Raw genomic sequence first — 144179 nt, forward strand, 5'->3', positions numbered from 1 at the left:
CCTTCCTTTTCAGAGCAAACAATGGAAAGCTTTCAAGGTGCAAGAGCTGCCCTCAAATGTGCAAATGTTATACTTGAATATTTAAACACACAGAACCTGAGGTCATGATAATAATGCAATGCTAAAGAGACCACAGAGGATACACTAACTACACTAACTAGGCTATTAAAAGCTGCTCTTGAACCAGGTATGATAGTTCAGAACTGGAACTTCCCATCGCTTGGGAAGCTGAGGCAGGAGGATTGCCTAGAGTTCACTGCTCTAAATGCAAAGTTTCACTGACCAAAAAAAAAGGGGGGGGGACTTTATTGATAATGGTAAGATTAGTTTCAGGAAAGGGGTGGGACCTAGAGAGGGTTTAGATGCAGAGTGGAGAGGGGACACTGAGAAGGTTACTGAGGGTCTTGACTGAGATGCTGGCCTTCTGCCAGTGATACTGGTACCAGAAGCTAAATGACGTCTTTTATATACTAACACTTGGCCGTCCTCCTTCTTTCAGTGACTGAGGGGTTAGAAAGTACAACAGGGCCAACTATGGGGAAGAAATGGATGTCAGAGAGCTGGGAATGTTCTGGGCTTTTTATTTGTTTTGTTTTGTTTTGTTTTGTTTGTTTTGTTTTGTTTGTGGAATGAGGAATTCCTGGCCCTGGAGTATACTCTTATACAAAATAGCCCTGCTTGGTTCAATGGAGGTCACTGTGTTGACTTTGACATAAGTCTTGCATTCCCCGGGCTGTCACTGGAGGAAAGGACACAACTTGCCTGGAGGCAATCCCTGTGCCTGGTTGCCAATATTGCAAATAACCCCAAATAACTTCAGACCTTTGCACAAGAATTAACAGTCTTAGTAACTCACCTTAGAAAGCTATGTCTTCCAAATACCACTTTACTACATCACTACAGGCTTTCGGGAAGCCTTGCTTATCAGATCAAGTCACACAAGCTGACTTCTTCCTCTCCTCTCCTCTCCTCCTCTCCTCTCCTCCCCATCCCCATTTCTCCTCCATTCTTGAAGGTCTAGTTCAATTCCTGTTTGATCTACGACACCTTCAAAAGCAAACCTGACTACATTTGTCTGCCTCAACTTTTTTCTGAACTTGACCCATAGACAAATGACTTTCTCCACTTGCTTATTATTATTATATAACAATTATATTATTATAAAATAATTATAATAAGTATATAATAAGTATATTATAACAACTATATATTATTATTATCATTATTATGAATTTTATCTAATTGTTTTGTGCAACTTTCCAAAGTTTAGGCTAGGAGCACAGAAACTGTGCCTTTCATTTGTTAGTATCCGTCCCAGCACCTAATGTGTGTGATTTATTCACAAACTAAAATATCATCTCAGTTTGGAGGCTTAGGAGTCTCTAGGCTTCAGGACACAGCAGCATCTGCTGTGCCTCCTATGCCTCCACTTTCACTAAAAGGGTCCCATTAGATGCCTCATTCTCAGACAGCAATTCCTTTAGTGGACTCTACCACACTGGTGGAAGAAAAACACTTGCTAAAGAGAGAGGCCTTTCAATTCAATTAGCCATGAGCAATGAGGGCATGGCATGTGCTACTAACCACATTACAGTCATTTGTGTATTTTCTGTGGTGCCAGGGGCTGTCTTCCATAAGTCACTTCAGATAAACTAAGAATCTAAGTAAGAAAGGGACACTTGCTCTGTATTCATGGCTCCAGGACAAGCCCCCTGACGGCTGTTCCTTCTAGCAGTACCAGCCTCAAGCTTCTGCTAGGCTATCCAGAGTCACTTGGAAGCAAAGTAGTTATTAAAAATGTGACATCTGACAGAGGGGGAAAAGATTCTGAGCCAAGAAAACATATTTGTGTAGAAAAAATGTTGGAGGCAACAAAGAAGAGTACGAGTGGCGGAAGCTCTCTTAGCCAGGGAGCACCGAGTGCACCTCTGCAGACAAACTGAAGCAAGACGCAACCTCTCTGGGCATCCTGAGTCTTGGGATACTTGGCTACAGGTCTAAGAAAATGGCAGAACTTTACGTTTCTTTAAATAAGCAGCAGAGTTGCTGGGGGCTGCAATTCAATTGGTAGAGTGCTTGACAGAGAGCAATCCTGGGTTCGCCAGGCATGATAGCTCATTCCTTCATGCCTAGCTTGGAAAAGCTCTTAACTTTAATCTTAGTTCCTGGGAACCCGAGTTAGGCAGATCTCTGTGACTTCAAGGCCAACTTGGTTTATATAGTGAATTCCGAGATAGCCAGGGCTACATAGAGAGATAAAAGAGGGAAAGGAGGAAGAAGAGGAGGAAGAGGAAAAGGAGAAGGAATAGGAGAAAGAGGAAAAGAGGAAGAAGAGAATTCCCACTCAGAATAAATGGGATAAGATGACCTGTAATCCCAGCACTCAGAAACTTTTAGAGGGGGATTAGGAGTTCAGGAATTCAAGATCATCCATGTCTACATACTTTTCTCTCTCTCTCTCTCTCTCTCTCTCTCTCTCTCTCTCTCTCTCTCTCTCTCTTTGCTTGTTTTTGTTTTGTAAGACAGGGTTTCTCTGTATTGCCCTGACTGTCCTGGAATGCACTCTGTAAAACAAGCTGACCTTGAACTCAGTGATCTGCTTGCTTCTGCCTCCGGACTGGGGGATTAAATTTCTGTGCCGATATGCCCAGTTAACATAGCTATTTTGGGGACAACCTGGGATACATAAGCTAGTTAATATTTTTAAGGGGGAGTAGGAAGTGTAGTTCTGGAGCCTTAAGCAAAATACCATTTGAAATTTTTCCTTTTTTCCATGGATCTGTGTGTTTTAGGAGGCATGTTTAGAGGCCAGCGGTCAACTTTGGTTGTTGTTCCACTGATGTTATCTTTTGTATTATTTTATTTAATTTTATGGGTATGAATGTTTTGTCTGCATATCTGTGTGTGTACCATGTACATGTCTGGTGTCTCTGGAGTTCACAAGAGGATATTAAACCTAGAACTGGAGTTATGGATGGTTGCGAGCCACCATATGGGTACTGCGAACCAAACCCACATCCTGTGCAAGAGCAGCCAGTTCTCTTGACCATTGGGCTCTCTCTCTAGAACCCACTCCGTTTTCTGAAATAAAGGTCTCTCACTTGGCCTAGAACTCAGTGATTAGGCTAGGCTGCTTTGCCAGTAAACCTGGCATCACCTTAAAAAAAAGGTGCAGCATCACCTTAAAAAAAAAAAAACAAGATATTTTGAAACAGATTTATTTATTTTTCTTTTATATGGATTGATGTTTTGTCTGCACGTATATCTGTATGAGGGTGTTAGATCCCCTAGAACTAGAGTTATATACAGCTGTGAGCTGTTATGTGGGTATTGGGATTGAACCTGGGTCTCCTGGAAGAGCAGCCAGTGCTCATAAACCACTGAGCCATTTTTCCTAGGTGCCACCTCTTGAAGCTTCCCCCTTTTTCTCTTTTACAACGAGATTTTGAGATGCAGCTTTGACTGGCCTGGTACTCATGTGTCTATCAATTACACACCAGGAGTATCCTCTCTCCATCTACCTGTCTGCAGAATGGAAACATACCCAGATATTAACACCCTGTCGGAACACTTGGCTAGCATGGGTGAGGCAATGGGTTCTAGTCCCAGAATAGGAAAAAAAAAAAGGCCAATTCAGGGACATTCAGCCTAAGGGGGGCAGTGCTGGCAATGAAGCTGGATATAAGTCTGGAGAATCGATCTGTCCCCATGAGACAAACCTGTAGGCAAAAAAAAAAAAAAAAAAAAAAAAAAAGAGAGAGAGAGAGAGAGAGAGAGAGCGAGCTTGTTGTGATACTTTGCAAGAAAGAGTGTCATTTAGTTTTTTCAAGGCCAGTTGCTAAGTACAGGAACGAGGACTATGATGTGTCTGGGCAGGATCAGATCTGAGACACGTTTTCCAATGTAGTGAGTTTATGGCTAGACAGTTTGATCGAGGAGTTGGATGTGATGTAAGAACGGAGGCTCTCAAGACCAGGTGATTTTAGCATTCATTTCTTTTTTTTTTTTTTTTTTGTTCTTTTTTTCGGAGCTGGGGACCTAACCCAGGGCCTTGCGCTTCCTAGGCAAGCGCTCTACCACTGAGCTAAATCCCCAGCCCCAGCATTCATTTCTGATGCAGGCAAACACAGGGTAATGGGGTGGTGAAAGCCAGGTATAAAGGATGAGGAAGATTATCTTAGTCTTGGATTTATCAATTTTGGCAATGTTGGCGATTTTGGAACTAATGTGTCATTCTGAACAGGCCAAATCTTGGTCGTGGGGGTTGTCCTATACATTGGAAGATGATCAGCTGCATCCTTGGCCATTATCTATTAAGAATGTTAAGAATGTTCTCTCCCCCAACTACTCCTGACAGGCACAGTAACCAGAAATACTCCAACATTGAAAAATGTCATCTGGGAGGCTGAATCTCCCTTGTTAGAAGCCATTGCTCTAGAGTCATTAAAGGGAAATTCCCTGTAACTTCCCCTATTTCTTGCACTCCACGCTGTCAGAGTACGTTTGGATCTTCCTTAATAGAAGGCAGAGGACACAATGTGGAATATTTTTCTAAGCTATCAGCATATTTAGTTAAGTCCATAATGTACCCTGTTGTCTGGGTCCTTTTTTTTAATTTATGAGGCTCTTTCTCACTGGCTAGAGGGAGATCTGATGAACTATCTTGTCTCTGCTGCTTTCTAGCTCCTGAAAGGAAGGAAACCGTGGTGAGAAAGTAAAGTGAAGACATCCAACTGAAGCTAGGCATGGAGGCTCTTGCCTGTTATCCCCGAACTCTGTAAGGCACTGCTGATGGTTTGAGGCCAACCCACATAGTAACTACTGACTTCCAGGGCAGTCTGGGCTACAGTGCAAGACTCAGTCTAGAAAATTTATCCTCTCCTTTATAGTAAAACAAGACCAAATAAGCTAACTGAGCTGGAGGTGGGGCACACAGGTATCCCCAATATTAAGGAAGCTGAAGTGGGAGAATCGGATCTTAGAGGCTGGTCTGAGCTCTGTAGTAAGACAATGTCCAAAAGGAGGAGGTGGGGTAGGAGGAAGAATAAAAAGAAACAAGCAGGCCTCACCCTGCCCCCCCCCCACACACCAGCATAGATAAGGTTCATAGGTCAGCTCCAGCCACCCCTGAGGCCAAAGTGCAAAAGAGAGATACAGTCTCTGGCCTAAGTCCTAGGGGCTGGAAGGGTCAAAACGAAACTTGGTGTTACCTCATCCTGAGTTTGATTAGTCAAGGACAAACTGAGAGTTTCTTGTTTACTGCAGTTCCTGGAGAGCTTTCCATTTGTTTTTATTCTTCTTGCACAGCAGGGGGTGGCCTAATTCAATCTAACATGCCCTTGGGCTAAAAGCACACAGAATCTATAAATAAGAGTTTGATTTTAAAGAACTAGCATCCCTCACTCTCTGGCTTCCTGACTCCAGTTGAAAAACAAACAAACAAACAAACAAGTTCTTGGATGTTTAGAGTCAGAAAGAAAGGGAAGTGGCTTTATAGATTCATCTCAGACAGTAAACCAGGATCAGCTGGGTGAGAGGAAACCCATTCCCTCCCCTCCCCTGTGACACCCTTTGTCTTTCTTCTCACAACATTCAAATTATCAGAGCCATTTCTGGAGGTTAATGATAAGTCTTCCGTGTAACCTCTTATAATCATTTCTTACCGTTACTATGAAAGTTATAAAGCACTCATTCAATCTAGGTCACTTGGTGCCCATGAAGGCACTCAGCCAGATCCCCAGGGCTCTTTTTTCCAACTGGAAACTCCTTAAAAGGCAGATGGCATAATCATTTTGGAAATGTTATCATAAACTTATTGTATAATGTTTATAGCACATGTCAACAAGTGTGTATGTTTGAGGTAGTGAGGAAAAGGGAGCCTTGGGCCAAAGCGTGCCAACCTCCTTACAGAGGGATTTGAAAAGGGCAATACTAGCTACCAGTTCCATCGGCTGTGGCAGTGCTGTATTCATAACTATTATCTCCTTCGCAAATGCACACATAGGCATGGCTTCATACTGAACCTTTTGCAGCAAGAACCAGTGTCTCAAGACTCTACAAACAAAGCCTCTTCCTAGAAATCTTTCTTGCCCCTTCCCTCTCACAAGGCACTCTACTTTTCATCCCACAGTTCCATGTACATGTTCTGGTGATGGCCCTGGAAACTGTTTGCAGCTCTTTGTAGTCAAGTTCTTTTTTTCTTAAATTGGATATTTTGTGTATTTACATTTCAAATGCTTTCCCCTTTCATGGTTTCCCCTCCAGAAATCCCATCACCCCTGCCCCTACTTCTATGAGGGTGCTGCCCCCCTACCCATCCACACCACCTCACCCTTGGTCTCACATTCCCTCATACTGGGCCTTCACAGGACCAAGGGCCTCCCCTCCCACTGATGCCACATAAGACCATCCTCTGCTACATATGCAGCTAGACCCATGGGTCCCTCCATGTGTACTCTTTGGTTGGTGGTTTAATCCCTGGGAGCTCTGGTTGGTTGATATTGTTGTTGTACTTATGGAGTTACAAACGCCTTCAGCTCCTTCAGTCCTATCTCTAACTCCTCCTTTGGGGTCCTTGTGCTCAGTCCAATGGTTGGCTGTGAGCATCCACCTCTGTATTTGTCAGGCTCTGGCAAAGCCTCTCAGTCAAGTTCTACTTAAGAAAAAAAAATCTTTGCTTGGTGCTGAGAACAGAACTCAGAACTCGGGAGTGCTGTGCTTACTGAGCACGCATTTAACCACAGAGCTAGACACCTCCAGCCAAAGTTTGCCTTTAATGATTGTCTTCCATAGTTCGTGGCCTTCACAAATATTTACTGAACTCAAGAGCCTTCATTCCAGAGTGGAGTCTTTGTTTAGCTAGACCAAACATTCTGATGGCCTCTGGGTGAGGTTGAGACTAGATATATCATCAGCCATTTTATGACTAACTTTTTTATAGCTACTATCAGGTATCTCTATTGACTTAATGTGACCAAAATGCATCTCAGGGGGTGTCACTATCCACCCAGACAAGGCTCTTTATCAGGAGAAGAGTGGCAAAAAATACTGTTTTTTTTTTAACCCTATCCATGTTCTAATGCCTAACACTTGTGAGTATATTGCCTTACAGAGTAAAAAATGACTTTGAAAATGTGATTAAATAAGGCTTAAACAATAGATTTGTGTCTGCATGTGTGTGTGTGCGTGTGTGTGTGTGTGTGTGTGTGTGTGTGTGCATACGCGCATGCGCACGCACACACATGTAGAGGGCAGAGACCAATTATCAGGTGTTTTTCCCAATTGCTCTCCTCTTTCTTTCTTTTTCTTTCTTTCTTTCTTTCTTTCTTTCTTTCTTTCTTTCTCTCTCTCTCTCTCTCTCTCTCTTTTTTTTTTTTTTGAGACAGAGTGCCACACTGAACCTGGAGCTCACGAAATTTAGCTAGACTGGTAGACTAGCAAATCCAAAAATCCAAGGGCTATTCCTGTCTCTCCTTCCCCAGGGCTGGAATTACAGGTTCACTCTCCTGTGCCTGGCTTTTTATGTTGCTGCTGGGGATGTAAACTCAGGCCCTTGTGTTTGTGCGGCAAGGCACATTATCCATGGAAAGAACTCCCTAGCCCCCAAATGAAGCATTTTAAAATTTGCTGATTATTTATTGTGATCTTTTTAAGAAGAAAATGGAAATAAGTTAGCCAGAGTCAGAGAAAGAGATGTATTTTGACCCTGGAAACAAACAGAGGGTTTAGTGGTACAGCAACAAACCAAGGAATGTGGGTAGTATCTCGCAGCTGGACAAGTCAAAGGAACAGCTAGTGTTCTAGAATCTCCAAGAGAAAAGTAGCTCTCCCTGCACTTGGGTTTCACCTAGTGAGACTTCTGATATCCAGAAATGTATTTGTAACAGAGCTTTTAAGTCACCCAAACTGTGGTGATTTTCACAGCAGCCGCGCAAAACTCAAACAGCCTCTCATTCCCTCTCTCCTAACCTCAGAAAAGCTCATTAGCAAGCACCCAGTATCATGGGTCCAATGTGTTGCCTTTTAACACATTCTGTATCTTCTCATTACATATTCTTCACATATTCATCATTGTGCTTGTGTAGGTGTGCGTGCATGTGCACACACATGCCATGGTGCCCACGTGGAGGTCAGAGGACAATTTGCAGGATTCGGTTTTCTTCTTTCTCCATCTTTACTCACTATACTTTACGATCTCTCAATCTCCCTCTGCCCCCCTTCCCCTCTCCCTTCCTCTCCCCCTCCCTCTCCTGGAATTGGTCACAATCCTACTTCAGTCCCAGAATTGTTAAGCACTTGTTTAATCTAGGCCACTGTGCCCAGGCATGAAACATCACACGTGTCTATAGTATGTACCTTGACACCTAAATCTATCGTATATTGATTATGTGTTTTAACAATTCAGCTACACAAGATAGTGACACTATCCCTTGTTTTGTGAATGTCACTTTAAAAATCCACTTCGAAGGGGCTGGGGATTTAGCTCAGTGGTAGAGCGCTTACCTAGCTAGGAAGCGCAAGGTCCTGGGTTCGGTCCCCAGCTCCGAAAAAAAGAACCAAAAAAAAAAAAAATCCACTTCGATTATTACCAGCTTTCAAATATACCGGTATCCCTTCCATAAAGTAGAGTGCCACTAAAATCCCCTATTTATGCTTCCAAGTCCACCCAGAGAAATAAAGAAGGTTGGTATTACTAATCTAGGAGTCAGAACTTTGGAAACAAGGGCTCAGAGACCTAAGGCTAGAAGCCAGGTTTCCAGATTCCCAGGCCAGACCAAGGTTCTTTTCTGACATGACTGCCCTAGTGTGTAGCAGGGTACAGCCTTTGGCACCTGGGACAACCAAGCATCCTGATCGAAGTGGGAGTGTGGAGAGGCCAGTCGTTGGAGCCCTGCCACAAAGCTCCAGGGGAAGTAGTCTTGGGTCTTCCAAAGGACTCCCAGGTAGCTGTGACAGGTGGTGGCGCGGAGGGAGGCCAGGTGTCGCTCGGTGGAAGCCCCGGAGTAGCCGGCCCCGCCCCATCCCTTCCGCCGCCTGCGCCCAGGCGCCCCCGTGCGCTCGGGTTACCTGCGGCCGTGGGCGGGGCGGCCCTTCCCGTCTGCGCCGGCTCTGGCCTCCAGAGCGCCGCGGCCGGGAAGTGGGAGCTAGAACAGAGGAGGCGGAGACTGCCGCGGCTCCAGCCGGGCCGGGCTCGGAGGCGAGGGGCTGCATGGCGCGGCCAGCGTGGCTGGGCGAGCTGTTGGTGCTGCTGCTTTTTGCCGCCTCCCTGGACCAAGTTGCCCTGGCCACAGGTGAGTGTGACCCCCGGCTGGTGACAGCCACCAGGGGGTGGGGGGGTGTGGGACGGACGAGGCTTGGCAGGGACGTGGGCCCGCGGGACGCCAGGAGTTCGATCTCTGTGGCCAGGGTGCGCGCTGAGGTGGTCGTCCGTTCGATGCCCTGTGCTAAGTCGCTAGTCTTAGCTTTTCGTGTTGAGTCTCCCGGATCCCGTTGGATTTGAGGGACCTGGGTGCCGGGGATTTCCCAGGCGCTGTGGCGGGGGGTGAGCCGGACGCGGAGACTGGCCATTTCACTTCCCTTGAGCACTAGGGAAGAGCCAAGGAGGCTGGCGTTTAGAGGAAGGGGACTGAAGGGAACAGATTTTTGCCAAAATGACCCTTACAAGTGGCTTTGCCTCTGAAGGGACGAGAAACCTTGTGATGGCACTGGGAACTTCCAGAGGGCTTCCTCGCAGATGCTCAGTTTGGAAGTGTGACTTTTAGCGGTGGAAGTTAAAGGGAGCCTCTAAAGATGGATCTTAGTCCTAGTAGCAAAAGGACACAGGGTCAAGGCTTCCTCTGGCATTAAGAAATCCGTTGAGAATTCCTGAACACATCCGGACAAAACTCTTCCAACTTTAGTAAACAGTATTTCGTGGAAGATAATCTTAGATTTACGAAAAAGTTGCACATTGTTTGGGAAGTTGCACCATTGCCCTCATGCTTGTGAACACCTCTTAACTAAATGAACTTGGCAGAGTTTCTGTGAAAATCGAAGGTGAATGATTTCCTCATGGACTAGGCCTGGCAAGTGTAGCAATCAGGGCCTTTTAAAATAGGTTTTATTATTACACACACACACACACACACACACACACACACACACACACACACACAGACACACACACACACACACACACACACACACACACCAGACTTGCTAACGAATGTTTACCAAGTGTGCTGTGTTTTGAAATAAAGCTGAAATGTTAATTAGGAAATCCCCATGCTCTGTCAACAAAATATATGTGGCTATCTGTAACAAGCAGTGTTTCTAGGGGCTCTAATGGTGAGAAAAAAGTGGATCAAGTCCTGGAGTCATGAAGCTAGTTACACTCTTGGCATAGGGTTTGTGTTCCTGCGTGTTAAGTAAGATATGGTATGTCACATACCACTGAAGTGCTATGAAGAGAAACAAGACAGAGTAGGGAGTTACAGTTGTAAATGGCACAGAATGGCTGAAAAATTAGTGTTGAGTGACATCTGAAAGAGGCTTAAGTTAGTCAATAATTGCCCCTGTTTCCTGGGTTCCTGGAGAGGGTACCTAGGGCTTCACGCAAGCTAAGTGCTCTAGTGCTGAGTCACACTGATAATTATTCAAGTGTTTGCCTTGTTTGTTTTACTCTGAGCCAGGCCATGACGGTTGACTTAGAACTTTAGAGTATATAGAATAATCTTTGCCTATGAAGTATGTCCAGGTCAGTTGAGGATACCAGGTTTCCAGTTTATAGGAAAACTGCAGTCCTCAGACTTACCTAAGGTCACTTATCTCATTAATGTCCTGATTTTTACTGTGTCATTCCAACACACTCCCTCCTGCAGGCTCCTTCCCACACACACCTGAAACAACAACGGGCTCTCCAAATAAGACTGTCAAACCCCAACTTGGTTTGTTTGTCACTAACTTAGACTGCAGAAACTCTTCACCCTACTAGACATTCTGCATTTGTGCTATGTTGTAAAAAGCGCCTGCTATCTCTACTTACTCAGAGGCTTAAGTTTTTATGGCTCTGACATTGACTGGATGTGAGACTCAGGGTTAGTCATTATCCCCTCCCTATGTGACAAGATTGTGTTCTATAGGTTTGAATCGAATGTTTTAATTCTAATTTCTGTGTTTGGGTGTTGACGGCTCCTTATGAACATTTTAAGTGTTTCTCTAGTTTTGATCCTGCTGAGGATTTAAAAATGATTAGGTTACTAGTTTGTTTGGCTCAATACCTAAACTGTGGCATTGCTTAATAACAGCTAGAAGGCCCATGTCTACTGTCTCTCGAGCAGTTTTCTAAGTGCTATACTTTTTTATTTCAAGTTGTATTTTCACAGGTCTGTCCCATGAATGAAGCCAATATAAACTATTGGCAGAAGGTGTCTGTTTTTCTGTGTTAAAATACAGTATTTCCAAATACACAGTCCTATAAAGTACTATGGAGAGAAACAAGGTACAATAGGGGGTTATAGTTTAGTTAGTAGTTTAGTTTAGTCTGTGGCTTAATAGCCCACGATGGGGCATGGTTTAACAACAGCTAGCCTTGAACTGTTGGCATGCAGAAGAGCTAGGTAGGTGCCTCCCAATGTACTAATATAGGGACTAGGTGGGATCTATGAAAGTATATGAAGACTAGTCATAAATTAGAGACTGGCTTCATAATGGCTGGACCATGTATTCCAAACAATTGGCATTCAGAAGACAGGAAACTGAAGGCTGGAAAGAACAAAACAAACTTTAGATGTACCATTAGGAATTATAGAATTTGAATGGAGAAAAATGATTCTCTCTCTCTCTCTCTCTCTCTCTCTCTCTCTCTCTCTCTCTGTGTGTGTGTGTCTGTGTGTGTGTGTGTGTGTGTTTGTGTGTGTGTGTGTGTGTGTGTGTGTGTTGGGGTTTAAGCAGGAGAAAAGATGAGGAAATGTTTAGTCAAAGAGCCTAGGTTTGCCAGAATGAGTAGTAAAGTCAGTCTGTGCAAAAGAGCTTTCTTTGCGCTTACACATCCTGATCAGGGCACAGTCTGAAGAAAAGCAAGCAAGAAGTCTTGCCTGGGCACAGGGATTCATTGCTGTGTGAGGCTTAGTGAAGTACAATATATATGGCTGGCAGATTCGTAAAGATGCACCGTATGTATATACCTCCTATGTAGGATCATGACTTACTGGTATCTTCCCATATTGTTGAGTTTAGGGGAGCACATTAGTGTGATTGTGGATGATTGTGAAAGATGTGGAGGGGGGCAGGAGTTGATGACTGCATGCGAAGGAAAAAAAGGCAGATGACTCACATATGACTCTTACGATTTCTTTCACTTTTCCCGAAATCTACATGCCTCTGCCAACTCCTGAGATTGAACAAGAGAAAGCAAAAGTAATCAGCTAAACCAAGCACCTTACAGTAAAATGATTACTGATGATGTTAATCCGGGATTCACATTGACTGTGGGGATGGGTGATACACAGACACAGAGGGTTGAACTAGATCTACTTGACTCTTGTCTTCTTCCACACTCCTCTGTCCGAAGTCAGTGATCATCTCTCAGTAAATGGTTGAAAGTTGATGCCAAAGCAAGACAGAAGCAGTATGCGTATGTCTCAGAACCTAGAAAACATACGCAACTGACCGTTTTGTCTCTGAAGAAAGCAGCTAGCTAGTTCTATAAAACTTGCTCTGTGTAGGAACTGTTTTAACCCTTAACCTTTTTGTGTGTGTGTTTTTGAGACAAGCTCTTATTACATAGCCCCCATTGGTTTGGTATTTGTTACTTAGCCCAGCTTGGCTCTAAACTCTTGGCAATCTTCCTCCCCCAGCCTCTGGAGTGCTGGGATAGCAGGTGTGAAACATTACCTACCTTAACTTGTTTAGTATTTATAATCAACATTTGCGACAGGTCACGGTGCTTATCCTTACGTTATGGATGAGAAAGTTGGGGAACAGGGAGGTTAAGTAACTTGCCACAGAGTAGCTGCAGAGCTGGGATATGAACTAGGCTCCACAGTTAATGTTCTTATGATGACAGTGTAATAAATGAGATGTCACCCAAAGCCCCTAGAGACTATTGAAGTATAGTCACCACTTATTTATGTATATATCTGACATTGTTTTTTTTATTCATGTATTACAAAATCACATTTATTAGTATGTGCTTACAATTTGGAGATTGCATTTTCTGTTTTAGAGAGCATATGCCCTTTGCTATGTTTGGGGTTGAACCCAGGGCCTCACAAACCCTAGGCATTCTTAAAACAGGCTGTGTTAGATTGTACCTAACTGCATGCAGGTTCTCTGAATATGCTTCAGCCTTGGTGTCCAGGGCATTAGGTTATTGATGCATTTTCCCCCTTTCCGTTTATAAGGATCATGCTCTCTCAGCAGTGTCTTCTTTCAAAGCTGGGGATTGTATGCAGGCCCTCACGTATTCAAGGCAAGCCTTCAGTCACGATATTCTCAGCCTATTTAATTTTTTTCTTTTTCCAAATTTCGACAGTGTCTTGCTAAGTTGCCTAGGCTGGCCTGGAATTTGCCTCATGACCCAGCCTCACCTCTAACAGTCAGTCTTCCTGCCTCAGTCTTCTGAGTAGACAAGACACAGGCATGTGCTACCATGCCCAAACTTGAATGTTTTATTATGAGAAGGCATTTCTTTGGGTGGAGGCACCTGCTGAGTATTGAACTCAGTGCCTCTTCCCTGCTCCACCCCTTGATCCAGTTGCTTAGCCCCCTCCCCCTAGCTGAGGACTGAACCCAGGGCCTTGGGCTTGCTAGGCAAGCGCTCTACCACTGAGCTAAATCCCCAACCCTGGCAGTTGCTTATTTTTGTCAGTTTTTTTTTCCTGCATCAGTTGGGATAATGCCATGTTGATGTCTCCTTTCATTGTGGTTGTGTGGTATATTATATTGATCAATTCTCATATGTTGAATCATCCTTCCAGGAATAAATCCCACTTGGACATAGTGTACAATCCTTTTGGTGGGTTACTGAAATCATCCTGCCCGCATTTTAGCGAAGATTGATAGCTGAGATTATAATGGTTTATAGTTTTCTTTCCTTCAACTAATCTGTTTGTAGTTAGGATCCGATAATGCAGGCCTCAAAGAACAAATAAGGAAGTATTTTTCATTCTCAGGGCCTTTGAAAAATGTTTGGAAATGTATAACATTCACTTTGTAGCTACTTGGTGCAGTTTGCCCACAAAGCCATCATGCTTAGATTTTGGAGGGAGAGGGGTGTCAGGAGATAACTTTCATCACTGATTTCAGGTTGTATATTTCTTTGTGATTTACTTTCAGTAGATTTTTCGTTTCTAGGGACTCGTGCATTTCATGTAAAACATCAAATTTGTTAGTATTGAGTCATTCATACTTCTTTCTTATAATTGTTTTTCATGTTTTAGAACCAGTGGTAACATACCCATGTAATATATCCATTTTCATTTTGGGGTTTTAGTCAGTGCAGGCTTTTCTTTACTTACGTAAAGATTTACAAATTACTTTGCCCTTAAAAGAACCCTCTGTTTTTATTACACAGCTTTACTTTCCCACTTTTTGCTTCATGTATCTCTATTCTCATCCTCTTTGTAAGTTCCCTTATTTTCCTAACTTTGGATTTGCTCTGTTCTTTTTCTAGCCCCTTAAGTTATAAAGTTAGGTTATGCTTGGCTGTTTGTAATCCCATTTTTCTTTTCTTTTCTTTTCTTTTCTTTTTTTTTTCCGGAGCTGGGGACCGAACCCAGGGCCTTGTGCTTGCTAGGCAAGCGCTCTACCACTGAGCTAAATCCCCAACCCGTGTAATCCCATTTTTCATACCGTCTAGGGAGTTTTCAGTTACTATTTTTTTTGTCTGAGTTGGATTTTAAGACAGGGTCTCATGTAGCTCAGGCTGGCTTGAAACGTCTTAGGTAACATAGCTGAAGATAACCTTGAACTCCTGATCTAACTGCTTCTACTTCCCAGGTGCTGGGATGACAGGTATGCACCAGGCCTCACAGCCTCCTTCCCTCTCTTTTTCCCTCCCCTTTTTCTTCCCCTTCCCCATCCCCTTCTTTTTTCAGCCTTAGGGAGTCAGCCCTCAGGCACTGTGCATTTCTCCCTGTGGGTTTCTCACTTGTCTGTAGCTTGTGAAGTAGGCTAGGCTGACTGGACAGTAAGCCCCAGGGATCTGCCTGTTTCCATTTCCTCAGTGCCAGGATTATAATCACGCCTGCCTTGGCATCTGAACCATTTCCCTTGCCCTTCAGTATTTCTTAAAATTCTCTTTCTTTCCTTTTCTGTCCTTCTTTAACTCCTCCCCCAATACAAATATAGGAGCAGTGATGGTGTCCCACAGGTTTCTGGGGGTCCATTTATTCTTCTTCAATGTAAAAAAAAATCAAACACCTATGGTAAACAATAAGTCCTGTTAGTGCCTTCAGGAACATGGGCAAACTATCAACAGCCATAGTCTAAAGAAAAATGACGTTTCCTCCACTAGCACCCACCAATTGCCAAGGGGTGAAGCCCCATGAACCACTCCACTACCTATGTTAGAAATATTTACTGGCTTGATATTGTATAGGTAACCTCTGTGTGCAGTTCTAGAAGCATACCTGATTGGACTGTAAGGGAATGAAGAAAAAAGACAGACAGATAGACACATGGGAAGAAAGCTAAGAATCTGTGGTCTGGGCTTTCCAGTGGAGAAGCCACAGCATGTCAGCAAGCTCACTGTGTTTATTACATAGAATTGAATAGGAAGGTGGAGCTGTTGTACACAGCTGAAGAAGGAGGCAGTTATTACATACAGATTAAACAAGGAGAAAGGAGGTGGGGTGATTATATACAGATAAACGAGGAGGCAAGGTTTAAAGTATGCAAGTGGGTCAAGGAGACAGGTTTAGCCAATCTCTCAGTAGCTGTCTCTGTAGGGGTACAGTCTTCAGGCTGCAAATATCTAGCAGGTGAAAGGTCTGATGGACATTTTCTGCACAAACTATTAACATCTACACATAGATCAGAAGGGAAGGCTTGTCCAGTTCTCTCTGGGTCTGAGGCTAGGGTCCGTGACATGGCTGTGCCTTTGCCAATAACATACATTCAACTCAGGATATCACACACTTCTGTCCTATACTGGTAGCCGTTGTAGTAGTGAGTCCCCATGTCTACAGTGAGTGTATGAGTTCAGTGCCTGTGCTATGTCTGGAAAGATTTCACAGCTCTCCTTCCCATCCTCCATCTCTCACATTCCTTCCATCCTCCCTGCCGCTTATTCATATTTAGGAGGCAGTTCTACCACTGTTCTAGCAAAACAACAGGAATAGGTTCTTCTGAGGGCATATGACTTCCCAGCCATAGGCTTTTGACTAGATTTACTGTGCTAAGTATAAATTCCTTTCCATGAAGCAGTCCTCAAATCCTGTCAGTGAAGAGTTGCTTACCTTATATGTATGTGTGAGTGTGTGTGTGTGTGTGTGTGTGTGTGTGTGTGTGTGTGTGTGGTGGTGTGTGTGTGTATTCATATATATGTATATATGATATACATTCATATATACATAATGCATACATATATATATGAATTAGCTTACAAAATAGTGGGGTTTGTAGTGTTTTTCTCATACATCCTGAGTTTTTGTTATTTCTTTTCTCATCTCTCCCATCCCTGCTCAAGCCTTTAACTCCCATTATTCCACTGTCCAACTTATTTTCATAACACATATGTTCTACAATCCCCTCCTGCCTTAAGAGTTCTTCTCCTCTTCTGTATCATAGGTCCTTTCTGGATTTCCATCCTCTGTAGACCCTCCAAATGAAACACACACATTTACAAGTTCAAAGCTAAGGTCCATATTTCTTTTTTGTAACACTTTTTTAAGAAAGAACCTATGTCAGCACTGCTATGTAAACAATGACAAAGATCATGGGAAACACATCAGGGTTCATGTAGACAGTAATACACATTGTCTTTTATTATTAAGCAAACATTTTTGCATGCATTGCCTTCTTTTATCTTTCTGTGCCTTTATCATTTGTTTAGCTTTAAGCAATTCTGCTGGGATAGCTTTATCTCCTGGGCTATCTCATGCACCTTCTTAAGATCAGCCAATGCTTGATCATATTCTTTTAATCCTTGCCATCCTTGCGCTCTTTGGTATAGTCCTTTAGTATTTGAAGGGTCCATTTCAAGAGCCTCCAAGCAACTGTCAATCGCCCCTGCCAATTTGACATCTTCAATTCACAAGCACCAGTATTCAGCTGCACACAACTTAAGGCTATGGGTTGCAGTCTGGATAGATCTGCTTTCTCAGTAACAGCCTTTGAACTATCCACATACCTTAAAACATTTGCGTATTTTTTAATATCCATCTCCCAGTTCTTAGACTTGAAAAAAAGTATTTCCAATGTTTTTTAAGTCTTCAGATATTAATAAAATTTTATCTAAATCTTTAAGTCTATGTCTGCATCCTCAGGGAAATCTGGATGACTATCCCCAGAGCCATCTTTGGGGAACATTCCTCAGCCATCTCCTTTCAATTCTCCACATTCTGCAATAACAGAGTTTGACAGGTTTTTCACCATTCACTTCTACATTTTCAAGCATCCTTGCCACACCTTGTCCTTTTATTACTTGACCAAATACCACATGTTTCCCATCCACATGAGGAGTTTTCACTGTGGTGATAAAGAAATGAGAACCATTTGTATTGGGGCATGCATTTGCCATGCTCAGCAAACCCTCCGGGTCATGCTTATGATGAAAGTTCTCATCTTCAAATTTTTCACCATAAATACTTTCTCCACCTGTCCCATTCTGATTGGAGAAGTCTCCACCCTGAATCATAAATTTCTTAATAACTCAGCGGAAAGGGCATCCTTTAAAATGCAGAGGTTTCCCAGCTGTCGATCCAGTGCCCTTTCCTCCTGTACACAATGCATGAAAATTTTCTGCAGTTTTGGGAACAATATCTGCAAACAATTCTTCTTTATTTCTTCCATATTCTTCCATATCTTTTTAGCCTTATTTTTCTGTTATTCACTCAATAGTTTTCATTGTGTTATATTCAAGTTGCTGATTATTTTATTTGTTTAATCCAATCTATTTTGAAATACCTAATATTGTTTATTATTGTTGTTATTAATTATTAATTAACAATTGTTATTGTTTTTTTTGTTTTTTGTTTTTCTTTTTTTCGGAGCTGGGAACCGAACCCAGGGCCTTGCACTTGCTAGGCAAGCGCTCTACCGCTTGTTATTGTTTTTATTACTATTTTGGGGGGTTGTAGGAGGGATCTCTCTCACATAGCTCTGACTGCCCACTCTGTAACCCAGGCTGACCTCAGATCCCTGACGGTTCTCCTGCCTCTGCCTTCTGCATGCCTGCATTGCAGGAGAGAGCCACTGTGCCTGGCTCACTTATTTTATTTTTCAGCTCTAGAATTTGGTTTTAGTTTCTTTTTAGATTGTTACTGTTTCTGTTTTATTTACCTCTCTTTAGTTCTTTAAGTATCTTTAGGACATTAAAAAAAATCTTTGTCTGGCACACTTACCCTTGTCAGGGACAGTTTATCCTGATTGTTTTTCCTTTGACTGGGTCATAGTTGCTGAGATGCTGCTCAGTGATAGAACGCTTGCCTAATGTCAACAAAGCCATGGGTTCTGTCCTCAGCACTGCCAGGGGAGAGAGAGAAAAGAATACCTATACTTTATTATTCCCTTTTATGAATTGTGATTGGCTCTTATTGAAAATAGAGTATTTGAATGAAGGAAAATAGTAACTTTGGAAAGCAAGTTAATCGCTGGCTCCCACCTTTTTATTAATTCCTTGAGAATTTTGTGTAATTAGTTTTGATCGTATTCACCCCTACCCCAACTCCTTCAGTATCCATACACCTACCTAGTCATCTTCCCTAGCCATCTAATTTTATGTCTTTTTTTTAAATCCATCAAGTCCAATTTCTGCTGCCCTCATGGATGCATGTGTTCCACTAGAGTGTGAGCAGCACACCAGGGGCAGCACTCTTAAAGACTACTACTCTCTGCCAGAAACTATCAGTTGCCAATGGCTCCCCAGCTAGGGGCGGCATTTCACGTCCACTGCTAATCTCCAGGCTTGAGCTTGCATGGGGCATGTGCATGTTGTCCTAACCACTGTGACTTTTGTATGTGCAGCTGTTCTCTTATGTCCTGAGGACACTCTTTCCTTGTATTCACTTGGGAATTTTTCCTTGATCATCTGTGTCTGTTTATTTTCATTATTGACACTGTCTCTAATTTGAGGCTCTCTTAGGTCTTTTGGAAGCTTTGTCCTTGATCTTCCTCATGTTTGCAGTTCATTTCAAATGTCTTGCCTCTTTAATGGCTAGCTTCCAAAAAGAAAAATGGGGGGAATGAGGAGGAGAAAAGGAGTGCCAGTAATGTGAATTTCTTGAAAGTCACTTGTGCCAGAAGATGATGGACTTGAAATGATAGTCAATGGGACAACTTGACCATGGCCTCTGTCTTTGCCTCACTTATCAGAAGAGTAATCAGTGATCAGAACACAGATCACTGATATATTTGGAGGGCAGGGTTCCCTTTGCCTAGTCTGATAAGCTTCATGTCTGCCATTCCAGAAGCATATGCACATTTGCTAGCCCAGGGTCAACTTTCCATGACTGCTGTTGTGTGAAAAGTTAAAACTGATCAAATCTTGATTCAAAATAATTGCACTATTCCTGGTCCATTCCTTTATCTAGAAATTACAAAATTTGAGCCACCTTTAGGATCTCTAAATGCAAAGAGTTCTTCTTTCTTCCTTCCTTTTCTCATTCTCTCTCTTCTTCCTTTCCAAGAAAGATTCATTCTATAATCTAGACTTGCCTTGAATTTGTGAAATTTCCCGCATCTCAGCTTTTCAAGTACTGAGATTACATGCATGCGACACCATGCCTAGTTAAGACATGTCTTCGTATTGCCTGGAATCTGCCACCCCGTATGTGATCAGCATCATTGGTAGTGGTGGGAGTGGTGCTGCTGCTGCTGCTGGTGTGTGTGTGTGTGTGTGTTTGCGCGCGCGCGCGTGTGCGCGTGCCTGTGCACACGCACACATATATGTGCACTTTAGACAGGATCTAACTCTTAGCCCAGACTGGCCTGGAATTCACAATGTAGTCCAGAATGGCCTCAAAATGGGTGCAGTTCCCTTTGTGCTGAGAATATAGCTCAGCAGATTCAGTACAATTGCTATCAAGGTAGGAAGGCTGATGTTTCCTATACGGCAACAAGTACACCCTGCAGCCATGTACAGTTTTTAAAATGTAGGGAGTAGAAAAATCTCAACATTTATAAAGCATCCACTCAGGGTAAAGAAAAGAAGATGCTATTCAAAAAAACAAACACAAAAAACAGCAAAATGGGGTAGAGTTTAATTGTTTTAAATTACCTCAAAACTTAGAATCTAATAGAAATAACAATAATAATAGTTCAATTGCTTTTATTATTAGGTCTTTTAATATTTGTGGGGAAGGTAACTGGATAGAATATTAGCAACTGCTAAAACAGTTTTGGTTAGGGATTTTTGTTTCTTTTTTGGTTTTTTATTTATTTATTTATTTATTTTTTTAGTTTTGTTTTGTTTCAGATTTTGTTTTGTTTTGTTTTTACTGTGAAGAGACATTATAGCCAAGGCAACTCTTGTAAAGGCAAACATTTAACTGGGGCTGGCTTAAGGTTTCAGAGGTTTTAGGCCATAGTCATCATGGTAAGAACCATGGCCACTTCCAGATAGACATGGTGCTGGAGGAGCTGAGATTTCTACATCTTGATCTCAAGGCAGCCAGGAGGAGACTGTCTTAGCACTGGGCAGAGCCTGAGCATAGGAGGAGACCTCAAAGCCCACCCACACAATGAGACACTTCCTCCAATAAGGCTACACCTACTCAAACACCTCCTAATAGTGCCACTCCCCATGGACCAAGCAGTCAAACGCATGAATATATGGAGGCCAAATCCATTCAGACCACCACACCAGATAATCTGTGATTTTTGCTAAAATTGGTTTCTGGAAACTGCAGAATAAAATAATTTCTGGAAACTGTGAGGAAGTCCTCAAGTATACTGTATTCTCTATAATCCTAATTGATAGAGCTCACCACACAGCTTAGACTGACCTCAAACTCGACAGTGATCCTTCTACCTCAATATTCAGAATGATGGAATTATATCTATGGGCCACCATAATAAGTTACTAGCTCAGTTTAAGACATTGGGGTAGGAATTTCCTGCTTCTAAAGACCTTGACTTGCCCAGGATTGTACTCTCCCCAAATTGGCCTTTGGAAAAAGCTTATCAGTCATTGCATCAGGCAAATAAGGGAATATCAAGATCCAAAGGCTTTAAAGGCTACTACCAAAACAGTAGTGAGGTATTAAATTGACTGTTAGGAAAACCTTAACTACATGGTGTCCATGGGGCTGTTGTTTGGGGCTGGTGGAGTGTTTGTAATGGTATGATAAAACACTATAACTATAGTTCTTAATTCATCAAGTTAATAACATCAGCTATTATTATTCTCAGTGCTAGATTAGAACTCAGGGCTTGGCAAAGTATAGGCAAATATTCTACCACTGAGTTATACTCTTAGCTCCTAGAGGGTTGTTTTTGCTTAAGTTTGTTATCTTTGTTATTGTTGGCCTTGGTTTTGTTTTTGACATGGAGGGTCTCCATTTGTATTGTAGGCAGGCCTACCATGTCTGCGTAGATTTTTTTTTCTTTTCTTTTTTTCGGAGCTGGGAACCGAACCCAGGGCCTTGCGCTTGCTAGGCAAGTGCTCTACCACTGAGCTAAATCCCCAACCCCGTCTGCGTAGATTTTTAAATGACTTTAATACACTTTGTTTTGCGATGTTTGCAGAAACATTGGAAAGAAAGGCCGAGAGCTCCTACACTCCCATCTAGTTTCTGCCATGGGACTTTGATAACCCTGGTTTTAGAAGTTCTTAGGAAAGTTTGAGATACTGTTTTGGTTTCTCTACTTTCCCTCTCCAATTCCAGCTGCTTAGTGTCAGATCCCAGGGGGAATCAGGGGTGCGAAATCTCCTTCTCAGTACTTCTCTGGAAAAGCTATATTAGAAAGAAAACAAAAAACAAACAGAGACAAGGACTAGGACACGTTAGTCCGAGCACAACTGAGGAGAGCACATTTGAAGACAAGGTTTGCAAAGCCACAAAACGACTGGGTAAACAGTTGATATTGAGTGTGAGGAACCCCAATATCCTGGAGGAAGAATCTTAGGAATGCTAATTTTTAAGAGTCTGTAGTCCTAGCACTGGGGAGCAAAGGTGGGTGGGTCCCTGTAAGTTCAAAACCAGCCTGGTCCCCATAGTCATAGTAAGTTCTAGACTACATAGAGAGATTCTGTCACCAAAACAATTAGTAAATAAATTAGAATCCATAGGTTCCTCATTCATGGGCTCTGTGTTTGCTGGTCAATTGCCTGTAGATTTCAAACAAAAGAAAGATCTAAAAATCATTCAATACATCTGTACTGAACATATTGTGATTTAGTATTTCTAGTCATTATTCCTCCAAACAATATAGTATAAACACTGATTTATGTGCTATTAAAGTATCTGGAAGGGTGTACATGAACTATATGTAAATGCTACACAGGAACATTTGCAAATTTCGCTTTCCAAATAAGATTCTGGAATAGCCCTCACGTGAATACTAAGGAAAGAATATGTCATTTTTTTATATTATATTTAACTAAACATATGACCTTAGAAATGGAGATGTGGCTTAGTGACAGACACACTTCCTATGCTCAAGGTTCTAAGTTCTATTCATAGAACCACAAAGGAAGGGAAAGAAAAGAAATATATCATGGTGGTGCATACTTGGACGTAGAAGGTCAGGAGTATAAGGCCAGCTTAGACTGTGAATTTGGAGCCAGTCTGAGCTCCATGAGAAACTATCTGAAAACATAAGCCACATTATTGTAATCCCAGCTCTGTCACTGATGATGCAGTATGACGTTATGTGACTGACTTCCTTGTGCCTCCATTACTTTGGCGGATATAATTTTAAAAATGTACTATATGTGTTTGCTTGCACGTGTGTGCCACTTCATGTATGTAGGAGTCAGAAAACACCTTTCAAGGGTCTGTTCCCTCCTTCTACCTTGTAGACCCTGGGGATTGAACCGAGGTTCCCAGACTTGTGGGCAGGTGACTTTACCCAGTGAGTTACCTTGACAACCTGTTTTTCCTCTTTTCTTCCTTTCCCTCCCTTTCCATTGCCCCTCTTTGTTTGTTCTTTTTCTTTTCTTTTCTTTTCTTTTTTATTATTATTTTGTTTGTTTCCATTTCAAATGATATCCCCCTTCCCGGTTTCCTCTCCACCATCCCACAACCCCCCCCCCCCCTTTGAGATATCTCAAGTTGGCCTTGAATTTACTATGCAGCTCCAGCTGGCCTTAAACTCTGGATGATCCTATTGCCTATGGCTCCCAAGTGCTGAGATTACAGGTGTGAACCACCACACACACATAGTCATGGCAGTTTTTAAAATGAAGCCAACAGTAATCCCTATTACAAAAGATGTCTATGGAGATTTTCATCATTAACATGTGGAAAGTGTAACACTGTGTCTCAGCAAATGTTGGATATCGCTAATTCAGCATGTTGGTTTTAGCCTCTAGGAGGTGGGAGAATGGATTAAATAAACCATTAAAAATTCTGGCTGGCACTGATATATGTTTGTCTTATGTTTGATTTGAACAGAAGTTCAGCCACCTGTAACGAATTTGAGTGTCTCTGTCGAAAATCTCTGCACAATAGTGTGGACATGGAGTCCTCCTGAGGGAGCCAGTCCAAATTGCAGTCTCAGATATTTTAGTCATTTTGATGACCAACAGGATAAGGTAAGTTTGCTATAATACATGTCATGACTCAGGTAAAGTGACCAAACGCTGTGGATGAAAGCCAAGAATGAGTCAAATTTTAATCTTCGGAGTGGGGATTTTATTTTAGGTTGTTTTCAAATTTCAACTGGGGAGAACTATAGAAACAGCTTTCAACAAAAATCAAACATTTGAAAATAGTTGCTGGGCTGGAGTGGGCTCAGTGGTTAAGAACACTGACTGCTCTTCCAGAGGTCCTGAGTTCAATTCCCAGCAACCACATGGTGGCTCACAACCATCTGTAGTGGGATCCAATGTCCTCTTCTGGTGTGTCTGAAGAGAGGGACAGTGTACTCACATATATTAAATAAATACATCTTTAAAAAATAAAAAATAAAATAGTTGCTAATTATTTGATGATTGAATATAATTAATTGTTCTGATAGAAAATACTAGATAGCTGTATGTATTGGGCACCCGTAAATAACCAGTTCTCTTCTTGGTGAGTTTGTTCTTATATTCTTGTCTGTAGCTCTGTGTTCTGGGATTAATGTGACACTCAATTTTTAGAGCATTTTTTACATTAGCATCTCATGAAACATGTATACAGGTAGTAGATATGCAAGGACTTTGGGGTCTAAAAGTAAATGCCATGGGAGAGTGGAAAGATGAGGTGTTAGTGGTGGTTAGGTTTGCATTTCCTGCTACCAGAGAAAAATAACAGGGCAAAAAGATAAACCTTGTCTGTTAGAAGTGGTCACCTGATTTAAATAAATGGTTGCTGGCAGTGTTGGATGACTGGCTTTCTTTTTGATACATTTATTCAATTATTTTGGTGAATGTACATCTTCTTTCATTTTATGTAATAAGAGAGGTGTTTTGGGGAGGGTCCAGCATTTTAAGAAGGTAGTATTGTCTAGACTTCCTGGACTTCACTTCCCTGAGTCTGCAAATGAGTGGCAAGAGCAGTGCTTCCTCTTCCTGTCCTTTGGATGTAACCTCAGTATCATCTTTAGGGTTGTAACTAACCCTTAGGCCTATTGAACGGGGGTGGCTTAGGCAGAAGCCCAGTTGCTAAATAAGATCAAGTCTTCAGTTTGCGATTTTCATAGAGAGGGTTATCAAGATATGAGAGATCTGCCAAGAAGTTTTGGAAAGCAAAAGATTGATATCACTAGTTACCCTCCATGATTGTTTTAATCCTGTCCATTAGCTCCCCAATCTGGCGAGCTGAGGCAGCTCTGACAATGCATTTTAGATTTCTTTCATCACCAAGAGATAGGGAAGTCCCACTGGGTAAATGAATCAAAGGCCCTTCAGTCTGAGCATGCACGGAGACATAAGCCAAGGCTGGCTCCCATTCCTTCTAGGAGAGAACAAGAGTCAGGAAAAGGTATGATGGAGCCAACTGGGCGTTCCTCTCAGGGAGCCTGAGAAATTCAGGATTACAGCCTTAGGCTTGGATAAATTTTACAAGAAGGCTAGATTCCCAGAGAGGTAAAGAATACTGTCATTATAGCAGCTACAAGTGGAATGATACAGCAAAGCTGAAAGTTAAACATAACCTCATCAGGATCTGTTGGGAGGAATTTTGTTTCTTGTCAAATGATCAAGCTTCCTATTTTATTCATACCAATTTAATATTACATACTTCAAAGTTGTAGATTGTGTTTTTGAGACAGGCTCTCTTGGATCTCAGGTGGGTGTCTATCTCATTATGTAGCCGAGGCTAGCCTTGAACTCCTGATTCCTCAGCTTCTACATCACACATAATGGGATTGCTGCCATGCACCATCATGGAAAGAGACTTTTTAAATTATTATCTTTAAATATTTGTTGTATTATGCATATACCTAGAAGATAAGATTCAAATTTATGTCAGAAGTAATTATTAACTTAAAAATGAGAGTATAAAAAACTAACTGGAGCAGCAATTGTAGTAAAAGTAGTGAGAAACACCCCCTCCATGACTCTAATTTATGATCTGTAAAAAACATCTTTTTAAAATAAAAAAAAGGTTATTTTAAATAAGAAACATCAAAAGCTGTGATACTGGGGATTGAAGAGAGTCATCACACTTTTGAGATAAGTACTGTACCCCTGAGTTATACATACTCCTCGCCCTGATTTATGAGGTTTGCCAGTACATTTTCCTATGCTGTCCTCAGAGAGTGAACATATGTCCTAGATGAGAACTACAAAGGATCTGTGAGCAAACAAGGCCTATTTAGCAACCTGTAATGGGTAAAGTAGGGACGTTGGTGAGACTTAACATTGGAAGCCTTCCTGCCACCATATCACTCTCTTGATAGGGTTGGTCTTGAGTTTCATGGGCTTGGTCAGAGACCTCTTTTCCTCTGCACACATTCATTTCTAAAGGAACAATCGTAAAATGAGGAGGCATCCCAGGAAGACTTCTATCAGCACTGTTCTGTTACATCCTGGTAGGCAGAGGCTTATATGGGAAGCTAAGTGATAACTAGGTTTCATGGCAAAGACTCAAGAATTCCTTGTGAAAATGCCCTTGGCTATGAATAGCAAGCTGGAGGCCCCCGTGAGGATAAGCATCATTTTGCTGCATCTATGTCCGTGTTAAGTCACCAACTCTTTTCTCCAAGCCAGGAATTTACTTGAAGAGATCTATTTTTCTGTCATCCCACTCCACTTTTCCAGAGCACTACCTTAATTATGCCAAAGAAGTGTTCTATTTCTGTATGCATATCGTGGCTCCAGCATATTCATGATGGGTTTGTTGGTAACTTCCTGAGAGCATCCTCATTTCTTGGTTTCAGAGGTGACTCGGGTTTCCCTCATTCCCAGCCAGCAGCAGGCATGTAAAATATCATCTGCTGCTTGAGGTGGTAGGTTAAGCGACGTGACTGTTTTCCCTCTCTTTATGGCCACCAGGAAATTATGAAAGGAAATACTATGGGAAACTTGAGTCAGAAACTATTACAAAACAGGAAGTGCTGTCTTTGAAACTCTGATTAAAAGCCGCTTCATTCTTAATTACTCCTGTCACCTCTGGAAATGTTAATTTCCTAGAGAGGCCCACAATAACTTTGTTCTGAGTCATAACAAGCAGATTTGCGATTTAGTCTTAGATTTCTGGTGTCTGATCTGAGATTTCTGGGGCCTCTGTGGTTCCACAAAGCTTCTTTATCTGTGTTCCAGATGAAGTGTGGAAGTATATATTTAGCAACCCTTGAAACTTACTCAGACACCACAAAAAAAAGTGCTTAATAAAGAAAGTGTCCCTTTGGATCCTCTTCTCCAGAGATCTCCGTGATGACTGGAGTTTTGATGTGGCATATTTTAACCTTGATCTTGATTGAATTTTAATAGTTGCTTCCTTCAAGTTTGCTTATAGAAAGTTAATGTTAGCCTTAATGTTGTAAGAGTTTTACTTTCAGATGTAGGAATTCGTCTTTATCTACACTAGAGTTTTTCAGTGCTAGGCAGTACTATTAGTGCCTGATGCAGGCTAATAATTTATTAGTAGGCTAATAATTTTTTTCTGGGAGAAGGGTGGGCAAACCTGTTCATTATAGGATGCCGGTTATCATTCCTGGCCTCCATCCATTAAATGTCAGCAGTGGTTTGCTTCTCTGCTTCAAAGGTACAACAACCAAAACCAGGACTGAGACACTACTGAATGTCTACAGGCATGGCAGAAAAGTGGAACAACTCCTTCAACATCACTCACGTATACCATTTAAGAACTGATCGTTTTCTTAAACATTTGGGTCTGCTAAGACTGTTATTTAAGTACCTTTTTGTATGTGTGTGTGTTTTCTGTAGAAGTTACTTTTTTCTTTTTCTTTCTCTCTCTCTCTCTCTCTCTCTCTCTCTTTTTTTAATTTCTACTTTCAGAAAATTGCTCCTGAAACTCGTCGTAAAAAGGAATTACCCCTAAATGAGAAAATCTGTCTGCAAGTGGGGTCCCAGTGTAGCACCAATGAAAGTGAGAAGCCTAGCCCTTTGGTGAAAAAGTGCATCTCACCCCCCGAAGGTAACAGATACAAATGTTCTCCCATGGTAGTTCAAGAGTATACCAAGTTGCTCAGTGTCCTCACTGGTGATGAGTTCATTTCATTCTCAAAGTTTTGTTGAGTCAAAGAAGTATCAGGACCTTTTTTGCTAGATGCTGATAAGTTTGAGGATGTTGCCACTTCAAGTTGCTCACAGAGAGTTTGAATAATAATGATATCCACATAGTTAGAATGCTTTCTTTTATAATTGGAAAAATGAACACACACACAGCCCCCCTCCCTTCCTCCCTCATATGTTCCTTACCTACTTATCTGAACTGAGTAAGTCATTGTTACCCTGATCTGTTTCATGATAGAAAGAAGATGAATTGATTTGCTTTAGGTCTTCTAGCCCTGTGCTTTTAGGGAACCTATAGTACTATCTGATCCTTTACATATGGAAATGAGTTTGATATGGAGAATAATCATGCCGGCCTAAGCTGAGTACATGACTAGTCAAAGGAAAATCTCTTGGGTGGTGAGGATCATGGTCCCCTAGTACCACTTTGATAGTCCTTCTGCCTTTCATGCACAGGGAGGAGCCTACATTAATTAATTGAAAGCAAGGCCACCAGACACCAGCTGCTAAAGTCTAAATCCGAGCTCTGCTGAGCTACTAATTGTGTGACCTTGATTTGTTTATTGCCCCAACTATATTCCTCATCTCTAAGAGGGGAGTATCTACCTCTTATAACCATTAAGAGGATTACGATAAATACTTGGCACCTTTTGTTTTTTCATATTATCTTAGCTCTTAGGTAGGCAGGACCAGGCTTCACCTCCAACTTCCGAACCTTAGCAGTTCGTGGCTTGTTCTTCAAGCCTCTCTGCTTTGCCTTGACCGAAAGAACATAAGAAATACTTTTATGTCTTTAAATACTTAAATGCCTTTAAAGGTATAAAATTTAGGGCTGTGAGGCAACTGAGATGATGATTTAAACCAGCTTGCCCTGTTATATTTGTACTTTTTTAGGACTTTAATACTTGGAAAAGCAATTATATTGTGACACAAAATAGTTTGTGATGGGCCAGTGGAGTATTCTTTCAAGGAGCAGGAGAGTGAAAGGCTGACATCTTAAACATAGGCATTGAATTAGTGTGGAGACATGAGAAGTGAAATCTTTATCAAGAGAGATGTCACAGCAGGGGGATGTTGGGCCAGGTATGGTGGCATGTGCCTGTAGTTACATCTATTTGTGACACAGAGATGAGAAGAATTCTTTGAACCCAGGAGATTGAGCCAGTCTTTTAAAATCAGCCAGGCAAACGCAGAGTTACCAAAAGATAAAGACAGCTATCTTGGTGATACACATCTCTATTCTCAGTATTCAGAAGAATGAGCCAGTCTATGCTACACGAAAAGTTCCAGACCATCCTACTTAGAAAACCATGTCAGAAAAGAGGGGTCTGGGAAGAGGAACCCCCTACAACCACAGCAGACAACCAACAGCTATTAAATCTTAGGTCGTGCTTAGGTTTCCATAGAACGTCCCTGGATGGGAAGAGAAGAAAGTCAATTGTGTTTTGACAAAAGGCTTGCTTCTTCCAGTGGACTGTAGCTAGGTTCCAAGTATCCATGTTAGGATGCTCACAGCCATCTGTAACTCCAGCTCCAGGTATCGGATTCTTCTGACTTCTGCAGTGACATGTACTCATAGGCACATAACCCATATGCACACACAAGTACCAAGTATTCAGCCCTGAAATCATACGCACACAAGCAACAAAAACAGTCTAAGCTGGTTGCGTTCATATACTTACACATGTATATGTATATTTAACAATAATAACCAAAGAAAAAGAGGCCGTCAGTTTGAGAGGAAGTGAGGGAGACATACGGGGTATTGGAGGAAGGAAAGGGAAAGGGAGTGATATAATTATATTTGAATAAAATAAATATTAAAATGATAAAACACAGGGTTGTTAGTTATTTTGGAGGCATTGCCTAGGGTTGAAATATGATTTGACTTTTAACCATTCTCTCTAGTTAGAAGACTAAGGTTCCTTTAGAGATACAAAAGCTGCTTTCTCCTTATAAAAAGGGAGGAGAGCAAGCTGTGAATGATTATGTTTGTATTCTCCCCCATCCTAGGGAACTCCTGGTGAGATGAGTGTGAGATTAGGGTTTAGGTTGTTGACGCTTTTCCATGACAAGGACTTTTACCTGGGTCTTCTAGGGGATCCTGAGTCTGCTGTGACCGAACTGCAGTGCATTTGGCACAACCTGAGCTATATGAAGTGTTCCTGGCTCCCTGGAAAGAATACAAGCCCGGACACCAACTATACTCTTTACTATTGGTGAGTATGTATTGCACACACAGCACGTTAACTGGAACACTGAATTTGGTTGTGTTGGGAGCCTTCGGTTTAACCTTGTTTTAAAAAGGGGGGGGGGGGGTTGGGGATTTGGCTCAGTGGTAGAGCGCTTACCTAGGAAGCGCAAGGTCCTGGGTTCGGTCCCCAGCCCCGGAAAAAAAAAAAAAAGAACAGTCATTTGTTGTATTCAAGACAGGGTTTTTCTTGGTAACAGCCCTGGCTGTCCTTGGCTCATTGTTTAAGCCAGACTGACCTTGAACTCACAGAGATCCACCTGTCTCTGTCTCCTTAGTGCTGGGATTAAAGGCATGAGCCACCAAGCTTGGCTCTGAACAGCTTATTTTTATATGTGGTGGTGGGGATAAAAATCCAGGCCTTTGCTGGAGCATGGTAGTGCATACCTTTAAATCCAGTACTTGGGAGGCTAAGGCAGGCAGACGTCTGAATTTGATACCAGCTAGTCTACATAGCAAGCTCCAGAACAGCCGGAGCAGTGTAGAGAGACCCTATCTCATAAACAAACAACCACAAGCACCTTGCAAATGCTAGGAAAGTGTTCTCCCACTGAGCCACATACTCAACTCCAGCCTACCCTTTTCTATGAAGGCAGTAGATAGGCTATTCATAATTAACCCCATTGCTTGCTATGGCAACCTAAAATTTAATCTAAAAAATAAAAATAAAAGAGCCATTGAAATGGCCCAGCCTGTAGAGAGAGGCACTTGCTTCCAAACCTCGGGTTCTGGATTTGCTCTCCGGGGCCTACATAGTAAGTTCTGCAGGTTGTTCTATGGTCCTCACATGCACTGTGACATGTATATCTCTCACTAAATAAATAAATACCCATAAATAAATGTAATGAGAAATTTGTAAACAACAAAAATAAAGAAATTTCCACCCTTCAAACAAAACAAAACAAAAAAGGGAAAAGAACCAAAACAAACAAAATGCCAAAACACCACAAGAATAGACAGTTGAATAGAAGGTGCATCTACTTAAAAAGACTTCCTATTTTTAAAAGCCCATTCACACAATATTGCAACATGTATAGGGGAAGACCCCAGTATTCTTGTCACTCCTTTCTCTCAGTGGTAAACTCTAAAGGAATATCAAGACCAGAAAATCGGTATTGGTACAGTCTCCAATCTTAGTCACATAACAGTCATTTCAAATGTATCTGTGTGTAGCATTCTGTGGAGCTTTATCACATGGCTCCAGTGCTAAGTTCCCTCCAGTTGCCCTTTTCATAGTCATAGCCATCTCCTACAGCCCATCTTGTTTCTCATTTCCCTCTTCAAGGTCTCTAACCTCTGGCAACCATTCTAATCTGTCCTCCATCCACATAGTTTTGTTATTTCAAGAATGTCTCTGAAATGGAATATACAGCATATAGCACATAAAACTGACTTTTTAAAAAAGCATCACAATTCCCCCTGAGAGCCATTTCTGTACTTCTATACATATAAAGAATTAAGAATTCATTCCTTTCTCTGCTTTTGAAACAGGTTCTCACGCTATAGCTTATGCTGGCCTAGACCTTACTGTGTATCCTGGGCTGGCCTCAAACTGTGGCAGTACTCCTGTATCATCATGCCTGGTTGAAATTGGGATCTTTTTTTAAAAAAATCAGGTCTATTTACTCTTTACAAAGACCCTGGAGACTTCATGGGTATACTTAATCATTTTTAAAAATACTAAATTTCTATATACTTGTAGAATACTGTATTGTAATTTGGTTCATATATACTTTGTGCAGTGATCAAATTATGGTAATTACCATGTCTCTCTCCTAAAGTATTGTTATTTCTGTGTACTGACAGCCTTCGAACTCACTTCCAGTCTTTGAAATGTGCAATTAGTTGTCATGGGCTCTGATAGCCCCGCTGTACCCAGCCTCTTCTATCCCTTTTATCAGATGTGATGATTGTATTAGTCTGGGTCTCTATTTCCATATAAAAATGACAAAAAGCAGCTAAGGGATGAAAGGGTTTATTTCAACCTACAGTTTAGAATCCATGTTAGAGGAAAGTCAAGGCTGGAACTTAAGCAGCGACCTGAAGGCAGGGACTGAAGTAGAGGCCATGGAAGAGTGCTGCTTACTTGCTTGCTCCCCCTGACATATTCAGTTTGCTTTCTTACATAGCCCAGGACCACATGCCCAGGGGTGGTATCATCCACAATGGGCTGGGCTCTTTCCATACCAGTCATTAATGGAGAAAGTGCCTTACAGATTCCCACAAACCAATCTGATGGAAGCAATTCCTCATTGAGATTCTCTCTTTCCAGATGTGTCTAGGTTTACGGAAAATTGGCCAACAAACCAATCTAACTAGGGCAAGGATATTGAGGCACTGTGACAGCTGAATGGAGAAGGGAGAATACTCTTGGGAGTCTGCCCTCTAAACAACCGTTCTGAGAGAAAGACATGTCTGGGACCCTCTCTAGAACTTCTGAAGATAAATGCCCTAGAATGTCAAGTTGTGGCTGTGGCTCAGTGGTAGAGCACTTGCCGAACATTCATAAGACTTTACAAAAAGAAAAATAAGGCATCCTGCAGTAACCATTTTATGGGATGACATCATGGAAAATATTTGTACTGTAATAAATCATTCATAGGCAGATTGTAGACAGAGGGCAAAATACCCATTTTTCGTTTAAATTTATTTTTAGATGATACATAGAAATTATGCATATTTATAGGCTGCCTTGTGATAGTTCAACATATCCATATACAGTGCATTTATATAAACCAGGCTTGGCATGTCAGTCTCCTCAAATTACATGATTTGTCGAATGAAAGCCCTCCTAAGTGTTCTGGGAGTTGCAGTCACTCTGTTCTCCCTTGGGTGAGAGGCTCAGCCTGATAAGTTTGAGACACAGAACAGGTAAAGCCAGGTGGTACCGTACTAAGGTTGTGTGGTCTACTCTGGAGGTTTGGGTTTATCCAAACCCCCATCCCCATGTAAAAGTTCTCATTGGAAGTTTTGGAATTTTACTTGCTCATTCTTGCTACCTATTGAATTACCTTTTCTTAAGGCTATTGTGGCTCTCTTGTACTTTTATGGCAAATTCATACTCTTTAACATAACAGACAACACTTACTATCATCTGGCTAGCCTGTCTCATCCTTCTGGACCTTTGCCCCTCTTGTATCCTATATTGAATTGATTTCTATTCTTTACACTGACTTCAATACACATAACATTGTGGTAGTTCCACAGGGATATTTATACAGAATAGTGGGAACATTTTTCCTTCTCTCATAGCTTACACCTTGTCCTTTCATCCAGTGCCTCTCATTTGTCCTCAGCTCAGTTCAGATGCAATTTCCTCTTCAGAGAATCTTCTTCGAGTTTCTCAAGTCCGGAGACATATCCCCAATAGTGCTTGTGCATGACACCGTACTCTGTGCAGTGTGTTGTCATTTCCTGTTTACTTACTAGTAGTTCCCTTCTCCAGGCGGCAGTCTCCTTTGAGAGCAGGGGCTTTGTTTTGTGTTTTCCCCAGTTCTTGACACATGAGGTAGGTATTCAATTAAATCAGTTGTGAAATTCTTAGTAGGATCCAAAACTAGAGAACAGTCAGGGAGAGGATGAGGACCAAGCAGTATAAACAACCCAGCATCACTATAGTTCAGGAGCGACAAAGAAGGATTGAGTACATCTGGCTCCCAAGACTTGCTAGCACAGAACAAACAGAATAATTCTTTAGGAGTCTCCTGGCTCTGTGCTACAGTGAAGTCTGTGGGAAGCTGTTATTACAGGTTTAAAGATACCACAGGAATTGGTAGGGTCCCTGTGTTTATTATGCTACTAACCCCAGAATTATTATGATTAGAAAGACAGGGAATTCCTTTAGAAATGTGCCTATAGGAGGGGATTAAAAAGAGCGTTAGAAAAGACTACCTCAGTCCATGACAGACTATGAAGGAAAGCGATCCAGCTCTTATAGTTGGGGTGCAGTAGTCCTTAAAGATCTAGTAAAAGAAGAGAAAAATAGGGAAGGGCCTCATTCCCTGCAGATATACTAGCATAAACCAAATTTCAATTCAAACCATTCAAACAATGTCCCCTTGGGATTAACTTAGAAAAGCATTCTTCTCTGGGGTGATGCAGGCTCTTGTCAGGGTTGACAGCAGACAGTGTTTTAGTTGGCATTCCGACTCATGTAGATACCTTTTGGTAGGGCAAAATCTCCAATTGGACATGGCTCAAGAAGTGATCTGGAAATTGGTGGTTCATTGGCACCCAAGGGTCATGTATCAAAGATCCTACTTCTTTATTAAAATATTTCCAGAGCTGGCCGTTTGGCAGAAGTTCTTTCTATAATATAAACAGGAGATGTTGACTGTATGACCGTTTCTCAGTTACTTTTCTACTGCTGGGCTAAGACTCCATGACCAAGACTTTAGAAAATATTTTTAGAAAATAAAGTGTTTAATTGTGAGGTTAACAGCTCCAGAGGGTTGGAGTCCATGACTATCATGATGGGGGGCATGGCAGCAGGCAGACAGGCTTTGTGCTAGAAGAGTTGCTGAGAACTCACATATTGATCCATGACTATGAGACAGAAAAAATGGTTACTGGGAATGGTTGGAGTTTTTGAAGCCTCAAAGTCCACTCCCAGGGACACACCTCCTCCAACAAGGCCCTTCTCAAAGTATCTGAAAAACTGGGGACCAAGCATTCAAATATATTAGCTTGTGGGGACCATTCTCATTCAAACCACCACAGACAGTTTGCAGTTTAATTTAAATGAAATTAAAATCTCAGGGACTCAGTCTCACTAGCCAGTTCCAGAGGTCACAAGTGACTTTACCTGGATGGTACCTTTCTTTGGTAAGTGTTGTCCCATGGCTTCTCTTTTTACTATCCCACAAATTCTTCATTCTAGTGCCACACTGTGTGTGTTCAAATCTGTACTAGAAATGAGCCTTCATTATCTCTAAGCCTTGGATTTATCATCTGCAAAGTGGGGATAGTGATAATACTTACTTCTGAAGATTGTTGAGGGCTGTTATATGAAGTGTTTGGGAAGGTGACTCGTGGTCAGTATGGCAGTATGTGACATCTGTAGATGCTGGTATTTGTTAGTTTTTTGTATTCCCTTGCAGGTAATGTCAGCACCCAGTGCTGCTCTCATCTTCCACCACATGGAATGGGCATCCAGCTCATTCTTCCTTTTCCCTTTTTCAATGAGAACCCCAAAGTCAGGGGAATCCAGATGTGGCATTGACTAGCAAACACCAAGGATGGCTTATCACATTGTGCAAAATGCCAAAATGTTTACCCTAATCCCCAGCCAGAAAATAGGGAGTTGTTTTTTGAATTTGAAATCATTGCTTGCAAACCCAGACAGTGACTTGTGTCCCAGCAGGGTATTTGCTTTGGAAGGGGCCTGACCTGAAAAGCTCCAGTGAATTTAAGGGCTTCCCTAACCCCCACATCAGTCATCTTCAGGGTCCATGAGTATCTATGAACTGTCAAAGAGACAAGCGAAAGATGAACCTAAAAGACTGTGCATGGCAGACGTTCCTTTCATTGTCTTTTCAAAGGCACATTAATCACAAGCTTTTTGTTTTGTTATGTAAGAAAAATGTCATTAGTAGCTTTAGTTTCTGTTTTGGGTAGAAACATTCCAGGACTGTCTAATCCCCCAAATACTCATGACAGCAACTTAATTTTTAAAAATTTGCTTTTATGATCCATAGAGACTTACGATTAAGAGGAAAGGTTTTGTGCTGTTAAATGATCATTGACGGCACAGGCTTCTCATCCCAGCAATTTGGAGGTGGAGGGTGGAGGATGCCAGGAGTTCAATTTATCTTTGACTACATAGTGAGATTGAGGACAGTCTAGTCTTGAAGACCTTGTGTCTAAAAAAACAACAACACAAAGAAACGAACTGTCTCTTGAAAGACATTTTCTGTAGCAGAGCACTTCTTTGTAGTGTTTTCAGGAATAAATATATTACATTTTCATTTTTAAAAAACCTGATTTTCAGCAGGATGTGCATTTCTGTCAGAGTTCTGATTCCTGAGCTCAGGAAAAACTACAGATAATTTTGAGGTTACAGGTCAAGGGTTTGGGATTCTCTGTTCTTTGTTTAAAATGTCTTCCTTTTCTGCAGAATCTGCACAATTCCAATTGTGGGAGATGATGTAAGACTTGACACTGTCTTTTACTAGTTTCTAAAAAACAGAAGTCTCTGATAACTGATATGAGAGAAGAAAAAGGGAGATGGACAGGGAGATAGGGTCTTGGAGGGAGGGAGAGAGAGGGAGGGGAGGAGAGAGAGAGAGAGAGAGAGAGAGAGAGAGAGAGAGAGAGAGAGAGAGGAATGTAATATAATAAATACTATTCATTGGCTAGGTGCTCATGTCCACTGGGGAAGGTGTGTATAAAAGTGAAATTAGATTTAGGGTGCCAGCAGTACCAATTATGAAAGCCAGATGGTAGAGGGAATACTTAGAAAGCCATTGTGTATCCCAACAGGGTATTTTGGTATTGGAAGGAGCATGACCTGAACAGCTCCCGTCTAGCAGTTCAATGAATTTTGATGAATGTTGATCTGGCAGTAATGGGAGGACATTAAAAATGAAGGCCATGGAGGTCAAATATGAAGTCTGCAACAGTGAGGTCATGAATTTGAGAGGTGGCCAGTGGGAATATCACAGAAGATAAGGCTCTAAGCAAATATAGCAAACAGAATTTGATCATAAAATAGAAAGGGGGAGGGGAGGTCATTTCAAAGTATCTAAGGACCGTAGAGAAAATGAGCTCTGAGTGGTAGATCTGTGTGTGTGGGGTGGGGGGCGCTACAGACAATGACTCTGAGGCAAGAGGGGAGAATGAAACACTCAAATGGGATAGTTAGAAATCCAGGATGTACAGCATGGTGGCAGATACCTTTAATCCCAGCACTCAGGAGGCAGAGGCAGGTCAATCTCTGTCATTTCCAGGCCACTCTGGTATACAGAGTGATTTCCAAGGCAGCCAGACCTACACAGTGAGACACTTATCTGCAGAGGAAATCTCTGGGAAGAATTCTGAGGTAAATGGTCAGGTTTAGGTGTTCCCCAGAATTCAAACCAAAGTCGGAGGATGGGGTGACAAACTGAGAATGAGTGGACAAGGGAATTGGAAATAGAGAAGGGGAGGCTTCATTAGCACACTCCTTACCTTGTAAGCATGAAGGTTTGCACTCAGATACTTAGCATCCAGATTTTTTTTAAAAAGCTGGGTGCAGTGGTATATGCCTTTAATCTTAATACTAGGGTGGAGGAGATGGAAGGATTCATGGGGCTGATCAGGCAATGTAACCAAAACTCCTAGTTCAGTGAGAGACCCTATCTCAGGAAGTGGAGAGCATTTGAGAAAAATACCTAATATTCCCTTCTTGCCTGCATCCATATCTGCTCCCACACACATGGATATATACATACACACACAAAACACAAGTAGAGAAGGATGTCAGTGACTCTTCCACCCCTGAGAGCAGGGAGGAAGGAAGAAAACAAACTGAGAAGGCAAAGAAAGAATAGGCATAGCAGAGCGCAGGGGAACCACAGGAATTGAGTATATATGCGTTTTCAGAAGGTGGAAAACTTCTCATCCTGGCTTCAGAACTTCCTCCCTCATGCAGAAGAGGCAGGTCAGGATTCCAGTGTTCATGGCTATGGTGAATACTAATACCCATCAACAAAGGATGGTCTTTTCCTCTAGAATATGAAATGAGGCACACTAGAAAATGGGCTTTTAAAAACAGCTAGCATGCCTTGCTTTAAGGTATTTCATTTCGTGGACATTTCTTTCAGCCGTTAAAAATGACTACCCTTGCCTCTTGACCTTTTTCAAAGTAATAGAGTGTTGTCTCATTTTATCTTGTAGGTACAGCAGCCTGGGGAAAAGTCTTCAATGTGAAAACATCCACAGAGAAGGTCAACACATTGGTTGTTCCTTTAAATTGACTAAAGTGGAATCTAATTATGAACATCATAACATTCAGATAATGGTCAAGGATAATGCTGGGAAAATTAGGCCATCCTACAAAATAGTGTCCTTCACTTCCAATGGTAAGTTTCCAAAGCCCACTTGGACAGTATGAATACAAGGTTGTCCCGACTTTTGAATCATTAAAACAAATAGTTGAAGATAATTATTTTTAGTCCTAAGATCTTCCCAAACCAAGAGACTGCATTTGCATAAGCTGTTTTGATAGAGGCTTTAAGAAGCAAGCTTGTAAGTGGTGCTTCTGGAACATGAGTACTGCATGCAGTCTTCTTGTTGACTTACAGGACAATCAGTTATACAGCCAAGATTGCAACCTGGGCTGTCTCCCTAGAAGATCTCTTTTCACTTTGATACTCTGGAGGAGATGCTCATCTGATCATATAGTCCCTGAATAACCTTTTGGCTAGAAAAACTTTGATGGGATCTAATCTCCCCAGGATTTTTGCTAGCATTCTTCTAGTAATAATACTGATGACTGAATTTAGGACTCTGTGAATGCTAAACTATGCTCTATTATGGAACTATATTCTCACCACCATATCCACAATATTGAACTCGATGTGGTACATATATTGTCAGCCATGACATCTAGGACAGCCATATTTGACTGGATTGTCTAAGTGTTGGTTTGTTAGGGGCCAGTATTAGTTTGCTTCTCTGTTCCTTTAATCAAACACAACGTGTCAAAAACAACTTGGGGAAGAAAGGATTTATTTTTCTTTACATTTCCATGCCACAGCCCATCACTAAAGGAAACTCAAGGCAGGAACCTAAAGGGAGGAACTGAAGCAGGGACTGTAAATGAAGGCTGATTACTGGCTTTCTCCCTATGGCCTGCTCAGCCTACTCAGAGGTGGCACTGCTCACAGTGAGCTGGGTCCTCCCAATCAATCATTAATCAACAAAGTGCTCTACGGACATGCTCGCAGGTATGTCTGATAGACACACTTCCTCCATTGAGTTCCCTCTTCCCAGGTGACTCCAGTTTGTGTGAAGTTGACAAACATTTAACCAGCAAAAGGCTTCAACTTGAAGAACAAAGATCATGTTGAGGATCTAGTACGTCCTCTTGTCAGTGCATATAGACTCTTTTTTGAGTGTTTCCTTATTTATAAAATGAAGTGTATCTAAAGTCCCCCTTGACCTCATCTCATCAGAGCCAAAGTACATGAGGTATCTAAAACAATTTTGTAAAAATAATGTCAGTACATCAGTTTGCTTGTTGCAGTAACCTACCAGGCAGCTCAGATTCTGACTAAATGCCAAGTGACGTGGATGATTTATAGAAAAAAAAAGAGGTATCGGTTGACAAAGACATTTCTAAATCTGTAAGCAGAACACTGCTTATCATTCCCCCCAGATAGTCTTGGAAGTCAACTGTATCGGGGGACCAAAAGCAGCCTTGCTTGTAGGCCAAGAGAATGATATCAGGATAGTTTATCACATGGAATTGGCTGAAGCAAAGCCCTTCATTTTCCTGTTGCTTGGCTGGCAAACTATCATAGCGTAGGGTTTTAGGGTTTATTATTACTATTCTTTCTGGGATTAATGGTGATATATAAACAATACTTCTTCGTGACAAGAAGATGACCTCTACCTGTTTTCTGTTAATTGCCCATTATCTTCTGTTCCTTGTTCTTAAGTATTGTTTACCTCTGCTAAAGAAAACTGACCCGGCTACTACTTTCAAACATATTTTATCCTTAATTGGGGTTGGTGTTAAGTATTTTCATACTGTTGTACAGCAGACCTCTGCAAATCTTTCTCTTTTTTCTTTCTTTTTTTTGTTGTTTGTTTTTGTGAGAGAAGGTTCTCTGTATTTCTGGCTGGACTGCAACTCATTCTGTAGACCGTGCTGGCCTCCAAGTCAGAGATCTGTCTGCCTCTGCCCGCTGAGTGCTGGGATTAAAGGTGTGTGTCACCACCACCTGGCATCTATGAGTTTTTCATCATGCAAAAGTGAAGTTCTACCTAGTTCCATAGTAAACATTAACTTGGCTTCCCTAAAGTACTTGGCAGTACCTTTTTGGTTTTTGTTTCTTTGACTATAGCTTCTGTAGCATTTCACATGAGTAGAAGCACAACATGGTTTTAGACTGGCTTGTTTCACTTAATATAATGTTCTTAAAGCGCAGCTATGGTATGGCTTGTAATAGAGGCCAGGGTACTTTTAAAATTGGGGTCTTGGATTAGCATTGGTGAGGGAGAGCTACAGAAACCTTTTATGCCTCGGATTTTGTTGCCCATGTGGAGGAAGCACATCTGGATCTAAGAAAGCCTCTTCTTTTTTCTCTGGGTGGCAGCTAGATGCCCCGATTCTACCTGAATCACTTTCTGACTATACTCAGATCAGAGTTCATGTCATTTACTAGATAACCCCAAAGACTCTCCTGAAATCCATTTTACTGGGCAGATTGAAATACACTTCCTCTGCTAATTATGGCTAATCAGAAATTCTCAAACTCTATATCAGATCATGTGAAGCCATTAAAAGCCATCAGCCCTATTTTGATTTAACTTTGTGAACCTTCATTATCGAGTTTACATATATAATCACATCTTATATACATGTAATTAAATAAACATGTAGAAACTAATTTGCTTTCTTCTATCTTTCAGTGAAACCCGGTCCTCCACATATTAAACATCTTTTCCTCAAAAATGGTGCCTTATTCGTGCAGTGGAAGAACCCACAGAATTTCAGTAGCAGATGTTTGTCTTATGAAGTAGAAGTCAATAGCACTCAAACTGACAGCTATAATTCTAACTCTTTAGAGGTAAGTTTTGTTAGACCATAGTTTTTCTTGGATTAGTTTCTTTCATTTGAATTTCTTGCAGTAAAATAATGAGGAGGAGGAGTAGCTCTTAACATTTGTGAGAGATAATGATACTTTTTTTAAAAAAAATATGGTATGTTGCAAGTTTTGATGGTTTATAGGCCAATAGGCTAGAGGGTTTGTTGTTTTCCATGTCGTAGACACTTTCACTCACTACGGCTACAGCTATTAGGCAGTGACAGCTGACAAACATGTTTCTCTTTCTTTTTTTTTCTTCACAAAGATTGACAATTAGAAAACAGGTAAGTGTAAACTGAATTCTCAGTGCGTATTATGACAAACATCAAATGAGTAAGCAGAATGACTAGAAGGGAAGTCATATGAAATAATTACATTTGAGATGAGAAAAGAATGCCTTGTTGAGCACCAATGGGAGGAGAAACCCTTGTTCCTGCCAAGGTTACCCCCCCTCCCCAGTGTAGGGGAATGTCAGTGTGGGGTGGGGAGGTGGGAAGGTGTGGGTGGTTGCATGGGGAAACACCTTCATACAAGAAGGGTTCGTGGATGGGAAACCGGGAGAGGGGATAACATTTGAAATGTAAATAAAAAATATCCAATTAAAAAAATCTACTCTAAAACAAAAAGAGCAGGAACTATATGGGGAACTCACATCAGAAGGGACAGCAGCTTAAAACAACAAAAGAAAACATAGAGTTAAAAATGAGCTTGCAATGTGCACTGTGAAGACAGAGTGAGCAAGTATGGTCAAAATATTGCAGGAAAGATGTCTAAGCAATAGGCCGAGATAAAACCATGCAGGTGCGGAGAGACCTAGGAAAGGCTGTTAGGTTTCTGTGGAGTCTGTGGCAAGCAATGCAGTCAAATTGGAATAGTCAGAGGTTGTTGGATCACACACATGTCCACTGTCCAAAAACCAATGAGAAACATGCAAATTGGAAGTCTCCGTGGGGCTTTCACCAGAATATGGTGTCACCGTAGGGCATCAGTCCCATTGTTCATCTTTTAAGCTTCATAGATTCTTGTCAGATTTTGTTTGCTTACTGCATTTTAATTGGGAGAAGTAATGTCATCTGGTGTGGTAGCTCAGCGGATAAAGAGGTTTGCTGCTAAGCCTGATGACCAGGGTTTGATCTCTGGGACCCACATGCGTAGAAGGAGAGAACTAACGCCTGTAAGTTTTCCTCTACAAATGTTCCAGTAGCAGTCATACGACTATATGTACAGGAGCACACATGTACACACACACACACACACACACACACACACACACACACACTCAATGCAATAACTAAAATCTGTTTCAGGTACAGATTTAAAATTAGACCATTCTAGGTGTCTATTTCCATAAGATGGCGCCTTGAAACCACAGAGATTGTACCACTCACTTTTATTTACTACCTGCCTGGTTCCTTTAGAAGTTACATATCAAAGCACCTTACATTGTTCTTTTAAAGGAACCCAGTACCTTGCACATGGTTAAACTTTCTGGGTCTAGTTGTTTTAGCACATCATGGAACACTTAAAATGCTTTGTAAAATAAGTTAGTATTAACATTCTTGAACTCCACAGGGAGTGCCCTGCTCCACAGTAGAACAGAGCCCTTCGGGGTGTTTGCAGATGAACCTGTTCGTGTATAGCCATTGTTAGTATTAGAAAACATGGTGTCCCCATGCAAAGTGAAATGATGTCTGAGTGGGAGAGGGGGATGTTTAGATTGAAAACAAAGTAAGTATTTTGATCACTCCAACCTGTACACTCCCCTGGTGCTTCTGTGTGGACGGCAGAGACATGTACTGCTTCTCATTTAGCCCCTCAATTATGCGGCCATTTCAAACCTGATCACACGTATGCCTCCTCTCTCCACTGAAAGTACCCAGCAGGCATTGGTTAGTGTTGGCTTTGTCTGTTCTTGGTACTAGCAACAACTACTTAGTAGGTATATTAGTAAGTATTTTCTCTTAATTCTCACATTTAGAAATCACTAATCTCTCAATTAGAAACCCAAGCCTGAGAATCTATTATGTCATGTGATTTGATCCCTGTAATTGTACTTACCTAAGGCCATGTTTCTGGGAAAAGGAAGAGTCAGGATTTAAGCAAAGGGGGCTGGAGGGGTGGCTTAGTGATTAAGAGCACTGGCTGGTTTTCTGGAAGGCTTGGGTTTGGTTCTCAGAACCCACATGGGTATAATTCTAGTTGCAGTGATTAGATGCCATCTTCTGACCTTTGTGGGCCCCATGTTGCATACATGCAGGCAAAATGCTAGTGCATAATATAAAAACTAAATAGATTCAAGCAAAAGTCTCTTGGTTTTGTTTTGTTTTGTTTTGTTTTGTTTGAGACAGGGTTTCTCTGTGTAGCTCTGGTTGTTCTGGAACTCACTCTGTAGTGACTAGCCTTGAACTCAGGAATCTGCCTGCCTTTGTCTTTGCCTCCTGAGTGCTGGAATTAAAGGTGAATACAACCACCACACAGATTAAGCAATTTACTTATTTTTATTTTATATTTTATTTTGCCTGCATGTATGCCTGTGCGAGGGTATCAGATCCCTTGCAACTGGAATTACCAACAGTTGTGAGCTACCCTGAGGTTGCTGGGAATTGAACTCAGCTCCTTAGGAAAAGCAGACAGTGCTCTTAATGGCTGAGCTATCTCTTTTGCCCCGTCAAAAGAACTTTTAAATATAGATCAAAGACGACCACATACCACTACTTATTTTAGAACTCAGTGCCATTCACTAAATGTTCCACGCCAGCATTTTTAAAGAGCTAACAGGCCAGCAGGGTGAGGAAAGACTATTGTTTCCATAGTTCCTTCATACAAGAAAAGGCCATGCAGGTGACGTCCGTGTCCTATTTCTGGAACCACTGGCCTGCTGAGAAATCACAAGTGTCAAGTGCCAGTTGAGAGATCAAGCTGCAGCCTGATGTCTCTTCTTTCCTGAACCATTTTCCAAATATACAAATGCCAAAGTCAGCAAATCATTGTGATTTGATCTTGTTCCACTGTAAATCCTTATGTATGGATCAGCAGCTGCTAATACAGTTGAGAGAAGGAAAACAAAGACACAGAGCACAAGTAGGCAGTTGTCAGGGAAGGGGTGGGGTATAAGAAAACAATTCCTACCTTATTTGCAATTCTGTTCTAAGCTCCTTCTGACTATACCCCAGTGTGATAGGACAAGTTCATGATCCAGTTTACCCATCACCCAAACTGCAATTCCAACAAACAACTCCTCAAGTAGTCTTTCAGAAAGAAAAAGAAGGGTCTAGTCAGCAAAGCTCAGAATTAGCACACAAAGAACTGGTGACATTTAGCAAGGAAGCAGCTGGTGAACATCTGTTTAAAGAAAGAATTAGGGCTGGAGAGATGGCTCAGCGGTTAAGAGCACCGACTGCTCTTCCAGAGGTCCTGAGTTCAATTCCCAGCAACCACATGGTGGCTCACAACCATCTGTAAAGAGATCCGATGCCCTCTTCTGGTGTGTCTGAAGACAGTGACAGTGTACTTCAATAAAATATAATAAATAAATAAATACATATTAAAAAAAAGAAAGAATTAAACTCAAACACATAAACAGAGCAATTCCAAGTAGAATATAGTCTAATTTATGTATGTTACATCCCTGGTGTATGTGCTTTCTTTAGTTCAGAAGTTTTATATATATGTAAACATTATATAATAGATACTGTATGTTATATATGTATAATATGATATTATAATATGTTATCTATATAATACATGTACTACAATATTTGTATAACATAAATATATTATTATATACTACATATTTTATTATATATTGTATATTATAATATAGTATATATAATTATATTATGTGTGACATTTATATAACTTAATTCAACAAGACTGTAGTGTCTTTTAACTACTAGGGCTTGAACCTAACGCCTCAAGCATGCTAGGCAAATGTTCTATCGCTGAGCTATAGACCTAGCCCTTACTTAATGACGATTTATTAAATAATTTTAGTCCAAGTTGAAGATACAGAGACTAACCTTTGAGGTCACACTGACTTAGAAGCTGTGTGAAAGTTACTTAATGTTTCTTTAGCCTTAGTTTCTCAAAAATGTGTGTTCCAATAATACTAATTTCATGGATTATTATGAGCTACTACATCAGAAGTCCTTAGAGAAATATCTTTGTAGTAAATTCTAGACAGTTGAAAAATGGTAGTTACTACTATTAAGAGGTGAATTAAAGTGGTCTCCAGTAGTTAAAGACACAAACTTGGGATTAAGATTTTTGCTTAAGGGCTGGAGAGCAAGCTCAGTGGTTAACAGCACTAGCTATTCTTCTAAAAGACGATTCCAAAGATTCAGTTCCCAACACCACAGCTCACAACTGTCTGTAACTCCAGTTGCATGGGGTACAACATCCTCTCGCAGACACACATGCAGGCAAAACATCAGTGCACACAAACTAAAACTAAAACAACAAAAAAAAAACCTATTTCTTTGACAGAAGTTTGACTATTAAGACTAAGCACATTTTTTTGCTTGATTAATTTTTTTGTTTTTACTATTTTTGAAAAAACTCAAATTTCTATGTTAGTTCCTAGAATTGGAGTTACAGGTGGTTGTGACTGGCCTGACATGGCTGCTTGGAATCAAACTGTGGTCCTCTGGGAGAGCATCATGTGCTCTTAGCTGCTAAGCCATCTCTTCAGTCCATATGGTCTTTTAATAGGATGCAAGGAAAACTTGTTAGAAATGACTAGAGACATAAACCCTTTTTAAGAAAATTTCGAACTTTTTTTTCCAAGGTTGAAGAGGACAAATGCCAGAATTCTGAATTTGATAGAAACATGGAGGTCAGTCAATTCAGCTTTGACTATTTGGGCTTGAACACTGATAACTAGAGGTGGGACAGGTCAGGCACAGTGAAATTTGAAATGCTTGGTGTGGTGAAAGTCCAACCATTTTGTTCTGTAGGCTATTGCAAATGCTTTGGGGGAGTCAAAGTCAATGGAATTGTAATCCAAGTCTTAATCCCACACAGAATTTGGCCAATAATTATGTTATAAATCAACGGTAGAGTTAAAGGGAATAAGCTGGTAATATTTTTTTGTACATTTTATATCTAAGGGTGCAAGTTGTTTCATATCTCCCGGTGTTCTTGCCAACACTGTCTACACAGTCAGAGTAAGAGTCAAAACAAACAAGTTATGCTTTGATGACAACGACCTGTGGAGTAATTGGAGCGAAGCGCTGAGTATAGGTAAGAGAGTACAGTGTCATTTCGGCGTAAAACAGTGATGGCTGGAAATTAAGTTGAAACATAAAATAGATTGGGAAAGTGGCTACCATTCTTTTTCGGTGCCAGAGAGTATTTAAAATAAACATTTCTTTTCCATTTAATTGTTGTCAACTCGGGTAGGGTTAATAGACCACGTACAGTGCCACGGGGTGTTCTCCTCACCTCTGCTCCATCCCCATCTTTATCAGCAAGGCAAAGAAAAACACAGAAAGCAGGCATCATCAAATTTTCAAGTTGACTCGTGCCAAAGGCCTGTCCTGTATGCTGATTAATGGCCTCGGGAGACTAGCAGTGAGCTTAGTGGTATTTAATAGAGATAAGCCTGAATGTAGGTTTGAAAAGGAAGGTAGTGGCTACCCTGAGCAAGCCATGCTCAAAATAAAGGATGGGAGATACTTGTTTGAGTTGTGGAGTGGGGGCCAGAGAAAGTATATGTGCCGTATTGGATAGCAGTGCTGGTACAGCTCACAAGTTAAGATGGTGTTTCAGGGTTGGGTATAAAAGTTAAAAAAAAATAAAGCTGGGTGGTGGCACACATCTTTATTCCCAGCACTTAGGAGACATAGGCAGACAGATCTCTCTGTTAGAGGCCAGCCTAGTCTACAGAGCGAGTTTCAGGACTGCCGGAGCTACACAGAAAAACCCTGTCTCAGAAAACCAAAAACAAACAACAGCAACAACAAAAATGGTAGAAAGGCATCTAACTTTAACTCTGGTTTGTACATACACGAACATTTTCACTTGCACGTGTAAACACACAAAATATGTGGCAGCCCCTTTCTCGATTTGTAAGTGGAGCATCATATCATAGGAGATGCAATGGCTGACTGGCGTCTGTCCTGAAAGGCAAAGGGCTAATGAGTATATGGAAGAACCTCAAAATTGATAAGGAACCATATATGAAGTTACGTTGAGAAGGCTTAACTGTTGAGTTCTTATATTTAAAGCATTGCTGGGTAGAAGAGGAAATTTGCTTTTCTTCTGGTGGCCACTGGGGGCAATATAGAATCAACATAAGACTGAACAGCTGTTAAAAATAGTCAGAAATGGTTTTTTTGAGTAATATAATTCCATATTCATCAAGAGACTGAATAAGCTGTGTTTCAGGCAAGTTTGCATTATTTATCTGTTTTTGCACAGCAAAGCACACCAGCACAGTATCTAGGAATGGTGGCTAATACCTGTAATTCTAATACTTAAAAGATTGAGCCAGGACAGTTGGCATAAGTTTTAAGGCCAGCCCTGGCTGCATGGTGGACCAGCCTTAAGACTCTCAAGGCTACAGAGAAATTACAGAGAAACAAGCAAGTTAACCAAAGTTTAACAGCTTAAAATAGCAGACACCTACCATCTCCTAGTTTCTCCAGGTAAGGAGAATAGCAGGGTTTATGTAGATGCTTCCCAAGATTGCATCAGGGGTGTAAGTGGTACTGTAATCTCATCTAAGGCAAAGGCTTGATTGAGGATAGAGAGTCCACTTCTGGGTGTACCAAAGGGGGGGGGGGAAGAAAAGATTACATAGAGAAACACTAGAGGGGAAGGTTAGATGAAGATTCTAGAGTAAGGTAGTTACAAGCAAGAAATCCCAAAGATTGTAGGAGCTAACAGAAGCTGGGAAAAGGTGTGAGATTTCTAGAACCTTCAGAGGGAGCATGGCCTTCCTTGACAGGATCTTGATTTTGAACTTCTCACTCCTAGGACTATGAGAGAAAACTTTTTTCCCTAAGTATCTATGATGTTCTGCAGTAGGAAACTAATACAAATATATTTTTAGTTCCATGTCCCATTTGGCCACTTCACAGGGCTAATTTCTGACATTGAAATTTGCTTCCTCAGTTGGGCAATCCTAGCCAGAAAGGGTATGTAAGGGAACAGCCTTGTGAAAACCATAGCCCATCATCGCCTGTCTTGGAAACAAGAAACCATCACTGGTGCTATTTCTCTTACTTAGAAGTGAGTCAATTAGTGTATCCCATGTCAAGGAGGGGGATTATATAAGACTATGATCATTAGGGAACAGGAATCATTTGGGGTCATTTTAGGAGCTCCCTAAAACAAGGGCATTAGGCCCTGATGATGATTTCGAGACACCCATGCCCTTGTGGGAAATATGAACGTAGAAATAGATTAATTGCCTTCCACATATTAGCTGTAGAAAGCTGAAATTTGTAATTAGATAGGTCTATATTTTAAGCCTGCCTGAGCCTTATCTCCTGAATAGAGCTGAGATAATATTGAATAATAGCATAGCTCGGAGATAAGCATGTCAGAGTAGGGGAGGCACTCTTAAGAATCATAATGATGGTACGTGTTAGGATTTACCTAAGTAAACAATAGTGGCCACTGAGACAATACGATAATTCATCTTTAAGCGTAAGGAAAGGACAGCCATTGTAAGTAGATATAAAATTTTTTATTTAATACAGTCTAAAACAAATTAAGATGCCCTGGTTGCAAACAATCCTTAAGGTGTTCACTCATCTAGAAAGCTCAGTCACCAGAGCAGGATCATTTTTCAGACTATTACAGGATAACTAGAGAGTTTGGAGAGAAAATGGTTGGAGGCATAGGGAAGAAATATCTGTGACCTCACTCATAAGTAGAACTGTTTATTGCACACACAAAAGTGTTTTTAGTTCTCACGTCTCCATGATTGCTTCCTGTTCTGTAGGTAAGGAGCCGAATTCCACCTTCTACACCACCATGTTACTCATCATTCCAGTCTTTGTCGCAGTGGTAATCATAATTCTCCTTTTTTACCTGAAAAGGTAAGCCACCCACCCAGGCAGACGTCATCATTCCCGCTAGCCCCGGTGCTATGCCTGTTATTCCTCATTCTCACTGTGTTTGCCTCACGTTTTGTTTTTGCACAATTATCTTATGTGACTTTTGCTGAAATTGACGGGCAAAGCATTGGTGTGCTCCTTTTGTGGTAAAGGAATCATCAACTGAGTTTCCCACAGCACTGCACAGGCATGGCTCCTTGTGTAAATGTTTGTTTAACATTGCTAAAAATAGACCCTGGGTTGGGTTCATTGACTCTTTTCAGTACCTCACTTATCAGCAGTAACTCTTGGAATGAGCTTTTAGAAATAGGGTCTTTAGGCGCTTAGCAAGGCACTTACAGGTAAAGGCACTTACAGAATCATCTTGGTGATGTAAGTTTCATCCCTAGAACCCATGTAAATGTAGGAAATGACCATTTCCACAACATTTGTTGTCTGACCTCTCTTCTGTACACAATGGCATGTTCACCCACATGTGTGCTCTGTCCCTCAAACTTCAAGCACAACTTTAAAAAAAAAACTTGGGTCTGGGAGTGAAGCTCAGTGGTAGGATACATAGCATGTTTGAGTCTCTGGTTCAATTTCTAGCACCAACAAAGAAGAAGAAAATATGAAATGAAATCTATTGCTATTGAAATGACTTTAATGTTAATGCAAAGCAGGCTGCTACTTCATGTCACAAGAAAGAGAATGCTACCAGATTGTCACTAACATATACTACTTATCCTTAAGAGTGCTTTTATTGAAGAGCAGGGGGGTGCACACCTGTAATCCAAACACTTTGGAGGTGGGGGCAAGGAGAAGCAAGAGTTTCACTCTGCTCAGCTACACAATGAACTGAAGGCCTCCTTTAGCTCTGTGAGACTGTGTGCCAAAAGGAGAAAAGCTGTTTTATTTCTCCTTACCAGAAGGAGTTTATTGCTCTTGCAGTAAACACTAACAATTGGAAAGAAACAATTGATCCGGACCCAGAACCAATGTTTTAGCATTATTTCAACATTTTATGTTGTATATCTATTTGTATGCTAGCTACTGTCCAAAGTACCAGCCTTATGACAGTGAATGGAACTAAGTCCCCATCTATATGTTTAGAGGGAAGAGAGCACATACATAGCAGGAAGTCAGGTTAGCAGGAAGTAGAGGTAGGCAATGATAGAAGACGCATTTCACACACAGTGGCCAGGGAAGTCCTTTTCAAGAACATGATCATTTGAGGAGAGACTCACAAAGTAAAGGTACAAGCCATTCGGATATTTGTCCAGACCAAGGGAAAAGTAAGTACAGAGGCTCAGGTGCTGATATGGGCTTCTCATGTGTGGCTGGACAAGCCAGTTACATAAGGGAGGGTGGCCAGAGTTGAAGCCGGAGAAGCTGGCAGATAGGACTAGGTAGGACATGACAAGGAACTGAAATTTTTATCCTAGGCATAGTAAGAGACGTTGGAATAGTCACACAAAGCAGAGGATTTGTGTGGTCTGGTGTACTGTTCTGTATAGGATCATGTCACGATTAAAGACTTGGTTTGCACAAGACTAGAAACAAGTGTGTTAGTTAAAGGGCATCAGTGTTTGTCAGGAAGGATAAAAGCAGTCTGTTTGTTTTGGTTGTTTTCTTTTGTTTTGAGACTGGGTCTCAGTATGTTGCCTTGGGTAGCCTGGGATTCTTTCTGTAGATCGGGCTGGCCTTAAACTCACAGAGATCCATTTGCCTCTGCCTACGGAGTGTTGGAATTCAAGGCATTCAACATTAGAGCCATTGAAAGTAATGTGTACTAGGTTAGCCATGGAAAAAGGAAGAAATGGTTAGGTAAATGTGGGCTATATTTTGAAAGCCCAAACTAACAAGACTTGCTGATGTCAGTATGAGGGAAATGGACGATCCCAGTTTTTGGTCTTGAACAGCTGAGAGTCAGTGACATTTCCTGAGAGATGGAAGGAATTGCAAGCAGAGCTCCCTCTGAGAGAAAGAGGAGGATTTCAGTTGTTCACCCATTGTTAGAGATACCTAGTAAGGGTCCAAGTTGATAGGTTCAGTAGACAACTATATACTTGGACCTTGAGTTTAAGGAAGATCTCTAAGGGAGAGATAACGGCAGAGTCCTATCTTTAGGCATTAAAATGACTAACGCAAACACTTAGATGGAGATACTGGAGGACAAAGGACTGAATGGTGGGGTGCACCTGGAGACACACCCTGAGAGGTGAGGCAAGCCCACAGAAAAGATTGAGAGCTGGAGAGGAGGGGGCTGAAGACATGGCTAGGCAGCAGCTCACTTGTCTGGCATGTGCATCACTAAGGTACAAGAAAACATGGGAGGGAAGTAATAAAGGAAAAAATATTAACACATTCTGGGGAGTTTGGGGAGGGGAACACCCATAAAGAAGGGGAGGGGGAGGGATTAGGGGGATGTTGGCCCGGAAACTGGAAAGGGGAATAACAATCGAAATGTAAATAAGAAATACTCAACTTAATAAAGATTAAAAAAAAACCCCACATTCTGGCTCTGTGGAATAGTGCATGCCTGTAAGCCTAGTACTTGGCAGGTAGAGGCAAAATAGTTCAAGGTCAGCCTTAGCTGCGTATCAAGTTTATGGAAAATTTGAGCCACTTGAGATACTGTTTAAACACAAAACAAATAAATCAACCCCCCAAAAAAACTCAACAGATTTTGTTTTTGGCAGTGCTGAGCATTGAATCTATGTGATTGTGCATGCTATAGGCAAGCACTATAACCACAAAGCCATGTCCCTGACCTATTTCCTACTTTTTAACATAGGATCTAAGCTACATAGACTTTGAACTTGCAACCCTCCTGCCTCAAGCTCCTAAGCAGCCAAGATTATAGTCTGTGCCTCTAGACTCAGCTATATATACATATTTTTTATTCTCTAAATTATAAAAAGCAAACTTCTTGTCTGTCTAAGATTCTCACCATTATTTTATTTTATTTTATTTTATTTTATTTTATTTTATTTTATTTTATTTTAGAGACAGGGTCTCACTGTGTATCCATGGCTGGTGTGGAGTTCACTACATAGACCCAACCAGCCTTGACTTTACAGCAATTCATGTATCTCTGCCTCCTGAGTGCTGTGATGTTTATCACTGTGCCTGGCTTCCATTATTTTTAAGTGCTATAAGTAATTTGTTTAAGTTGGTGCCTCATTTCCTTCCAGACTTGGTACTCTTATGACACTGATTTCCCATAGCCATTTAAAGATTTTTTTTTTTTACAGTTCCTTCATTGCAAAGGTATTTTACTAAAAGTGACTTGTGTATTATGACATTTTCTTTTCTGAGACAGGGTTTCTTTGTGTAACAGTTCTGGCTGTCCTGGAACTTGCTCTGTACACCAGGCTAGCCACAAACTCACAGGGATCTGCCTGCCTCTCTGAGTTCTTGGATCAGTGTCCTGTACTATCCCCCCCCCACACACACAGTGTATACTGTGACTTTTGCATGCCTATTTTTAATATAACTGTATTTATGTGAGAGATTGCAATGCACCAGAAGGTTAGATCTAAAAAGTATCTCTGTTTTCTTTAAAGGCTTAAGATCATTATATTTCCTCCAATTCCTGATCCTGGCAAGATTTTTAAAGAAATGTTTGGAGACCAGAATGATGATACCCTGGTAAGTACTGCTCCCGTTGGGGATTGAAATACGGTATGAGATTTTGAAAGCTGATGGAAAAATACACATAACATGAAATTGACTATTCCAGTCATTTTAAGTAGATAGTTCAGAAGCCTTCAATACATTTTCCATGTTTTACAATCATTATCAGTATCTACTTCTAGAACTTGTTCATCATCCTTAATGGAAATCGTACCTCACCAAACTCAAACTTCCTGTTCTCTCAGCCCTTCGCACTGGCAGCCACTGTTCTGTAGTCTGCCCTGTGTGTTTGTCTATTCTCATTTATATCTTGTATTTGGAATCGCGCAATATTTGCCTTTTTGAGTTGGGCTTGCTTTATTTAGCATCCTGTCTTCAGGGTTTATCATATTGCAGCATGAATCGGAATCCTTCAACTTGGATATTGTGTGGATATTATATGTTGGGGGAGTGGTTACATACGTTGAAGCCAGAGGAGGATGTTGAGGGGATTCCCTCCACCTTATTCCTTTGCAAAAAGGATCCTCATTGAAGCTGCAGTGAGGCAGGTAGACAGCAAGTGATCCTATGTCCCTACCCTGCACAGCACTGGGGTTATATGCACCAGCAGCCATGCACAGTTTTTTAAATGGATGCTGACTTTTCAAACCCCGATCCTCATGTTTACACAGAAAAATGGTCTTATCTATTGAGTCCCCTCCTCAAGCCAAATTGGTCATTTTAGGCTACACTTGATTTAAAAGATGAAAGAGTAGATTTAAAAATGTTGAATATCTGGCCAAGCACACTAACTACAAAATTCTCAGAACACCCTATTTTTCTCAGGTCAGTGGACTCTATCCTCTTTCCGAGGAATGAGATATTTTATCTAAACACATAGGAGGAAGAGCCTCCTTTTGGAAACTAACCTAAGAGATAGGCCTTCAACTTTTAGATATTTTTCAAAATTAGAAGAGGTAAATACAGATAGGATTAACAGCTAAGATGTACTTTGTTCATGCAATTGCATTAGAAAGCTGGACTCTAAGCACATACAGAGAGAACAGACTCACCCCAGCTGTTAGTTTCCTCCAGACTCACATTCCAGATTCTATGCCTCACTACACACTTAAGGCATGGGTGCATAGGAACTTGAGGTTTCTGTGATAAATGCATTCACTCTAATGAGATAATGAAGAACATGTATGAAATAAATATTAATAGCGCTGTAGATAGCTTAAATTAGTAATAACAGGCATAGGGCACTTCATTTAGAGAAGTACTGTGGTGTACTAGATAATAGCCTGTGTTCTGGAGTCACAATGTCTGGATTCAGATATCCACTGTTTTATTTACTGCCTTTTTGACCTTAGCTCACTTGCTTAGCCTTTCTGTAACTTGGTTTTCCCATTTATAAAATAGTAGTAGGAGTAGCACCTGTCTCATGCTGTTGTCTTGTGGATTAAAATACAGAGCATAATAACGTTAAACACTAGTTAGCATGCCTCACACTTTAGACATTTTTAATGCCTGTTACCAATGAGCAGTGCTTTTGGCAATAATATGCATTTATTGTTGACTCTCATAATAATTAGTGACTCATAGTTGGCAATGATGCTATTCAGCTAGGGACAGGGAGTGGGGAGACTGACAAGCTGGCAGAAAAGGGTTTTGGTAGAGTACTCTAATTTTTAAAACCAGACCACTTTTGTAAAGAGTGGTGATGCCCAGGCCAGGGTACTACTAGGCAGGTAGGTGAAGCACTCTATAAGAAAGATTGTATAATGTAGGTAAACTTACTGTGGCAACTAGTTATCCTTCAACTCTAGTTGAGTCATAGTCACCTGGAATTCTTGCAAGAAGTACAGGTCCCTGGGCACTGTCTCCAAAAATGCTGTCAAGTCAGGGAATGAATCTTATAAATCTGCATATTTATCAAGAGGCCATAGGTGATTTGTGTCGTGGTAACACTACCTTTTTTTTTTTTTTTTTTTTTTATTAACTTGAGTATTTCTTATATACATTTCGAGTGTTATTCCCTTTCCCGGTTTCCGGGCAAACATCCCCCTCCCCCCTCCCCTTCCTTATGGGTGTTCCCCTCCCAACCCTCCCCCCATTGCCGCCCTCCCCCCATAGACTAGTTCACTGGGGGTTCAGTCTTAGCAGGACCCAGAGCTTCCCCTTCCACTGGTGCTCTTACTAGGATATTCATTGCTACCTATGGGGTCAGAGTCCAGGGTCAGTCCATGTATAGTCTTTAGGTAGTGGCTTAGTCCCTGGAAGCTCTGGTTGCTTGACATTGTTGTACTTTTGGGGTCTCGAGTCCCTTCAAGCTCTTCCAGTTCTTTCTCTGATTCCTTCAATAGGGGACCTATTCTCAGTTCAGTGGTTTGCTGCTGGCATTCGCCTCTATATTTGCTGTATTCTGGCTGTGTCTCTCAGGAGCGATCTACATCCGGCTCCTGTCGGTCTGCACTTCTTTGCTTCATCCATCTTGTCTAATTGGGTGGCTGTATATGTATGGGCCACATGTTGTACCACAGCGTTCTTTATTACAACAGCTACTCTAAGAGATGCTGGAAGCACTTATCGAACACCTAGTGTATATCAGGAAGAGCAGTTAGTGCTTTGCTTATGTACCTTACCAAGTCCTCATAACAACCCTATAGTATAGGTGCTTGTGGTGGATGATGCTGTTGACTTGACGGAATCTAGAATTACCTGGGAGACAGGCCATTGGATATGCTTGCAGGGGATTATCTCGGTTATATTAATTGATGTGAGAAGGCCCATTTCAGTTGTAGTTGAGACCATTTCCTGGGCAGTGGATCCTGGACTGTATGAGGTACAGAAAGCAAGCTGAGCATTAGTAGGCATTCATCTGTTTTCTTTTCTTTGCGGATGTGAGGTGATCAGCTGCTTCAAGACCCTGTTGTCTTAATTTCTCTGCTGTGATGGACTGTACCATGAGCTGTGTGCTAAAATAAACCCTTTCTGCTTTAAGTTGCATTTGTCACAAGTATTTTGTAACAGCGTCAAGAAAACAAAAGAGTGCTATTAGTATCATTTTCAGACGAGGAAATAGAGACTCAATAAGGTCTAGAAACTTGACTGTAGTCACACAGTTAGTTGAGGGTTGAGATTCTAGAATGCTCTTGCCTCTGTCCCTGTGCTTCATTACTTTCTGTATGAATAGTATGCAGGGAGAAGGTATCAGGTATGAGGAATAACATTCTCCTGCTATGAGAATGGATTAGACAAAGGAGGTACATGCATGGCCTCAAACTGGAAGTACACCTGGTTTGCAACGGTAGATGTTTTTCTTTGGCTAGAGTGACTTACTTAAAATCTTTCCATTTGGAATAGTAGCAGGGCATGCATTCTCCTATTCACCCCCACTCTGTCATTTCCAGAGCCACTATGCTGAAACACATGGTCCTCAATGCCATGCCCCGGTATGATATTTGAATTTGCTTTTCTTCTCAGCAGGATGGAGACTAGCAAAAATACCACACTCCAAATGTCCAATGTCTATGGGCAAACATGAAATTCGCATCAGATGCCAACCAAAGCATTGATAAGTTATGTGGTGATCTGAATAAAAATGGTCCCCATAGGCTTCTATGTTTGCATACTCAGTCCTCAGATGGTGGGGCTGTTTGGGAAGGATTATGAGGTGTGGCCTTGTTGAAAAAAATTTGTAATTGAGGTTTCCTAAGCCTGCTCTAGGACACGCTACCTCTATGCCTCATGCTTATGGATGAGATATGAGTTCTCAGCTACTGCTGCAGTATCGTGCCTGTGTGATGCTGTGCTCTCCCACATGATGGTCAATGACTCTAGCCCTCTAGAATTGTAAGCCTCTTCTAAACTTGTCTTCTATAAGGTGCCTTGGTCATGGTGTCTCTTTGTAGCATTAGAAAAGTAAATAGGACAAGGTATAAACACCCAGCCTAATACGATTATAAAAAATAATAATATCTAGTTCTTAACAAGTAAATAAGAAAAGGATACTTGTCATGAAGTATTGGTGGCCCTACATACATATTGAGTGTTCCTTGTCTGAAATGCTTGAGAACAGATCTTTATTTTTTTAGAATTTGGAATAATACATAGACTGGTCAGACTGGATCTGAAAATCAGAAACCCAGACTTCAAGACTTCTTTATTTTAAAGACAGAGTCTCACTATGTAGCCCTGACAAGCCTGGAACTCACTAGGTAGATCAGGCTGACTTTGAAGTCACAGAGATCTAGATGCCCTAACTCCTAAGTGGCATTTAACACCACACCCAGCCAAAATCCAGAACTTTTGAAGTTTCAGATTTTGGCACATTTCAGAATTTGGGTTGTTTTGAATCAGGGGTTTTTAACCTGTATGTTCTTTCTATTTTCTGGGTAAAATACAAGAAGCAACTTTGCTTATGCAAATCATACTCTTGGAAATATATAATTGGGAATAACCAAACCATGGTGCAAGAATGATTCATGCACCCTTTTGTTCTAATATGAAAATCTAGTAACCAAAGAGCTACCATCAATTAAGAATTGATTTTATTTTCCAGAACAAAACTGTGCTATGAGGAAAATAGTGAGAAAATTGGTAGATAAATCAAGTGAAATTAACATATAAATAATGACTTATTAAAAATAACAGATGAGAACCAAAATTAATGAAATAACAGAATTTCCCACAAGTAGATGGAGTATTTGAATCTCATAAATGGCTAAGTATCAGAAAAGTTTGATAAGACACATAAAGTGAACAAAGGGGGTATGTATCATGTCTAAGGATAGTGAAAACCTAACAGCTTTCAGCTGAACAGACATTTTACTTATAAAATAAGACAGCTGCAGTCAGACTTTATCCATAGGTAATAACAGCTCAAATTGATTTTTTTTTGAAAAAATTACTTTTAAAGAATAGTATCTCGCCAAAAAAACCCCTTTTTAGAGTACAAACAAATTACAAATATGTAGTAAATCACAATCCCAAGTTTTAGAAAAATGATATTAACTACATATAGAACAATGAGTAGAAAGAACTAGGTTAGAGGGATTATGGGTAGCTGATCCTCTCTGTCTATCTCCCTGAAATTTCCAAATTGCCTATAATCAGCAGGTATTATCTTTACAATGAAAGAAACCACGTACAAATCATTAGCAAGGAGGAAGACTATTGTAGTCATCCAGGTCTGGGATAATAGAGACTTCGACGTACATGGCAACAGAGGAGGCTGCTAATAAGATCCATTATTAAAGGAATGCACCTTGACTTGGTGACTCTGCGTGGGTGATGAAAGGTGGGGAGAAAAGAAAATAACCCTAAGTTTCCAGTTCTGAGTGATAGAGTGAATGATGGCAACGCAGATGGCAAAATCAGATCAATTATATTTCTCAGAGATGGGAAAATTGAGGGAGATTTTTCAATTTGCTGTCTAGAGGATAATATCTTGTTTTTGCCCCTATGAGTCAGGTAATTCTGTAATTTTTTGAGCTGGGTATACTGAAAAGATGGACTATTGAAAGGATGAGATATTTTTGCCTATAGTGGCTGCAGACCATTAAACAAAATTGGTTCATTCGAACTAAAAGTATAATAAAATAATGGCACACGTGGGAAAGGTAAGGGAACAATTTTCTGTCTGCTTTTAAGCAAATGAGTAATCTGCTTTTCTAAAACAAAACACAACAAAAAACAAGACCAAAAAAAAAAAAACCCAAAACGTATTCTCTGTGTATTTGGAGATGCTGTCTTGTCAGACAACTTTGGGGAGTCAGTACTCTTAATTCAGCATTATGTGGGTTCTGAGGGTTGAAGTCGGGTTCCTGGGCTTGAGCAACAAGAGCCATCACCCCCTGAGCCCATCTTAGAGACTCCATAATCTGCTTCCTTGACATAGAAATAGTCCTCACAAGCGATGTACATGCTATAAAAGGCAGCTTTTTCCTTCTAGAATCATTTAGTCACAGAATATACATGACCTAAGATACTGTCTAATGAGACACATGCTTAATTACAAACTGTCAAAATCTAGAACAAAAAGCCTGGAGTAGAACCAAGTAGCCCAAAGATGTCATCTTTTAATCCGAGGAAAGAAGCCATGATTTTGAAATACCCATGTATTTAGATGTGAGCACAATGGTCAGTGCAGTTTTCCTTAAGGTTTCTAGTGTTTTCATGCTGTTGTGTTCATCACTGTAGTAAAGTTTGGCCAACAGTGATCCTTCTGTTGCTTTGCCGTTTGCCTTTTCCATGTGACTGATTGGGCTGCTGGCCACATTCAGGGTGGGGGAGGAGATTGCAGAAGGAGTTGCTTCTCTTCTATAGCCGTGTTTCTTGCATCCATTAAAAAAAGGAAAGCACACTTTTCTTCCCACATTTCTTGGCAGGCAACTGTGCTGTGCTACTTTTACATGCTCAATCCAAAACTAGCTTTTAAACTTCCAAATATTTAAATTTTTTACTTCACTATATATCTTTGAAACTAAACACCAACCAATCAATCAACCAACCAAATGAACAAACAAAAAACAGAGAATGCTTTCCTCTGTAGCTGTGAGAGCATCACCATGCTTTAAAGATTAGGAGTTGCTAATATCAGCCAAGGTTCAGGCCCTGTTCAGATTTTTTTGCAGGTATCACAGTTGTCTAGAGGTAGATGCCATCCAATTATCCCAGTATTAGTGGGGCGAAGATGGACCACCGTTTTTAAGATGATAACAGCATATTCTCCCCTGTTACCTTCATCCTCCCCTGACCCACCGACATGGAGATACTCTGTTGGGTACTGTGCTGGCACCTGTCAAACCTTCAGCTAATGCTTTTGACACCACTGGATCCCATTGCTTTCCTCGGTTTTAGGTGCCCTTAAAGTGCAGTTTCCTGTGAAGCATTGCCTTTTGTTTGTCAGCTAGGCTTGTGGCTCTTCTGAAATTAAATTCCTGCTCAAAGGGCAGAATACATGCTTTTTCCCCCTTTTATTGGTCTCTAAAATGAGGTGTTGGGTTAATAGCCACAACAAATAGTTTCTAATTAGTTTCTTTCATTCCACATTCAACAGTTCTCTTAGATGTGGGGATCTCCACTTTTTCCTGTTCAGCCTTTTGTTTTTTTACTGTTGCTTAGAAGAGGACTGGGGTATGAAATAGGTTCTTCTGTGTCCAAAAGACCACTGTTTTTTACATGATGCTTACCTGAACAAAGCTTACTGTACTTCAGTAGACACTGAGAAATATTGTAATCAAAGTTGAAAATAATGTTAAATAGATACTGGATATTCTGTAACACTCTTGGATGTATTGCTTTACCATCTAAAAACCAGTGATGCTGTCCTCTCTGACCCCATTCTATTGTTGATGACCTGTTTCTTTTATCTTAAATGACAGATTATGGATTGAATTGTGGATTGGTAATTTTAATGGATTTTAAAATCAGGCTAACATAAAATTCATAAAATTGAATCCTAAGTGAGAGCCTGTGTTCCTCCTTTCTCCCTTATGTGTGCATATTTCATGCAGTGCCTAGAGAAAGGCTATGGTGCTAATAAGTGGGGAGGGAGGGAGGGAGGGAGGGAGGGAGGGAGAGAGAGAGAGAGAGAGAGACAGAGAGACAGAGAGAGACAGAGAGAGAGACAGAGAGAGAGAGAGACAGAGAGAGAGACAGAGAGAGAGACAGAGAATGAGAATGAGCAATAATGTATAACAGTTAGACCATGTATTCTGTATTACACATCTCCCTGCCCCCACCTTTCCTTATCCCTTCTCATCTCAATCATCTCCACTCCCTCTTTTCCCTACCATTCCCTTTCCTGGATTGTCAAGTTTTAGGTTTGTGTTGTGAGCCATTTGACTTAACCAGGGCTATCGCTGTGACCACTCCATTGAGAATGTTCAATGGAGCATGATAGTGAAGCTTCTACAGTAGTAGGTCTCCATAGGACCTCCTCTAAATGTCTTTGGGGTTAATTTTTCCTCCATGGATTCCTTCCTATAGCCTCTTCTCCCATCCCCTATCCACTTTAACCCTTCCTCTTCCATTATTTATACCAATGCATTTTGTCTTTTTTTCCCCTTTCCCATCCTTTCCCGTGGGACTTTTGTAATTTCCTGACCTTTGTGGGTATTCCAAATGAACCAAACATTCAAAGCTAACATCACAGATGAGAGAAAACATGTGATGTTTATCTTTCTGGCTCTGGGTAACCAAGGCTCAGGGATCATTGCAGAGGAGGGGGCAGAGAGATTGTAAGGGCCAGACACAATGGGTGATCAAAAGGAACCTGTTTTCCAGATACAGCAGGGCTGTTGCACACACGAACTCCCAGTGGTTGTGACAGCATACATAAATTAAAAAAAACCAAAACCTCAAAACAGAACAAACAAAAACCTAATGCAACAACACCCACTAAACACACACATGTTCATACATTTTCTTCTGCTATAAAATGTTTTTTAAAACATCTGACAATATTTCTGTATTAAAGTATTTGGTTTTCCCCTTGTCTTTTCCAAATATTTTTTTCTCACAAAATCCAATAATCTTACCAGAACCATTCTTTATGCTGGTCATTCTGGGTTGATTTTTTTTTCAGGTATAGGTTGAAGACCTCTAATCTCAAAATGTAAAATCTAGAATGCTGGAATATCTGATATATTTTCAGGGACAGTATGATGCCACAACTAACTCCCAGAACTTGGTTTTGTGCATAAAATTTTAATAAGCTATATAACATTATCTTCATTTATGACTAATATATGTGAAACATCAAAGAAGTCTATGTTAATCTTGGGTCCCAACAACAATATTTTGATTTTTGTGTGTATATTCAATTTTGAAACAAATTCCCAAACCACAAATACTTTACTCTCAAGCATTTTGTATGTGCGATCTCTAGCCTATTCTATTCTTTTATTTTCTTTACCTTTCTTTCTTTTATATCTGTCATGCCCTCCCACATAATTGTAGAAACCCTCCACTTCACTTTCTACTTCTCTGAAAATATTATCTAATGATTTGTTGTGTTTGCTCACCCAAGTTTCCTCTAGCTTAGTCTTCATTTCTGAAATAAAATTATTCCACCTTACCTCTAATTCTTTCCTGAGTTTTCTCTCTCATTTCTGAATCCCTCTTCTTCTAGATTTTTATATATTCCTTCATGGGATTTATAACTTCTCATTCTATGTAAATTTTTCTTCATATAATTTTGACATGTTAAGGTTTAGTTTTCATGGGCATATTTCTGGCAACTTGTAATTCTCTGAGGTTATTATTCTGTTGTTCATTTTTATTTGAAATTAGTTTCCTGAGCTAAAAGTGACTTTTTATGTCCTTAGTTTTAGTAATTTCATGACTATATACCCCCTCTTTCTATTGCTTTTGAGAAATTTTTGAAATTGTGATATGAATTCTTGCCTCTTCCCACTTGCCTTGCCTTACTTCTCTTTGGTGGAGCATTGGGACAGGTTCTCACTGTGTCACCCTGGTTTCCCATGAGCTTACAGTGATCCTTCTACTTCCGCTTCACAGGTGCTGGGCTTCCAGGCATGTGCCCTTTTCTTCTTTATAACTTCTCCCCCATCCCTCCTTCCCTCCTCCTCATCTCTACATTTATTTAGATTTTCTGTCTTTTCATCCATTTCCTTCCCCTGCACTGTCAGTCAGAGTCTATTCCCACTAGTCTCTTCGCAGAGTGCAGCTTCATCCTGCAAAGGAGCTGAGGACATTCAGTTTGGACAGCTCATGTCTGGACCGTGTGTGTGTGTGTGTGTGTGTGTGTGTGTGTGTGTGTGTGTGTGTGTGTGTGTGTGTGTGTGTGTGTGTGTGTCTTAGCAGACCCTTTCCATTTTTGGAGTATGCAGCTTCATCCTGCAAAGGAGCTGAGGACATTCAGTTTGGACAGCTCATGTCTGGACCGTGTGTGTGTGTGTGTGTGTGTGTGTGTGTGTGTGTGTGTGTGTGTGTGTGTGTGTCTTAGCAGACCCTTTCCATTTTTGGAGTATGTTCAGAAATTAGCTCACTGCTATTTGAGTTCCCACCAACTTCTCAGATTTCTTGGATGCCATTCTGTCTGTATATTCTTCCACAGCTGTTTATCATTTTTGTCACGTAACTATCATTTGTTTGTTCCCATCAACCCTTATTTGGACGCATGGGGAATCAGTTTTTATCTAGTTTAGCTGTAAAATCCATTAGCAAATTTTATCTATCTATCTGTCTGTCTATCTATCCATCTATCCATCCATCCATCCATTTATTTTTGCTTTTCTACCTTTTATTTTTTTAAGTTACCATATTTGGAGAAAGACAAATACCATACCATGTTGCCACTACTACCTTCCTGCCATCATATCTCTGCAAACTACAAACTATAAAAGTCAAATCCTGCCAGCTGCCACTTGTTTTTGTATAGCCTTGGATGTAGACACAGAGTTTTGGATCTCATATTCTCTGTGTGTCTTTCTGTGTCTCTGCCTTTGCCTCTGCCTGCCTGCCCCCACCCCTCTGCTGAGGATGGAAGTTTGCTAGATAATGAATTATTCCCCAAGAAGCTTGTAGTTTGTAAATTTGTAGATTTGATAGATTTGATGTGACAAATTATTATCCAGAGAGGTCGTCAGGCTTGAATGACTTATGGTACATTCATACAATGAAATATTTTTTTAGAGGTAAAGAAAATGAGATACTTCTGTTTTGCCAATTCATGAGAATTTAAAACGTATGTTGTTAAATGAAACATCCAGAATTACTTATGTAAAACAGGAGAATTCAAATACTTATATATTAAAAAAGTATATATATATACATACACATATATATTAATACTAGTATATACAAATGTCTAGATTTACCAGTAGAGTAGTAGGGTTCAGATACTAGTTTGGACACAGTTTTCCCAATGTGCTGATAAGTAATGTTTTAAAATAATTGATGGGTGTTTTATAGGTGAAGAAATCTTTTTTTTTCTAACTTTTTTTTTTTTTTCGGAGCTGGGGACTGAACCCAGGGCCTTGCGGTTGCTAGGCAAGCACTCTACCACTGAGCTAAATCCCCAACCCAGGAAATCTTATATAACAGATTTTATATGTTTTATCAGTTCATTGGCTTAGGCTGTTTATTTTGTAAAGTTCTTGTTCCTTGTCCTTTTATCCTCTGCAATATTTATATTTTCCTTGGTGGTTTGTAAGGCTCTTTATATATCAGTGGATGAGACCCAGGATCTGATTCGTGCTAGGCAAGCAGTCTACCAACTAAAGAATATCTTTAGCCTCATATATTAAATATTAAACCTTTGGGGTTGGGGATTTAGCTCAGTGGTAGAGTGCTTACCTAGCAAGCGCAAGACCCTGGGTTTGGTCCCCAGCTCCGAAAAAAAGAACCAAAAAAAAATATATATATATATATATTAAACCTTTGTGTTATCAGCCATTGCATTTATGTTGCTTAATTATGTACAAATGTTTTTTTTCCTTTTTCTGCTTTAAAACCACCTTTTTTAAAAAAATCATCTTTTATGTACAAAAAGCCTATCCCCTGAGAGATATGGTTGTTCCCTAGGTATTTAGTTGACTTTGTGTCTTACATTTAGGGCTTTAATCCAGCAAGGCTTTATTGGTGTAGTCTACAAGGAAGGGTTGAACTTTGGTTTTCAAATGTTTAGCCAGCTGGCATAGTGCCATTTATTGAGTAAGCTGTTGTTTTAAGGTTATAGAATTATTCAGAATGTTTTTGTTAGAAGTCTGCACACTTCACGTTGTTTAAAAGACAGAACTTTTCGAAGTACAGCTGAGAAGTAACAAGCTGTATTCCTTTAAAATTCGAAGAATAAATTTTGTAATTCTGTAGTCACTACTCCAGTAGAGATATAGAATGTTTTTGTCAATCCCTTTGGGGGTTGAGGAGCCCTTTCACAGCCTCTCCTAAGACCATTGGAAGACACAGATACTATGATTCATAACAGTAGCAAAATTCCAATTATGAAGTGGCAATGACGGGGTTGGGGATTTAGCTCAGTGGTAGAGCGCTTGCCTAGCAAGCGGAAGGCCCTGGGTTCGGTCCCCAGCTCCGAAAAAAAAAAAGAGAAAAGAAAAAAAAATGAAGTGGCAATGACAATCATTGTATGCTTGGGGTCACGACAACCTGAGTTAAAGGGTGGAACTATTAGGAAGGTTGAGAACTAATACTCAAGACCCTTGCAACTGCTGATCTATTCTTTGCAACCACTGATCTATTTTCTATTTTTCTTCTTCCATAGTGTCATAAAAATGGAATTGATTTGCATAGATTCCTGAGTCTGTCTTTTTTCACCTAGTGATAATGCATTAGTAAAATATTCCTATTGTTGCATATGTCACCAGTATACTTCTCTTTGTTGCTAAGAAGTACTACATAGTTTATTTGAACATTTGCTTTTGTAAGGACAGCAGGATTATATGTAGTTGTTATTACTAGAGATGCTATACATGTCCTTGCAGAAGTCTCCCTATGGTCATGTTTTCATTTCTTCTGGGTAAGTGCACAGAAGCAGGACTTTTGGGTCACGTGCTCCACGTGCTCGGTATATGTCCAGTTATATACAAAACTGCATGACTATTTCACACGGCGACTACTATTATACATTCCCCTCCACAATGTGGGAGAGAGCCAGTTACTATATACACCCATCAGCACGTGAACTTGTCCATAACTTTAGCAACTCTGGCAGATATGTTTTGGTTAAATATTTAATTATTTAGGATATTTTAAGCAGCCCCTCTAAGCTTCTGACTCCATTCACTAATACTAGATGTTCCTAATTTCCTCAGTGCCGTAGCCAGGCACAGTTCAACATGCTATTCATGTTTCTGTTTCTCTGAGTTCCATTTCTTCCCCTAAGCTTAATGGAGTATAGAATACCAAAGGAGAAAGGAAGGAACTCAGACATAATCTTGTGCAGGGAGTGGCGCAGTTTTTTTTCCTCCTGCAAAAGTTTGTTTTTCTTTATAACATCATTTACAATACGTCTCTGAAACAATTTAAATCTTATACCAGGAAGAAAGCCGTTGGCAATACAGACACTTTTTATATAAAAAAAATTATGGTTCAATAAAACTTGACTTCCTCAAAAAGACATTTAGCTAGATTTGCTCGCCTCTGGGTGTTGTTGTTGTTGTTGTTGTTGTTGTTGTTGTTGTTGTTGTTGTTGTTTGTCTAGCAGATTTAGTTTACAGAGGAGAGAACTGAATTTGGATTTCACTCTTTCCCCAGATTGACAGATAAAGAAGGCTATGTAGGACCAGAATGTTGGCTTTTTACCATGAAAGACTCCCATTCAGGGGGTGCTTGTCTGATGTATAATGAGCTCATTATACATAATGTCTAGCAAATAAGGTCTAACAAATTATGATAATAAAGCTGTTCATATAAAGCCTTTCACGGGTTTCAAGACTAAGGCTGGAAATAGCCAGTGCCTTGTTCACTAGATGTTAACTGGCTTTTGTGAGCCTGGGATATTTCTGGAGCAGTGGTCAGGTTTGAGTGGGAGGGAAAGAAAAGCCTGGCTGAAGGCTGAAACAGTTTGAAAAGCAGGTCACCCTTTTGTTCATCTCCAAAAGGCCATCTCCAGGATTGGAAAGATCTCAATGTGTCTATTTCTTGTGATAGCTATTATCCATCATGTAACAGTCCTATGCTTTTCCCATCTTTAAAGTTAGTTCTTCATTAATTGTCCAACTAGATTTATAATATTAGATCAAAAGGCCCAAAGCAGGAAAACATTACACTTATGGTTCCTGTGCACACAAACTTCAAAATAAGCCCTGACTCAGAGTACTCAAGAGAAGAATACTGTTGAGAAAAGTCACTGTGTTTGTTTTTTTGTCCTTCCTTCCAGCACTGGAAAAAGTATGACATCTATGAGAAACAATCGAAAGAAGAAACCGACTCTGTAGTGCTGATAGAAAACCTGAAGAAAGCGGCTCCATGATGGGGACTCGAGATTTCTTTTTTGCCTTTAATGTGACCCTGTGAAGATTTATTGCATTCTCCATTTGTTATCTGGGGACTCGTTAAATAGAAACTGAAACTACTCTTGAAAAACAGGCAGCTCCTAAGAGCCTCAGGTCTTGATGTGACTCTTGCACCAAAAATCCAAACTAAAGGAGCTCTTCAAGAAAAGCAGAGTTCTTCTCATTCTTGCTCAATCCTAAAAGCAGATGTCCTTTGCAAAATCTCCAAACTAGAGGACAAAGAAAAGGGAGCAATGACCATGAATTCATCTTATCAGGAATTGTGACGGCTTCCTAAGGAATCTCTGCTTGCTCTGTATTCTTTGTGTGGAATAAGATCAAGAAATGTTTCTTGAGAGGAATTTCATTTGGGGTGTGTACACTAATGTTGTACTTACCACAGAACATCTAGCAAACAAAACTGATAGAATCTGCTGCCTATTGTTCAGGAACCCACTGAGTAATATTTGTAGCTTTTAAACTACAATATCATTATCTACTTCAATAGCATTTTCCTCTGATTGGAAATTCCCAGAAATCATCTTGGACCATGGTAATGACACGTAGAGAAAAGGCATAGGCAACTTTTCCACCAAGGCTGATTTATGTCATTGCTTGTCTTTTAGGACAGTGGAGGCAGAATGAGGTAGTCTCTAATGATGGATGCTTACCTTTCATTTCTGCTACTCAAGTCAAGTATAGACTATGTATCTAGCTTGTGCCAAACCTTTAAGTATGAGGAGGGATGGGACCTCCCACCCATGGGTTTACATATATTTGGGGCTCCTTATTTTTCATCACCTTCTTTATCCCCCAGATAGGCATTTCCGGACTTTTGAACTTCCCATCTTCTGTTTATGCCCCCATTGTGCCTACTCCCCCATCCTCTTTCTTGTAACCTTTTCACTCAGTGGAATTGAGGAGACAATTTTGCTTAGACTACCTAGTGGAGCAGGAAATACTCTGCATCTCAGGTAAAAAAAATGAGTAGACTGAACAACAATATGTAATTCATGCATATTTTACAACTTCCCTGTGAGCCTGCAATTTGAGATTTTCAAGCAATTGGTGTTTCTGTGTGTTTTCTAAATAGAGATGACGTCTTTTTTTTCCACTTAGAATTTAGCCCTATTTGCTTGAGAGGGGGAAAAAATAAGATTCATATCTGTTTCTCTTTGTTTGCAAAATAAGCCGTACAATGGCTGTTTTCTATGCTGTAAGTGGTCCTGTCAATTCTGTATTTTACTGAGAGGGAGGCAAGTGGAGCTCCAACTATGTGCTTGCTTTTTGCATATATTAGGTTTCCAATTCTATTCCCACAATATATGTTCATGTACATCCCCCCATTCTGACCATTTCCTGAAAATTTAAAACAGTGAGAGTTACACCCCCTTCTCTTTCTCCTACAGATCACTAGCCAGGACTGAAGCATTTGATATCAAAATTTTCCAGGCATGTATCAGTTCCTGTTAATAAAACGATACCAGTTGCATCTCTTGTTCTTAAGCAGGGCAGATAAGAGACCCCTGCTCTCCACAGGTTGGGACCACGGGGAACCTTGCTTGCCTGGTAGTGGAGGAGCATTGTGCCTGGAATTTCAGGAAATAGGGGAACATGGCACAATTGATGCCATTTCCTCCTGGCACTTTTTGGTATCAGATTGTGGCTGGGATACAGGCATTCTGGGTGTTGCAGTCTCCTATTAGTCAGTAGAAACAAGACTTCGCTTTCTTGCATAAGTGTGAAATACTCCTTCCCCGGGGTATCATAGTTCTGAGAAGGAAAGCATCGTAAATGCCTTGTACAGAGCCATTGTTTACTACTGGCCTGTGTTGATGGAGCTGAAGAGCATGTTTTGAAATGCTCTGGAAACCGTCAATGCTGACAGTCTTACAGCATGGAAACAAAGACATCCTATTTTGCTTCAAATTCTCATTCAGAAGTACAGTAGCAGGGGGGAAGGGGACAGACAGCAAATAGGAGTACCTTTGTTTTAACAGACAAAAGTAATCTCCAGGCCTTAAGAACTCTTCATGATATCAGTACATTGCTTATTGGTAACTTGTAAGTTCATATATTGACGAAGGTATATAGATTTTTCCCCACTTACATACGTAAATCCAACATAAAGCGGACATTCCTACATTCCTTTCCTTTCATTCAGATGATGTTTCTGAATCTGGGCACTGAAGGGATGGCATACAATAATGTTAATGTTTTCAGTAATGTCTTCAACTAGGAGGCTTTCTGTTGAACTACTTATACAGAAGTAAAATAAATATTGTCTTTTTGTATGTCACAAATGCTTTTTTGGTCTTATTTTTGGGAAAGTGTTGTGGCAGTGTGGATGGTAGAGAAAATTACAGTTAAAACAATAAGCGTTATAATAATAATAATTCCAATGCAACTATTTTATCCTAACAATCATTTATTACAGTTTCCCTGTTACTTGGTTGTGTCAGTTTCCTGAAGAGGATGTACATATAATTACTCTCACAATAGGGCGACCTTTTCCCAGGCATCATCTAAAGAGAAGATTAATTGTAATTGCAAAACTTAATGGAGGTCCAGTAAGAAAGATGGCTCGCCAGGTAACGATGCTTGCTGCTAAGCCTGATAACCTAAGTTTGATCCCCAAGACCAAGTAGAAGGAGGAGAGAACCAACTCCCTCGGGTTCTCTTAACTCCGTACAGACCACATGTACAGCTACATGCATGCACTCATACGCGAATAAAGAGTTATCTGAAAACTAATGGAAACAGATCTGGTCTTTTGCAATGTGAAACAGGAAACAGAGCACTCACTGTCATCATCTAGACAATGTGCCCATATTGTACATAGCTACCATTGCCTTTGTCATAGCAGAACTCTACTCACAAGCTATTAATATTAGCAGCTTATAGCTGAGTCTAAGAATTAAACTAGTTGTCATTAGCTGTCCTCTTAAGATCTAACTAAATACTTAGACCTTCAGAATTTCTTTTTTTAATTTTTGTGTGTGTTGTATGTATGTGTGTCCATGCTCATATATACTTGCATTGCACATGTACATGGAGGCCAGCGGTCAGTGTTGGAAGTCTTCTTGTACTGGTCTCCCCTTAATTGTTGAGACAAGGTCTTTCACTGAATCTGGAACTTCCCAATTGGTCAAGACTGTCCAGTGAGCTCCAGAGATCCTCCTGTGTCTGCCTCCACAGTGCTGGAATTAGAGGTAGGTGACTCCTCCTAGCTTTTTAACATGGGGGCTGGTGATTTGAAGTTGATATTGTAAATATACATGAGATCTATAGAAAACTTAAATTCTCATGGCCACAAACATGTTCAGTCTGAGAGAGAAACCAGGATGATTCATCCATGTTTGCTTTGCAGAGTACTTTGCCATTCCACCATTACCACGAGCTGCTCTTTGAAAGATGAAACAACATGCTTACAATTGTACTACTGTGCTTTGGGTTTTATTTGCTTTCTTTGGGCTTTTCTTCCTTTGCTTTTTCGGTTGTTTTTAATAATGAGTCTTGCTATGTAACCCCAGGTGGCTTGAATTTGCAACATAGCCCAGCCTTGCCTATTGCTCACAGTTCTCCTGCCTCAGCTTGCGAAGTGCTAGGATTACAGACATGTACCACCATGTCAGACTCATTAATAAAGTCTTAGCATCTTTAGAAGAAAATAAGGAAACAAACACTTTGACTTTTATTTGGCCTGGAGAAACAGACAACTCAGCATGTAAAATAGGGGTACTTGCAGACCTCCAGGCCTGAGCTCTTTTCCCAGAGCCCATACAAATTTGGAAAGAGAAAACTGCCTCCATAAACTTGTCCTCTGTCACGCACGTGCCATAGTATGCATATCCACATCACATGCATGTATGCACACACCCCAACAATAATAAAATTAAGAGAGCTTTCAGAAATATTTTTTAGACTAGCATATATGTACGTGTTTGGATATTGTATTTGTGTGTGTGTGTGTGTGTGCGTGTGTGTGTGTGTGTGTGTGTGTGTGTGTGTGTGTTGCAACTAAATCTTGGAGTGCTTTGATTTCATTAAAAGTGAAGTTTTATTAATTTAGTATGCTACATTTCTTTTTTTAACATGAATTCCTTTTCTTTTTTATTAATCATTTTATTTATTTATATTTCAAATATTGTCCCTCCTCCACAAGCCCCCTACCCCATTACCCTCACCTTTGCCTCTATGAGGTTGCTCCCCCACCTACCCACACATCCACTCCTGTCTCACTGCCCTAGCATCACCCTTCTCTGTGGTATCAAGCGTCCACAGGATGAAGCGACTCTCCTCCCACAGATATCAGATAAGGCCATCCTCTGCTACATAGGCAACTGGAGGCATGAACCGGTCTATGTCTATTCTTTGGATGGTGGCTTTGTCCCTGGGAGCTCTGAGGGATCCAGTTAATTGATACTGTTGTTCTTCCAAAGGGGTTGCAATTCCCTTCTGCTTCTTCAATCCTTCCCCTAACACTTCCATAGGGGCCCCCAACCTCAGTCCAATGGTTGGCTTTAAGTATCTGCATCTGCCTCAGTCAGTCTCAAGCCTCTCAGAGGACAGCCATGCCAGGCTCCTGTCTGCAAGCACATTTTTGGTATCAGCAACAGTCTGTGCATGGGATAGATCACAAGTTGGGGCAGTCTCTAGACGGCCTTTCCTTTAGTCTCTGCTCCGTTTTTTGTTCCTGCATTTCCTTTAGACAGGAACAATTCTCGGTCAAGAATTTTGAAGATGGATGTGTGGCCCATCTACTGAGGGAGGTCTCTTCAGGTTGCACCTCCCAGTGTTGGGCATTTCAGCTAATGTCATCCCCATTGGGTCCTGGGAGCCACTCACATCCCTGGTATCTAGGACTTTCTAGTGGTTTCCCCTAGTCCTTCAACCCACACTGTTGCATATTTTGATTCATTTTCCTGGCTGTCTGGGCTTGTCTTTTGTCTCCCTCAGTACTTAATTCTGCCTCCCCTTTTCCCCCTTCCCCTCCCCTCTCCCATCCAGGTCCCTCCCTCCCTCTACTTCCCATGAATATTTTTTAACATCAATTTTTAAGATGATTTTTTTTCCTGAAGATTCTTCAGCCTTTAACCATCTGTCTTAATTATTTCATCTTTAGCAACAGGAAACTATTTTACTGTTAGTTTTCAACATTTGTTAGGTACATTATTAAATGAAAAAAGAAAATCAATAGTTTCTGCTTTGTTTCAAGTTACTAATACGTGTGCTGTAGCCCTCATTGCCCATTCCAGTCTCATGAGATAGGCTGTATTACATTCATTTTTTTAACAAATGCAGAAACCTGAGATACTGATTTATGTAAAATCATAAAGCTATGGAATAATGGAGGCAGAAGTAGAAAACAAGTCAGCCTAATGTGTGTGTGTGTGTGTGTGTGTGTGTTTTATTAGATATTTTTATTTACATTTTAAATGTTATCCCCTTTCTCAGCTTTTCCCTCCAGAAACCCACTACACCATCCCCCCTGCCCCTGCTTAACCCTAACCCTAAACCCTAACCCTAACCCACTCACCCACTTTCTCCCATCTCCCCACCCTGGCATTCCCCTACACTGGAGCATCTAGCTTTGACAGGACCACGGGCCTCTCCTCCCACTGATGCTCAACAAGGCCATCCTCTGCTACATATGCAAATGGAGCCATAGGTCCATCCCTGTGTGCTCTTGGGATAGTGGTTTAGTCCCTGGGAGCTCTGGGAGCTCTGGTTGGTTGGTATAGTTTTTCTTATGGGGTTGCAAACCCCTTTGGCTATTTCAGTCCTTTCTCTAGTTCCTCCATTGGGGACCCCTTTCTCAATTCAATGGCTGTGATCATCCCCTCTGTATTTTTCAGGCTCTGGTAAAACCTCTCGGAAGACAGCTATAGCAGGCTCTTTTCAGCATTCACGTCTTGGCATCAGCAATATTGTCTGTGTTTGTTGTCTGTATGTGGGATTGATCACCAGGTGGGGCAGTCTCTGGATGGCCTTTCCTTCAGTATCTGATCCACACTTTGTCTCCATATTTCCTCCTGTGAGTATTTTTGTTCCCCCTTCTAAGAAGGTCTGAAGCATCCACACTTTGGTCTTCTTTCTTTTTGAGCTTCATGTAGGTTTGTGGATTGTGCCTTGGGTATTCCGAGCTTTGGGGCTAATATCCACTTATCAGTGAGTGCATACCATGTGTGTTCTTTAGTGATTGGGTTACCTCACTCAGTAAGATATTTTTGATTTGCCTGTGAATTTCATGAAGTCATTGTTTTTGATAGCTGAGTAGTATTCCATTGTGTAGATGTACCACATTTTCTGTATCCATTCCTCTGTTGAAGGGCATCTGGGTTCTTTCCAGCTTCTGGCTATTATAAATAAGGCTGCTATGAACATAGTGGAGCATGTGTCCTTGTTATATGTTGGGGCATCTTTTGGGTATATGTCCAGGAGTGGTATAGCTGGGTCCACAGGTAGTACTGTCAAATTTTCTGAGGAACCAACAGACTGATTTCCAGAGTGATTGTACCAGTTTGCAATCCCACCAACAATGGAGGAGAGTTCCTCTTTCTCCACATCCTCACCAGCATCTGTTGTCACCTGAGTTTTTTATCTTAGCCATTCTGACTGGTGTGAGGTGGAATCTCAGGGTTGTTTTGATTCGCATTTTCCAGATGACTAAGGATGTTGAGCATTTCCTTAGGTGCTTCTCAGCCATTTGATATTGCTCAGTTGAGAATTCTTTGTTTAGGTCGTGGAAGGGATTGTGATTGACAAAAAATGTACTCCATTTTTAATAGGGTTATTTGATTCTCTGGAGTCTAACTTCTTGAGTTCTTTATATATATTGGATATTAGCCCTCTATCAGTGGTAGGATTGGTAAAGATCTTCTCCCAATCTGTTGGTTGCTGTTTTGTCCTAATGACAGTGTCTTTGCCTTACAGAGGTTTTGCAGCTTTATAAGATCCCACTTGTTGATTATGATCTAGAACATACACCATTGGTGTTCTGTTCAGGAAATTTCCTCCAGTGCCCATTTATTTCAGGCTCTTCCCCACTTTCTCTTCTATTAGTTTCAGTGTATCTGGTTTTATGTGGAAGTCTTTGATCCACTTGGATTTGAGCTTTGTACATGGAGATAAGAATACGTCAATTTTCATTCTTCTACATGCTGACCTCCAGTTGAACCAGCACCATTTGTTGAAAATGCTATCTTTTTACTATTGGGTGGTTTCAACTCCTTTGTCAAAGATCAAGTGACCATAGGTGTGTGGGTTCATTTCTGGGTCTTCAATTCTATTCCACTAGTCTATCTGCCTGTCTCTGTACCAATATCATATAGTTTTTATCACTATTGCTCTTGTATGATGCAGCCAGTGATGCATTCATTTGTCCCTAAAAAGCAGCTACCTAAAGAAGAGACACCTTATTTCACATTATTTCCAAATTGCTTATTAATTGTAAAACTTTGAGAGTTCAGATCATTCCATTGTAAAATGATCATTTGCAAAGTCTTAAGATGCATTGTGCAATCATTTATTATTGTGACAGTTAGGCTGTGCTAATTTGGAAATGAATAATGTTTGGCTCTATGTTCCACAGTTGATTAGTCAAGGGGGGGTATATTATATAAGAGGAAAAAGTTTAGTTAGTGTTTTAGAGGTCTGAAGAATCCTGGGTAGGTGTCTCTCCTGTCTACAGTTGCTTCCTTCCTCTGTCAAATGAGAATTTAGGACTTTGTCAATCACAATGCCATCCATGACCAGTAATAGTAGCCAGATATTATGGTACTTATTTGGAAAGGAGAATCTTTTCTCCATGAATACAGGCTGTATGGCTTTTGGCATGTCCCTTCTCTCTCTGAGAAGTTCGTGTTTTCATCTGTAAAATGAAGTTTGGACTACATTTACAATATTAATTCTGATGTACAAGAGAAGGATCACATAAGTAAAGAAAACGTGTTTTATCATCACCTGCCCTTGCTTGCTATATGAAGTAACTGCCAAACATAAGCAGAGGAACAGGCCCTTTAATGGAATGTGAAAAACAATGGAATTGCTACCTTGTAGGAGCTCTGTTGTTCATTCAAGTCAAGGTTTTTCAGTGGGACCCAGCCAAGGTTGTGACTAACAAATATTTCTTACTGTGTTCAGAAGATTTTAGGGTATATTTTTGAAGCAGAAGATGGACTATATATAATACCAACTGTTTGTATATTGCCTTGATTTAACATATTATCTAAAATAGAGTCCAGTTGAAGTCACTAATAAAAAATTTGGTTGTTGAATGTATGTTTTTGATTTCTTTGGACAGTGCCAGGAATTGAACCCATGGCTTCATAGATGTTACTATAGGGATTTATTATGAATTTCTGTTATATAAGATAAGGAATTTTCTTAGGTAATGGTGATTGAAAATAATGGCTAAATACTAGTGTTCTCTCTCTCTCTCTCTCTCTCTCTCTCTCTCTCCCCCCCACCCCCCTCACTTTTTCTTTCTGTCATGCTTTATGTCTCAAACATACACATTTTCACAAGTATAAAATTTTTAGTGAAAATATCCACTAGTTGCACCATGGAAGCAGCTCTCACAGTGGATGGATGTAAAGTGCAATCCATAAGACTGCTATTTCGTTCTTCCTAAATCATCTCTTAAAAAGTTTATTTTTTATGTACCACAAGTTTTCCGATAAACACATAAAATTCTACATAAGTATGGCCAACATATTAAGTAATTCATGAGTTCCACTTATTTTTCTTGGAGAACACCCTTGGAGTTTGCTCCCTTCTGATTCATTCTGGAATAGTTTTTTTCTGGACTTGCCACTGAGCCATCATCCTGGGAATTCCTCTCCTGCTTAGCTTCTGTTCCTTAGACTGCAGTTTTTCTAGCCTTGCTGGACCACACCCTTTGCTAGCTTTCAAAGATGTCATCGGGGGTAGCTTTATTTCATTATCTTTTTAACTGTGTGCCTTTCTAGAGGTGATTTTAATAAAACCCTTCAGTATCTCAATATATCCTCACATGATATTAATTTTCTGCTAGATAAATAATTCTTCATTGGAAACAATCTCTCAGGATGTGGAAAGCTTTCTTCAAATTGCACATATTCTTCTAATGAATTCTTGCTTCTAAAATAGAACCAGTCTGCTATGATTTCCACATTCCTACATGGAATTTTTTTTGTCTTCAAGACTATATTTTGGTTTGTAGTGTCTTGTAAACTAATGATATACCTCAGGGCAGACATTTCATCAGTAATTTGGGGTTTTGTGAACACGTTTAGGAAGAACAAGCCCTTCATTTGTTGCACATCATGTTATTTCTTACCTACTAAGACCTATTTTATTGTCCATGTTTCTAGGACTCCTATTAATTAGATATTGGATATATTGGACTAACTTCCTAACTTCTATATGTTTTTTCTCTCAAACTTTCTATTTATTTTTGGCTTTTGATTTTAGTTTCTGGGAGGTTTCCTTAATGTGGTTTGAGCCTCAATTCTCATTGGTAGAATTTGACAGAAGCCCCTACATCTTAGGGTTGTTGTAAGGGGTCAAAATGACAACTAGAGGGTACCTAGTATGATGAACTGCCATCAGCAGTGGTTAGGAACCAGTGTCTTGTCTCTCATGAACATGACATTTGGGTGGGAATCTGGGTAGAAAACATATCTAGCTTTCACAGCACCATATTATAGTATGTTTTCCCTTTATGATGCTGAACCTGTAATACAGAGTTTTCAATTGCACTGCTTATAGATATCTTGCGTAGCATAAAGCAAATTACCATTATTAACTATTTCTAAAAACTCATGAAACCAAACATATTTTTAAGAAAATTTCTTTTCTTTCTTTCCATCTGAGATAAAATTGCTGAAACAAACCCTGAGTAGCTGTTCTCTGCTAATAAAATGGATAGTCTTGAATGCAAATGTGCTATTTTCTCAGAATGAGAAGATAGCATAAACTTTTTTTTTGTTCTTTTTTTTTTTTCCAGAGCTGGGGACCGAACCCAGGGCCTTGAGCTTCCTAGGCAAGCGCTCTACCACTGAGCTAAATCCCCAACCCCTAAACTTTTAATATGTAAATATTGCCATTACCTTGTCATACAGACCAGACAAAATCAAACCACTACCTGGGGTACCAAGGAAGCTAACAGGCAGCTCACAAACTTCAAGATTCAGAGGAGACCTAGATTTGGTACAGGCTTTGTCCTGCCTGTATTTAGGGGCCCATGAAGATCAGAAGTAGATCCAGAAAAAGAGAAGGTCCAAAATTTAGACATGCTACTTCATTCACTCATTGATTCAAATAACTATGTGGGTAGTAACCAATCAGATTGGATTGCACCTCTGTTTCCTTGGTGTTCATGTATCAGTCCTGGATGTGCAGCTTTTTATTGGGGTGTGGATATGCCCAGTAATTAAGTGCCTGCCTAGTAGGTATGCATTCCTGGGTTCAATCCCCAGCACATTCAGAAGGAGATATTTATTGTCTGTGTCAGGTATCTGCTAGGCATTGCATGATACTGGGCATTATTTCCTTCCTCTGAGATTCAATTTCTTCCCCCATAATAAGAAGAGTGAGAAATAGGAGCCCCTGCCAGTTCAATAGTCACAGTGAACCAAATGATGAGTTTTGATTCGTTTTAGGAAAATAATGGAAGCAGATAAGAGAAAATTGCAGATGATCCAAGACTCATATATTTCAAAATGTGGAGGAAGAACAAAACAAAAATGATTTCACATGTTATTGTTTGACATAAGAACTGATGTAAGGATGAATTCTACATGCCTTACTCCTCCTCCCCCCTCATGTTTCCAGAGCCACTAGAAATGAGACAATGATAGTTCTAAACAAAAGTTGAGTTTGGGCCTGGACTGATTGCTCAGTTGGTAAAGCACTTGCTGTGAAAGCATAAAGACCTGAGTTTTAGTTCAGAACTTATGAGCATATAAGTTTGGTTCCAGGAACCCACATAAAAAGCTGAGCATGCTGGTGCCATATACTTGTAATGTCAGTGCTAGGAAGCAGGGACAAGTGGATCCCTGGGACTCACTGGTCATCCAGTCCAGCATGCTTGGAGAGCTCTAGGCCAGGGAGAAAATCTGTCCTAAAAATATGGCAGACAACTGCCAAAGAATTGACACCCAAGGGCATCCTCTGGACCCCATTTTCATGTGTACCCTTCGTGTACCATATAAGCATATATACAGATAAGGCGGACCATTCAAACCACACCCCAGTGATTCTCCAACCAGTGTCCGTATACACATACCTTCCCCCTTTGGTATGTACTACTTTCTTTTAGCATCCTCTCTCAAGCCTCTGCCACCCTAAAGTCTCCTGTTGATTGGCTAACAATGGATTAATAACTCTTACAGGAGTTTGTATTCTATTCTTTCCCTAATTGCCTCATTTCCTGTCCTTTCAATGTCTGCTTCCTCATAATGTATAAGCTCAATTCATTCTGTATCAAAAAAGATAAAAAAAAATTGTGGGTTATTATTCTTGGATAAGATTCCTCTTGTTAGCAGCCCCACTCAAACCTTGATACCACTTTCATGGTGGATGTTTAAGCATCTTTTCTTTGGGAAAAATGGAAACATATAAAAGTAGAGATTTTATTACAATGTATGACCCTGTATTCCTCACTCATTGTCAATAATTATCAGTACAGTTTATCTTGTATTATGTTTAATTCCATCTATTGTTTATTTCAGACAGAATGAAATACCTTAAGATAATTCCTAGCAATTATATATTGTAATCCGAAAATACTACAACATATATCTCTACAAAGAAACATTTTTATTAGAGAAAAACTTACAAATTTGGAACAGTTTATTATACCTGTAATCTCAGATTCTTCGTAGGCTGAAGAAAGAGGTTGCTTGAGCCCTGAAGTTTGGTACCAGCCTGGGAAAAATAGACTTTGGCTGAAAGAGGAGGGTTGCTTGGGCTCTGGAGTGTGGGAACAGCTGGAGTAGCATAAACTTCCTATAAATAATAAAGTAAATAACCAAACAAAAAATGTATGTATGTCTCCAGTACTGTTATACAACTTCTTAAAAATAACAGAAATTCTTAACATTGTCAAATGTTATGTTAGTGTTCACATTTCTCCAATTGTCTCATGAATGTTTTCCCCACAATTTTCTTAAATCGAGAGCCAACAAACTCATGCTGGCTTAAAAAGTACTAATACTTTGTGAATTGCAAAGGCAAAAAAAATTGAGGAAACATAATTATTTGGCTTTAAAAAGCACACTATGTCAGCATCTAGTAATGAATGTGACCCTCTCGCTACAAAGTCACTCCCTTTTGCCCTTCCAAATTGTTTAATGTCAGGAATTCTCCACAAACATGTGTGGAAGTGGGAATGAACTGAAAACCTATGTTTGCGTTCGAAGATTTGAAAACTTCACAGGTGAAGCGTGAGTTCTGAAAAGAAAGACAACAAACCTGCACTGAAGGCTCTGGAGCCTGCATTTGGTGTATGTGAGAGCCCGGTTTCTACCCCAGCATCAAAATGAAAACCAAGACAAAATGACTCATCCACACGGATGTCCACCCTTATGCATAAATGCCAACTTCAGTATGTCTGGGGAGCATTTTGGCAAATGGAGGCAGAGGGAACACATCTGTTTTTTATCATCACCCCCATAGGGTAAGAACCAACATAAGGACGTTGCCAAGGTGATCATGAAGGATACCACATCGGCATGAATCAATTAAGACCTGAGAGTTGGAGCCCTTTAATGAATATTTTGAAGTGTGCGAAAAACTTAAAACAAAGTGGGAGAAGAGATTTATGAAATGGACTGTTAGGTTGGCAAGAATTGCATCTCTAATGTGCGGCATTTACACTTGATAATGAAGTTTGCAGAAAGTTGCTGCCTTGAATGCAGCGGGGAAATACTGATCCAAACCCCATGACTATCACCAACAAAGCAATCAAATATACCAATGAAAAAATACCTAGTCAAATTGGACATGGGACTCTGGGAGTCGCATCCTTGCCACCAGGGTCTACTCTATTCCACTTTGCTTTTAATCCATTCATCCAAGAAGCCTTTAAATGAACATAGATCATGCATAAAATATTCTGGTAAAGTCATAGTTATAGGGCATACATTTCACATTGTAGTTGTTTTAAGTCCAAGGCAAAATGACAGATTTATTCCAAGTAGTGGACTAGTTCTTCCTGGTATATTTTTTTGGAAGAATTTTTGAAAGTGTGGTTGGGCTCAGTAGGAATCCAACTAATGTGTATGAAAGATGTGTTTCTCTGTGGTTACTGGAAATAGGGTAAACTGAAGTATTGTGCCAGCTCATTAATACACACACACACACACACACACACACACACACACACACACACGGAACTGTGAAAGGCACCCTGGTTCCCAGTTGAGCTAAGGCTTGAAACCCTGGTGACCCTGAAGGGACAGTAGGCATTTCTCCTGATTCCCAGGAATCCAGGCCCCTGTCACTAGCCCATAGCCCTCCATAGATTTGTGACCATCAGTCACATAAGGGCAACACCCCAAGCCCCTCCACAGGTAGAGGACTTGATCACAGGGTACATAGGCTCAAGACAGATCTCTATTATAATGAGGTACCTAAAGGCCTGGAGACTTAGCCAATGAACTTTCCTTCCCAGCCACTCCTCCCTGCAAAAGGTATTTAATCTCAGGCCCACCCTGAGAGGTGGGGTACGGTTTTACTCATCTACCTTCTGTCATGCCAAAAAATGTCTTGAAAACATTGGCTGCCCTTTTTCATCAGGATCCTCTGTGGTGAACAATGGAGAAGGCCTTTGCCTGTAGAGCCACTGTCTAATATCCCATAGAAAGCCTATCTGTGCTCCCAGTCATGGCCACCACCAAGCTAAACCAAGCCTGCCTCTGTCAAGCCAAGGACTACCCCAGAGGGAACAGCTGGAGCTCCTTCTTTTCCCCTACTGCTCCGGGCTGAATCCAGCCTGGGGGTGGGGGTGGGGATCTATTCTGTTCTCAGCTCTTCCTGGGCATCCAGCAGGACCTGGATGTCCAAGAGCCTGAGAACCAGACAGCCCTGGACTCCTTGCAAGCCCAGGAATCCCTGAGTTGGAGCTGGCCTACACCTCAGACTGCGCTTCCCACTCCCACCCCACACCTCCAAAATGGTGTCCTGGGGCTGCCCTACAACCAGACCACCCACCCAACCAGCGATAGTGTGGGATAAGTGTGGTCAACTTACCCCATGCTGATTCCCTGAGCAGCTGAGCCCTATGTCAGAGCAGACACAGGACCCCAAAACTCTATAAACACACACACACACACACACACACACACACACACACACACACACACACAATGGGATGAGCCCTCCTATATCAATCAGTAATTAAGCAGGCTTGTCCACAAGACAATCCAGTAGGGCCATTTTCTCAAGTAAGTTTCCCTCTTCCAAAATGACTCTCATTTTAGGTCAAGTTGACTGTCATGAAAGTGAACTGAAGTTCATTAAAACTAGCCATCATGATGACTTTTTCATGACTGTATGTAATGTAGATGTACAAATGACAGAACAGGACCTGGAGACACACATCTGGAATCCCAGCTGTCTAGAGGATGAGGCAAGAGGACTGCAAATTAGAAGCCAATCTGGGTTACATCTTGAGACCCTATCTAAAAATAAAATGTACATACAAAAACCACAGGGAGTTAGTTTGGGAGTGGATGAGAAATAAGAACTCTATTTTGGATGTGTGGGTTGTGGATTCCTAGAATCATTAGGCCATGGATCCCAGAGATCTTCGAGCACCTAGGGATGGCTATGAGAGGAGCAACTTTGAAAGTCAGGGGCACATAGCCCATGTTTTTCTCTGGCATGTGGAATTAGGTTTAGGTGTGAGTGTGCAGAGGTGAGAGTAGAGCAAGGGAGGTGAGGAAGAGGACTAAAGGGAAGGAGAGATGGAGAAGAAGAGAAAGTGATTGAATGTATGTGATGTGAAATCAGGAGGAGAGAATATTTGAAGGTAGTGGAGGGCTGGAGAGATGGCTCAGTGGTTAAGAGCACTGACTGCTCTTCCAGAGGTCCTGAGTTCAATTCCCAGCAACCACATGGTGGCTCACAACCATCTGTAATGAGATCTGATGCCCTCTTCTGGTGTGTCGGAAGACAGCTATAGCATACTTATATAATAACAAATATTTTTTTTTAAAAAAAAGAAGGTAGGGGAAGTAATAGCAAGGAATTACTAATAATACTAAGAACAAGTATAATTATTTTATATGATTTAATATATATATTTATGAATCATTATTACTGTGCATGCAAACAAAAGTATATATTTATATGGCTGTGAAAATGGCTCAATGAGTAAAGGGATTTGCTGCCAAGCTGGACAACTTGAGTTCAATTTCCAGGATCCACTTGGTAGACAGAGAGAACCACAAGTTGTCCTCTGACACCACAGGTATGCCATGGATAAATAAATACCAGTATCCAGGATAAATACGTAAATACAACATTAAAAAAGAGGGAGGGTCACCAAAGCTATTCACCCGAGAACAACCAAATCGGTTACTACCAGAATTCACTTTGCCCATCTTCTAGCACAGGGCCAGGAAGTCTAAGCTTGCTGTACAGTCTTGGGTGGGAAGTAGGAAAGTGAGGTGCTTAGCCTGTGCTGCCCAAGAGTAACACACTACTGCCACCTGGGGGCTGCACAGAGAAACTATAATGGCAGCTTTATAAAAGCTTATTTGGAAAGGACATAATTTGAGAGGATATGACCCCTCCTTTCGACAGCCTTTTATGAGACTTTTGCCTCTTACTTTTAGTGCTTAAAATACTAGAATGGTTTTGTATCTCAATTTTGTTTCCTGTTGCTAACATCCTTTATTTACTGCGATTTATTTATGTAGTCAACAAATATTCATTTAGTAGCTATATTGTGCTGGGTACTGTCGATACATTAATGAGAAAAAACACATGCACCCCTCCAGCAAACTGTACTTTAGTGTAACTGTAAAGGGTGGGTAGAGAATTGAACCAAGGGCCGTGTGTCTCCCAGGCAAATGCTCTACCACTGAGCACATCTCCAACCTTTAATCGTTGTTGTGTAGAAACCACTATGACGGAAAGGCTGATGATGCACTGAGAGCGGGCAAGTAAGAAAATAGATGAAATTTCACGATATATATACCAGGATGGCCCCAAACTCATGACCACTCTGTCTCAGCTTCCCAAGTGCTGGGGTTGTAAGCATTACAACCATGTTTGGCTTGAACTGAACCAGTATGATTATTGTCCTCTACACTCGATTGAACAGCTTGAACACTGTGTCTTAAATATTCTAGTACATAAAGTCTGGATAAAGATCAAGATATCAAAATCTGCCCTTCAGATTCCTCACTAGCTGAGGTGATAATATTAGACACACAGACTGAGGGTATATCTCAGTGCTAGAACACTTCTACACTAAGCATAAGACCCCCCCCCCCCCGGTTCTATCCCCAGCACCAGCAAAATAACAGTTTACATCTTTAGAGGGTATTTTTTGAGTTACCACTGGAGAAGCATTTAAATAAAAGTCTAGTTCCCAGTAAGCACATAATATATGCCACTCTTCTCACCTGTTTATAGAAGGAGCTAGAGAATTGCTGCCAGGCTGATAGAATACTGAGGTTGTTTCAATACCGTACAGTGTCATGGCAAAAGGTGTGACTTCAGGTGTTCAAGGACCCACCCTAGCGTTAGAAATGGTTAGCAAAACAAGGACTAAAAGAATTGAGCTTATGGGCTGGAGAGATGGCTCAACAGTTAAGAGCACTGACTGCTCCTCCAGAGGTCCTGAATTCAAATCCCAGCAACCACATGGTGGCTCACAACCATCTGTAATGAGATTTGATATCCTCTTTTGGTGTATCTGAGACAGCTACAGTGTACGTATATATAATAAATGAATAAGTCTTTTAAAAAAAGAATTGAACTTATTAGATCTCTTACACATCCTCTAGTCGGCAGAAGTACACACACAGAAAGAAACCTTTTCCATAGCTCATACATATAAGAAACCCCCTCATCTCTCTACAGTCTTGCTGCATAGTCCAGACTGACCTTAAACTCTTGATCCTTTTACCCAAGCCTCCTTGGTGCTGGGTTTCAGGTGTGCTCCACCACACGCAAGCAATTATCCAGTCCCTGTCTCAGTAGAAAGAAAAGAATATTTTTTTAAACAAAAGCTAATACATTCAGTATTAACTTTAATTTTGACGATCAATCCATCATGTTCCTCATATGTTTGCCCATTAATCTTCTTCCTTCTGCCCTGGAGAACCAAACTGAACACTCCCCTGCCTGGAACAACTGAAATTGGAGGAAGGGCTGGAGATTGTAACTGCTAAATTTCCTGTAGTTGATCATGATACTGGTGTTATCTACAATCATATCCCATGACTTAGGAAATATGCAAATAGGCAGAAGACTAAGTGGCATGATATATGAAACTTGCCTACACACCGCTCTGAATAAAACCTTAATAAGTGAGTGAGGAGATGGAGTGATAAACTTGTCAGATTGCTCAAGATTGGTAAGGTCTGGACAGACACACGGAAATTCGTTGTTCACTTCTTGAAGCTCTAAGGTAACTTTGAAATTACTTTTGAAATCGAAAGTTATAACAACCTTTCTCTTCTGTAGGTTGAGAATGTCACCTTCCTTCTGCTCTGCTTCTCTCTCACTCACTCATCTCTCATTCTTTCATTTTTTTAAGTGAGATTGACTGAGCATCTGCCAGGTCCAGAACTCAGTATTGTGGATCCAGCCCAGAAGAAACCCGATTCTGTCTACTGTCATGACACTTGGAAGTGCTTTTAGACAATCCAATCATTCTATTGTGAGGTGACCATGGTGGCAGAATGGGTGTGAGGGGAGGTGGTATGAGACTGCTCAGCTGACATTTCTAGACCTGGCAAACGACCCCACAATCTCCAGTTGTATGGATGCAAAGGGCAGCAAGCCAAAGAGATGAGCGCTGCTTTATGAAAAAATGGTTAGCTGAGAGGAAGGGCATGTAAGACTGCCCAGGCATTTGACGAGCTGCTCTGTCTGCTCCCTTAAATGTCACTGGAGCATTGCAAAGAGATTGCCTGGATTTGAATGACAGCTGCTGTATCCTAGAGAAATAATTGTAAAAGACGAATGAATAGACTTGGTGCCTCAGGGGAGGCTGGGATCAATCATCGGGAGACATCTAGCCACTGCCTCAGAGCTAGGGCCGTAGCTTCTGTTGTTTTGCAGCCCTTATCCTTCATCCTTTATATGCACAGACATAGTCATGGCAACCAGACTCTGCTGCACAATTTCAGTCCTGAGAACAGAAATTCCAACAAGAATCATTTCGGTTTCTACATCAGGATTTGCTTTATAGTTGGAGATTTTAAAAGCTGAGGATCAGAGTCACCAACATGCATCCCCCGACCCCCAAATAACCATTCAATATGAAGATGAGCTTGTGAATCCTAGTACCTAAAATGCAATAAGCCTTCAGCATACAGCATCTATTGTTTTTGTCGCCATTTACAGGTGGGCTGGATAAGGTAAATACGTAGCAAGAGGCCACTGAATAATTTTTCTTTAGGGCATTATCATGGGACAGGTACAGGGCTCAAAATGGAAGGCTAAAAGTACCGGGATTTTTTTGTTTATTTGTTTTGTTTTGTTTTTGCCTATCCCAGAGGTTTGCCAATTTTAATTACCTAGTATTTTAAATAGTCCATACTAAAATGTCGTACATGCATTTTATTTATTCATCTATAGCCTTGTAGTTCTGATTACTGTCGGCCTTTTCATACTGTTTTCATCTCTATAATCTCACTTGGCTCTTATGATAATCCAAGGAGGTATATGCTATTGTTAATGTCTCTGTTTTACAGATGAGGGAACTGATGTATCCAAATCTATGAGCGGAGGGGTGTTTGCATGTGTGAGTGTGTACATGTGTGTGTGACATGTCACAAGCATATGGTTGCAAAATTTAATGTGTGTGTGTGAATATGTGTGCATGTGTATATGGAGGCCAAAGTTGACATTCTGTATCTTTTTCCATTAACTCTCCACTATATTTCGTTTTAAGCAGGCTCTTGCTAAAGCCAGATTTTGCTGCTTTGACTGGTTTAGTTAGGCATCTTGCCTCAGAGATCTCTACCTCTGTCTCCTTAGTGCTGGGATTATATGTAGCTGCCACCTCTGCCTGGCTTTTTGATGGGTTCTGGGTACCTAAACACCTCCCAGCAATATGAATGGGAATTTTTGAAGTTTCTGGTGATTTCATAGGAAATAAATCCCAAGGGGCTACGTATGCTTCTGCCATCCCAGTTTATTCAGGTGGGCCAAGGAAACGGCCTAGTCTATATCTTCTAAAGGGCGCACCATGTGGATTTAGTTAGACTTTACTTGGTCCCCCTCTACTGTGTACTCCTGTTGTTCAAAGACCAGGGGCAGGAAGAACTGGTAAAATAAGAGTTCTAAAATCAGGCTCTTAATGAGGGCTTTAATATAACTCTCAGCCATATATGGCTGCCTGTGCTCCCTCTGAAACATACACTTCCTCTTACCTGGAAATTCTTTTGTAAATTTTAAAAAGGTTTTTTCCCCCTAATTGATGTGTTTCTGTGTGGGTTTGTGCACATGAGTGCAATGCCCTTATTGGCCAGAAGAGGGCATCAGAGTTACTGGAGCTGGAGTTACAGGTAGGCTGTAAGTTACCTAATGGGGGTACTTGGATCCAAATTTATGTCCTTGGGAATAGCAGTGCATGCTTAACCACTGAGCCACCTCTCCCGCTGCAGTCCTGGACATCCTGCCATCATTCCTAGAGCTTGACCAGACTTAAAAATCCTGCTAGAAGAGGATGGCCTTATCGGGCATCAATGAGAGGAGAGGCCCTTGGCCCTGTGAAGGCTCAACGCCTCAAGGTTCAATGCAGGAGAATGCCAGGTTGGGGAGATGGGAGGGAGTGGGTGGGTGGAGGAACACTCTCATAGAAGCAGGGGGAGGTGGGAAGGGAGAGGGGGACTCCAGATGGGAAATTGGGAAAGGAGATAACATTTGAAATGTAAGTAAAGAATATATCAAAAACAAAACAAAACAAAACAAAAAACAAACAAACAAACAAACAAACAAACAAAAAACCAGCTAGAAGAGTGCAACTTGAGCAAGTTCTATTTACCAGGGCATACAGCACAAGAGCTTTAGGCTTATTCTTCAATGACACACTTTCACTATGCAAATCTCCCCATATACAAAAGTGTTTGGGTTTAGGGATGTTTTTCAGATTGAGTCATGTAATGCTGTAGTTTGGGTTTGAATGCCTTCCAAAGACCATGAATTAAAAGCTGGTCCTTGGCCTAGGGCATCATTGAGAGAGGGTGGAACATTTAGTAGGTATGGCCTACTGGAAAGAAGGTAGGCCATTGGAGGTGTGTTCATGGAGCCGTGCTCCTTCCCCTCTCTCTTTGCTTCCTTGTGAGAGGAGAGTCATCTTTATTATGGTATAAGTCAGCACTTCGTTCCTGTTGTCTTTTGATTTGGAATTGGAGTTTCATTTGGGAGCTAATATTAATATGCTGCTATGAATGATATTATACAAATTGTGTGTGTATGTGAGTGAATGTGTGCATATGTGAATGTGGTATGTGTGTGTGTATGTGTGGTGGGTATTTACCCAAGAGTCTGACTGCTACATCATACGGTATTTCTATGCTTAACTCTGAGGAAATTTCAGACTGTCTTCTGAAGTAAGTCTGTCATTTTCTATTCCATTAGCATTAATTTCTCCATATGTTTGCAAATACTTGTTTTTTATTAGAGCCATCCCAGTAGGCATAAAGTAGTACCTCGTGATGTTTGGATTTCCATTTCCCTGATGGCTAGTGATGCAGTACATCCTCTCAAGTAGTTACTGGTCATTTGTATGTCATCTCTGGAGAAATACCTACTCAACGTTTTGCCAAGTTTTAAATTGGATTACTCATCTTTCTGTTATTGAGCTGTGATATATTTTATAAATTCTAGATAAAATCCCTTATGAAATACATGATTTGCATGTGTTCTCTTTATTTGTGGATTGACTTTTACTTTTCCTGATTGTGACCTGAGTTATGCAAAAGTTTTTGTTATTTATACTTTGGTGTCATATCTATAATTGTTTTGTCTAACTCAATGCCACAAATATTTACTTCTGTGGTTTCTTCTAGAAGTGTTATAACTTTTGCTCATACATAGATATATGATATATGACCCATTTTCAGTTGAATTTTGTACATGGTGTGAAGTCATGTTCCAAATAATAATAATAATAACAACAATTTATTATGGCGATTTTTTATTGTTAATATCAATATATTGTTATAATTGTATGATGATGATGATGATGGTGGTGGTGGTGGTGGTGGTGGTGGTGATGGTGATTTTGCACGTAGGTATTCAGTTGTATCACATAGATCACCAGGCTTGGTGGCAGTACCCTTACCCACCAGCCCAGTTCACTGGCCCAAATGGAGGACATTTTTGTTATTTTGGTTTCTTTGTATTTTATTACTTTCTATTTCTCTTAAATAGGCTTTGATTTTCTTTTTCTTTCTTTCTTTTTCTTCTTTGTACATACTGAGATGGATGCCTACATTATAGGTTTTGGCAGGGCATCATTGTTAAAGACTTCCTCTACCTAAGCCCCACTTTAAGTGCTTTCCTCAAGTTTTGATTATTGTTAGGTTAAACATATTTACAATTCTACTATTATTCCTTAACTCATCAGTTATTTCTGAATGTATGTCTTAGTTTCCAACTATACCAAGATGTTCTAGTGAACTTTCTGTTATAAGTGTAATTCAAAATTTATTTGCATTATGATCAGAACTCGATTATTCAAAATTGTTGGTCTTTGGTCAAGTTCTGTAAATGTTCTGGAAGTGTATGCTGCAGTAGTTGGTTAGCATGTTCTGTACACTGCTTATCTTATGTTAAGAGTCGTGCAGTTCAAAGTATCTGTATCTCTTCTTTTATTCATCCACTCACATCGCTCTCTCTTTCCTATCCCAACAAAGAACGAGAAATGGAGCTGTGGGTATAATTCTGCAGTTGACTGCATGCTTAGCTTTGCATGTGCACTAAAATAAACAAATGAATGACTCAAGGATTGTCAGGATCTGTTGTTAATTTTCCAAAAACATTCCCCTCTGCTTGTTTAGAAATCTATATCCTTTTGCTATTATAGTAATAGTGAACATTGCATTAAATGCTACCCTATCAGATAATAATGCCAAAGTGACTTCTCATATAATACAAGATTCTTAGAAAACTTGAATTCTTTTTATGCCCTTCCCGATGACTTTCCGTACTGCACAACAGTTTGCTTTTTAAAAGCAGACTAGAGCTGGGGATTTAGCTCAGTGGTAGAGCGCTTACCTAGGAAGCGCAAGGCCCTGGGTTCGGTCCCCAGCTCCGGAAAAAAAAAAGAACCCCCCCAAAAAATGACGTAAAAGCAGACTAGAGGGGCTAGAGCCAAAGCACAGTGGTTAAAGCGTGCTTCCTGGTATTCCAGGTGACTTGAGTTCAATTTCCAGCAACCACAACTGACTGTAACTCCAGTTCTGGGGTCTCCAATACCTGTGACTTTTGAGGACATCTGCACTCTTCTTCAGGTACCCCCCCCACATAGATGCACACAAACATAAAATGTTTTTTAACATCTCATAATTAATCAGAATAGAGTTCTTATCTATATTCTTAGAGGTCACATTTCCTTTTATCAGTGCTGGCTTATGTTGCCCCAGTACTACATCACTTTCCTCGTGTTTCATTCCTTTGTACATCTTGTTACCCTGAGATCATCCCTCCCAAGAAAATCTTCAGAATTTTCACCAATGTGATATACTGATGAAAACCTCAGTTTTTATTTTTCGAAAAGTAAATTGATTTTCTGAATATTATCACTTGTGATATTGCCCTGAAGACATCAGATTACCATGGGCAGGGCTCCCATAAGCATCCCTATGGTAGCTTTGGCTTCAGGTGAAATCAAAGGCCGAGTAAGAAGTGCCCATCAGCATTCAGCTTAAGGCATGAAGTTTAATTTTTAAGGTAGGAAACTAAATATGGCCCTTTTAGAGTCCTCAGCATCCTTATTATTGCAAACCCTTTCTACTAGTCCCCGGATTTCAATCTGAGCCAGAAATAAGACATATTTTCTATAAAATTTAAGCCACTTTAGCTTCTCCCAGCCTCACATGAAGAAATCCTGGTTTTCTTCTGGTAATCTAACCTGGGAATTTTTGTATCATCAGCATCAAACAAATCAATGTTCTGATATCTAGTCTTTACCTATTTTGATGCCACCAGGACCCACTGCAGACTGCCAGATCTAATAATGAAGCTAATTCAAAGGCAGAAGAAGGTTCTGCTTTTAGAGACCAGATTCAGGTGTCATAGTACTGAGATACAGAAAAAAAAGTCTGGGGAAAAACCCACAAGCTGTTGCCAGCCTTACCCTAACTGTGTGAAGTGAGCAATGTGTCTTAGTTAGGGTTTTATTGCTGTGAAGAGACACATGGCCATGGCAACTGTTATAAAACATTTAATTGGGACTGCTTTACAGTTTCAGAGGTTTATTTCATTACCATCATGATGGGAGCATGGTGGCATGCAGGCGGGCACAGTGCTGGAGAAGGAGCTGAGAGATACATTTTGATCTGCAGAGAGAGAGAGAGAGAGAGAGAGAGAGAGAAACCTAGCATGGGCTTTTGAAACCTCAAAACCCAAACCAGGTGACATACCTCCTTCAAAAGGGCCACATATCCCAATCTTTCTCAAATAGTACCACTCCCTAATGGCTAAGCATTCTAATATATGAGCCTTTGGGTGCCATCCTTATTCAAACAACCACAATGACCAAGGCAACTTGTAAAAGAAAAAAATTAATTGGGGGCTTGCTTACGGTTTCAGGTGAGTACATGACCAGCGGAGGTGGGAGGGCAGCAATAGGCAGGCAGGCATGGTGCTGAATTTGTAGCTGAGGGCTTATATATGATCCACAAGCGGCAAGCTTGTGGCTCTTGAAACCTCAAAGCTGGTCCCCAGTTACAAATGCCTCCAATAAGGTCACACTTCCTAATCCTTCTCAAACAGTTAAACAACTTGGGACCAAACATTCAAATATATAAGCCTGTGGAAGCCATTCTCATTCAAAACCCCATTCAACCCATCTTCTCTATGCCTCCAACATGGAGCTGATCCTTCCCTAGGGCCAGTGAAACCAAATTCAGGGAGGAAATATCATCTTAAAGTGCAGTGAAAAGCAATATCGCATCAGAACTGTCGTTGGGTAGTCTAATCAATGTATGTCTTTTCATTTTCAAAACAGGCTCACACACAGCTGCAGCTGTCATCAGTCTTGACTATGACAATGAAGATGATCTGATGTTCTTGCCTGCAACTCTCAAGTTCTAGGACTGCAGGCATGTCCCATCATGCCTAGCCTAGAGTAGGTTTTATTTCCGATACATGAAGGATGAAGATAATGCAGGAAGATAGTACAAAAATCTTTTTATAAGCACTAGTGGCCCAGACCAATTTAAAAATTTATGCCTTAGAAAAATATAGTCTATAGTAATATTTGTATAGCCCTCCGTAGTCTCTGCCATCTCTGGCGCCTGGCCATTCTTTAGAGCTCTTCAGCCGCCTCTCGGCTTCTGAGTGAGACAAAGGCTCATAGCTCTGGGATTCTGGGGGCTTATAGCATCAAAAATCCCTCTCTGGTTGCTATGGCTGCAGCAGCAGCAGCTGGATGTCTGGATTTGGAAGCCTGTGTTTTATCAGGTCTTGGTCTTAGCAGCTCAGCCTGCTGTATCTGTGATAAAGACGATGAGCAGGCAATAAAAGACCATCTGGGGGGAAGCATTTATTTGGCTTGATGCTGTAACATCAGGGAATGTACACCAGAGATACCTCCTGCATTAAGCTGACAAAACTGAGGAAGAAGCCTGATGCTAGCTAGAAAAGGTGCATCGCACAGTCATGGCGGAAGTAGTAGCTGAGAGCTTATATCTGATCCACAAGCAGCAAGCCCAGAAAGCAAGACTGAGCATGGAGGGGGCCAACTACATTCTTGCATATTCCAAGCTCCCTGTTCTACCAGTCATGAACTTTACATATAAAAAGATTTTCTTTACGGACCTATTATAGACATCATATTATACCAACCATGGGGAATTTTTTCCTCCTGAGTGCAGGGGGAAGTATTTTTGCTAGGAGGAGGAGTGGAGTCTTTCAGATCCCTGCAAGTTGCCTGGAGAAATTGTGATTAAAGAGCAGCAAGTCCCCCTGAAGCAGGAATAGTGACTCCCCTCAAATTACCTGTGGTTGCAGGGTCCCTTGCAGCTGCAGGGGGGTTCCTGGGAGGGACATGGCTGTTCAAAGTAGACGGTCTGCCTTGAGTGTAGTCTGGCAGTAGGCAAAGGGCCCAGGTGGCTGACAACTCCCACTTCAAGACAGACAGACATAAGGGAAGGATCTAACGGTCCACTCCTAGCAGTTTGCTTATCCACAGAAACAATAAGCAAACTTTAAAGGATTTTTATAATAAAGGCCAAAGAAATTAATCATTCTTGTAGTATACAACAATGTTTAAGCTGGGCATAGTGGCTTCATGCCTGTAATATCAACAGTTGGGAGGCTGTAACAGCAACAGCAGGAGGATTGCTGCCAGCTCCAGGTCAGCCTGGACTACACTGGGATTCCAGACTAGCTTGGGATATAGTGTGAGACGCTGTCTCAAAACATCAATAACAACAAACAAAACTAAAATAAAAACAATAACTAACCCCTAACCATGTGGCCTTAGGGAGAATTGGGCCCTTCTGATTATGTACAGTGTGGTGTCAACCACACCATCGGTTAAAAATATGAAAAACAAACTGTGCCCTAAGTCCCTGTTTTAACCAGAATCCCCTGCATTCCTAAGGAGGAGGAGGAGGAAGACGACGGACACGAGGAGGAGGAGGAGGAGGAGGAAAAGGAGGAGGAGGACGGACACGAGGAGGAGGACGAGGAGGAGGAGGAGGAGGACGAGGACGAGGACGAGGACAAGGAGGACAAAGAGGATGAGGAGGAGGAGGAAGAGAGAGAGAGAGAGAGAGAGAGAGAGAGAGAGAGAGAGAAGCAAGAGGAGCAAGAGAGGAGGGAGAGGAGGGAGGAAGAGAAAGAGGGAGGGAGAGAGAGGAGCAAGAGAGAGGAGGAAGAGACTAGGGAGGGGAGGGAGAGAGAGGAGTAAGAGAGAGGAGGGAGGGAGGAAGGGAGAGGGAGAGAGAGCACGCGAGCGGAAAAGAGGAGGGAGGGAGGGAGAGAGGAGGAAGAGAGGAGGGAGGGAGGGAGGGAGGGAGGGAGGGAAGGAGGGAGGGAGGGAGGGGGAGAGAGAGAGAGAGAGAGAGAGGGAGAGAGAGAGATGCTTCTCTTGTACATCACAGGCTGCTCGTCAACTCCCTTTCTAGTTAAAGCTAGCCCTGAATTCCTCATTCTCCCATCCACCCCTCCCAAGTCCACTGATTACAGGCATGAACCACCAAAGGCAGCATCAAAATAGCTTATTAAACAGCCTTAAACAGACTAGATTTGAATTTCTGACCCATTAGCCTCAACCTTCTAAGAAGTGGATTATACATGTACACCACCCTATACAACACCCCCCCAGACATTTCTGGGATGGCCAGCTAAGGAGCTTAATATCTCCTACTATCTCCCCGCTTTTACTGTTTTACCGGATTTGGGTTCCACCTTGCCATACATACACATCTGGCCTCGAGACACAGTACTGGGCTAAGGGAGAACGCAAAAGGCAGGAGTGGAGGGAAAGAGTCACAATTGCAGGGGTAAGATGCAGCTTAGCTCTCTAAACTCGCCCAGTAGCCCTAGCAACCAGAGCCTGTTGCGTTCACCCCCCCCCTCCTGCTTCCGCCCCCCTTCTTCCCTCCCTGCTTTCCCCCACCCGAACCTTTGGGCTTTGGGCCGCTAGAAACCGCCCCCGCACTCCACTGATTGGCTCCGCTGGCCCGCTCGTCACACTCTTTTGTGTCAGTAGGCTGCTGATAAAAGCTTTGCTGCTGCCCTGGGAACTGCGCTATTCGAATCCGGTTACCTGTGGGTAAGTGGCTGGGTGAAACAGCTCTTTCTGGCAGCTTCGGGTCGCCTAGCGGCTCCGGAGGTGCTAGTACTTTTCCTTTGCAGGGCGACCGGACTCACAGGTAGAATCCATAGCCGAAAACGCCGCAATATCCTCTGGCTACCAGAGGATAGCAGGTTTTTAAAGCGGGGGATGGGGGCTGGGGGATGGGAGAGACATGATTTCTTGGTGTGGAGAGGGGAAAAAATGGGGTGGGGGCGGGTATTAGACCTCTCCTGCCTCAGAGAATCAGCAATTGCGAAGCTGGGAGAGGGAAGGTGCAGTTGCATGACCTCACTGGGATTCACCTGGAAGATGCCACTTGGTAGGATTTGCCTGGCCAGGGAAGGGGTTGGGGAAGAAGGCACTTGGAGGATGAGGGAGGAATTTTGTTTGCCTTGAAACCCCTATGTATCTCTGATTTCTCTGAGTACTGTGGGGGTGGGTGTGTCCAACTCCTATTCTCTTTTACAGTAGCAGCCTATCGAAGCGGAATCCGAGCTTGAATTCGGTGCAGTTGATTGTAGAGCTGGGTAGGCTAATGGTATCTCGGGACGCAATGTGTGGGGTCTTTTTGGGGGGAGGGGGGTCGTTTTGGATTGTATTCAGAAGGTGGGAGAGGGAATTTTCTACCTAGTAACAGCAGAAATGGGCGGGAGGAGGGAGGGAGGAACTGGAGGATGATGACGACTGAGTATTTTTCTGACCTTTCCTTTTCCTCCTCAAATGTGGCGCAGTCTTGATGTCCTGAACATCAGGTTTTGCGACCCCCAGTCGATCGAGGTCCATCAGCTGTACCCTGGAGGCAAGCTTTCTCACGGGAGGACACAGGCTACAGAGGCTGGAAAATACTCGTTTCCTAGCTGGTGTAAGAATTCTGAGAAATCACGGGAGGGGGTGTAGGGTAGTGGGGTGGGGAGTGGGTGGTCCAGAGAGCTTTGAGAGGGGCTTGCAGTTAAGACCAGAGAACATGAAGTTAATGATGTCTCATTTTAACCCCTGCGAATTTGTGACCATTGTGCAGTTGCACAAGGAAAATCCGGAATGGAAGCAACAGTTGCCCTCCCTCTCACAGGACTGGCGGGAGGGTATGGATGACGTGGCTATAAAAAAGCACTCTGTTAGTATTGAGGCATCAGCTAGCTCCAGGAGGCTGCAATTGCTCTCCTATTCAGTATTTTAGGACAGTGGACGGATAGGATATATGGGGTACTGAGGCACAGTAATTACAGCTGGAGCTTGCTCCTTACTAAATTCTCCTCTCCCGTTTTCTTTTTTGCAGACCCTACTGAGATTGGAGACTGCTGTACTGCTGAAGATAAAGCAGTTTTTGTTTTGTTTCTAAAACGACTTGAGCATCGTGTATTAAGATATCCTATCACTGTTGTCAGAAATGGCTAGCATCCTTTCACGCATGGGTAACAGCCGGGGGCAGAACTCACCCCTGCCACCTTGGGCTCATTCCATGCTGAGGTCCCTGGGGAGGAGTCTTGGTCCTTTAATGGCCAGCATGGCAGAGAGAAACATGAAGCTGTTCTCTGGGAGGGCAGAGCCAGCCCAGGGGGAAGAAACCTTTGAAAACTGGCTGAGCCAAGTAACTGCAGTGCTGCCTGATTGGCATATGCCTGAGGAGGAAAAGGTCAGGCGCCTAATGAGAACCCTTAGAGGCCCTGCCCGGGAGGTCATGCGTTTGCTCCAGGCTGCCAATCCCTGCCTTGATGTAGAGGATTTTTTGCGTGCAATGAAACTGGTCTTTGGGGAGTCTGAGAGCAGTGTGACAGCCCACAGTAAATTTGTTAACACTGTTCAGGAACCTGGAGAGAAACCATCCCTGTATGTGATCCGTTTAGAGGTGCAGCTGCAGAATGCTATCCAGGCAGGGGTTTTTGCTGAGAGAGAGGCAAACCAGGCTCGCCTGCACCAGCTCCTGGTAGGGGCTGAGATGAGTACTGACCTTCGATTCAGGCTTAAGAGTCTTCTCCGGGTATATGCAAATGAGCCAGAGCGCCTTCCCAATTTCCTGGAGTTAATCAGGATGATAAGGGAGGAAGAGGAATGGGAGGAGGCTTTTATTCATCCAAAGCGGCCCAGGAGATCCCAGTCAGTGGAGAGGGCACTCAGCCCTACATTTCAGAGCTCCCCACCAGTAATGATCAGCAGTATTGACTGCAATGTGATAGAGATAGATGACTCTCCTGATGATTCCGATGAGGACGTGATCTTGGTGGAGCCTGACGACCCACCACTGCCATCCTCAAGTGCAGGGCCATCCTTCCTAGGCAGGGCTGTATCCGAGGACCAAGTGCTGGTCATTGAGTCCCCTAACATTTTTGAGATCCAGGCTCCTTCCACCAGCAGTGGTGCTGGAAGGAAGAACAACAATAATTTTGGGGAGCTGCGCAGAGCCAGGAAGCGCAAACACACAGTCCATTGTTCCCACTGTGGTGAGGAGGGTCACTCAAAAGAAACCTGTGACAATGAGAGTGACAGGGGTCAGGTTTTTGAGAATCTGATCATCACCCTGCAGGAGCTGACACATACAGAGGAGAGGGCAAGGGAGATCTTTGGAGAAGCCATTGGCCTCTCTGAACTACACTAAGATGCTTTGCTCCAGCCTTAAATTAACCCTTACCCGTATTAAATGTTCAATGGTGGAAAAGTTGGGGGGACAAACTTCTAATTGCATGAACAAACCCACAAAGTAGCTTTCTTTCTTGAATATCAGTACAGTAAAGAGAAGTGGCCTGACCTATGATCTTGTTCTCTTTCCCCACTGCCTAACAAACAGCCTATTTTCTGTGTGAACCTATCTCCTTGGTGGCTTTATTCTCTTTGTGAAAGTGGTATTGTTCATTGTTCAATCCTCAAGTAAGAAAAGTATTAAAAAGTACAAATTACCCAGAACTCTCTACCTTGTGCAACAGTTGTCAACCCTTTGGTGCCTATCCTAAATATTTCTCTATATCTGTGTTCCTAGATTAGATATAAGAATAGACAAATGTGATCAAATAGAAGTGTTGTTCTATATGCTGTATTTTTTCACCAAAATGTATGTTGTGGCCTTCTCTGTCAATAAATATATACATATATGTCAGCATCTATTTAATGTGTCTGTGGTATTATTTTAGGAAGCAAAAGAAGAAAAAATGTAGTGAGAAGGATAAAGGGGTGGAATTACCCTCTGAAGTGTTTTGCTTAAACAGACTTTTGATTTGCAGATAAATTATTCCCACCTACCTAGGAGACATGCAGCAGAATCCCGAGTTCAATGTCTGCTTGAGCAGCCAGATGAACTCAAAGCCAGACTTCGAAAGGTACTTCGATTTTCATTAAAATAAAAGTATTGGGGCTACAGCTCAATGGCAGAGCACTTGTTTAGTGTACACAAAGCTCTGGGATCATCCCCTCCCACAGACACATACATGCACACACAAAAAAGAAAAAGAAATAAAGAGCACTTGCATAGCACATGAATAAAGCTCTGGGCTCAATCCCCAGTACACACATACACAACACACACACAAACACACACACAGTAGCTACACACACAAACACATACACACAGTTCTGAAAACAGCCACACACACATAGTAGCTACACACACACACACACACACACACACAGTTCTTCTGAAAACAGCCACACACACATAGTAGCTACACACACAAACACATACACACACAGTTCTTCTGAAAACAGCCACACACACATAGTAGCTACACACACACACACAGTTCTTCTGAAAACAGCCACACACACATAGTAGCTACACACACACACACACACACACACACACATACAGAGTTCTTCTTAAAACAGCCATGCACACATAGTAGCTATACACACAAACACACACACACACAGTTCTTCTGAAAACAGCCATACATACAAACACACACACACAGTTCTTCTGAAAACAGCCATACACACATGGCAGCTACACACACACACACACACACACACACACACACATAGTACTTCTGAAAACAGCCATGCACACATAGCAGCTACACACACACACACACACAGTACTTCTGAAAACAGCCATGCACACATAGTAGCTACACACACACACACACACACACACAGTTCTTCTGAAAACAGCCATACACACATAGCAGCTACACACACACACATAGAGTTCTTCTGAAAACAGCCACACACACATAGTAGCTACACACACACACACACACACACACATAGAGTTCTTCTTAAAACAGCCATGCACACATAGTAGCTATACACACAAACACACACACACAGTTCTTCTGAAAACAGCCATACATACAAACACATACACACACACACACAGTACTTCTGAAAACAGCCATGCACACATAGTAGCTACACACACACACACACACACACACAGTACTTCTGAAAACAGCCATGCACACATAGTAGCTACACACACACACACACACACACACAGTTCTTCTGAAAACAGCCATACATACAAACACATACACACACAGTACTTCTGAAAACAGCCATGCACACATAGTAGCTACACACACACACACACACACAGTTCTTCTGAAAACAGCCATGCACACAGTAGCTACACACAAACACACACACAGACACACACAGTTCTTCTGAAAACAGCCATACATACAGACACATACACACACAGTACTTCTGAAAACAGCCATGCACACATAGTAGCTACACACACACACACACACACACACACACACACAGTTCTTCTGAAAACAGCCATACACACATAGCAGCTACACACACACACACACAGTACTTCTGAAAACAGCCATGCACACATAGTAGCTACACACACACACACACACACACACAGTTCTTCTGAAAACAGCCATACACACATAGCAGCTACACACACACACACAGTTCTTCTGAAAACAGCCACACACATAGTAGCTACACACACACACACACACACACACACACACACATAGAGTTCTTCTTAAAACAGCCATGCACACATAGTAGCTATACACACAAACACACACACACAGTTCTTCTGAAAACAGCCATACATACAAACACATACACACACACACACACAGTACTTCTGAAAACAGCCATGCACACATAGTAGCTACACACACACACACACACACATACACACACAGTTCTTCTGAAAACAGCCATACATACAAACACATACACACACAGTACTTCTGAAAACAGCCATGCACACATAGTAGCTACACACACACAGAACTTCTGAAAATAGCCACACACACATAGTAGCTACACACATACATACACACACACAGTTTTTCTGAAAACAGCCATGCACACATAGTAGCTACACATACACACACACAGTTCTTCTTAAAACAGCCATGCACACATAGTAGCTACACACAAACACACACACAGACACACACAGTTCTTCTGAAAACAGCCATACATACAGACACATACACACACAGTACTTCTGAAAACAGCCATGCACACATAGTAGCTACACACACACACACACACACACACACACACACACACAGTTCTTCTGAAAACAGCCATACACACATAGCAGCTACACACACACACAGTACTTCTGAAAACAGCCATGCACACATAGTAGCTACACACACACGCACACACAGTTCTTCTGAAAACAGCCATACCCACATAGCAGCTACACACACACACACAGTTCTTCTGAAAACAGCCATGCACACATAGTAGCTACACACACATACACACACACAGTTCTTCTTAAAACAGCCATGCGCACATAGTAGCTACACACAAACACACACACACAGACACACACAGTTCTTCTGAAAACAGCCATACATACAGACACATACACACACAGTACTTCTGAAAACAGCCATGCACACATAGTAGCTACACACACACACACACACACACACACAGAGTAGTTCTGAAAATAGCCACACACACATAGTAGTTACACACACACACAGTTCTTCTGAAAACAGTCACACGCACATAGTAGCTACACACACACACACACACAGTACTTCTGAAAACAGCCATGCACACATAGTAGCTACACACACACACACACACACACACACAGTACTTCTGAAAACAGCCATGCACACATAGTAGCTACACACACACACAGTACTTCTGAAAACAGCTACACACACATAGTAGCTACACACACACACACAGTACTTCTGAAAACAGCTACACACACATAGTAGTCACACACACACACACACACACACACACACACACACACACGAAAAAGATATAGGCTAAATAAATCTTTCAAGGCAAAGGATCCCTTTGCCACAGCTGAATGGTTCTCTGCCCCCATAGAGCCAAATTATGGCTTATACTTATTGACAAATCTTCATTGTTTTCTTTACTATTCCAGAGCAGTGTGCTGGGGGAGGAGGGCAGTCCAGTGCTGAGGTAGGAGCCTAACATAGGAATTCCAGCGATTCAATTTGGGCTCATGTTTGTAAGGGCATCTCATCCTTTGGGTAGCATTTTAAAATTTCTGCTGTTGTTGCTGGGCACCGTCGTCTCTTCTGTGAGCTGATACTACCCTCTGCTGTCTCCTAGATTAAGGAAAAAGGAGCAGTTGCTCTTAGCATCAGCTCTGCTCCTGGTGGTGGTTTGATACTTATCCTGTAAAATAGAGGACAATAGGAAATCAAGGATCCCAAACCCCAACTCAAAGTAGGAGTACTTCCGATCCAATTCATTCACACAGAGGCAATGGATGACAACCTACCTGTCAGGGCAAGGCAGTGTGGAGAGAGTGAAATGGACTCATGCTTCTGAGTCCCTGTGAGAGTCTGTCATTTCAAAAATAGGGGCTCCACAGAACTGAGGGGATAAGAGTGTGCATCCGTAGGGTGCCAGGTGAGAAGCATGAAGCTCTAGAAGTCAGGGGACAGAAGGAGGGAAGGAGGAGGGTCCAGGGAGACTCACATGGAGATAAACAGGAACAGAGATCCTGGTAGGAATCGCAAGCATAGAGTTTCATGCAGAAACTTGGCCGGCTGGCCTTTGCTTAATCAAGAGTGGCCCAGATTTGTCTCTGAGGCAGGTATAAGGATTGTCATCTCTCAGGCACTTTTGGTGCACTTGGAAGAGACAAGAGGTCCAGGCCAAGACCTGGAGGAGGCAGTAGACTCCAAGGGCTACAAGTTTTGTCCACAACCCACCTTAAAGTATTTCATTTTTCTAGAAACATCTCTGTAGCCCCTCCTAGTTCCTTGCTTGCTCAGTTCCAGGACCCCACAAGCTGTTCTCACAATCCCCTGGAGCCACACTCCCCAGCACTCATTTTTTACAAAAGCCTTATCGTCTGAACACTCATGGCCAGAGGGAAACTGCTTCTGAGCCTTCAGCTTAGAGTTCAGTCCTGAACAAAGAAAGACGCCCGGCTGCCAGCAGTTATCCCTCCAAAGCATCAGTGAATCCCTGACAGCCACACACACTCTTCAGTGACAGAGGTGACTTTTGCACTCCTAAAAGGAAGCTTCTCAGGCTTCTCAGGCTCCTTCAGTCACTGGGGCTTCCAACAACCTCCAGTTCACACAAACTTTAGCTTCATTTCCACCTGCCTCTCTGTATGCTTGCTGTATTAATTACTTTCCTCAATGATGTGACAAGCTCCTTCACCAAAGGAAGTTATGGAAGGGTTGGTTTTGGCTCACCATTTGACAGTGCCATTCATCTGGGAGGACAAGGCATGGCATGAAGCTGTTGCACCTTCAGGCTGGAGAGGTGGGGAGAAGCAGGCACACGGACAAGTCAGAAACAGTAAGAGACAGACATGCGCACTCGTGTACACATACACACGCACACACACACACGCACACACACACACGGGACCGGGGACGGACGCTGATGCTCCTCTTGATTTTTTTTCCTTTTTAATTCAGTTTGGGGACTTTAGGCCATGGGATGGATGGTGCCACATGCAGAATGGGTCTTCCGTCTGCAGTTGAAAACACAGTCACAGACATCCCCAGAGATGAGCTTCCATGGTGATTCTAAATCCACTCAAGTTAGCAGCGACGATTAAAGCATCTTAGCATCCCAGCATTCTAATACTGCTTTTTTGTTTGTTTAAGTCCCATGTTTGGTTCAACCTCATTCAAATTTACTCTTCAAGTACTCATTGAAATGATTTGCTGAGGACAGACTATGATGCCAACATTGTTTTCTGGCCCCACAGGAAGGAAAAGAAAGAAATCGTATGTGTTCATGGCCCTCCTTCTCACTGGAGCTACAGCCTTTTTTACTGACACCCCCAGCCTCTGTTTCACACACTCAAAATTGTTTACTTTTTGATTTCACTAACCTGATCTCTCTCTGTCTCTCTGTCTCTGTCTCTCTGTCTGTCTGTCTGTCTCTGTGTGTGTGTGTGTGTGTATGTGTGTGTCTCTCTCTCTATCTCCCCCTCCTGTCTCCCTCTCCAGCCCTCCCTCTCTCCCTCCCTCCCTTTCCGCCTCTCTCTTATGAAACAGAAACCTTTTCTTTGTGCAGGAAAAGTACATTTTCCTCAGATTGGATACCTGGGCACTCAAACCAGCGAGACTACAAAATGGAGGAGGAACATGGTTACATTTCGGCTGTAATACCCTTCCTTTTGAGCTATGGGCTTATTTTCTTCCTTCTGCCTCTATCCTCACTAGTCATGTGGGCTGAAAATGGCTTTTTGTCTTGTCAGAAGCATCTGGCCTTTGAGTGGCCTTTTATATTGTTTCCCTCCTTCCTGGTATCTTTTCTCTCTGTTTCCATGGCACCCTTCCTTCATGGTTCCCTCCTCTTCTGGCCGTTTTGGTACTCTATTCTCTGCTTCTATTGTATCTTCTTCCTCTTCCTGGCCTTTGTACAATCATAATAAAACTAGAACAAATAATTACCCCTGAAATTTTTGAGGGTTGTTTTCCATGGCAAATTAGTATGAAGCCCTTTAAATGCATCAGTTCTTTTAACCCTCATACCAATCTTACAAAATAAGCAAGACCATGATCTCATTTTTCTAAAGAGGAAACAAACTGAACGTCTGAGAAACTCACATGGAATTATGGGACCTGTAAGTGAGGCAGCAAAAAGTCAGCTTCTAGTGCAGTGGTTCTCAACCTGTTGGTGGAGACCCTTCTGGGGGTGTCAAACAGTCCTTTCACAGGGGTTACTTAAGACTGTCCGAAAACACAGATATTTGCATTACAATTCATCACTGTAACAAAATTAGTGTTATGAGACAGTAACAAAAACAATTTTTTTTGCTTGGGGGTCACCACAGCATGAGGTACTGTCACATCATAAGGATGGTTGAGAACCACTGCTTTATGGTGACTGATTTCCAAGCCTGCATCCCTCCCCTGACTCCTAGGTTTGTAGCATCCTGGCATGCGGCATGTCTTTTCACATACAAGGAAATGAAGGTTGGTGAGTCTGTAAGGCCTGCTGTTAGTAGATGTGCTTTGAATGTGAAATTAGCACAGGACTCACCTATTCTAGGCTCTGGAGATATGGCGGCTGCTGGGTTGGAATGTGTTCCTTAATCTGCTACAGATGGAAAGACCGAAGAAATAAAATGTCCCTGCGATGCATTCAGTGCTTGCGTCCTGCTCACTTGAGGATGTAACAGCCAGACTCCTTGAATTATACTGAACCTGGCTACTGGCAGACATAATAGTCTGTTCAGGAATGCCTAGGGGTTGCTGCTGATGGTAGGATGACATGACAGTATTTATGAAATGCTACAGTGGGTTGCCTGGGCCATACCAACACTACCCCTACTCCATGCATGGCAGGGGGTGTGGTTTGTACATTGTGTATGCTTGGGGAACTTTTCCATTTCTTTACAAGTTAAAGGCTTCCCCTGGTCTTTTAGACTGCTTAAAGCCAGCTAAGTCATTATCCTCAGAAACATTGACAGAGAGGGGAGGGAGAGACTGACCTTAGGGTGACACAGAACTTCCCCAGTGCTTGGCAGGAAAGATGCATGACTGATGTCTGAGGGGTCCTTTTCCAGTTAAGTATGTCTTGCCAAACCATGGATCCCAGGGACAAGATAAGGACGTGCAGAATCCCAGCTATCATGAAGCTAAAGTATTTTGCAGGCATTTGCGGCTGGATAAAATGAAAAAAGTGTCCTTCTTTAGGCCATGCACATGCCTTCACACCCTCCTGAGAACAATGGTGTCCTCATTATAGGTTAAGGTATAGTAGGTGTTTATAGTATGCAATTGTTCTCATTTCCTGTTTTCTTGATCAGTTTTGGTGGAACAAATGAACTATACCTTGCATGTCATCAAAAGGGGTAGAACAGAGAGCGCAGGGCTGAGTCTTGTGGCCTCATCTTGAAAGGATATATGGATCACTGCTGTCCCCCTGACAACTTGGTATGGTTCACTCCACAACTGTGTCATTAAATAACTACTCTGTTCTTGAGTTCTACTTTATAGTCAACGACATCAAGAGTTGGTAGATTATAGTCACTCATCGAACATCACACAACCGGTATGGACAACAGCTGGAACTGAACTTCAGATTTACCTCTACTGAGTCAGAAGTCATTACAGGGCAGGAGGAGTGGCTCTGTGGTTAAGAGTACTGGCTTCTCATCCAGAGCATCGAGGTTCAATTCCCAGCACCCACATGACAGTTCACAGTCATTTGTAACTCCAAATTCAGGGGTCACCAGGTACATATAATAAGGTCCACAGACATACTTGCAGCCCCCCATACACATTCTTGAAAAAATTAACAGTACAATTTTTTATTCTAGGATAATAAGCTCAAATATATGATCATTCTATTGGCTATATTATAATTGTGCTAATTTTTATCTATCAAGTCGATCAGTAGCATGGTCCCAGTTTCATGTCTGTTGCTAAATAAGACAGAAATAAATGATCTGTTTAGGAAGGTTCTTTCTCAGAATCTGAAACCATATTCATCTCATATTCATTCCTACATGTGATTTCTGGGAAAAGATAATAAGCATGAAAACAGAATGGAGAGAATATAGGAAAATAATCTCTCCCACTCCACTGGTAAGATGAGCACTGGCACACTCTTGTGGACAGACCAATTAAGGAGTGCAGCAATGACTGAAATATGAAAACCTCTGAATCCAGCAGCATAACTTCCTAAACTGGATGCAGATAAATAAACTAGACAGTTTAAACAACTTTATGAACAAAGATATGCAGCCACAAATTTTTTGTGTATACATATTTATGTCTTGGGCACATATGTGTGTATAAGTATGTGTATGTGTGTCTACCCAATATAACCTTGGACATTCTCTGTCTCACCTCTTCAACAAATATGATGCACTGGAGCCAGCCTTTATATGTGGGTTCTGAGGACACAAATGCATGTTCATGTTTGCATAACAAGTGCTTTACCAACTAAGCTATGTTCCCAGCTAACAGTCTTGCTTTTTACTGGTAGCAGTGAAAGGAGGGGAGGGGGTGACTTAAAATACCATGGGCGTTTGTTTCAATGGACAAACATCTGAGTTCAAGAAAATATAATAAAGGCTTAGCATCAGTGATTCGTGAAACTAAATAAATGATACATAGGGCTGGGGATAGATAGCTCAGTTGGTAGAGTGCTTGGCTAACACGCATGCAGTCCCTGGATCCCCTGGTCCCAGCAACATATAAACTATGGACACAATGGTACACATCTGTAATTGCAGCACGCAGGAGGCAGTTTAATCAGACACTTAGGCCATTCTCAGCTATATAGCAAGTTTGAGACCAACCTGGTATACATAAGATACTGTGTTTTTAAAAAAGGAGATGGAAAGATGACTCAGTAGTTAAAAGCAGTTGCTGTTTTTTTCAGAGGACCTGGATTTGGTTCCTGGCACACGCATCAGGCATGTAATATCAGAGACCTTTCTTGCCTCTTTGGGCACACGCATGGTACACATTATAGATAAGCAGCCACACATATATGCATAGATATTTTTAAAGTGATAAATGGTTCCTTTTTTGCTAGAGTATTTTAAAAACCTCTATCAAATACATTTAGGGTTGTTATATGAACAGTAGTTTGAAAGGTCACAAAATTAGGAAATATTAGTGGGTTCAATATTAAATGTTCAGAAAAAAAGCATGCAGAAATAGGTAAATGTTGGATTCTTTAACACATTTCTTTTAAATTTTATTCAAACTTCCTGAATGTAGAGAAATGTATAATTTGCTTTGTTGAGGTTGTACTTTCCATACAGTTTTTTACATATGAAAAATCTGGTTTTGTTTTCCTAATAAACATAGTAATTTCTAGAACAAAAGGAAAGAAATCATCTGGTCAAAGGGAGTAGAAGGAAATAGCAACAAAACTACCAGGAATAAACTTATTTGTAGGCACACACTAGTCATAAATTATGTTTTTGTTTTCTTAGAAAAAGCAAGGGAACAGATGGAAACACGTCTGAAAATACAAGAATAAGAGACAAATCTGAATGACTGAGGAGAAGAAAATGGAAAGAAATAGAAAAATCAACCAAAGAACAACAAAAAACAAACCAAAACAACAACAATAATAACAACAAAAACCAAAACAACAACAAAAACCAAACCAATCAAACAACAAAAACCAAACCAAACCAAACAACAACCAAACCAAACCAAACCAAACAACAACCAAACCAAACCAAACCAAACCAAACCAAACCAAACCAAACCAAACCAAAACAACAATCAGTTTAGTTGGAAGTTGTGGATGTGGTAGCCAGAACAGAGAAGACATCACTACAGACTCCCCAGTGCATCAGTCACCTCACAGTGACAGTTGGGGGATCTCTTGCCCCACGAGGCTTATGTGTGCCGTAGCTAAGGGTATGACAAGGAAGGTACAGTCCTGGAGCAGGTGAGCCACAGGGACAGTGGAACACTTGCTTTCTGTAAGTGGGCCATGACATAGTCACTATTGTCCTTACCAACTGGGAGCTGCAAGAAAGAGTTCTGAGTGCCAATCAAGATGCATAGCCTGCCTCTGAGGCGGAGAACCTCAGGTAGGAGAGTCAAGAGGTCTGGTAAACTGAGGCTCGGAGCTCACATGTTTTCAGGAAGGTCACTAACAAAAAGGTTCAACAAAAACCTGCTTTATTCTTCCCACAAAGAAGCTGGGATCCAGGTTCAAAATAGTTCCGCTGTACTCAGCCGGATTCCATCAGGTTTAGCTGCCCACCTAGTTCTTCTAAGCTCTGCTACATTCAGGAAGGCTTCGCTGGGCTGGGCTTACCAGGAATCTGCTGGACAGGGTTAAACTTGGTAGGATTTGGCTGGGCCCTGTTAGGTTTCAGCTTGTTTTGAAGGCAAGCTAGCTGCTAGATTCGGCTTGACTAGGCCTGGCCAGGGTAGGCAAAAGTCGACTAGACCAGTTTTGCCTTTGACTCAGCTTGTCTGGGACTTGACTGTGTTCGTCTACTTTCGGCAAAACTCGGCTAGCCTACTCTGGATTCAGCTAGGTTTGGCTTGGCTGGGCTGGGATTGAACTAGACTCAGCCGTACTTGGCTAAACTTGGATGGGACTAAGTTAAGTTCAGTTAGGCTTGGCAGAGCTCCATTTGGTTGGTCTGGGTGAGTCAGGACTGAGACTTGGCTAGTCTCAAATGGGACTTGGTTTGGGTTTGGCTTTGCTCGGCTGGACTGAATTGACTCGGTTGAATTCGACAGGACTCGGCTAGGTTCGGGTATCCCGGGCAAAGCACTATGGGGCTTGTCTAGGTGGGCCTCAACTTTTCGCCTGAGCTCGGAAATGAATCAGGTCTGCTCAGGTAGGCAACTCTGAACTCTCTGGCTATGGTGGCAGCACGGGGCTGGCTTAACACGATTAGGATCCTGAAATGAGATTCAAGAGCTGTGCGTTGATAGTGGCTCCGTACTTTGTACTTTCCGACTGGCTCAGGCAGTTTTTTGCCCCCGCTCCCCCGCTCCCGCCGTAGGTCTTTGTAGCTCTGTGATGGCTGGAGGGTATCGCTGCAGCAGAAAAAGCAACAAAAGTCCAGGAGTGATTGGGTGAGTTCCTGGGCATTAGGAAGGACACCTGATCTCAAGGTTGTGGCCGCTTTTACCCTCCTTGTACGACAAAGGAAATTCTTACTCTCTCTGCCTTCCCCTAGGTCAGAGAGCGTTTGCATCCTTTGGTGCCTCTCCATCATCCTCCAAGTGGCTGACTTTCCTCTATGGAGGGCTTGCAGGGATAGTAGGTGTTAGAATCTGGGCTTTTGGGTTTTGTCTGATTTGGCAGTGCTTAAGTCTCAACTTTTTCAGGGCCAGGCCAAAATAGAACAAGATAGCTCATTCTGAACAGAACTTGAGAATGCCCAAAACGAATTGACTGAAGGGGATTTGGCTTTGAACAACCATAGACATGAATTGGCAGCAGACCAAGAGACCACACACTGGTGCATACATACCAAATGGAAACACCTAAGACATCCTACCATTTCATAGAGAAAGATGCTAACTTTGACGTTTTCTGAGTACAACTTCCAAGTTTCACCCAACAAAAATGCCTCAGAAACAGTTCATGACAGTTCTTCATGAGGCTAGCCTTCATGGGGAAGAACATTAGAAACTGATTAATGAACCGAATTGAGAGACTTTCCTCCAGCCTTATGCTTTAAAACATATTATAACGTTGTAATACACACACACACACACACACACACACACACACACACACACTGAAACTTATTTGCAGTTAATTCTCCCCAATGCTTAGGATTGTTGAACCCTTCCAGACTCTTTCTTATGTGACTCGACTGTTTTCTATGCAAACAATATGGTGCATTCCAATTTCTTAACAGTTGCAACCTTTGCAGGTCCAGAGCTGCTGCCTTTGGGGCACTCTAGCACTGTTGTGCACCAGGCTGGAATGAAAAGAACAAAGCTTGCCCAGGCAGTACGGGTCCACAACAGCTTCCTTAGCTTGAGTGTTAAGGAGAAAAGAGCCTTCTCCAATACGGTTTTCAGTGTTATAGCTCTCTTTACTTGGGATAATAATGGCTATACGAATCTTGTGGAGTGGGTAGGGGGTTTTTTTCAAGGTGAGTGCACTTTATTGGTTGGTACTGAGGTGCTTCGAATGCTTCATTTGCATGAGGAGGAATTCCAGGTGCTTGCTGGACTTGTCCTTCTAGAGAGAGAGGAAGTTAAACCTGTAAATTTGCACCAGGCTAATGGCTACCTCAATGGGGGTGGAGGTGAGGGGTGCAAGGATATGTGTACAGGACCATGCAGGCCCAGAACAGGGAGGGAGAGACCTTTACTCCTGCCAGTCTGAAGATGAGATTTTCAGAGTTTGGACAGGTCTCAACCTCACTGTTACTCCAGACCAATTCTTCCCAGTCACACTTGTCCTCCGACACCAATGCTTTTTGGGCTTATCTTTTGCTTTATATTTCAATGGGATATTTACTTGTCTAGACTGAATTTTTCCGGTCATTTAGTTTGCCTAGTTGCACCCCATTTTAATGAATGCCTTTTCAATGTTATACAAATTAGGAGTTGAAATTGCCCCTGGTTGCAGGGAGTACATGGTTCCACTAGGGGGAGAGAAACAAGGAGAGTAGTGTGGTACGTGCCCTGTGGGTGGCCAGCTGGAAGAAAGTATTAAGCCTGCGTGTGCCTGTGTGGGAAGTCAGAAGGCTCAGCAGGTAAAGACTCTTTTGCCACCAAGTCTGATGATCTTAGTTTGATCCCTGGGATATACATGGTAGGGACAGAGAGCTGACTTCTGAGTGTCCTGTGACTAGCACACATGTGCTATGATAGTACATGCCCATGTGCATATACACGGACACACACACACACACACACACACACACACACACACACAGAGAGAGAGAGAGAGAGAGAGAGAGAGAGAGAGAGAGAGACTCATGTGCATGTGCAAATAACATTTAATAAAATAAAAGATATAGGACAAAGAGTAAATTGAATTTTATTCATACATAAGAAAAATGTAATGATATTTTCTGGAAGTGGACAGAAGTAGAGATCATCTTGTTAAGTAAAAAAAAGAACCAGATTTAGAAAGTGAAAAACTGCATTTTTTTTCACATGTGGGTTCTAATTGTGTGTGTGTGTGTGTGTGTGCGTGTGTGTGTGTGTGTGTGTGTGTGTGTGTGATGAGAGTAGAAAGGGAAGACTATGAAATGAGAGGAAGCAATCGTAAAGGAGGAAGGAAGAGGAAAAAGAGTAGTAGAATATGTGTTATAGGAAAATAGAAGGAAGGACATTAGCACCAAGGACCCCTGGAATAGCAAGGGGTAGAGAAAAAGACAAATAAAACAATGTATACTGACAGACATGTGTAAATATCATAATAAAGCCTGTTACTTGCTAATGGGTTTAATGAAGCACATTCATGCTTTTTGGTTTTGTTTCTTAAGAGAACAATTCTATACCTATTACCTATGCTCAGAAGCAGCCATTTCTTCTCTTAACTCTTTGAATATTTACCTTTTTATATTTAAAGGGAATGTTCTTATTTGGGGCATGAAATTAATGAGTCCTGATGTTGGCTGATTTTCCCTTTTAGATTTTTCTGTATTTAGGTGTTGTGCCTGCATGTGTGCCTGTGCACTGTGTGCATGCACTGACTGCAGAGGCCAGAACAGGGCATTGGGTCCTTGGAACTGGAGTTATAGAGGGTTGTCAGCTGCCATGTGGGCATTGGGAACTAAGCCCTGGTCCTCTGTAAGAGCAGCCTCTTAACCACTGAACCATTTCTCCAGCCCCTAATCTCTATGTTTACTTTCTTCTCTCAACTCTTGCACTGAGTTTTAGATTGGTTGAACCCATTGAATATAATCACTATTACTTATGAAATCCACTGTCACCATGCAGTCTACCTTCTGCCAGTTGAAATGAGACCCATTTAGCAGCTATGTACCAAGTAGCCAAAGACAGTAGGTATTTTAAAGGATTTGCCTAGGAACTGTTTCCCCCAGGTACAGTAGTGTAGTTCTCCCTCAGGGTGTCCAGGTGCTGCTACATACCACATACCAGGCTGGAAGGAGAAATCAGCGCTTTGAATGGATGGAGACTGTAAGATCCCAGGCAAGCTGGGAGTGAAGGTGGGGGTAGAACTAGTGGTGGTGGTGGTGGTGGTGGTGGTGGTGGTAGTGGTGTAGGCCTTCTCAAGGATTTTAGTGGTATAGCTCTCTTAGATGGTGTTCAATGAAATTCCTCTCTTAGATGAACTTCAGTGAAATAGCTTGTGCATACGCATATACTTTATTGGGGAGAATCAAGGCTGTATATGAACCTTGGAGGGTAGGGAGGAATTTTTAGAATGAAAGTAAATCATTGGCTACGGTTTAAAGTACTGGGAATGCCTCATTTGCATGGAGAGGCATTCCAGGAATCCCAGGTCCTTGCTGGGCGGTTCTTATTGGGGAAGAGGAAGACAACGTATAGGTTTGCCAAGTACTACATGACCTTCCCCAGAGAGAGGGTTAGGGACCAAGCTTCCTAGACACACGTCAGAGAAGGGGAAGCCCTGCTGGTAAAGGGAGTCCTCCATTTTGTGCAGAGCTCAGAAGAGCTATCTGGTCATGGTAGACTGTGACTCTAATTACCAGGGTTTCCCAATATTGTAGTGCTATGTGGCTTCAGGAATTCAGCATACTACAAGGCAAAGGTCCCGTAAGAGTAATGTTATTTTCACCCAAAGTTGTAAAGCAGTAGCAGAGCCTCAGAGGCTATAACGGGGATTGACAGACTGGGAAGTGTAAGCTAAGGATCGTTTTTCCCCCTTTTTCCCAAAGGGTTCCTTTACAATAGTTTTGTCTTGTTTTTAGTATAGAATAGAGCATATTCAGGGTATGGGGAGGGGAGTTAAGAGGGTAGAAGATACAGAGAGAGAGACAGAGACCGAGACAGAAAGAGAGAGACAGACACAGAGAGAGACAGAGACAGAGACAGAGACAGAGAGCGAGAAGAGAGAAGAGAAGAGAAGAGAAGAGAAGAGAAGAGAAGAGAAGAGAAGAGAAGAGGCCAGCCATGAGCATGTGGAGAGAAGGGGGATAGGAATGGAGAGAGAAGAGACAAAGAGGGAAGAAGGTAAGAGCAAGAGAGAGCAAGAGGGAGAAAGAGCTGTGTTTTATTAAAAGAGAATAGCAGCTTTTAATTGCAATACAACACAATGTTAATCTGTTGCATTTGTAGTAGACCTCCTTAATTATGAAGCCTTATAGAAATTATCAAATATATTTTGATTGCATGTAATAATTTGCATAAGGTATATAAGACCATATATCTTCCTCATACTGGCATATATTATATAATATATTTATATTTGGATTTTGACTAAAAATCCATGGAAATGTTCAGACAGTGAATACATGTGTTACGTCAGAGCTTTTGCCTTTTTGCCTCTAACTGCAAAACCACTGTCTGTCCTTCACAGAAAGATTTACTGACTTTTGTTTAATAGAATGAGAGGAGCAGTTTCTGAAAGCCTTGCCATGTTTTACGTTTTATTTTTTACTTTTTATTACTTGGAGATAAGAGATAATGGATCAATGCAAGAAATTTTAAGATTAACCCACAATCCCTTGAGATGTCAAGTCCATTTATTATTATTATTATTATTATTATTATTATTAATTATTGTTGTTGTTGTTATTTTTGCTGTGGGAAGGATTTATTATCACCTAAGTCGCCGAGACAGATCTGAGAGAAGGGGTGGCACTAGCCAAGCTACTGTAATCAGCTCCCCGAGAGGCAATGATTGAGGGCTCATTAGCTGCTGGACAGGAACCTAGGACAGACTTCAGCAAAGACTGGATTAGGATGGGGTAGTCTTAAGGCAAGGGCGGGACACTGCAGGGGAAGGGCAGTGAGGCAGGAGGGATGCTGGGGTTGGGCATATGGTAGGCAGAGACAGACAACAAAGCAGGATGGGGAGTGAGAAGGGTGGGGGATATCAGTCATGGCTTTTCCAGCTGGACATCTCCAATCTGGAGCCTGTCCACATCGTGGAGGCATCCAGGTCTTTTCTGTTCTCATTCTGCCATTGCTTCCTGAACAGCAGCACTGTGGCTTGCACACAGGATAGCAAGATGATCCCCTCAGCTGTGATGATGAGACTCTTGGTGCCTTCCTCCATGTCCAGGAAGTGCCTGAGGACTGGCTCACGCCCTCGGAGTTAAGTGTCATAGGAGTAGTTTGTCATGTTCTTTTCTTTCACTTGGCACCTGCGCATTTCCCCATGGCTCTTGTCTAGTTTTGGAGAGGATAAACTTGTCTATGGGACTCAGGCCAGGACCCAACTCAACTTTGTTCATAGTAGCTTTATTTGTAATAGCCAGATACTGGAAAGAACCTAGATGTCTCTCAGCTGAAGAAAATATGGTACATGTGGTTTATTATTTTTCTAGACAGGGTCTCTCCATGTAACCCTGGTTCCCTAAAACTTACTATGTAGTCCAGACTGGCCTTGAACTCACAGAGTTCCCCCTACTTGTGCCTTCTGAGTGCTGGGTTTAAAGGTGCACACCACCACAATTTACCAATTTATTTTAAAATTATGTGCATTTAAGTTCAGGTGCTCTTGGATGTCAGAGGATCCTCTGGTGGCTGTGGCGGCAGCGCCATTTGCTTGTAGTGTTTACTGGTAAACAGCTTTTTAGCCAAGGCTTTTAACTGGATATGATTTTGAAAGAAACAGCAGTAACAGAGGCCTGAACCCATAGTGTTCATCTAAAGCAATTCAAGGAAAGAGCATCCCTTGCTCGGGAGTGACCTGATCTGATAATGGGAATTATGTATCTAGTGCCTTGATGACTCATCAGGCTTCCAACACCTGATGTAATTAATCATGTGACTCCTGCAACCACTCTTCTCTTATTTTTTTCCTGTGTTGCATGTACTTGTTAGTATGGCACTGGACATGTGGGCATGTGGCTGCATATACATGTTGCGGGGGCTATGCATTAATAGTGTGGTTGAGGGCATGTGGGTATACGTGCTTATGTGTGCATTATGTTGTATGTGAGTGTTGGTGTATGTACTTGTTAGTGTGGGTGTAAATATGGAAGTATAAATGTACATGAGTGTGTGGGGCATGTGTGCTTGGTGTGTGCTTTGTGTGTGTAAGGTCTCTCATGGAATCTGAGGCACAGTGAGTTTCCTAGGCTGGTTAGCCAGTGACTTCTGGAGATGCACCGGTCTTTGCCTTTCCAGTGCTGGAATTGGAGGTATGTGGCTCCATGCCTGTCCCTTTATCTTGGTTCTAAGGATCCAAGTCAGGGTCTCATGCTTGCCTACCATGTACTGACTGAGCTATCTTCCAAGCCTCTACTTTTTTCATTTTTCTTTAAAACTATTTTTCAAGATTGAGTTTCTCTGTGTAGCCCTGGCAATCCTGGAACTCACTCTGTAGATCAGGCTGTCCTTGAACTCACAGAGCTCTACCTGCCTTTGCCTCCTGAGTTCTGGGATTATAGGTATGTGCCACCACTGCCTGGCTTACTTTTCTCATTTTTCAAAAAAAGATTTAAAAATTGTTTATTGGTGTTTTGTGAATTTCATATCAATCACCCCAATCCCACTCATCTCCCTTCCCCTCATACCTGCCCTCCACCCTTGTCACCTCCACGAAACAGAGAAGAAAGGCTCTTGGAAGCTGTAATGTGTCACAGTGTGTCCCACAGCATTCCCTTTTGTCCACGCTTCTTTGCTTGCCTTCTTATTCTAGGCTATGGATCGATAACGACAGTGTGGACCACCCATCTGGCTCAGCGTCAGTCTTTGTACATGGAGTTTGTTTGGGACACAGCTCCACTTACTTGTTTGCACATTGTCTATCACTGACTTTGTAGAGCTTAATTATGCAGACTGTATAAAACATACAAAGCACAACATATTTACTATGTGACTTTAAAGAAAAAGCTTGCAGACTCTTGTTCTAGACAGCAGAAAACTGTTTCAGTGGGCACTGATAAAGGGGGTGAGTGCCCACCTTTGTTTCTCGGAGCAAATTGATGCTTTGTTTCTAAGCTCCATTCTTTCCTGATCTGTGTTCTCATTGCAGTTTGCATTTATTGGCCTGCAAGGCTCAGGGAGGGCCAGACTATGCCAAATGATAGGAAACTCATCAAGACGCATGCTACTTTATGAGCTTTATTGGTAAGTAACAAATTGGAGTTCCTTTCACCTACTCAAAATCTACTTACGCTGTTTAAACAGTTATTTATATGTTGTGTGTGGATACATGCATGCATTTGGATGAGTGCACATGTGCCATGGTGGATGTGCTGGTGGTGGTATCTGTGTATGTGTTGGGGTATGTGCGTGGAGTGTATATGTGTGTGGTGTGTGTGGTATACGTGTGTTGTGTGGTATGTGTGCAGAGTGTGTGTGTATGTGTGTGGTGTCTGTGTGGTATGTGTGTATGGTATGTGTGTGGTTTATATGTGTGTAGTGTGTATGTGTGGTATGTGTGTTTTATGTGAGTGTGTACTATGCTTGTTGTATGTGTGTGTTCACAAGGAAGCTTGTGAGAGTTGGTTTTCTCCTTCTACCCCATGAACTGTGAGAATCAGTCTCAGGTCTTCAGGCCTGGCAGCAGGAGTGTTTTACTCGCTGAGCCCTACTTGGTGCCTCTAATCTCGTGCAGACACCACTCCCTTTCAGAAGCCTCTTCAGACTCATTACCCTGATTTTTGCTACCTGTATCATACTTCCACTCACCTTTCCCAGTCTTTCCCAGGACTGGCAAATCTTTGATTGGTTCTCTTTCCACTACAGAGGACGAGGGACATATTCACTGGTACCATGATAGTTTACGAGGGGTGTAGTCTCAGCCATGCCACATCCAACTTCAGTTTTCTCCAGTAGAAAGCGGGGAAGATAGCAACAGTAGCTACATAATAGTTGTGAGGATTAAAGACTCCATTAGCTAGTAAGTAAATACTTGTTAAACAAGGGAATGAATTACATATGGAAAATTGTTTCGAGTATACTGAGACTGAAATCTGTCCTGGCGATACCTAAAGTAATTAGGATTATTTTATTGGCCATAGTTGGACCATCAATACAATTTTCTTATATTCTCTACCTAGAGTATCATAATATAATTATTCTCCTCCTCTTCCTACATGCCCTTCCTCCTCCCTCCCCCTATAACTTCCTTCCCCAGAGTCTGTCTTCTACCACTCCGATGCGCCCAGGCCTGTTGTGTGTCTGGGAATATGCTACATGTTTGGGATAGAGGGAGGTAGACACAATCTCTCAGTTGTTTTGGAGTTTTTATTATAAGGAGATGGAGACTCAATAGAAAATAAACCTGTGCATAAAATGCTATGTTACAGACTCTGATAAATGATAAAGGACTAAATTTGAGTAGGTGAGGAAGGCTGTTATGTGACTAATAATCAGACATAGCTTCTTTGGAGAAGTGGCATTTGGGATGTTGTGAGAATAAGACAACCATGCCAAGAGCTGAGGAAAGGCTATTTTAGACAGAATGACAAAGTGAAGAAGGTTTGTAGTAAGAAAGGATTTGGCATGCTCCATGGATAAAGGAAGGCAGGGGAAGCTCAAAGACTAAAGTGGCTGGATTTGTTCTAGGTGTAGTGGGGAGCCATTCCTGAGTTTTTTTTTTTTTTATTAACTTGAGTATTTCTTATATACATTTCAAGTGTTATTCCCTTTCCCGGTTTCCGGGCAAATCCCCCTCCCCCCTCCCCTTCCTTATGGGTGTTCCCCTCCCAACCCTCCCCCCATTGCCGCCCTCCCCCCATAGTCTAGTTCACTGGGGGTTCAGTCTTAGCAGGACCCAGGGCTTCCCCTTCCACTGGTGCTCTTACTAGGATATTCATTGCTACCTATGGGGTCAGAGTCCAGGGTCAGTCCATATATAGTCTTTAGGTAGTGGCTTAGTCCCTGGAAGCTCTGGTTGCTTGACATTGTTGTACTTTTGGGGTCTCGAGCCCCTTCAAGCTCTTCCAGTTCTTTCTCTGATTCCTTCAACGGGGGACCTATTCTCAGCTCAGTGGTTTTAAGAGGGACAGTGATAAGAGTGTCGCTATGAACTTTTTTTGGTATTGCTTAGTTTTTTGGAGCCAAGGTCTCACTATGTAACCATGCCTGGCCTAGAACTATCTATATAAACCAGACTGCCCTCAAACTTGTTGTGAACCTCCTGTCTCTGCCTCCTAAGTATTCAGTTATGTGCCTACACCACTGTGTATGGCTACACTGTTCATAAAAAAGATAAAAGCGTGCAGCTATAATTGTAGCACTCTGAAGGCTGAGACAGGAGTACTGTGACTTCAAGGCCAGTCCGGAAACCTCTGCCTCTGAGTGGTAGATAGACCAAGGGCCACAAGATATCTGTATTCTAACCTCCCCAAACACATAAATATGTTGACTTTTGGGACGTAAAGGACTTTTTAGATCTTGTTAAGGATGGTGAGGTGGGAAGATTCTGGGTTGTTCTGGTGGCCATAAGAGGAAGGCAGAAGGGCTAGGGCAGAGGAAGTAATGGGATGATGGAAAATTAGAAGTGCTATACTGCAGCCTAGAAGATGGATGGAGGGGTCATAAGTCAGGGAGTATACCTGGCCCCTTGAGAATGGAAAAAGCAAAGACTGACATTCTCCCCTGCAGCTCTTGGAAGGGATGCAGCCCTGCTGACATTTTGATGTTAGTACTGTGAAATCCATTTAGATGTCTGACCCTCTGGATTGTAATATAATAGTCTTTGCTCCTTTGAGTCACTAACCCTGTGGCAATTTGTTACAGAAGCTCAATGTGGAAAGTGAAATCAAAACCTGATGTGATTAGCAACCCGCAGGGCAAGCGAGAAGAACATGAAGGTAAGGGGCAGGGGAGAAGTGAAATAGAAGGTGTAGGAAAGCAATATTGTAAAAAAATATTCATTGTTCTTAGTTTTAAATGTGCGCGCATGTGTGCGCGTGCACGCACGCGTGTATTAACATGATCATGTAGGCTAGGTCTGCTGGATTCCCTGGACCTAGAGCCTGATGTGGAACCAAACTTAGAGAATAATATGTGCTCTTAAGTGCTGAGCTAGCTCTATAGCACCCACTAGTGACAATTAAGGAAAAGATTTTAGCTGGGCAATGGTGGTGTATACCTTTAAATCTATGAGATCTTGGGGTTTGAGGTCAGCCTCCTCTACAGATCGAGTTCTAGGAAAGCCAGGGCTACACAGAGAAACCCTGTCTCAGAAAAATAAATAAATAAATAAATAAATAAATAAATAAATAAATAAATAAATAAATAAATAAATGAATGAAGGAAGGAAGGAAGGAAGGAAGGAAGGAAGGAAATTTTAATTAGTTTTAATTATGTTTATACATGTGTGTCTACAGATGCTCATGGAGGCCAGAGCTATTGGATCCCTTGGAGCTGGAGTTTCAGGTAGATTCTAGAACCAAACTCAGGTCCTCTACAAGAGCAGTCAGTACATGCTCTTAACCACTGAGCTGTCTCTGAAGCACCCCAGCGACAGTTTTTCTGAGTAACTTTTGTATAATGTTCTGACTTTTTAGAGTCATATGGCTACCATTTGGATCTGATATATTCCCTACAAACTTATGTTTTTGAATGCTCAGTCCTCAGCTTGTGGTACTGTTTTGAAGGCTATCCTAGTTAGGGTCACCACTGCTATGATGAAAACACCACGAGCCAAGGCAAGTTGGGGAGGAAAGCATCATTGGCCTTATACTTCGTTATCATTATTCATCATCAAAGGAAGTCAGGACAGGAACTCAAGCAGGGCAGGAACCTAGAGGCAGGAGCTGATGCAGAGACCATGGAAGGATGCTGCTTACTGACTTGTTTAGCCTGGTTTCTTATAGAACCCAGGCCCACCAGCCCTGAAATGATACCAACCCACAATAGGCTGAGCCTCCAACCATTAACCACTGGTTAAGAAAATTCCTCAGAGGTTTACCTACAAGCCTATCTTATAGAGGCATTTTAAAAATTGAGGTTCCCTCTTGTCAGATGATCTTAGCTTGTGTCAAGAAGACATAAAACTATCCAGTACAAACACTGTTCAGCCTTTAGGACAAGGGCCCAGCTGGTGGTAGGAGGCCTTCGAAGGAATCACCCATCCCCTGTTCTGTTCCCAGCCATTGCTCGTTTCATGCCTTCCCTAGTGAAGGAACCTCTGCCACTCAATCTGATTGCCACAGGTTGAGTTCCCACTGCTATGGACTGTGATCTCTGCAATCATGAGTCAAAATAAATTCCTCTTCCCCTAAGTAGCTTCTTTTGGGTATTATATATTATCAGAAGGTTTCCCAACCCAGATTAATATGGGCAAAGAGATCTCAAATTGAATACAGAGAGAGGCACAAAGGAACTTTCCTATATTTATCCATGTATTAGTGAATTTAGGAAATAATATAGGTACTATGGACTGAATTGTCTTCCTTTAAAAATTCATATCTTGAAGCCATAAGCCCCAGTGTAACTATGTAGTTGGAGGTAGTCCCTTTAAAGAGTTAAGATTATATGAGTCTATTAGTGTGGATCCTTAAAAGAATGGGGAGAAATACTAGGAGTGTATGTGTACAGAAAAAGCCATCTTCATGCCCAGGAGACAGAGATCAATTCTGTTGGTAATTTGCTCATTGTTTTTCAGCCTCCGGACTTGTGCCAGCCATCACTGGTGCCTGCTTGTATGTCTCTGCACCACAAGCATGCCTGGAGCCATAGCGGCCAGAAGGGGGCGCCAGATCCCCTGAAACTGAAGTTACAAATGGTTGTGAGTGGCCATGTCTTTCTGGGAACTGAACCTAGGCCCTCTGAAAGAGCAACCAGTGTTCTTAAGTGCTAAGCCATTTTTTCCAACTCTGTAGCATTGTTTTATTTTATTTTGGCACTCCTGATGGGCATCACAGCAAAGATCAGCATGGTGCAGTAACCCTAAGGGTGCAGTAGTGATACACATACTTCGAACAGCTCTCTCATTAGTTTTGTGAGACGGTAACATTCAGAAGATACATGGATGATGCCGAGGTTCTTCGTGCTGTTTTTTGCAATGGTTTTCATAAGTCTAGAACTGTTTCAAAATGAAAACTTGAAAATAAAACATGACCTATTTGCTTCTTACATAGACAACCGTGGGTCGTTTGTTTGGTTTGTGCAGTACGGTTGAGAGTTGGTCTACAGAGTGAATGGGAATCAAAAGGCTAAGGCACTCCACCAGAAGATTAAGGATGGTGAATTGTTCAAGGAAGATAATGATAGTGAAGATGGAGAGGAGTGGGTGGCTTCAAGAGGTGCTTGAACCTCTCAGTTGGAGGGATCTTTCATAGGAGAGAATGGAAGAGAAAGCTTTATTTGAAAAGATTATTCTCTGTACACTCCCTTTTGATAAAATGTGGGACCAAATAGGGCCCATATGCCTTACATGCCTCACTGGTATTTTCTCTGTGGGTTCATAATCCTCTGTCTATTAATGTAACTTGGAGTGTTTGGGTGTTTTTAATTTTCTCTATCTTTGCCCCCATAGTTATTACACAGAGAGGAGAAGACAAGGTAAGAGTCTTTCATTTCCTCCCGTGTTTACCTCTGCCAAGGACCTTTCTCTAGATAATCCCTCTGTGTTCTTTTCACCAACATTGTCTTTCCACTCAAATTGTGACCTTTATAAAAAACTTGCTGGCCTTTTGGGACTCCACATGATATGTCCTTTCCAATATCTAAGTCTTTCTGTAGAATCCCTTTTTGTTAAATTTTCCTTGTCTCAAGGCTCAGCTGGAGAATCATTCTGCTTCAGATTTACTCAGTCTAAAGCCATTCCTCGGCAACTGAGAGTTTTTATTTCCATGGTCACACGTTCAGTCGTGCCCATCGCGTTCCACTTGTTAATAGAATTGGCTAGGGTTTACTTTCTTTGACTATGAGTTAAAGTTTTAGATCAGGTATATTTTTCCCAAGTCGATAGATCTTACCGGGTACTTTTATTCACTCTTGACTTTACCTTGAGTACTTCTCCTGTGAAATGTAGTTATTCATTCTTTGCTTTCTGTTGCTTCTGTGAAGAGACCCTTCCTCCCCATTTCCCCATGAAATATTATAGTCACCTGCTGTGTCTTCTCCACTGTAACACCAAGTAACAACCTGTTCCTTCCTGGCCCGGTGTTTTGTTGGACTTGGCTCCACTAGAGGGCGCTCAAGGACTTGAGTCGGTCCACCACTAGCTAGCTATTGGACTGCTGTTTCAGTGTATTCCTGCCACTGTGTCAAGATTTCTCCTTTCCAGATCTACTTCATTTCATCTACAAATATATTTTAGTGTGGACTCTCCGTCGTGTACGATAGCAGATGCAGAAGCTTTCCCAGGCCATGGAGCAGTTAAGCGAAGTAAAAGAACAAAGCACATATTCTACTAGACTCAGATAAACAGGACAAAGGCAACACTTTGTGAGGGCTTCTAGGCCATTGCAACAATTTGAACTTTTTATGCAGCATGAGATGTTCCCTGAAGGGCGTACTGCTATCTCAGCCCTTTTCTCTCTTTGTTTTTCAGCCATAAGCTGGGCGGTTCCCTCTATTGTACATTCTCTGCTTGGATGCATCGTCCCACCATGAGTTGAGGACAAAGAGTCCAGGGGATCATGAACCAAAACCTCTCAAGTAAATATTTTCTTTTTTCTTTTGAACATTCTTATTTATTTATCATTTTTATGTGTATGGATATTTATTTGGCAGGTACATTTAATGCACTAGGTACATGCATTGCCTGTGGAAGCCAGAAGAGGGCATCAGATCTCTTTGTGAGCTGCCATGTAGGTATTAGGAATGGAACCTGGGTCCTCTGCAACCCCCTTGAGTCTTTGCTTTCTTGAAAAAAACATTATCTCAAGTATTTTGCCACTGCGAAATGGATTAACACAAGTGCTGCGTTTGAATGATGTCTACTTCTTGTTCCTTACCCTCCCCACGCCTTGATTTCCCACCTGTCTCCTCTCAAGTTTAGTACTAATAACACTTGCTGGAGATTTGTAATGCAATTTTGTAATAATAATTAAGACATGTGAAACGCTTTAGAACCATACAAATAACCACACAGCAAATAAACTCCTGTAATATCTCTCTTCTCTTTCATGAATGAAACCATATTTTTATCTTTTCATCACTAACACTTAAAGACTTGGTACAGAGTACTTACTAGATATTTAATCAACCACATATGACACAAACAAGGTATTCCATCCGAACCAGTTTTGTCAGCATCTCTCTCTCTCTCTCTCTCTCTCTCTCTCTCTCTCTCTCTCTCTCTCACACACACACACACACACACACACACACAATAGAGAGAGAGGTTTTCACTGAGGTCATTTACTCATTTGTGTGTACCACCTAGTGTGGTGGTTAAGAGTGACCATTCTAGGGCAGGAATATGGCTCAGTGGGTAAGAACACTTAATGTGTAAGCATAAAGACCTGAGTTCCAGTTCCCAGCATCCACGTGAAAGTTGTGCATGCCAGTATCCCCAGCATTGGGGAACAGAGACAGCCAGATCCTTGCAGCTTGTTGGCCAGAGAGACAGACTGAAATGCCACGCTTCTGGTTCCCTGAGAGACCCTGTCTCAAAAGAATATGTCAGGAAGCCATAGCAGAAGACTATCTGACACCCTCTTCCAGCTTCTGCATGCAGGTTCGTGGGCACATGCACTCCCTACCTCCCATATACACATCCCTCTCACACACAGGAATGGAGGTTCAAGAACCTGATAGCCTAGTTGGTACCTTTGTCATGCTTCTTACTAGGATGCGCTTGGGGATGTTACCTAATTTCTCAATGCCTTAACTTTGTCACTGGGAAAACGAGAAAGAGATAAAGGAAGTTAAACACAGGATTGCTGAGTACTCAAGTGGTAAATGCTAATCTTGTCTCTAGTTAAATGGTTTCATGAGCACCTTGGGTATTCCAAGGGCCATTTTTGGCTGTGAACATGTGAGGAAGAGTGAAACTTGCTCTCTGCTCTCAGAAATGCCATAAACTCATCATGAAGATGAGGGTGAGTATGTCTAGACAGAGTCTAACAGAGGAAAGGACTGAATTTGTGGAAGGGACTGGCAGGAGGAAGAGGCAGGGAAAGGATATCTTGACCTTGGCACCTGCTCGAGGGCAGTTCTAGGACACTGATATGGGACAAATATCAAAATCCCCCTTGTGCTTCATAAGAAGTGAGTTTTGCACCAAATTTGTCCCATCAGATCTCTTTAACAAAACCAGTTAACTAGAGCCTCCAGTCTGTATTTTGAAAACCAGAGAAATCCTAGACTAACATTAAGTCTCTCACAAGTGTAGTAAAAGTGGTTTTGAATATTTTTCCTTCAGAAATTCCACTTGTCTTTTGTGGTTAAGCCAGTGGACCCCCAAAGGCAGTGGGCTGCCTCTCACACATCTCTGCCCTGTCCTTTCCGTCCCTCAACATACTTATTTTTTGAAAAGCCTCACATTACATTCTTCCTATTCAGTAGATGGAAAGTAGAGAGTGATGTAACGTTTTTCTTTTCTTCGTTTCTTTTTTTTTTCCCAATATTCAGGCCTCAGGCCTGGGGATGGGGATTGTAGTTCAGCAATAATCTGCTTGGCTAGCATGTACAAGGTCCTGGATTCAAACTCCAATAACACACACACACACACACACACACACACACACACACACACACACACACCCCAAAACCATTTTCTAGCTCACACACTTAGTAGGGGTTTCCCAGAGGTGGGAGGACTCACTCTGTTTAAATTATTGAGATCAAGGACAGGGTGTGGGCAAAGGGAAATCCTTTATTCGTCTGTCTCTCAGAAAACCAATGAAGCCATTGAAGCTTGTCTGGTTCCCCCAAGTGGTTAAAAAGAACAATAGAATCAAGAGTTCCTGGTGTTCTCTGGAGCTGATTTTGGCAGATGATAAGCAGCTTGTAAAAGGGCTTATTATTTGAGTAAAGCTTTGGCTGCCTGACTTTTAAGGTTGATTATTTATTTCTCGTGTTGTATAACAGGAGCATTGGGCAATGCTCAGGAGAGGCCTTCTGGGTCATCGATGTAAGGGCTTCTGACCGTCTCCTCCCAGCAGAACTGGCTTGTGGCCACAGGGTAAAGGAACCAGGCTGTGTGTCTTGTCTCGCCTCTGTCCACCAGACAGCCTTTCTCACTGGTTTCCTTAGATGTCAAAAACATAAACATTCCCCTCTAGTCCCAAGAAAAACATTTCTCTGTGCGTTTAAGTTCTCAGACCTTCCCTGGTAGCGTGACCTGCTTTGGAAAGATTTTTTTTTAATACAGAGCTTGGTCATTTGCAATAAGCAGCTGTTATGGGGCCTCTGCATCTCAGTAAGTAGATGCTTTCAAACTGGGCAGTGTGAAAGATCAGCCACAAGTTTTCTGTCTGCAAAGGGTGCAAGGCGGAAGTTGTCACTGGCCTTTTTGTTCGGAGCTGTAAAGCATTGCGCTTCTTTGCTGAGACTGGATTCCCTAGCTTACTGAAAGATCCAGAGCTAACTTTAGACATTTCAGTGGAAGGAAGTTCTTTTTTTTCTCTCCCTATGCTAAACTTTAAAAATGGGTTGGGCCTGATCCCACAAGCAATTGAAATAGTTTCAATAGTGGGAAACCTAGTTGCCTGCCTCTTTCCCTCTCCCTCTCCCTCTCCCTCTCCCTCTCCCTCTCCCTCTCCCTCTCCCTCTCCCTCTCCTTCTCCCTCTCCCTCTCCCTCTGTCCCTCTCCCTCTCCCTCTCCCTCTCCCTCTCCCTCTCTCTGTTCTCTGTCTCTCTTCTTTTCCTTTTGTCTGTTTTTTTTTAAATGGGAACCAGAATTTGGGAGGCAGTTCTGTATATAGATGCTGAAAAATCATCATCTGTATCAGGGCTGTCAGCTACATGGGAAAGAGCAGTAGGAGGTGAAGGGGCCCAGGGGGAGATTTTGTGAACTACTCAATGAATTTTGTATGATGTCTGATATTAGGAAGCTGTGTATCTTTGAGAGAGGTTTTCCTGACTTTGGACTTACTATTTCAGGAAGACCCTCTCTCCCTCAGAAACAGTGTTTTATTGAAGAATGTCTTGAAGATGTTAAAGACAATCATCCAGGTAGAATTTACTCCTTTAAAAGCGACTGTACCTTAACACTGAACTATTTCACATTCTACATTGATGACTATTTGGGTTCCTATATTAGCCAAGAGATGCTAGACTTAGATAGAGATGAACAACACAGGCTTATGTGTTCTGTACATCAGTTTGGGTGTAAACCAGTTGGTCCCCTTCTATCACACAAAGAAAAAGACAGCAGAAAGTCCCATGCTTTTGTTGCCTACAGGTGACACATACAACTTCTGCATAAATTTCATCGACAGGCATTAGTTCTTAAATGCAAGGGGTGTGAGCTATAAAGAGGTATACCTTTAGATTTTGCTGGCTATTGATGCTTTGCTGCACTCTCTGGGTACCAGCTCATTTATTTCACATCCCATTTACAGGGAATGAATGAATGATGCTGACTTTCCTCAAGACAGAGACTGGACAGTGAGCACCAAGCCACCTCTCTGTCTCAGTGCGTGCCTCACTTAAGGAGAGGAGAGAGAAGAGGTATGACCAACCCATTTGTCATAGTCCATTTTCCTTCCCCCCTTAATTATTCACCACCACACACACACATTCTCCCTCCTGCTTCTCCCCTAAGAATCACACCAACAACAGAAGAATTGCCCCAGGTCAAACACTTTTGTCATTCTAGTGCTGAGTCCCAGATCTGGCTGAAGCGGTTCGAGCCTTTGATAAGAAGGTGCTGTTTTAAATAAGAGGTCACTATCAAGGCTGGCACAGGCCAGGCCTCAAATCTGTAGGGGCTCCAAAGCCTTAGGCTTCTTTCACCACAAATTAGTTCATCTCTCTGACGAAGTTAGGTGAGCAGAATTCCTTATTGTCCTTAAGTATCACAGAGAGAGGGAAAGTTAATTAGTTCTCCTTGATGAAGAGTATCCAGTGGAGAGTTTCCCCAATTTCTCACTAGAAGGCTTTCTCAGAAGGAATGTAAAAGGAAAAATGGCTTGCTTTTCTTGCTTTTCTTGACCTGACCATAGTATTTAGCTGAACCTTAAGCTCTGAAGCACATTAGTAGAATGTACACACACACACACACACACACACACACACACACACACACACACACACACATACACACTCACACACTCACACCGACAATCCTGTGGTATTTGTTGCAACAGTTTTTTGTTCTCTTTGTTTTGACTCTCCCTATGTTAAACTTTAAAAATGGGTTGGGCCTGATCCCACAAGCAATTGAAATAGTTTTTTTCAAGTAAATAAAAAATTTAAAGTAAATAAATATCTTCCCCAACATCCTGAGTGCCTGCCATAGACATGGGATGACTGATGCCAGTATAGATCAAACCCCAAAGCACTAATCTGCCAGAATTTCAGCTCATCTTAAGTTTCTGACTGACATATATACTTTTCTCAATGGCAGTCTCTTAAACCAGATACACATATGTTATTTGGTCTGTGGAAAATAGGTTGGCTGGTTAGCTAGGTAGCTGGAGCATGGGGAGTGGGGATGACGGAGGGACAGAACTGTAGGGAGATGGAGATAAGAGCTGGGTCTGAACGAGGCCCCACTGATTAGTTTACATTTCCCTTCTTTTGAGCCTCTATATTATGTCCTATACAGTGCTTGTTATTGCAAGTCAAATGAGACAAATGCAATTAATACGTTCTTGGATATAAATTGTATCCTCTTAGGGAATCAATGCTAATCTTAATGTATGTATGTGTGGCACACACATGTGAAAGCATGCATGAGAAGTTAGGGTGTGATTTTTTTTTCAGAAGCCATTTACCTTGTTTTTCAAGGTGAACTGGATGATGATGACAGATGACCTGTGTCTGCCTCCCTAATGATAGGATTATAAATGCACACCACCATCTCTCTCCTCTCTTTTTATGTAGGCTCTGGGATTTGAACTTGGGTCCTCATACTTGTATGGCAAGCCCTTTTCTAACTGAGCTTTCTTCTTAGCCCCTAGATAATAAAAGTTTTTAGGATTAGATACCTTATTGACTTTGATTGTAGTGTATAGTTTAGTGTATTATTTTCATGTATATATCGTAATCTACACATGTATATACCATTTTTAATCCATGTGTAATTCTTTCTCATTTCTTTCACATTGAGGCATGTTTAGGGTTTCTTTATTTATCTGGTTGCCACTATGTTTCCCCTTCATCCCCAGGAGTCACATTTCACTTCCTATTTCCCATGTTTATGTCTGCTCTCTCTATTTTACAGCCCTGCTTGAGACTGTCACTTACACTAAATGCCCTTCTTCATCACCAAATCTTAAGCTTTATCATCTTTCTGGTTATCTTTGATTTTTAATAAACTTTTAAGTCTGTGAAGATATTTTTCTTTGAGCCTTTGGAAATTTCTCAGATTTATGGGATATTCCCATGGAATTGAAAGTATAGTTGACCTTGAACATGAGATTACTCTATCGTACTTCATTCATCTCTCCAAATATCTGGAAACAACAAAGTAGAGGGCATTTTTTGCCCTTTGTGAATTACTCATTTATGAATGACAAGGAATCGTTATGCCATCCAGGCTGGCCTCATATTTGTGAACTTCCTCCCTGCCCCCCCATCTTTACAATGCTACAACTTGTAGAATGTGCTTCCATGCCTAGCTAATTCTTTCTAATTTAAGAAACACAATGCATATAATATGCTACAACACCAAGTTAAGAGTTATTTACCCCGAGTGAACGTAATTGTTGGGGGGAGGGCGGTAATGGGGGGAGGATGGGGAGGGGAACACTCATATAGAGGGGGAAGGGGAGGGGTTAGGGGGATGTTTGCCCGGAAACCGGGAAAGGGAATAACATTCGAAATGTAAATAAGAAATACTCAAGTTAATAAAAAAATAAAAATAAAAAAAACTATCACATTCAAAAAAAGGGAAAAAAAGAGTTATTTGTATATATAATTTTTTCTTTCAAAAAACTTGGGCCTGGAGAGCTGACTAGATGCATAAGAATATGTACTGGTCCTTTTAGAGATCCTATGCTCAGTTTCCAGCACCCACAATAAGCCACTCACAACATCATAGAAATATAGCTTCGGTAGAGCTGATGCCCAGTTCTGGCCTCTGCAGGCATGCACACACATAAGTGAAAATAAAAGGAATCCTCTGAAAATAGAAAAAGAATAAGATTTAAAACAAGTGAACCAATCAAGATTCAGAAATTATGAATACCTTTTCCATCACCATTCTTTGATGTCCAGACCAAACTTATGAGATGATGGCCTGAACTGGGCATTAGGACTTCCTTCCTGGCTAAAATGATATGGTACTGGCTGATAGCAACTGCTATGTATTCTGTGTAGGTAAATGATACAGAGAGACAGAGGTCTCTCAAGGGCAAGAATTGTAGTATCTAGGCAACTTCCTTTTATATACTGTGATAGCTAGGATTGAGGTCTGGCCCAGTTTTCCCAGTGGAATCCTGTAGAGGATGTGGACACAGTGGCCATTTTGCTGATGAGGTGTTGCAGACAATAGGAATACAGAACTTTCCAAGTGTTGCTTCTGAAAGTAGTGATTGATGTCTGAGGCTAGGAGGAAGAGTGGCTTTCAGTATAGATCGTCAGATGGGTCAGGAGTTAGCAAAGTAGTCCTAACTTGTAAAAGTATGGAGCACACAATGGGTCCCACATTGACCTGGCAAAGTGCATATGTTGTCTTCCCCTTAAGGTCTCCCCCAACCCTGAGGATTTTAGGAATGACCTCTTAGCAGCTGAAATATAGTTACGGAGAATTCACCTAATTTACCTACTTCTGACCAATGGTTTGGTGTGTGTGTGTGTGTGTGTGTGTGTGTGTGTGTGTGTGTGTGTGTGTGTGAGAGAGAGAGAGAGAGAGAGAGAGAGAGAGAGAGAGAGAGAGAGAGAGAGAGAGAGAGAGAGATTCCTTCAGGGTCTGCCTAAACTGAAGCTGCCTTTCTAATACCTTCAGTATGTATAGAGCAGTTCCTCTGTGGGAGACTGCCCCAGTGTTGTCAGCACTCAAGCATTTTCTCAAAGAGGAATCTGGCCTGGCCTCAGGTTTATCCTTAATTGTTCTTTCCAGTTTTCTGTCACTCAGAGGACTGAGCCAGGGAGTTGGATGGAAATGGGGCTGAAGGCACAGCCTGAAGTCAGGCAGATATTCAGTAGCAAAGAAAGCACTTAGCCCACAGCCAGGCTTCTGGCACATTCTTGCTCTGAAAATTTGATTCCGAGTTGGAAAGAAAAAAGGCTTGCAATCTTCCCCCCTGACATACACAAATCTCACCAAAGCTGCAAACTTTCTTCTTTGGACCCTTTCTTAATGACTTATTTACAATAGCTCCACAGAAATTTGTAATCTAGTTTCCTAGCAGTACAGATTAGAAGCAACAGGAAGAGATACAGCAGGCGTGCAAAGGAGGGAAGAGACTCAGAACAACAAACAGGGGATGTTTCCATTGAAATCCTGATAACAGGGAAGAATTAGAAAAATAGAATATAACATAAAAGGGATGTTATTGTGGTTCCCTAGAGCGCTCTGGACAATAGTTCAAAGGGGAGAAGAAATGTGGGATCCAATGGACTTGGAAGTCCCTGCTTGTAATCTTAGCACTTGAGAGGTAGAAGCAGGAGGATTGTCAGTTTGAGGACAGCCTGGGTACACTGAAAAAAAAAAAAGAAAAAAAAACAAAGACAGAAAAGAAACACGGGAGGCAAGCACATTTTTGGTAACATTTTATTATGCTTTGCGTTTGCGGCCATTGTGACCCAGTCATGAGCGCTCAGTTAGCATTCATGGAGACTTGGGGTTGACTATTAACACGCCCCAAAGACTAGTGTTCCAAAACCTCTCACTGAGCCCAAACCGAAGCATTTCTGAGTCTGCCGTAGCTCATCTGTGCTTGAATTTTTAATGTTTACTGTAATGAGAATATGGTGCTTTTTATAAGAACATGAAGCCTGGGGTTGGTAAGAGTGATTCAGATGTTGCATCAGACAAGATCTGCATACAAGATTCATTCACTCCCTGATTTGCCACCCATAGGGGAACTGCATTTTGAATTCTGTCATGGCCCCCCTCAGTTACCCATTTGCTTTTCCTTGCTTTTTAAATTTTTTTCTGCCATTGGCCCAGGTGCTGCCTTTGTGGAAACCTGAGCTATGGAACTGGGCAGTTCAGGCATGGAGGCCCCTAACAGGAAGTGACTGCAGTCTTCACTCATGTCCCTGCCGGATTGTCAGATTCTCATAGTGTTTACTGTGCTGATGAACCAGTTTAGCGCATTTGTCAGCTCTTCTGAGTCAGAGGCCTAGACAAGGCACACAGACTGCTGCCCAGATCTTGCATTCTGTTCTGTTCACATGGTCGTGGACTTTGTTACCAGCTTCTGTGAACTGGCTGGCCCTGGGTGCGAGACAAATGCTGCTTCGGCCAGAACTTTCTGCTGCTGCCACATGCATTTGCAATTACCTTATTTCACTTGCTTGCCGATTAAGAGTCTGGCCACGTTACCACTGCCAGCAAGGTCTGCTTTCTTCACTGTGCTCACTGGCCTCCTACCTCTACCTCGTGACAAAGAGTATGACTGACTTGGCTCAAAGCAAAGAAGCGTTGAGGCTGCAGAGCCCATAAAGCAGCCAGAAACATGTCTCACTCAGCCCATGCCTTTATAATTCCTTTGCTCAGCCTTCTGCTAAGCTTCCCTTTTCTAGCCCTTACCATTTGCCACTGAGAAGAGGTTTCTGATTAGGAAAGTCTCTATATCTAATATTGTTTAAGGGTGCTTCTTAGAGATTTGGAACTACTATGTATAGTATTTGAATACTGCAGAGAACTCGACTGCTAATCAAACCCGAGTTCTGACCCGGGATCAGCTGAGCAGTGGCTGTGTGATCTTGGACAAATTTCTTATTCATCTGCCAGTGGGATGGGGGGTGATGATTGCACTCTGTGATTGAAGTATTGAACCTTCCATTTCTGCTCATCTGTTTTCTAGAATTCCCCCCCAATCTCTCCCTGTGTCTCTTTTTACCCAAAACCTCCTTCCAGAAATACTTACCTATTTTGTTTGTAAGCTGCTTCAGGAATATGGTAATAATTGGTTCATGAGATGTGTGAGTTTTTATTTTGGAGTTGACATATGGAATTCAAGTTTAGTAAAGTTACTGTAGTCCCATCTGGAATTTTAAACACCAAGTCACAGGGAGAACGTCCAAGTTAAGCACCAACAGTGCTGTGAGATTGGTGACCAGACATTTCCGTTTACTCTCCTTCGAGTGTCCTGGGTGGGAGCAGGCCATATGCTGACCCTCAGTGAGCACTGTCTGGGGAAAGCAGGGGGAGAGAAAGGGATGTAGCAGTGACCTCAGACTAACGTGCTTTATAGTGGCAGACTTCAGTTAAATGCCCACTGCTTGCCCTAAGGAGTCAGCCATTGTTGTCCTGGTCCTACACGCCGCCCATGTTGACTTGTTTGTTCTAGTTGGCAAGCCTTCTTTCTCTAATTCAGAAGCCTCCCACTCTTGCTAGCTCCACCTCTTCTGTCAAGCTTAATGCAAGCAGGCAAACCACCACCACCACCACCACCACCACCTCTTTCTCCCTTCCTTTCTCCCTCTTCCTCCCCCCTCCTCTTTTCCTCTTTTCCCTCTTTCCCTCTTTCTCCTCTTGCTTCTCTTTCTCCTCTTGCTTCTCTTCCTCCTCCTCTTCCTCTTCCTCCTCCTCTTCCTCCTTCATTTTGGAGAATCACTCAGTTACTCTTTTATGTATACAAAATGTATACTTATTCAGTGTCTGACTTCTGGCTGGATGACCTCTGCTACTTCATTATGCTCTTTTCTTCAGCTACAAGAAATGTTCTCGGGAGAGAGCAACTGTTCTCTGGGTCCTCTAATCACAAGTCGAATGATTCACTAGGACTAACAATACTTAAAACAGAATTTGCTCACACTAAGGTCTATAACAGAGCACAGGACTCAGAACAAAGGCAGCAGGAAAATATATGCACTAGATGTGGACAAGTCTTATCCAGAGCTACACAGTAGCAATAAAAACGAGTTACTAGGACACTTGCCAGAAAAGATTGCCCTATATGTTAGTTTCTGAGCCCTTTCCAGAATGAACCTCAGGTTCCAATCTGAAAATCAGGTGCTTATGAATGTTGCTAAACAACCCCAGGAAGTCCTGATAGCCTAGTATACCATGCTTTGTTGCTCTTTATCAACCATCAAGACAGCACCAATTAATGGCGTGAAGGTTACTCAGTGGGCTGGATTCCCAGGGGTTAAACCTGGAGCACTGATCATTCTGTAGCTCTAGTTTGTGAAGGACTGATCAACCAGGCTTTGTGTAGTAACCCTTTCAACAAACCTCAAAACACGTCAACATTTCACAGGGTCCTTAGCATGGGATAACACAAGATTTTGGCCTGTGCTCCAATGCTCGAGGCCTTTATCTTACAGAGTGCTTTCCATGTCCAGTCTTGAAAAGCGTTTCGATGTCTTGGCATGATCTGATCTAAACTTGTAGCACAACTCTCCACCTTTCCCTTGCTCTTCTCTGTCTCAATCATGGCCAGCAGCATTCATTCTGTTGCTCAAGCTGAGATCTGCCGGTTGCCCTTTCTTTCTTTGTCTTCTCCTTACCTCTTACCAATAACAGGAATGCCCATTGATTCTGATCCAGACGCATACATCAAATGTGGCCATCTCACATTCTGTCCACTGCCACCACCTTTCATGTGCTCTACTTGGCACCTCAATGTTCTGCTTGTCTTCCCCATTCCTCATCTGGAAGGATCCTTCACGATGCATGCGAGAATATGCCACTCCTGGATGTTCCTTGCTTTCAGTGGCTTCTGAGCATGCTTGGAATAAAATGAAAACATTTCACTGTCCTATTTATTTATGCTGTACCTCCAGACCTAGGTACTGGGTTCCTTTCCACCTTCCAGAGATATTCTTCCAGAAACTCCTAAAGAACTTAGATTCTTCTCCCAACCTCTTAAGTTTATGTCCTCTCCTGACTCCTTATAGAGGCCATTTGAGCACAGAGGCCATTTGAGCACTCTATTTAAGCACCTCTCTGCCCTTGTTTTTTCCTAAAGCCATGGTAATTTACTTACACATTTTGTCACTGTACTGACTAACTCATGAGAGACCGTTGTCTGTCTTGTTCACACTGATATCTGGAGTTCCTACCACTATGCCATGTTTAGAGTAGCCATTCTGTAAGTATTTGCTAATGAACTTCAACAGAGAATTAATAATTCATTTGATTACTTAAAATTAGTGGACTGATCTCTAATCTCTGCTAAAGAAGTTGAAAAAAAACCAAAAAACACTTTTTTTTTACTTCCTGGTATACAGCATAGAGCATGTCAACATGCTCACAGCAGGAACCACCAGGAAGCAGAAGGGCTACCTACAGCAGGAAGAATTTACATACGCAACTTTCACTCTGGTAGTGTTTGCCAGGGGTAATGTGAGGGAGGCTGTCAAGAGGGAGAGCCTAGCCACTTGGAAATTCCAATTGGAAGGCAAGAAGTGTAGACAGCTGATGTGTTCTCCAGAGGAATGACAGAGCCCAGACATTTACCCATGAAGTGTTGATGTCTCTGATGCCCGCTTTGGAGGCTGTAGGTCTAGAGGAATTTTCTTTTTCTTTTCTTCCAGATGTCAAGTTCAGTCCAGTCGGAGTCATCTTAGAACAGGAAGCTTCAGTTGAGGCACTTTCTCCATCAGATTTCTCTATGAGCAAGTGTGTAGAAGCATTTTCTTAATTAGTAATTGATATGGGAGCAGGCAGATCCATAATAGGTGGGGCCGGCCCTGGGAAGGTGGTCTTGGGGTGTAGAAAAAAGCAGACTAAGCAAACCAGCAAGCAATATTTTCCATGGTCTCTACTCCAGGTTTTTGGCTTGAGCTCCTGCCCTGACTTCCATGGATGGTGGACTATGTACTATAAGCTGAAATAAACCATTACCTTCCCCAAGTTATCTTTTTATCATAATGTTTATCCCAGGAATAGAAAGCAAACTATGACAGGGCTCTATGTGTTGTGGGATATCTATTACTGTTCCTGGATAATTTTATTTCTACTTAAATTCTACTTAGGTTCTACTTAGATTCTATGGTTTGAAACAAAAAACTCTGAGTTACCCAATAGGCAGCAAGTAAAACACGTGAAATTCATAATTCAGATGAGTACATTCGTTTGACTCCGGAGATGACATTTAAATTTGAAGGGCAAGTGCTATCATACTGAGATTGGAGGCATTGTTTCACCATTATCTTTGGAGAATTAGTTTGTTGCTATGTTCTTGAAGCAGAATCTTCTCTGTACCTTAGCTAGCCTTGAACTTGCTGTGTAGCCCAGCCTGGCCTTGAACTTTTAAGTCCTCTTACTTCAGCCTCCCAAGTGCTGGGATTCCAGGCAAGTTCCACCATGCCTGGCTGGAGGCATTCTTTAAAAATGAAAGTGACACATATAACAAGTCAAAGTAACATACTAAATTATCAGTAGAGTAATTAATTTCCTCAAATATACAGGAAGCATTGTGTGAATGTTTGGTTTGTCAATCTAATGAAGGTCCATATTTAAAAACAAGCCTTTGGTAGGTGACTTTAGGGTTGGCATGGGGCATATACCAGGTTTCTGGGGGGTAGGTTACCAAGTTATCGTTCTTTTTCTCAGTTTTCTGAATCAGCATGCAAAGAAAGTAAGGAGCTTCGGCATCATGTTTTCATACATTGTTCTTATACAGCCTTTTCCTCCATTCCTCCCTTGTCCCTCTGTCCACCCCTTTGCTTTCCCTCCCTCCTCACAATAGCCCCTCCTCTGATTTTATGTCACACATAGTCCATTGCTCTCTCTACTCCTCTCCCAACCCCTATCTTATGGCCTCCCCTTCTGCTGGTGTGGTGGTACAAACCTTTAGTCCCAGTACTTGAGAGACAAAGGCAGGTAGGTCTCTTCAAGTTCCAGGGTAGCTTGGTCTACAGAGGGAGTTTGAGGTCAGTCAAGGCTACATAGTGAGACCCTGTCTAATAACAAATAAAAAACAAAAACAAAAAAAATCTCCTCTCCCCACAGAACTCAAAAAACAAAACACACCAACAATAGCACTGCTTCCCCTCTCGTGGTTGCCCTCTCCCCTTTATAGTTTCATCGCCTCACATCATTTTTTGATAGTATGAGAACTAGGAAGGTATTTATAATGATCAGCTAAGCTACAGAGACTTTTTTTAATAGATTATGTTCTATAGTCAAAATTGCCAAAATAACTATACTAGGTACTCAGGTAAGAATTAGTTTTGTGGAAATATCTCCTGTGTGTTTTCACTTCAGGTTTCTTGAAGGCTTTGCTATGGATCAGTGCAAATGTGGACTTCCTCATAAGCTTAGCAGATAGCTAGCTGTAGATGTTTAGCATCCTCTGAAAACAGGATCATACAAAGGAGATCAAAACACCATTTTGTCCTTCACCTTGGCAGACATTTTTAATTCCGTTATGATTTTATTACATTTGTGTGTTTGTTTGTTTGTGTGTGTGTGTGTGTGTGTGTGTGTGTGTGTGTGTTCACACACATGTGGGCATGTAGAGATCAGAGGAAAACTTGGAGTCAGTTCTTCCTCTCGACCATGTGAGTCCTTGAGATCAAACTGAAGTCATCATACTTTACGGAACTGCCTTTACCCATTAAGCTGTGTCACCAGACCCTTCACAAAACCCCTTTTAAAAAGTACTAGTATTCACTTTCTGTGAATGTCTGGAGGAGAATAATGCCCTACAGACAGAAATTTAAGGGAGTACCAGCTGTGTGTGTGTGTGTGTGTGTGTGTGTGTGTGTGTGTGTGTGTGTTTGTATAAGTGTGGGTGCTTGTATGTGTCTGAGTGCACGTGTGTACATTCCTTTGGAGGCCTGAGATCAACCTCAGATGTCATTTCTTTTTTTTTAAAGATTTATTTCATGTATGTGAGTACACTGTCACTGTCCTCAGACACAGCAGAAGAGGTCATCAGATCCCATTACAGATGGTTGTGGGCCACCATGTGGTTGCTGGGAATTGAACTCAGGACCTCTGGAAGGGGAGTCAGTGCTCTTAACCTCTGAGCCATCTCTCCAGCCCTCAGATGTCACTTCTTAGGAGCCATCCACCACGTTTGTGTGCATGCACATGCGCATGCGCACACGTGTTTCTATTCCTCTTGTTTCTTTTGAGACAAGGTCATCCACTGAAACCTGGGACTTGCTGATTAGGCTGGGTGTGCTGCCAGACTGCCTCTCCAGTGCTAAGATTAGAAGTGCTTGGTTTTTGTTCTTGTTGTTGTTATTGTTGTTGTTGTTGTTGTTGTTGGTGGTGGTGGGGTGTGTGTGTGTGTGTGTGTGTGTGTGTGTGTGTGTGTGTGTGTGTGTGTTTTGGAGATTGAGCCCAGGTGTTTGCACAGCAAGTGTCTAACTGCCATATTTTCATAGCCATAAGTACAAGCTTTTAGGAAAGCCAATTTTGTTTTATTTATATATTTTTAAGTGCTAAAGTTTGAACCCTGCTTGAGCCTTCTGCATGCTAAATAAAAGGTCTACCACTGAGCTATTTCCCAGCCTCTGAAAAATTATTTTTAATACATGAAATTAGCCTAAAATGTTCAAGTTATTTTGCCCAGCAAAGTTAACTATAGGACATTTGTGTTACAGAAATAATCAGTGGCATACAAGAAATATATATATATATATATATATATATATATATATATATACATACACACACACACACACACACACATATATATATATATATCTTGTCTAAGCCAGTGTAATAATAGAAGACAGCATGTTATGCAGACATCAATATGGATATTTTGATTGTCTGCACATAGATTAATAACATTGATGTTGAGAGCCAAATGCTTTTGTTACTCTCTTCCAGTTACTCTTAAACCTCTTTCCACATTTTTTAAATCTCTCTCTCTCTCTCTCTCTCTCTCTCTCTCTCTCTCTCTCTCTCTCTCTGTGTGTGTGTGTGTGTGTGTGTGTATGTGTGCACATGTATGTGTGCACATATATGTGCAGGCAAAATGTAGAGCCCAGAATGGGGCGCCTATCCCACACTGCATGCCATAGCCATGTGTTGTGTATCTGCTCTGTCCCCTCCACCTTATTCCCTCGAGACGCTAAACCTGGAGTTGTTTCCTTGGAGTCACCCGTGACCTCTGGCTCTTACATTCCTTCCATGTTTTTTCCCTCAGCGAGTGATCGCAGAGCTTTGGGCGGAGGGATGCAGTTGATATGTTCTATTTAGGGCTGGGCATTCTGTGGTCTCTTATTCTTGGCACCGTGCTGAGTTGGGAGTCTCAGAAAAGCTAAGTTGACCACTGTCACTCTGTGAATAAGCCACAGTGCCAGGCCTGAACTCCGAATTTATAAAATGCTGTCAACTGTAGGATCTTTAAGTGATGGGATTAGAGTGACTTTTTATTGTCTACCTTACATTTTCCTTTATGCTCTTGGTTTACAATAATGTAATCAGAAAGTGGAACCAGTGGCTCCTCTCAGATATTTCTGCCACACAGAGATATGCTGACTTGTGGGAGAAGTGCTCAGGGTCAAAGGTCTTGAAGCAAGGAAAATGAAATAGTTTCCTCGGGCTGGGTCTCACCTACACAGCAGGTGGTTCATTTTTGTCCTAAGAGCACTGGCTGCTAACTGCATACATGAAAACTGCCTGCCTTGTCTCCTACTGTCACGTCTCAGAAAATCAAAGCTCTCGGAGGCAGGGAATGGTATGTGGACTCGTGACAAAGGGCAAGAATCAGCTACTCTTTGAAGTTCCTACTAAAATTGCCGGCATCCATTTCTCAATCCCACATGCCTGCCACAGACCTATGTGTAGCAGGAGGTCTGACGTATGCTGTGGTCATGAGCTCTCTCTGCCCTTCTAGGGGGTCTGCCTGGACACTAGGGGACAGGTAGCGTCCCTTTTGCTTTGGCAGGATAGTACCCTGACTAATTTAGGAGGGCTCCTGATGCCCCAGTGGATCTTCATATTTTCGGAATGGTCTGGAAATGTTAGCTACTCCAACATTTACCAGATTATAGTCTTTCCCCAATCTTGCACTTTCTAAGGAAAGATGAGACAGGGAAATGGAGCAGAGTCTCTGCCAATCATCCATAGATTTAGAGAAATGCATTCAATATTGTGTTGCCTTCCTAGGAGTCAATTAGTATGTGAATAAAGAAACTGGGGGAGTTTGCTACAAGGTGAACTCAGAGACCCAGGAAAACAACCTAGTTCTCCTGCTTTCCGGCCCCGACTCCCTGGGTTACCTATATTCATCCAAGCTGCCCCGACCTTGTCCACTTCATCTGAAAGCCAAAGTAGGCAATTTTCTGGGAAAAGTCCGGTTCTTGCTGGCTCATACCAGCTAACAATTCAGATAATGACTTTTGAAACATTGAGCTTCTCCTTGTACCCATTTCCAAGGGCCTGCAGGAGATATACAATGAGGATCAGCAGCCTACGTTTTCCCAAGGCTGCGTGACCTCAGTCTAACGCCCTGAAATGAGAGGCATATCTCTTTCGCTTCATCTTGGCAAGGCTTAGTAAAAGACTCCCTCTCAGACTCTAAGTTCTTGGTCATGGTTCTTTGAGCATGTTGACCTACTTTTCTCTTCATACAGAATAAACAGAAACCAATAATGTCTCCAACAAATACTGTGTGTATGTGTGTGTGTGTGTGGGGGGGGGCATGGCATAGTGTATACTCAAGTGAGAATGCATGTGCAGGCCAGAAGAGAATGCCAGGAGTCTTACTCTATTGTACTCCTTATTATTTTTTTGGACGGGATCTTTCACTGAACCCAAAGTTTGACATTTCAGCTAGGATGGCTGGCTGACATAAGCCTCTCTCTGCTCCTCTTCAGTGTTGGTGTTACAAGCATGAGCAGTCATGCTCAGCTTTTATGTAGGTGCTGGGAATTTAAACTCAGGTTCAGTTGCTTTCACAGTAAGCACACTTGCCCAGTGATCCATCTTGCCTGCTCCCAAGGACTGTTCCCTTCAGAAGCATAGACTCCCATCTCCTGGCCCTTTAGTTCTTCATCACTCTGTTCTCACACTGCTGTAAACTTCAAAATTGACTGAACCGGAATGTCGTTGTTTACCACCCCATCATGCAGCTATGTTTTGGGTGCCAACGTGGCCCATACATCGTGGAGAAGGGGCAGAGCCCTTTTCAGTTTTTCCTTCCGTACTGTATCTCACTGTAAAGTGGCACACTTCACTGAACTTGTTCCTGCAGGAGCCTGTTTTAGGAATCAACAGAGTGTTTCTGATCTGGGCCACATGATCATGTGACTGACAGCATTGGGGACTAAGAGACAGCCAGCTTGAAACCCTTGAGTTAACATCATGTAATCCTCTGATGTGTGCCTGCGAGAAGAGCAAGAAGAGATTTAGGCAGTTCAACTCATAGGTGCCCTAACAGGTAGAATCCTTTGGAGAGCCTGTATATACAACTCTGACAGCCACACTCTGCTAGTCTCAGTGGGCTAGAGATCATTTTAGGTTGTCATTACCCTTTCCAGGATGCATGCTATTGCTCACTTCCTTTTGATAGATCTGTTTTCAGCTTGGAAAAGACATGGCCATTTAATGTTAGTGTGAGAAAAGATCATTAGAGAGATAGATCTTCTGGGATTTGGAAGTCAGGTGTGGGGGTGTTCTGTGCTCTGGAGTACCTTTTGGGATTTAGTGGTTTAATAATCTGTTACTTCTCTTCATGACCAGGAATAGATTCATATATCTCCCATTTCTGGGTGCCTTGTCTCCTTTCTGTCCTACTTGTCTGTGTAGAGAAAATTGTGTCACCTCCTAGAGTCCTATCCCATTTCACAACCATTGTAGGTGCCAGTATGGGATGCAGAAAACCTCCCGTGTTGTTTTTTCCCCTTAGCTCTGAAGTCCCATTGAGGTTGGAGTTGCCACAAGCTGCAGCACTTCATCAGCTGTTTGTTCTCAGTCAGCTGGGAAGGTGGCATGTCCTTTGAAGAACTAACCAAGTAGCAGGTAGTAAAGCAGGGTGTGTCAGAGGCAACAGGCGGGACTTCTAATTCTAGGAAACCTTTTGTACTCGAGGTTGTAAAGTGTTCTGGATAGGCCATGACATGCAAATGAGTGGTGTCCCTATCTATGAATTCATAGATCTGGAGAGATTTTACCTCAAATGAATTGAAAGTATGAAAGTGAGGGAACAGGATGGTGAAAGAAAGGGTGTTAGCGGTACGGAACTAATGAAGGAACAAAGAGGAAATTTTGTGTATTTATAATAACCTCAATTTTTTTCTAATACTCTAAAGTGAGAAGAGGCAGATGAGCAAGGGAGGACAGGGGCTTTATTTAGCACCTTGAGAGAGCTGACAGCATACCGTGTCTTAGAGTGTGCACTTTGGTGCCATAATGTCCTATAAGCCATCTGGTGCCTATGTAAATATTCTCTGTCTATACTCCACAGTGTGGTAGTCACCAGCACCTGTTGCTCAGCCCCCCTATTTTGAAATTAGTTCTCTCAGAACTTTGCACACTGTATTTTTTATCAAAGCCACCCTCCCCAACTCCTCTCTGATATGCCCACTTGCCTACCCACTCAACTTTGTATCCATAAAAGAAAACATCAGGTGCAGATTGTGCTGCCTATGTACTCTTGGATGTATAGTCTTTCACTGGAGCATGGCCACCTTACCTGGGGCCATACTGTCCCTCCAAGACTGTATTACCCCTCCAAGAAAATATAAGTTGCCGATAGTTCCTTAGCTAGGGATGAGAATTTGTGCTCAACTCTCCTTTCTCTGCTGGGATTTGTCTGGCTTCAGATTGTACAGGTCTTGTGTAGATTGTCATAACTGCTGTGAATTCTTATGTGCAACTTTCCTGCTGTGTATGGAAGATACCCTTTCTTTGTAATCATCCTCCACATCTGAATATTATGATAGCTCCACCCCTTCTTCTAAAAGACCCCTGGCCCTGGGAGGGGAAAGGATTATATGGATGTCCAATTTGGGGCTGTGTGTTCTGTAGTCACTCACTTTCTGCACTTTGAACAGTTGTGGATCTCTGTGTTAATCACCATCTGGTGCAAAAAAAATAAAGAAGTTTCTTTGATGAAATTTGAGAGATTTTCTAATCTATGGATATTAAAATAAATCATTCTGATTCAGTCTAATACTATGCCTATTTAACAATGCAATAGCAGTAGTTTGTCTCCTAGGGACTGTGACCTGTTTTGCCACAGTTGCTTGGTCCTCATAACAGTATCAGTTATGAGTTTCATCTTGTAGTGCGGACCTTAAATCTAATTAGAAAATGGATCCTTACACCCGTAAGATTCATGCCACTCATTACACCAGTAGGCATTACACCAGGTTGATTGTTGCTGTAGCTCTCAAGGTCTACATCTAGGTAAGACTGATGATTGCTTTTCTCCTCTGGTAGAAAGCACAGCACCTTCCAGCATCATGAACCCCAGTCATTAAGGATAAAGATTCCAGATGAGTATTAGCTTGCTCTCTGTGTGTTCTGTGACTCACACATGTGGCTTCTTCACCAATGGAAGCTAACAATCAACTTCTGGAGAGTAACCTGAAGGTAATACCCTGTAATGTTTGGGGATCTATGGGATCTCACTGGCCTAAAACTCCAAAAAAGATAATTCATTCCTGGCACTGGGTTTTTGGGTTGTTTGTTTGTTTGTTTACCTGTGGTATCTCGTAGAAACATTACTGTTCCATTATGGGGTACTCTATTTAACCTCCTCTTATATGTGCATATGCATATATTTGTATATATTTTAGGAAGCTTCCATGGCAGTAAGTGCTATTTTAAAAGCTATCTTTAGTGTTACTTATGTTCCTTTCTTTACCCCACCTTTCCATTCCTCACCCCATGTGTTAGTTACTGTTATGCTGCTGTAAAGAGATACCATGACCAAGACAATTCTTATAAAGTAAAACTTTCATCTAGGGGCTTGCTTATAGTTTTAGAGGGTTTTAATTCATGATCCTTTTGGCATGAGGCATAAAGGCCATCCTGATTCTCAGGCAGCAGGCTGAAAGAGATGGGGAGCATGGAGGGGGGAAGGGAAAGAGGGGAGGGAGAGGGAGAGAGAGGGGTGGGGGAGGGAGAGAGAGTGTCACTTGGTATACTAAACAGACTGTAGAGCAGGCCCCATGCTAGGAGTAGTTGACTAACACAAAATGAATTTTGTGGAAATTTTTTATGTGAGACTTTTTGGTTGTTTGTTTAATTTGGACATTTTTGTCTTATTGGGTTTTTTGTTTTGACTTTGAGAAGGGGGAGGGAGAGGTAGAAAGAACATGAAATTGGGTGGATAGAGAGGTAAGGAGGATATAAGAGAAATTGTAGGAGAAACCAGGATTTTAAAAAATGTCTTGTGTATGAAATGAAAACTTAAAAAAGAAATCCCTCCTATAACCCCTTACCAATTTCCTGACATCTATTACTATTCCAAATGGAACGCACATATCCAAAGATTCATCATGAGTACTAGATATGTACTTAGTCTTGCATGAAGCATTAATATTTTGTTCTAATTTTAATATTTAAACTTACCTAGCCACATGTGGCTGGTAGCTGTCCTTGGGGTGCTATAGCTCTAGTGTCTCAGGTAAAAAACAATCTACCACAGTGGTCCAAAGAACACATATCTACGGTTAGGAAGTCCCCATCATAAATTTTAGTTTGATTCTTACTAGCGCTGAAACTCTGAACACGCCACCCAATCCCATTAAAACCATGTTCCTCTGTAAAAAAAAAATGGTCATCATAACATTGTCTATATTACAGGACTGTTGGAAAGATTAAATCTGAAAATTCACATAATTAACAAAATGCCTGGCATAATTGTAGCTCTCAGTAAATGTTTGCTGTTATGGATTTTGACCTTAAAATTTAAAATCTCATCTTATTATACATACTTCTGTAGTTAGCGAACATTTTAGCCTGTTTTCTTAGTATCAAGGGTATGAGGGTAGTGACAATGGCCCTCACTACATAGCAAAGGTTTTTTTTTTCATTTTTTGAAATCTTACTGTGTTCTGAACTCTGAAATGAATGAAATTTTGAAATTAAAAGATGAAATTCCAAAGTCAGAATATTACCACGGGAAAAAAAGTATGTGCTTCACTTTTCCAATTTTCTATTTATTGAACAGACTGTGTTCTTGAGACAAAAAACTCGTGTATTGTAAGCTGGTGAAGAATTCACTACCAAGGATGACCTTGATTTCCTGAACATTCTACATATAAATACTGAGTGCAGGGTTCACAGTCCAATACCACCAAGTCTGGTTTCACTTATTGCCTCTTCACTGAGAGACTGATGATGGTTATGTCCATGGACTCCGTAAGCCTTATTTACTAACTGTGTGATCTTGAGCTCATTGCATAGCATCTTTAGGTCTCTATTTCTTACATCAACTGGGCATTTTAAAAGTATATACTTCATACAGTTATTGTAAACTTAAGTAGATAAGTACCTACAAGGCACTTAGAGAAGAACTTAGAACAGGTACTCAGTTGAAACATGTTTTGTTTATAAAGACTTCGTACTGTGTTAGGTGCCAGAAAAACAATAAGTGTTCTCCTTGCCCTCATGAAGCTAATTCTTAAAGAAGGAGGCATAAACATGAAAATACAGTAAAGTGTTACAGACAATAAAGATAGAAGTATGGGAGAACATTGGGGGACACTAAGAAAGATTAAGTTCTTTGCTTGGAAGGTAGTCTGGAATGTTCTGTAGAAGCAGGGGAGAACACGATGTGCTGATGTTGCATTGCAGGTGAATGTTTTCAAATATGAATATGAGTTGAGTTAAAAAATAGTAAATGATGAATTGGTTTGTCTACTATGAGAGGATGTAGCTGGGAGATGATGTTGGAGAGGTCAGCAAGAAGCAGTACCTGAAAGATCTTATCAATTAGTTTGAAGACTTTCTACTTGACTCTTGAGTACCGTGAAGCCACTGAAGCATTTGTTCTTGTTGCTGTTTGTTGTTTTGGGACAGGGTCTCAGGCAGACCAGGCTGACTTCAAGTTTTCTGTATAGCTAAGGATTATTTTGAACTCTTTGTCTTCCTGCCTTCACCTCCTAAATCCTGGGATTACAAATTTCTATCACTTGTGCCTGGCTCGCTGAAGGATTTTTTGAGTAGAGTAGACGTTTTAGAAGGATGACTCTGGGGATGGCATAAGGCAA

At 41.7% G+C, this 144179-nt stretch overlaps 2 protein-coding genes across 14 annotated transcripts; both read left to right on the forward strand.

The window, feature by feature from the left end:
• The first annotated feature begins 8187 nt into the window (after positions 1–8187).
• On the forward strand, positions 8188–89295 carry Il13ra1 (interleukin 13 receptor subunit alpha 1). 2 transcript variants are annotated; one of them, XM_063279821.1, is made up of 11 exons: positions 8188–9290; positions 23760–23899; positions 27752–27890; positions 30087–30207; positions 38115–38299; positions 40857–41014; positions 45819–45866; positions 46141–46273; positions 48984–49080; positions 52647–52731; positions 89272–89295. In XM_063279821.1, the coding sequence occupies exons 1-11, from the start codon at positions 8792–8794 to the stop codon at positions 89278–89280; spliced, it is 1614 nt and encodes a 537-aa protein (XP_063135891.1). In that variant the 5' UTR covers positions 8188–8791; the 3' UTR covers positions 89281–89295. The 2 variants fall into 2 exon arrangements, with proteins under 2 accessions (XP_063135891.1, NP_665732.2); NM_145789.3 differs by lacking the exon at positions 89272–89295 and adding an exon at positions 66566–68979 and having other exon boundaries at positions 9123–9290.
• Positions 89296–93655: 4360 nt separating this feature from the next.
• Zcchc12 (zinc finger CCHC-type containing 12) lies at positions 93656–96983 on the forward strand. 12 transcript variants are annotated; one of them, XM_006257451.5, is made up of 5 exons: positions 93656–93864; positions 93948–94019; positions 94360–94415; positions 94620–94750; positions 95165–96983. In XM_006257451.5, the coding sequence occupies exon 5, from the start codon at positions 95276–95278 to the stop codon at positions 96479–96481; it is 1206 nt and encodes a 401-aa protein (XP_006257513.1). In that variant the 5' UTR covers positions 93656–93864; positions 93948–94019; positions 94360–94415; positions 94620–94750; positions 95165–95275; the 3' UTR covers positions 96482–96983. The 12 variants fall into 12 exon arrangements, with proteins under 12 accessions (XP_006257513.1, XP_063136055.1, XP_006257514.1 ...); XM_006257449.5 differs by having other exon boundaries at positions 93744–93864; positions 93948–93964; positions 94357–94426; XM_006257448.5 differs by having other exon boundaries at positions 93744–93864; positions 93948–93964; positions 94357–94415.
• The last annotated feature ends 47196 nt before the right edge of the window (positions 96984–144179 follow it).

Source organism: Rattus norvegicus, chromosome X (genome assembly GCF_036323735.1).
Source record: "Rattus norvegicus strain BN/NHsdMcwi chromosome X, GRCr8, whole genome shotgun sequence".
NCBI classification, from domain to species: Eukaryota; Metazoa; Chordata; class Mammalia; order Rodentia; family Muridae; genus Rattus; species Rattus norvegicus.

Coding starts and splice junctions, on each gene's coding strand:
- Il13ra1 (XM_063279821.1), top strand. CDS start 8,792: ATGACTGCCCTAGTGTGTAGCAGGGTACAGCCTTTGGCACCTGGGACA. Junction 9,291..23,759: donor CCAAGTTGCCCTGGCCACAG/GTGAGTGTGACC, acceptor TGATTTGAACAG/AAGTTCAGCCACCTGTAACG. Junction 38,300..40,856: donor AGTGTCCTTCACTTCCAATG/GTAAGTTTCCAA, acceptor TCTATCTTTCAG/TGAAACCCGGTCCTCCACAT.
- Zcchc12 (XM_006257451.5), top strand. CDS start 95,276: ATGGCTAGCATCCTTTCACGCATGGGTAACAGCCGGGGGCAGAACTCA.